Source organism: Phodopus roborovskii, unplaced genomic scaffold, assembly GCF_943737965.1.
Source record: "Phodopus roborovskii unplaced genomic scaffold, PHOROB, whole genome shotgun sequence".
Taxonomy (NCBI): domain Eukaryota; kingdom Metazoa; phylum Chordata; class Mammalia; order Rodentia; family Cricetidae; genus Phodopus; species Phodopus roborovskii.
In genome coordinates, this window is record NW_026125295.1 from 6,106,101 (window position 1) to 6,249,911 (window position 143,811).

At 40.6% G+C, this 143,811-nt stretch overlaps 1 protein-coding gene across 1 annotated transcript; it reads right to left on the minus strand.

Moving 5' to 3' along the window:
- Positions 1-35,819: 35,819 nt before the first annotated feature.
- Zcwpw2 (zinc finger CW-type and PWWP domain containing 2) lies at positions 35,820-120,085 on the minus strand. The gene is made up of 8 exons (XM_051173590.1): positions 119,726-120,085; positions 108,911-109,070; positions 92,382-92,496; positions 85,896-85,942; positions 71,457-71,515; positions 69,910-69,977; positions 41,431-41,528; positions 35,820-36,020 (listed from the first exon to the last, which is right to left on the minus strand). The coding sequence occupies exons 1-8, from the start codon at positions 120,010-120,012 to the stop codon at positions 35,859-35,861; spliced, it is 996 nt and encodes a 331-aa protein (XP_051029547.1). The 5' UTR covers positions 120,013-120,085; the 3' UTR covers positions 35,820-35,858.
- Positions 120,086-143,811: the final 23,726 nt, after the last annotated feature.

Genomic DNA, 143,811 nt, shown 5'->3' on the forward strand with positions numbered 1-143,811 from the left:
GAAGAATGTCTCAATTGTGGGATTGCCCAGATCAGACTGGCCTGTGGGCATGCTTAGAGGAGGCTGTCTTGCTTGTCCATTTCTGGGGGAGGGCACAGCCCACTGTGGACAGCAGCACCAGAATCCTGTGCTTATCAGAAAACTGTTAGGCATGAGTGAACAAATGAATCAGCCAGCAGGGTTCCTGTGGTTTCCTCCCTTGAGTTTCTGACCTCCATTCTTTCCCTTCTGTCTTAGTCAGGGTTTCTATTGCTGTGACAAAACACCATGACCAAGGAGAAAGTTGAGGAGGAAAGGGTTTATTTGGCTCACACTTCCTTCCATACTGCTGTTCATCATCGAAGGAAATCGAGATAGGAACTCAAACAGGCACCTGGAGGCAGGAGCTGGTGCAGAGGCCATGGAGGGTACTGCTCACTGGCTTGCTCTCCATGGCTTGCAAAGTTTGCTTGTCACCAAGCCCGGCGACAGCGGCACCCACAAGGGGCTGGGCCCTCCCACCCATTGCTGATTAAGAAATGCCTTACAGTTGGGTCCATGGAACCATCTTCTCAATTAAGGGTTCCTCCTTTCAGATGACTTGCGTTTGTCAGGTTGGCGGAAGATTAGCCAGCACGCTTTCCCTCACTGATGCTTGTGACCTGGAAGCTTAAACCAAATAAGCCTTTTCCTCCCCAGCATGCTTTTGGTCAGGGTGTTTTATGACAGTGACAGAAAGGAAATCAGAGCAACAGGTGCCAATAGGGACCTCACTAGCACCCAACAACCAGCCCCAGGAAAGATGTCGGAGAAGATGGGCGGTCGTCAGAGTCCACCTCGACCACTCATGTTGTACCTCTCATCTTTTCTCCCACCCTCCTCTCTCCCTCCCTCCCTCTCTCTCTCTCTCTCTCTCTCTCTCTCTCTCTCTCTCTCTCTCTCTCTCTCTCTCTCCCTCTCTCTCTCTCTCTGGTCATCAAATACCCTCTAAGCAATAACCTCTACTTGGGGCAGCTAGGAGAATAATGCCTCCCCCGTGTGTTTACTTATATTTCAGATTCTTCCTCTTAAATATTTGATGCTTCACATCTTGCTAGCATGTTTATATAGTTAAAACTTCATATGCTTTTGTTGACACAGCATCAATAAAAAAGAGCTCAACGTGTTCATGTGTTGCTAACCCTGGTGGCTAAGCTTCAGGGGTGGTTAATTAGGAAGGCAAGTCCCGGAAGTCTGCCAGAGGAGTGAAAATCTCCACTCCACGACCAGATGTGTGTCTTTGGAAAATCCCCTGCATGGTTTAGCTCCTCTGGTCCCTGATGTCGCTACCACTGAAATGGGACAGAAGTATCTGACAGCTTTGGGGTGTTGGGAGATCGCATGGCAGAACTAAGTGGAGCTGTTACCAGTCACATCTGTAACTATTCTTCAGGTAAGTGGAGGATTATTTACATTCTAAACCCCAAATCTAACATGTGAGCAGATCCACTGGGAAGGATCCACTGAAGGCCACTTGTGCCGCAGACAGAGGGACTCCAGTTCAGGCTGTGATCAGAATCTCAGCACAGATGGCATTCTGGAGGTACAAACCTGTAATCCCAGCTACTCAGGAAGCAGAGGCAGGAGGGTTGCCAAGATCAAAGCCTGCTTGGGTTGCAGAATGAGTTCAAGCCCAGCCTGGGTGATTACGCAGACCCCGGTCTTGAAATAAAAATGGCTGAGGGTGTAGCTTAGTGGTAAGACAGTTCTCCTTTGTGCTTCAGCAAATTTTCAACTACTATAGCCTGTGCAACCAATAAGAATCCACTTGTTCTTAAGGGCCTCCAAATAAATAACTTTCCAACCGTCCCTGAGTTACCCCTTCCTCTGTTCTTCTAAGCCACTGCACTAAGAAACCGAGAAACACCTCTCAGCCCTCTTCAACTCTCTCATTTGGTGTAGCAAGGTGTCTCCCTCCCATGCTGTGTGGACTACAATAAGGACTAGCTAGTGCACACTTCACCCACATACGTGCATTAGACTGCGTCGTGTGGATGCTGATGACCTCTCTCGTTGACAGCAGAGTGAGCTGGGCAACACTAATATAAATCACTGCAAGCCACACTTTGCAGTCCCATGGTTGTCACAAGTTCTAGTATTTGAACATCTGACCCCCGGCTGGTGGCAGTGTTTTGAGGGGTTGTTGAGCCACTCGGATAGGAGCTGCTGGGTGGAGCAGAGAGCGAGAGACTGGCTCTGAAGTTCCACGTAGGTTCCATTTGCTCACCGGAAGACCCAAAGCTGCCTCATGCTTTCCTCCCGGGCTGTCTCAGCCACACTGATGCACTGTGTCCCCAACCATGGGCCCAACAGATCTCTTCTTCATCACATCTCACCTCCCTCAGGTTGCTTCTGTAAGGTATTTGGTCACCTAAAACAACTAACATAATGCCTAATCACTCAGCAAGTGTAGATGATACAAGAATCTTGGATGAATGCGGCAGTGGTTCTCAACCTTCCTAAGGCTGTGACCATTCAATACAGTTCCTCATGCTGTGGTGACCATCAACCATGAAATCATTTTCAATGCTATGTCATAATTGTAATTTTGCTACTGTTATGAATTATAATGTAAATATATGATACATAGGATATCTGATTGATATGTGATCCCTGTGAAAGGGTCATTTAACCCCCAAAGGGTCACAACCTGCTGGTCTATGGGAAGAATGCCCACCCTGAATGCCAGCTCTGGAACTGAGCTCACTGTGAAACATTTCCTATCTATCTTTCTTGCCATCTTTATAGAATTACAAACAACAACAAAACTAAATCCACTTGGGATTTTGCACTCAAAACATGCTAGTTTGGTTTCAAGCTGTACGTCGTGTAACAAACCCCATGTCTAAGGAGGTCTTAGTAAACTGGACCGTCAGATCTTTCCATGCTCAGGAATTGACCACATTTGGGGGAAATGCTGAGCCATGGTGCAAGGTGACAGAATCCAGAGCTAGAACCCATAGGAGTGAAGGGGAAATTAAAAATGGAATGTAAGGTCAATTCAAAGCTGGGAGAAGAGAACAGGGAAAGCTGCTTTTGTTCCAGTGAAGATATGTCAGGCTGTAAGTGATGAGACTAACTTAAACAGTCTCAACAACAAAGGAAATGCATAAATGTGTGGGTGTGTAGGGGAGGTCTGGGATGCTGACACCGGCTCTGCAGAAGTGTGTGCCAGGCTTTCACTCTCTCACTTCTGTTCTCTTCAACCTATCTATCTATCTATCTATCTATCTATCTATCTATCTATCTATCTACCTATCTAATCTATCTATCGTCTATTTATCTATCTATCTATCCATCCATCCATCCATCTATCTACCTATCCATCCATCCATCCATCTACCTACCTACCTACCTACCTACCTATCTATCTACCTACCTATCCATCCATCCATCCAGCCAGCCAGCCATCCATCCATCCATCCATCCATCATCCTCTGCTGTGTGATCTTTGGGCCAGGCTGCTCTCACACTCAATGCACTAAACTCGTCACCATGCTCTTGTGAACTGATTGCCATGGCCGGGGAAGTATTACAGTCTGATTGACACAAGCCGATGGTGTCCGGCCCCTGGGTAAGGTGTAGCGGTTTGGTGCCAGCACGGAAAGGGCCTCACAGGAGTGCAGCTTGCCTTAGATGGTGATTATAATCTTCCTGTGTGTCAGATACCTAAGAATAGCTCCTTAGGAAGCAGCTGTGACAGTCACTTCCTGGTTTTAATTATTAAGAAAAGTTCAGGTATGGGTATAGCATATGACAGCTTACGACAGCAAATCGCCACTCTGGGATAAGAAAAAGAGGGTTCTTTTTTTTCCCCCAAGCAACAAATGGACTATTTAGTAAATGTCTGCTCTTAAAGACCAAACAGAACACCAAACATTTCATTAAATAAAATAGCTCATTTCCTAAGAGCTGTACTGTGCACAGTGACAAGATGTTCTGGTACTGACTGATTCCTTTGATAGGAACAGGAAGGTGCACACTGATGTTTAATAGGGAGGGAGAGAAGGGTCATGGCCTTCAGAAAATGCGCTGAATAACTCATCAAGACCACAGCGTAAATACCATGTGTTCTGTTGCTGTTCGTATCAAGAACTTCTCTCTGGAAATGTCAATTAGTAAATACAGCACTGTCAGCACTCAGTAGGTGTTCACTGGATCCAAGCATGTATAGAACTGATAAGCAGGGTGGCAAGCAGGGATGGCAGTTCAGCAGACACGGCACAGGCTCCTTGTGCCTGAGAGTACAGACGACATCCGAGACTGTGACAAGGGACGAAGGTCGGTCCGTCTCTTAGTCAACGGCCGATTATCCTGGTGTCTCATGGAGGTCCCGAGCAGGGCTGAGCTGTGTCCCACGGCACTAACTTGGGGTTCAAGCCTCATCCTTCCCTCTCTCTTTCCCACTGTCCTAGCAGTGGTTCTTGGGGTCCTCTCCTGGTCACCCCCCCCAGCTTGTAGGATTGCCTCACAAACTCATGACCAGGCTCTGGAGACCAGCACCCTCCTGCTAGCACACTCCCGTCCTTCCTGGCTGAGAGACTGTGAATGCTTTGCAGATAGGCAGGGGATCCCCTTCCCAGTCACTGTGATAAATTCCCAAAGAAAGCAACATGAGAGAGAGGCCATTTGTGTGATGTTACAGTCCATCAAGGCGGGGAGGTCGGTGCAGCGGCTGCCAGAATCAGCTGGCACATCACACTCACAAGCAGGGGTGGAGTAATGGACGCTTGTGCTCAGGGACTGGTGCTGCCAACTTTCTAGTGTGGATCTTCCCATCTCAATTAACCTAACCGATGCAGCGCCTCACAGGCAGGTCCAGAGGACGGTCACACAATCCACACCAACCATCGCAGGCAATAACTGAGTCCCTGATCTAAAGTATTCCTGCGATATGCCAAATGAGGCAATCCGGTTTTCAGCTTCTCCTGTCTGTCATGCTGTCTGCGATGTGGAAGTGATGTGGTCACTGCCAACAGTTTAATGTAAACAAGAGGCTGATGAAAAGGCTGCTTTCATTGTTATAAGAATTATAGATGCCAGCGTTCTTCTGCACCGAATATGATCATGGTGCTTGGAGCATCAGCAAAGACATCCTCAGCAAAGGCCGCTGGTACCAACACAGCTGACCCAATGAGCCAGTGAGAACAATGGCCCACCTCTGAGATTGCTTATTATGGGAGGGTTTTTTTTGGTTTCTATTTTTGTTTATTTTGTTTGTTTGTTTTTAAGTCATTTTTGTCCTGTCTTTCATGACTTTTTAATTGATTCTTTGTGAATTTCACATCACGCATTACCAATCCCACGCATTTCCTGGTTCTCCCATATCTGTCCTCCACCCTTGTAACCTCACAGAAGATTAAAATTAAAAATCAGTCTTGCTATGGAAGCTGCAGTGTGTTACAGGGCATGTCACACAATATATCCTTTTGTCCAAATGGCTCTACTTGCAAAACCTCATCTCAGTCCTTTTGTCCAAATGGCTCTACCTGCAAACCCTCATCTCAGAGGGCCATTGGTCTAGTTCAAAGCCTCTGGCTTCTGCTACACCAGGCCCCTCACCAAGACCCCTCTCAGATACCCTGCAGTGCTGTGTCATGGAGACCCTGCTGCTTTGGGTCTGCAGGACCTGCCCCTTCACGAGCTCCAGCAGCTCACAGGTAGGGTAATGTTGGGGTGGGCCAACTCAAAGCCCTGGATCTGGGCCTGAGTGATAGCTGCCTGGGTCGGCCTGCCAGCCCCCCGGCACCCACACTACCAGGGCCGGCCTTCCCTGGCTGCACAGGCTAGGGGAAGGGGCAGGGTCAGCTCACCATGACACTCAATCTTAAACGTGTCCTCCACAGACAGCGGACACCCACACGGCCATGGATAGCGACACAGACCCCTGCTGTGGTAGGCCCACCGACCCCGACATGGCCCCCAGCAGCAGCACAGGCCCAGACAGCAACACTGGCTCAGGTGGCAGGCCTCTCTCCGTCTCTAATTCTGCCTCTCCTCACGGTGCACAAACGGCTCTGCTTCGCCTTCTCTCCTGTCTCTCCATCACACACTTGCTCGTCATAGTGGCAGCCATGGCATCGGCCAGGCCTGTGCCCTCTGGCTGCCTTTTGCCCGAGCCCGTGCCAGCGTGGCGTCAGGCCAGACCTGTCCTCTCCAAGTCAGTTTTTTTTTTCTTTTTACTTTATTCAGACTTCTGTTGCATTCATCTAGCACTATGTAAGGTTTGAAAGACATTGTTTTTAAAAGGAACAACTCGTGACTACTACACTAGGGAGTGAAAACTCATTTATAAGATAATTAGCATCATTTTTATTAACTCGAAGTTAATGGATATTATATGTCCAAGCATAGGTTGAGGAATGTGTGCAAGATTACTATGGCTTTAGTGCAAAAAGTCCCCTGTGGACTCATGCACTTGTATAGTTGGTCCCCACTTGGTGGTACTATTTGGGAAGGTTCTGGAACCCTTGGGAGGAGGACCCACTGGTAGGAAGGGCATTTCTGGAAGGGGTGGGACTTTGCCGTTATGAGCAAGCCTTGCACTCAGCCAAAGCTTCCCTGCTTCCTGGTTAGCACCACGTAAGAAGCCACATCCCAGATCTGGGCACTGTGGACCAAGCCAATGCTACCGCCATGCCTATCCCATCACAGTAGCCTGTATCCCCGTAACCACCAGTCCAGGCCGCTCCCATCACAGTAGCCTGTATCCCCGTAACCATCAGTCCAGGCCGCTCCCATCACAGTAGCCTGTACCCTGTAACCACCAGTCCAGGCCGCTCCCATCACAGTAGCCTGTATCCCCATAACCACCAGTCCAGGCCTCTCCCATCACAGTAGCCTGTATCCCCATAACCACCAGTCCAGGCCTCTCCCATCACAGTAGCCTGTACCCTGTAACCACCAGACCATGCCTCTCCCATCTCAGTAGCCTGTACCCTGTAACCACCAGTCCAGGCCTCTCCTATCACAGTAGCCTGTATCCCTGTAACCACCAGACCATGCCTCTCCCATCTCAGTAGCCTGTATCCCCGTAACCACCAGTCCAGGCCGCTCCCATCACAGTAGCCTGTATCCCCGTAACCACCAGTCCAGGCCTCTCCCATCACAGTAGCCTGTATCCCCGTAACCACCAGTCTAGGCCTCTCCCATCTCAGTAGCCTGTATCCCCGTAACCACCAGTCCAGGCCTCTCCCATCACAGTAGCCTGTACCCTGTAACCACCAGTCCAGGCCTCTCCCATCACAGTAGCCTGTATCCCCGTAACCACCAGTCCAGGCCGCTCCCATCACAGTAGCCTGTATCCCCGTAACCACCAGTCCAGGCCGCTCCCATCACAGTAGCCTGTATCCCCGTAACCACCAGTCCAAACAAGTTCTTGTTCCCTTGAAATGTTCTGTCAGATATCTGATCTAAGTGGCAAGCAGTGTAAAGAATACAGAAAACTGGTGCCCAGGAGTGGGGTCATTGTAGTGATAAAAGTGACATGTGGTTCATGGCCTTTGGAACTTGTAGAGAAATGTGGAAGAATTTGGATCTCCAGGCTAGCGAGGCCCGAGAATGCTGAAGGCGGAGCTTAGTGGGCCATTCTGGAGAGAGTGCGGAAGAGGGGGTGGGGTGGGGGATGGGCAGTGTAAAGGTGAGTGAAAGTCTGGCGTGTGAAGCTGAAGAAGGGAGTGTGGGCAATACTGAGAGCTGGACTAAAGCCACGAGCAGCGTCACACCACGGCAAAGGACCTGGCTGAACTCTTGGCTGCGCGTGTCCCGAGACTATAGGGCGAGTGCACAAAGTGCTCTGCCTCTTCCTCCCTATCTCTCCACCACATACTTGCTCTACACAGTGGCAGCCATGGCCATGGGCCAGGCCTGTGCCCTCTGGACTAATTTATTTGGCAAGGGAAATTTAAATACGGCATCACACCCAGCCTGTGGCATGCTTACAGCTCATGAGTTTTTTCCTGAGATAATTCTGATCAAAAAGCGTAAAGGTATAAAGATGTGCGATTTTACTAGGAAGTGAGAGTGAGCACATTTAAACTCAGAGAGGCTGCAGACAGCAAAGGTATTGGAAAAGCACCTGTAACCATTAAAGAGATGGATGCAATCATCACTGGAAGTGTATTGTGTGTACCGGGGCAATGGGAACGGTGATTTGAGTGCAAGCCCCATCAGTCAAAGGCTCTGAGATAATCCTATCCAAAAGCACTGGGGTGGAGGGCTAGGCAGGGTCCCCCGGGTCCAGGTTCAGCTACACAGGGCTTAAAGGCTGCTGCCTCCATGGTTAAAACAAAGAGTGGCGGAAGGAGGTAGGGAACAGGCTACTTCTCAAACTGGCTGCAGAACTTGACAGCAACATCCACGCAGTGCTGGTTTAAGGGATGTGTAGAAGGTAAGAGTTATCAGCATGTACCAAGGTTCTAGATGGGTGCTGAAGCCAGGCAGTTTACAGTACGCAAAAAGTCCTGCAGAGAGGCCCCAAGAAGCCAACATGTGAAGATTTGATGGTGAATCCAAAGATGTGATGGGGACTACAAAAATGAGCCAGCAAAGATGTGGAACAGCAGCCAGGCATGGAGGAAACCCAGCCTAAGTGAGGAGCCACAGTGCAGGGCGGGGCTGCTCATGGTGCAGGGCGGGGCTGCTCATGGTGCAGGGCGGGGCTGCTCATGGTACAGGGCGGGGCTGCTCATGGCCGCTGGAGCCTAGATGGCGCAAGCAGGAACCCTCAGGTTAGCATTTGCCCTGCTGGACTTTGGTCTTGCTTTGGCCATGTATGCCTCTGCTGCTCTGTTTCCCCCTTCGGGTAGCAATGTTTGTTGACTATGTGCTGATTGTGTATTGAAGGCATGGCCGTGTTTCAGGTGGGTTTTAGACTTCGGCCTTTCCAGTAATGTCCAGACTGTCAAGACGGCAGAGACTTTTGAAGTTCGGAAAGGAGTGTATTTTGCATTATGAGATGGCCAAGAGTGCATGCAGAGCACCCACGGGAAGAACACTGTAGTTTGACTCATAAACGCCCGTCACAGGTTCGTGTATTTGAACACTGGGTTCCTAGAATATAACAGCACTTCTGGAGGCTGTGGACGTTTAGGAAGCAGACTCTAATTAAAGGAAGTAATCTTCTGGTTGCCATCACATAATGAGCCTTACTACAAGGCGGCCCTAAGTGCTGTGCCTTCCCTGCTATGGTGGACGGTATCCCCTTCAACCACAAGCCAAGGCTAATCCTTCATCCCTTAAGTTGCTTGTGCCACAGCAATGAGAAATGTAGTTAGAAGAGACATTTCAAGTACTGCATGGCCTTTGACGGTTGGGGGAGGGGTGCTCTTCTGCTCTCCTTCAACCTGAGCTTTCTGACACTTTCTTCCCACAGAGAAGTGAAAAACGTCAGAGTAGCATGCAGCTGCTGTTTCAGCAGCGATTTCCATAAGATTCATAGAAGAGAAGATAGAAATGGGCCTTGGGCAGGCTGAACGTAGTGAAATAAAAAGCATGAACCCCTGTGTATGGAGTGGGACTCGTGATGCAGAGAGGCAACACATGACTCTTCCTCTCTGAACCCGGATGGCCTTGTGCCCCTAAATTAAGGGGGGCTGCAGCTGCACACTGTGGGTTTGGCTTAGCTTTGACACACACAGAACTGTTCTAGAAGAATGGCCTGCAGTGACTGCCAGATGCCGCCGATCCACTAGGAGTCTCAAAATCAGCTCAATGGATAAGGACAGAGTGTTCACTTTGGTGACACCGCCAGGCGAGGATGGGACTGGGATGTCATCGGGCATGGTGTCAACCGGCACACTGACAAGAAGGCGGAAGATGCCGGTGGCAGGCGCTAGACCCCTGAGAGCAGCCGGTTGTCACTGCTTGGCGTTCACAACTCCTCATTCATTAGCTATTCCTGAGAAAAGCACTGTGAAGATTAGTCATATCTTTTTAACGAAGAAACAAAAAGAAGGACCAAGGGATGAGCTAAAGGAAACGAGGAATCATTTTACTCATGAGATAAACAAATGTTATCACCAGTCAGAATGGCATTGTTCTACAGCGTGGAATTCTATGTAGTCCCCGGTACCTCTAATCAGGACCATCTACTGTATTAATCACAATTTAAAAACAGGAATGAAAAACTACTGACATTTGTAGTTTACAAAGGGGTGTGGTCTCTTACCCCATTGATGCCTCACTAAAACCCCACGAGTTGGGAAGCCCCCAAATAAAAACCTCACTCTCTCGCAAACTAAGAGCCTGAGAATCCCCCAAATCAAATGACTGACAAAGCCCACTCAATGACACAGGACAGGAATGGAAGGCAAGCTCTCAGGCACCATCAGCCACTCTCCTATGTAGATTTGAGGAACAAGAAATCAGCCTGGTGGCCAATTACTTATTCAGGGATGACCACACACAGGTCCTGTGCTGTACGCTGCTGTCCTTAGAAAGGACAGGTTCTTATCTTCAGGGGTTGTGGTGACAAGGGACAGTCTGAACTGTGCCCTAGCTTTATTCACTACACTCTTTCTGGATCTGTGGGATTGTTTTCTTTTCATCATGGGTTTCCACATCACTGACCTAGATCAGTTTACACAGCCCACTCTGAACTTGTCATCACTGCTCAAATACCACAGTTTGATTGGCATAAGTCAATCATGGGATAATGGGTGATGGTTTTTCCTACTGAGCTCTGGATTTAATTTCACTTTTTAAAAGTTTACTACCTTCAATTCATATCTAGGCAAAATATGCTCCCACAAACACGTTCTCATCTACCACAGTTTTGTCAAGTGGATCAAACTCCAGAAGCTCAGCAACAGTCCCTTCTGTCCGATAGAACTTTCAAGTACAGTGGAAATGTAACTATGCTGTCCCATTTGCTACCTGTACATTTGTCGTTTGAAATGTGGCTAGTGTGGCCGAAGAACATAATTTCACACTTCATTCCATTTTAATAACTTAACAGCCACGTGGATCTGATAGCTCTCACACTGGGCACAAAGGTTCTCTAAGGTGACCGGAGAAGGAAGCAACTGGATCACGTTCTGTATGGAAGGTCAGGGTGTGCCTTGGCTTCTATTTGTCCAGAGGTGCAAACACACTTTCTAGGCAGCCAGTGCTTCAGTTCCTTCTGAGGAGAGAAGTGCCAACCCTGGAAGACCACCATGGTGATCTGGTGGGATCCCTGGAAGACCACCATGGTGAGATGGTATAGCAGAGTAAGGTTCTGAGAAGAGGTATCCTGCTCCTACTACAGAGCTCTGAATCCAGGCACTGCAGACATTTTCATGATAAAATTCCCACTCACCGTCACATGTTTAACACCATGTTGGACCATTAAAAGAAACTTGTGAGAGTCAGGCCCTGCAAAATCCACCTGCATTCCCATCACTCAGCAGACAGAGGCAGAAAGAGCTGGAGTTGAAGGCCATCTCCTGCTGCATATCAAATGTGAGGCCAGTCTGAGCTACATGAGACCCCTTCTCAAATAAAACAAGAAAAAGCAAAATAAACATAAAAAACCTCTCCCTAGTCAGAAACAAAACAGAGAGAGACTTGCAAGGATGCCGAAAGCAGAGAGGCAGGAGTAGGAGCTGAGGTAGGCCCTGTGTGTTCTGGGTAAATAACAAATGTTAATCCCAGGGTATGCAGAGGTTCAAGCCAAGCCAGGACAGCTGCCTCTTCTACTCAGTTGCTTTCAATCCATGACATAAAATCCCTTTCTTTACCCCTAGGGGAAAAAAAGCCCTGCTATACAAATGTTTTTATGAAAAAATTGTGGTTGAAATAAGAGGGAAATGAAGGCTCAAGGCTTCCAGTGAGAGATGGTCTGATGATAAGATTCGGGACCACAAAGAATAGACTCCATTCTTGGGACGGAGGCTGGATAGAGACTGGAAGGAAAGCACAGAGCTGGTGGAGGCCAGGTAAGAATCTGGAAGAGCATAAAAACAACACAGCAAAAGGGAGTGAGCTGTACAGAATTCCAGCCATGACTTCTAGCTGGAGAAGCCACATCCAAAGGTAAGGCAGATGTAGTGATATATTATCTATGGCTTATTAAAGCTTGCCTGAGGATTCAGAAAGCAAAGTCAGCCACAGACCACAGAAGCCAGGCACACACCTTTAATCCCAGCAGCCAGAAGGTAGAAGCCAGAAGGTGGTGGTGCACACCGTTACTCCTAGGCTCAGGAGAGTCCAAGGCCACCCAGATCTACACAGAAGTGAATCAGTCTAAAAGAGAATTATAGCTCACACCTTTAATCCCAACATTAGGGAAGTATATAGGACAGAAGCAAGGTCTCAGAGAAGCATTCATTCTCCAGCCACACTGAGGAGAGGTAGCAGTTCGAGGCTTGGTGAAGAGCTCGTGCCTGGATCAACACTTTCAGCCTGAGCTAGAGGTGAGAGCTAGTGGCCGGCTGCTTTGCTTCCCTGATCTTCTGGTTAAACCCCAATATCTATCTCTGGCTTTTTTATGTTACAGGCAGATGCCCTGGGAAGACACAGACAGACCAACCTGTAGGACAAGCCCACAGTTCTCTCTAGCAATGATGATCTTGGTAAGACAATGACTTCACCAGGGGAATGGGTCAGCACTAAGGAAGAGGTCCACCTCGTCACTCCCAGTGGTGCAGCCACGGGAGAAAACCTATTATTAGGACAGAGCTACCCTGTGGGCTTGCAGTTAAGGAGCCGGGAGGACAGCCAGCCTGGGAGACAGCTGCAGGACAGCCAGCCTGGGAGACAGCTGCAGGACAGCGGAGAGCAAGACAGCCCGACACCAGCATGCTGAAAAGTTCAGGTAGCAGGAAGCCCAGCTCGGGCTACAAAGGTATCCTACACCTAACTCAACCTTGGTGGCAAGGAGTCAGTTACCCAAGACTGATGTCAGAGCCACCTCTGATGCAAGATTCTCTGCTGGCTGCACTGGGAACTCTGAAGCACCCACAGGGGACTTGATTTCCAAAGCCTCATCTGCACCTCAAGCAGGGCTCTTAGCTGAAGTTTAGTGGGCTTTTAGGACAGTGTGACCATTAGCCCCTCTGTGTAGATCTTGGCACTAGGTCTGCACCCCTCCCCCACGCCAGACACATTCGGGATGACCCCGGCTAAAGTATTAATCACTTCATAAGGTATGAATTTTGGAGTAGTGTGGCCAGTCGAGGAGGCTCCCGGTACACAAAGACAGCTTTGTCAGACATCCATCCTGTCAAGACTCAGCACCAGCCTAAGTGATAGAAAAGACAGAGTCCCCAAGTTCAACCGACCCCACCCATCTCTACCCACCCATCTCTACCGGGCTGACTCCTTTTCAGGGGAAGTCAGTGACCTCCTTTATATAATCTGCATTTTCTAACTTCACTTTCCTTTCTTTGTCTAAAGGTTAGTAAGAACATCACTGTATCTCCTTGTTTAAGAACTTCTGCTTTTATTTTTGTTCCTCCCCCAATAGTTATTGGGTGCACATTTTTCCTTACTAGGCAGTCAGATGTCAAGCCCAGTCTGGTCCCTCCCTCGTCACAGCATACCCGTCATTTTCCATTTTCATTTGTTAATCTCGCTTCTCCTTCCCTTCCCCTCTACTTCACCTCACCCCTGCGGTATTTCCACCTATCCCAGGGGCTGAGTGTGGCCCTGACCGTTCCCCTGTCAGAACCTTTCATCTTCATTTCGCAGCTTGGGACGTGAGGCCCTAGTGGAGGAGAGTAGAGGCCAAAGAGAGTCCTCATGAGTAACTCAATGCCTGTCTATATCATAGGAGTGAGTTCAGTCTTGTGGGAGTTTGGATCTGTGGTGGCTAGATTTATGTCAACTTGACACAAGCTAAAGTCACATGAGAGGAGAGAACCTCAATTAAGAAAATGCCTCCATAAGTTTGGGCTGTAGGCAAGCCTGTATGGCATTTTCTCAATTATGGACTGATGTGGGAGGGCCCAGCCCATCATGGGTGGTCCCATCCCTGTTACTGGTGCTCCTGGATTCTATAAGAAAGCAAGCTGAACAAGCCATGGGGAGCAAGCCAGTAAGCAGCTCCCTTCCATGGCTTCTGCATCAGCTCCTGCCTCCAGGTTCCCGCCCTGTTTGAATCCTTTCCTGACTTCCTTCAATGCTGAACAACAATATGGCAGTGTAAGACAAATAAACCCTTTATTCCTCAGCTTGCTCTTTTGGTCATGGTGTTTTGTTGCAGCAATAGAATTTCTAACAAAAGGGACTCTGAACGTGGCAAACGTGGTTCTGGAAGACCTTGCCCTTCCCCCATTCCCTCTTCCTCGCTAAAAACTGTTAAGATTACGTTTTTTTAAGGCTAGCCACCCTTATTTGGCCACTTCCTTCTCCTGAGACTGACTACCAAGGTCCAGCTACCAAAGTATTGAAGTCCAGTAATCAGAAATCCCCCTTTGTCTATGCTAATGAAGCTGTCTAATCAAAATTAAGCATGTGTACATGTTCTCGTGCACTCACACATGCACACACACACAAAACACACAACACACAAAGCATGATCTAAAATGAGTAAATTCTGTTTCAATGCTTTAATAAAACCACAACAAATTTAACTGATAGTCAACATTGGCTTTTATCTGTAGATGTTCAGACAATAATACTTCTGAGCATAAAATCCTGTTGCCTATTTTAAATAATTAAAATAACAGAGAAACAGTCTGCCATGCAGATTGATTTTGAGTCTAGCTAAGCGTATAGGGAGATCACTGTGATATGAAGTGAACTAAACAGTGTCTCTCCCAAACTCAAGACTCAGCCTCGTCGGCCACTTTCCTTGCTGTTGCCAATCAAATGTCTGACAAGAAGCAACGTTAGGAGGAAAGATGCATTCTATCATGGTAAAGAAGAGGCCCTTGGGACAGGATGGCAGGGCCTGAGGCTGTGAATGTGCCAGTGTAGTCTATTCACATCCCCACAGAGAGAGCTGGCATCAGGAGAGTCCACCAGTTGAGCCTCATCTACTGAAAATTCCAGAACCTCCCAAAACAACATGACCAACTGGGGATAATGATGATATATTCAAATGAATGAGCCTGTGATAGATGCTCTTCTGGAAACCAGAACAAAGCCCCAACTATTATATCGAGCAAGGTGATGAAGGTGTGGGCTGAACTGAGTCCTTGACCTCTGACCTGTGTTTGGCGTAAAGTGGCTGAGTTGAGGGAGGTCATGAATTTGAGGGCCTAACATGGCCTGAGTGGATTCTTCAAAGTGGAAGAAGACACAGGGGTGTGTGCAGAGAAAAACCCAAATGAGGGTACAAAGAAGATCTGCCAGCCAAAGACAGAGGATATAATGAACCTGCCCACTCCATGATCTTAGACTTTCCGGCTTCACTATTGAAGTGGATAGGCCTCACCGTTTGTGAGATTTCTAGGAAGTCTTAGTTGAATACAAATATAAAGGAACCACTGTGTGTGTGTGTGTGTGTGTGTGTGTGTGTGTGTGTGTGTGTGTGTATGTGTGTATGCATACACATATGAATGTTTGCATAGATGGCCCACAAGGCCCTAGACATATTATTTTGGTTTGTTGACATCTTGTTCAATGCTGGGATCTTTAGGAAGTGGGACACAGTAGAACAAAGTTGGATTTGGATTTGGGGGACCATTGATGGGGACACTGGCACCCTTTCCCTTCCTGTCTGTCTAGCAGCTGCCATGGGCTGAGCATCTTCCTCCTGTCAGGGAGTGCTTTCTGGCCACAGATCCTAAGACAACGGAGTCCCGCAGCATATGTGAGACCTTTGAAGCCCACGTCAGTCTCCTCTCCTTCATTCATTATCTTAGGGACTCTGTGGAAAAATAGAAATCTCTCTCTCTCTCTCTCATATACTGAGACACAGAAAGACACACAGAGACAAATTCCTAAAAGCAAATACACCAAAACTTTATTGTATTTATAGATGATCTTAGTTTTCTGATGTTATTTTTTTTACTGTGAGTTATTTATGTTGTAATAAACTTAAATTGTTTAATATGAATTATATGATCATTTATGAAAGGTAGTGAGTTTGCTTGGTGGTGTGTGTTTTGCCCTATTACATAAGTCTTCCAAACAGAGATTCCTTGATAAAACGCCCATTCTAAAAACTATTATGTGAATTCGTGCACTAGAGAAATGAGGTGAAATTGCACTGCCTCTTAAACAAGATGGAAGTTCTGCTTGGAGGGCCCAGATGGTCTCCAGCTCCTCCCCTCAGCAGTGAAAATAAATAGGTCCAAGAAGGGCCCAATTTGGCATAATAAGGCTTGATACTTAAGAGGCCCAGCCTCTTATCACACACACAAACACACACACACCTGGCTATGCCCTCTCTACCCACAAACCAGCATACGAGGCTGAACAAAGTTACCAACCCTGAGCCTCTTGGGCTCAGACAAACACAAATCTCACTGTCCCACGGGGTTATGTGGGGTCACCTTGGCATGTCATTGGAAGGAAATAAAATGTAAGGACACTCTGGCCAATCTCTTGTTCTTTCTCTATTTTTCTTGATCTCAGGGGAGCCTAAGATCCTACCTGCCTTATTAAATGAGGACTTAATCCTGATGGCTGCCAAGCTTGAGTAGACTGCAGACGCAGACATCTTGGAAGGCTTAAGCGATGTGAACAAGGCACTGCCCACAGGTAGCTGTCAGCTGGGTGTGTGGGAAACCCCGATGCAAATGTAATTTTCTGTGTGCTGTGGTTCTCTGACAGTGAGCTTCTCGTCTAATCCAAGTTTCTGTGTACAAGACCAGTTCAGCTCACAAGACCAGTGCGCTTGAATAGAACGTAGTTGGCACCTCCCCCAAGTCATTTTGGTCTCCATGCCGAAGGTCAGTCTTCTGACTGTGTACATCAGTCCCCAGGATGACCCAGGTAATCTGATCAGCCACAGTGGGCCCAGTCACAATTCACATCTAACCACCTGCTGACTCTGTCTCCTCCAAGGGAGACCACATGCTTTAAAGCTCTGCATGCCCCGCCCCGCCGAGAGAGGTAAGAGATGAGGCCTACTGCACACCAGCGAGCCACACTGGCCCTGTACCTCTGCACGAGCCAGAGAGATTCCGAGATGCACTGTGGCTCAGCTGCTCTCAAACCAGCAGAGCCTGCTCTGTATTCTCAGTGAACATGAACATGTCGGGATGTTCCAAATGCTAATTAAATTTTATGGGTGCCATAACCTTGGCCATTTATTGCAGCCTATCCAGTAATTGCCTGATGTTGCAAAATACAGCCAAGGCTCCTCTGCATCCTCTTCTCCAGCTGTCGCATATCCAGCCGCCATGTTGATTAAGCCCCCTTCCTGTTTCCTCGAACTATTTCTTTAGCTAATGCTTTCAGTGAAAGCCCTTCTGCACATAGGCGATGGAAACCAGTCTCAGCAAGAGATGGGCAGGAAAACTGAAAGCCACACACATCAGTACACTGAGTCCAGACGGTAACCGAGAAAGAAATGGAGTTAACATGCCCAGGGAACAGGCTTCCATAAAATATAAGGAAAGTCAGAGTGAATAGGTCGGGGAAAGACAAGCAGTGATTACAAAATCTATAGAGATCTAATGTTTCAGTTGTAAGGAAAAACGAAATTTGTAGGAAATGGGTGGGCCTACAAACAGTAAGGGAGATAGACACAAGCCGGAAAAGAGATAAACAAAACAAAGACCACATGTTCATTCTCATAGGAAGCCCTTGGCTTACAATGTAAACACATTTGTATGTAAACAATTGTAAGGAAAGATACAGTATAACATTTAGAAAGGAGATGAAGAGAAGGTAATAGAATATAGGCAAAAGAACACATAAGTCTTGAAAGAGGATGTAAAGCTAAGATTTTCCTACTTACAACTCTGTCATAGCTTTTGATTGCCTGTTTTGTTTTGTCTTGTTTTTCTTATGGTGGATGAGAATTTAGCCGTCTGGACATTAAAGCAGCAAGAGTCAGTTCTGCATCCAAAAGAATAACATGTGTTATTCTCCAGGCAGCAACCGTGGAGGTTGGGACTTCTTTCTCTTTGTGTTGACCATTGCTATGCTAGGAATAAGAGACCACCAGCCACTAAATGTATATTTTATATTGGCCCATTTAGGAAAAGTGATTTTTTTTTTTAAAAAAAAATATTTTTGGAGGGAGGAGTTTTGTAAGCTGAAACCTGAAAAATTACCCATTTTGTGTAATCTATATAAGAATTTTATTATAGTAAGTATCAGCATGAAAATGGACAGGTGGATTAATGGAATTAAACAGAAGACCCTGATATCATCAATCCACACACCTATAAATGACTGATTTTTGACAAAGATGGCAAAATGGTAAAATAGAAAAAGGAAAACAACTTTAACAAATGGTGCTGGCATAACTGGATGTTAACATGCAGAAGATTACAAATGGATCCGTATCTATCACCATGCACAAGACCCAAATCCAAGTGGATCAAGGACCTCAACATAAAGTGGGAAGTAGCCTTGAACACATTGCCACAGGAGACCCCTTCCTAAATACAGCAGTAGGAGTAGGACCACAGACATTGAAATCAACAAGCAATAAATGAGACCTACTGAAACTGAGAAGCTTCTGTAAGGCTAAGGACACAGTCAATATAGCAAGACCATACCCTACAGCACGGGAAAAGATCTTCACCAACCCCACATCTGACAGAGGACTGATCTCTCAAGAAGTTAGACATCAAAATAATAAATAATCCAAATGAAAAATGGAGCATAGAGCTAAACAGAAAAGACTCACCAGAAGAATCTCAAGTGGTCAAAACACATTTAAGGAAGCACTTGACATCTTTAATCAAGGAAATGCAAGTCAAAACAACACTGAGATTCCGTCTTACTCTTGTCAGAATGGATAAAATCAGAAACACAAGAAGCAGCTCATGCTGGAGAGGGTGTGGAGCAAGGGGAACCCTCCTCCACTAATGGTGGGAGTGCAAACTTGGACAGCCACTGTGGAAATCAGTACAGGAGTTTCTCAGAAAGTTGGGAATCAATCTACCTCAAGACACAGCAACACCACTTTTGGGTATATATCCATAGGATATTCAATCATACCACAAGGACATATGCTCAACTTTATTCATAGCAGCATTAGTTGTAATAGCCAGCGCCTGGAAACAACCTAGATGCCCCTCAACCAAAGAATGGATAGGGAAAACATGGTACACAATGGAGTACTAATTACCTGTGAAAAATGATGACCTCATGAAATTTTCAGACAAATGGATGGAACTAGAAAAAATCATCCTGAGTGAGGTAATGCAGACTCTGAAAGACAAACATAGTATATATTCACTCATAAGTGGATACTAGATGTAAAGCAAAGGATAAGCAGACTACAGTCCACAGCTCCAAAGAAACTAGAAAACAAGGAGGACCCTAAGAGGGATGCATGGATCACCCTGGGAAGGGGAAACAGATGGGATCTCCTGGGTAAACTGGGGGTAAAGGGGCAGTACAGGGGAGGAGATAAAGGATGAGAACATGAGGAGATGGGATGGTCAAGGCAGGGAAGGATGCTGGAAGGACAACGAAAGAGATATTTTAATAGAGAGAGTCAGTATGAGGTAGGGAGAAACCTGGTGCTAAGGTAACTCCCAAGAATCCACAAGGAAGATCCCAGCTAAGACTCCTAGCAATAGTTGAGGTAGCATTCTCGGGAGAGAATGCCGAACTGTCCTACCCCTGCAATCAGATTGGTGACTACCCCAACTATCATCACAGAGCCTTCATCCAGGATTTGATGGAACCAGACACATAGATCCACAACCAAGTGCCAGAATGAACTCAGGGAATCCAGTCGAAGAGAGGGAGAAGGGAATAGATGAGCAAGGGAGGCCAAGATCATGAAGGAGAAATCTACAGAGACAGCTGAACCAAGCTCATGGAAACTCATGAACTATAGACCAGAGCTGAGGAGACTGTAGGGGACCAAACTAGGCCCCCCCCATATGTGGAAGACAGTAGGACTAGGATACAAACATGGTACATAAGCTAGCTTGTTGGAGACAATCCCCTATGGTGGGATGCCATGCTCAGTCTTAATGCATGGGACAGGGACTTGGTCCTGCCCCAATTTAATGTGCCAGACTACATTGACTCCTCATGGAAGCCCTTACTTATGAGGAGGAGTGAATGGGGAGGGGACCTTGGGGGAGATAATGGAGGGCAAGAGGAGGGGTATGAAGGAGAACTGTGATTGTATTGTACAATGAAACTTAAAAGAATAAATACATTATAAAAAAAGAAAGAAAAAATTCTATTATAGTAATACTTAGTTTGTAAATATATTTTCAATATATGAGATAAAATGTTTTTAATTATATAAGAAAATGAATTTAAATATCATAAAAGAAATCCTGTTTAAATAACCTGAAGTCCAAAGATGTCTAGAGCATGCAATAACCTGGGAAAATAATGCCCCATATTAGGGGTTAGGAGATCATCAGGACCTCCATAACACCAGTCCTAGCACTGGAGAGGGATGCCCTGTCCTCTGGCCAGGAGAACTAACTGGCCCTGCCCATGCCATTGCACTGGAACGTTCATCTCTAGAGTATCTCTGAAAGTAAAGTGTCAAGAGACGGCAGCTTCAGCTCCCTTGTTGTGATGGCAGAGGAACATAGGAGGTAGCTTAGAAGCTGAACTGTAGAGAGGAAGTAGGCAGTGTTACCATGACATCTGGGGATCTGCACCTCCCCAAGGAAGGAAGCAGGCTGCAGCATAGGAGAATGAGGCTTGCTGAAGGTCAAAAGTGTGTGTGGTCTAGGGGTGTGGCTTGGTAGGAACAGTGCTCACTTTGCAACAAGAGGACATGAGTTTGAGTCTCAGGACCTGCTCTAGAAAGAAGCCACCTGTGGTGCGATGCTAGTCATCCCAGTGCTGGCTCAGTGGGCAGCCAGCCTCAACTCCTCAGTGTGCTCCAGGACAGTGGCAAATCCAAATAAATTAAAATTTAAAAATTCAGAAGGTGGGCGGCAGCTAAGGAACAACATTCAACGTGGTCTTCGGGACCCTCTGTACACACAGAAGATGTAGAAGTGTCATAAAAATAAATTCTAACTGTATGGTCCAAAGCATCCTAGATGAGAAGAAACCTGTTTCTCCTCCCTTTGCCCTAGCAAGCCACGTCCCAGTGCTCAGGGGTACACTCGTGAGCCTTTGGCCATTTCAGGCTAACATTGCATGCTAATTGCTCTACGGGTCTGCAAGCCTGGGGAAAAGAAGCTGGAGGGAGTACAGATTCCACCTTTGAGTTTGTTCTCTTTCTTCTCCTTTTACAAGAGGAGCAGTGTGGTTCCCTGCACACCTGGGGATGCCCTCTGCCAATACCCTTACCTGCTGGCGCCTTTCCACCCTGCTTCCATAAAATACTAGGATGTTGACATAAGTCAAACAAGTTCTTTCCCCCTTTGTAAGAAAGCCGGCCTTTCCTCCAGGCTCCCTAAGATGTCCCTTGCTATGGAGTCATCAGATGGCTGCTTCCCCCACGCTGCAGTCCAGCGTTCCGGTCACAAGCACTTAGATAATCTCTAAGGGTGCCGTGACTTCCCACAGGTGCCAGCGGAATCCCCTTTCCAATCCCGATCTTGATAACTTAGGCGTGCTCTAGCATATGGGACGGCAGAACAGGTAGAGGCATGTGTATCAAACGTAGGCTTGGGATTTACTCCTACCCTAGGTATTCTGGTGGGCCCGGTGTAGCTGTGCCAGCCTCTGCCCAGGACTGTCTCCCAAGAGGGATTTGTCACGGCAACAGCCCACTTCTTGGCACCGTCTCTATTGCATCTTAATGTGTTTGCACTGCTGTAACAAATTAAGAAGACTGGGTAGTGTAGAACAAGGAGGAAAAGTCCAAGATCAGGTCCCACATCGTGGTTGCATTCCCCAAGCATGAACACCATGTCTTCACAGGGTGGAGGGAACTGAAAGACAGTAAACCCTCTGATTGTTCCCCCCAGCTCTACCATGAGATAGTAATGCAAGACCTCACCTCAATACCAACACAAAAGGTGTGTGTGCGCGCATGTGCACGTGCATGCGCAGCATATTGAAGTTATTGGCTGCATCTTTGTGCAGAGTGATTCCATAGGAAGTCTGCATCCCTTTGTACTAGTGGGCATTAAACACATCGCTTGGCACCGAATGAGATGTCAGCAATCCAGAACATTAGGTGGTAATCAAATAAAGTGCTGTCCTCCTCTGCTTTCATTTCCCCACTGATGAACCTCTTGGTGATGTGTTCTCCCCTCGGCATGGCTGCCATCAGTGGCAACGTGTGACCTCTGGATACTATGTCCTCATAAAAGGCTGCCCCTGCCCTGTGAGTAAGCTGGAGCGTGATCCTTTTCCAGCCCAGAAACGGGTGCTCTGTATTCCTGGACCCCGACTGTATAGCAAGGACTCAAGCCATGCCCTGTGTGCTCCACAGAGTTCTCCATGGGGTCCTCCCCCATGCGCTTTCAAAATACAGACGAATCACATCCTCTGAGTCCTGAGAGTTTAATAACGAGAATGACTTCCCTTCAGGAAAGGGTCTGCGGTGATCATCTCCTGCTTCCTCTGCCACTGCGAGGTTTTTGAAATAATACCTAAAAATACCACTCCATCACGGCATCCCATCTAGTTGGTACTAAAGCTGAGTCCTCCAAAAGCCACACCATAGTTCAGGCCTTGAGTTGGTGCAGAGTCTTCCCTTGCCTGGGTACTACTCAAACCCATCATGTTCTGAGTCAGCGGGAAGACGGGCCAGACTAATAGACTAACTCAGTCACCTCCCGAGTCTACAGAGACCCAATAAACATTGCGTTTCTTTCTTGACTTTCAGGGGCCACAGCATTTATTCTTCACCATAGAAAAGATACTTCAATACTGCCCACACCACTGACACCTGAGAAAATAACTCACCGGGATGAATCTGGCCCGGGTACGGTCTTGCCAGCAGCAGAGAACAAACCTACATTCCCTGTGTGGCATCACTGCTCAGTGAAACTATCTAGCTTCCTAGCCAGATGACACTGGACCAATTCTATCGTGGAAGGAGCAACATTCTGTAGACACCCTAAATACAGACTTGTGGGTACACTGTATCAGGATTCACTACACTCAGTACAGGTTAAGTGTGATTTATTTGGGGAGAGTGTACTTACACGAGAAACCGACCCGCAAGTTCCTGCTCCAAGGATCCACACCTAGGCTGCTCTCAGTGACCCAACTGGAACCAAGAGAAAGAGATCTGGGGTCCGGTCCCCAGACCTAAAACCACACAGTCACGGATGTGGTCAGTGCTACAGGGGTGGGCAGGTGGGTGGCTCCCCACACAGACTTACCTTGTTCTGACAGCAAGGTATCTCTTGCCCATGGGCTTTCAGGGGGTCCTGGAATCTTTGTGGCATTTCTGTCTCACCCTCTGGAACTCAGACACCGACAGTTGCTGCTTTAGGCAAGGTCCAATGTAAGCCATCAATGTAATAAATCCATGTGGCATCTGTGAAAAGGAGAAGTAATCAAGATACCGTCAAACCAAAGTCTGTCACAGGACGGGGCAGTTTATACATTTGAAGATGTGACGGAGGCTGCTGGCCTTTCCAGATTAAACCAAACCTTTCAGATAGGCTACATTGGTAGGGATGATAAAAATGCAGAGGCAGGGGGATCAGAGGTTTAAGATTCACCTGGGCTACATAATGAGTTTGAGGTCAGCCCACTCTGCATGAGACTCTCAAAAAAATAAAATAAAATAAATTTATCAAGAGGAAAGGTATTTGCCAAATGATTAACGAAGTCTTTCTTGTCTAGCTGAGGCCATGTTTGTTTGCTTAGGCAATGAAACTGTATCTGGTACAAGCTGGGCTAAGGTTTGAGAGCATCCTCTCCAGCATTCAGGTGTGCCAAGCTGGCAGTAAGCAACAGTTAGGTCATGGGAACCCCTTCCTCAACACAAAGGCTTTCTCATAACAACTTTATGCAGGATTCACCTGGCCATCTTTTTACAGCATGCCAGCATGCAGAGCTCGTCTGCTGTAGGGGATGCAGTCGTGAAGGCTGTCATGGAACCAGAGGATAACCCTCGCCAGGCAACCACAACTGCTGGTGCCTTGATCTTGTAACTATAGTTGCCTTCATGCTGGAACTCAAGCCTTCTCAACTGCGAGAAATAAATTTCCGTTCTTTATAAATTATCCAGCTCGTAGTACTCTGTTATAAATGCACACAGACACTAAGAAACTGAAATTGGGGCTACCACTTGGATAAGAAATATGGGTTAATTTAAGTAGCAAGAGCTAGTTAGTAGAAGCCTAAGCTATCAGCTGAGCATTTACAATTAATAATAAGTCTCCTTGTTGTTTATTAGGGAGCCAACAGTCTCAACAAAAACCCTGCCTACAACGAGATATTGATTTAATGTTTTCCTAGGAATAAACACTTGTAGAGATTTCCACTTATCCTCGGCTCTAAAAGTGTGAGAACTATTGCAGGGACTCTGGCAGCTTCTGCTCATATTCACTACATGAATTCATTCTACAGCCGGGAGGGCAACTGTAGGATTGCCTCTGGGATGCAATGAGAACCCTGTGGCATGTACCTGGGCCAATCTATAGTGGCTACCTTGTGAGAGCAAGGTAAGCTGCAGAGGATGGAGTTAATAAGAGCAAGGAAAGCTAATGGAGTTGACTCCATCCTCAGAAAAAGCCATGCTGAGAAATTCCCTGAGTGGCACAAGGCTGATTCAGCTCCATCCAAAGGACCATGAACAATTCTGAGGGTACACTCATACTGTGCCCAGCCCGGTCAAAGCGACCCTAGCCAGGTGGTCAGGCAATGACTCATTTTGGTAAATAACATCTTCTCCACACAACTGTCCTTGTGGGCAACTGTTAGTAACAATTTTGAAATCCTCCTAGCTCCCATGTCAATGAATCCAAAGGTCACTTACCTTACCCAGCCATGGACAGCCAAGGCCTGCACCACCCTGCTTGTGGTTTATCCCTTTATCAACCCTTTGCAGTTGAGGTCAGGCACCCTGTTCCTGCAGCCGCTGTGCCAGTTTGCAGGACAGGGACCCTGCCGAGACTTGTGACTTAACATTAAACCTTGTGAGTTTGCATCAGTGAGTCGGCTCCTTGGTGGTCTTTTTGGGGTCTCACAAACTCAGCATAACAACCTGACTTTCAGTGGCATGCCATGGCGGTGTTTGGGGCCCCAGGATTCCTGTCAATTCACATCCAATGTCCACAGTGTCCAGAGCATCTCATTTTACCTTTCCTCCAAATGTAAATTTACCTTAGTAAGAATCCATCGGCTCCTCTGGGATATGAGATAGATTAATGGTGAACATTTTGAGAAACGTCTTGGAGTGTTTTCTCATGGGACTCAGTATCTGCTTCTGTATACTTGCTAAAGGCTGAGAATTAAATGAAGAGTTGTTACTTTGTTTTTATAATTCAGAATTTAATTGACTTAACCTAAAACTTTTGTGCTTAGACAAATTAAGTAAAACTCAGTAAGGTTCTATATACCTTCTGAGAATACTGTTCTAATTATGTCTCTGTTGCCATGGTAAAACATTCTAACCAACAGCAACTTTGGGAAGGAAAAGGTATATTCTCTCTTACAAGTCTCAACTCATCATTGAAAGAAGTCAAGGCAGGAACTTGAAGGAATGCCTACTTGCCATTCCATGCCATTACCTCTAATCAGGTAACTCAACAGTCAAGAAAACAGCAGAACTCAAGGAGAAATGTTTCTTCATGGCTCACTTTCGGGCTTGCACTCACATAGTTAGGTAGCTTTCTTATACAAACCAAGACTGTTTTGCCCAGGAAATGGTGTCTCCCATAGTGGGCTGGGTACTCTTTACATCACTTGATAATCAAGACAGTTTCTGTAGACACGGGCACGGGCCAATCCTGATGGGAAATCCTGTGTGATGAATGTATGCTCCGGTACCTTCCTTTGTCCCAAACGTCCTGCCAGACCTAGGTACATGTTCCTGAAGTCAGTATGAATGTGGCTTTATTCTCCACCATCAGGCCTTGAGGGACAAAGCCTCTTCATCAGTCAGTTTCTTTGTCGGTGAAACACAGATAACAATGCCTAGTTCACTAGATAGTGGCAAGAACTAGGTGTTTTATTTCAAGCTGAAGCATTCAAGGGAGAACCAGGCACTTCTAAGGTTTACACATGTTAGGTATTATTCATTAAAATTATAACGTGTCAATGTAAATACACACTGAGTTTGGTTTAAACTGAATAACAAGATCTTCAAATCATCTTTTGCATCAATCATACATTTTTTTCCAGAAAAGTTACTGAATCAAACAAAATTAAATATGTATCAAAGAAAACATTTAAGTGTCTTTCCCAAACATAACTGGGCTAATTTTAAAAACTGGGATACACATTTGAAGAGCTCATTGTTTCATAACCTATAAGAGTACTTATAGCTGAGAAAAAGTAATTATAAACCACACTGCACCATACGTTTTAAATTGCTTTGATAAAAGGTACAAGAACAAGTTTCCAGGCAAACTATTTGTTAAGGGAGTGCCTTTTTAGTTATTTCAAATATTTTGCTTACAACTTGAATGGACTAATTTTTACTGAAGAAGAAAAAAATTTTATGGTAATTTTTTTTCCCGGTGGAAATGGTAAAAAGTAATAATGGATACTTTTTCCTACAAATAAATCCTAGTCAAACAGTTATCCTTGTTACTTTTGGTTACACCACTGTGGCTGTTCCTACACACCCACCCACACACCCACCACACATGCACACACACACACACGCATACACACACACATACACACACACGCATGCACACACACACACACACATATGCATTTAAGTTCACAGACACAGTCATGTAAGCTCCAAAACCTGTACATGTGTGTGCGCATGTGTGTGTGTGTGTGAGCATGTGTGTGTGCGTGCGTGCGCACGCGTGTGCGTGCGTGTGCGTGCGCGTGTGTGTGCATGCGTGTGTGTGTGCGTGCATGTGTGTGCGTGTGTGTGTGTGTGCGCATGTGCGTGTGTGTGTGCGTGTGTGTGTGCGTGCATGCGTGTGTGCGTGTGTGTGTGCTTGCGTGCGTGTGTGTGTGCGTGCGTGTGCATGTGTGTGTGCGTGTGCGCGTGCGTGCGTGTGTGCGCGCGTGTGTGTGCGTGTGTGTGCGCATGTGTGTGTGCGTGCGTGTGTGTGCACATGTGTGTGTGTGCGTGCGTGTGTGTGTGTGCGTGTGTGCGCGCATGTGTGTGTGTGCGTGCGTGTGTGTGTGCGCATGTGTGTGTGTGTGCGCGCATGTGTGTGTGCGCATGTGTGTATGTGTGCGTGCGTGTGTGTCTTCCAAAGTTTAAGGGTCTATTTCTATCTGTGTCTCTTTCTGGACTTCTCTCTTTAACTATCTTACTCCGTTTGACCTCAATCCACTCTTCTCGTGTCCTTCTCTCTGAGGTAATGCACAAATGAAACAATTCTTCAATTTTCCAGGATAATGTTTATAAAAGGGAAGAAGCAAGCAAGAAAACTCAAGAGTTCATGTGTAAAGAGAGTGTGCTGACCTCTACCAGCAGAGCAGAGCAAGAGTGTTGTTCCCTCAATGACCTGGGACACTGAATGGAGGTTTAAGCTGTACTAGTCATGTGTTTATCTACAGGTTTAGCAGTTCTGGGTGTGCACAACAGTGCTTTGGGCCCGGTAGACAAGAGCCCCACTCCCAAGATGCTTCCCAAGCCCTTTGCCATTTTCTACTTTGAGACAAGGTCTCACCAAATTACCGAGAGTGACTTTGAAGCATGGTCTCACAGCCTCTGCCAGTGGCTGGAATCACAGGCCTATAGCACTGGACCTGATGGATGTTTATTTGGGCTGAAATGTAAGATGAAACTATTCAGTTATCTATGAGTGGCCATTTATTTGTGATCGCTATCATGCTGCAATCATGGCAGGATCCACCATTCATCAATCAACAAACTCACTTGTAATGAGAGTCAAGCCCATTGCATGGAATGACAGAGCATTTAGGAAATAGAATGTTATTAGTTCTTCTGTAGGGAGAGCTAATTAGTTGTTGGTGTGACATCTTGCATCTTAATAAATGTATGTTGAAAGGGTTCCATTCTTTCATGCCATGTCAGTCACTTCAAGCACACCCATGTTATCACGAAACTGTATAATTTATTAATGGATACTAATGGACCTAATGAGGGCAGAAAGCTGCAAGGAGTAGAAACAACAGAAGACTCTGTGTGATGCTTCCCCTAATTCTGTACTCGCGCTACAAATGTTAGCGCATACTGACTCATTAGCTGCGTTTATCTTTATAAAATGACAAACGCATGAGCAGATCTGTTTAATGTGGACTGGCATATAGCATTCTGTCCAAAGAGATCCAAATGGCAAAGGCGCAATTGTGAGAGACTCGGTTACCTCAACAGTGAGGTCTAGGACAGAGTCGATTCCGCCTCGGGCACTGCCTTTCTGCCTGCCAGGCCTTTCCAGGCCCCCAGGCTGTGCACATACGGTTCCTTCTGCTTTTGGATGCTATTCCACACATGTATGCATAGCTCTTTGATCAGGTGTCATTAGAGGAGGCGCTCAAACCTAAAACAGCATCTACTGGCTCGTTCGTTCTTGCTTCGCATTTACAGTGGGCTGGGCCGCATCTGTTTTATCAGTACCTGTCTTCTCCCTGAGGGTTTATCTGTCCCCTTTGTGTGTGTTGAGGGAGTTTGGGAGCCAGAGGCCAACCTTGAGTGTCGTTTCTCAGGAGCTATCCCCCTTGTTTTTGAGACAGGAGCTTGACAAGCAGCCTAAGTCACCTAGTTAGCAAGTTATTTTTACCTCTGCCTCCCTACTGATGGGATTGCAAGAGTGCACCACCATTCCAGGCTTTTTAGTGTTGGTTCTGGGAATCAAACATTGGTTGTCCTGCTTCTGAAGCCACATTTTACTGCTGGGCTATAAATCCCCCAACAACAACTCTACAGGGTCCTTTTGTTTACTACTTTCCATAGTCCAAGAAGAGTGTCTGGCGGGCATTCTGTAAATATTTCCTGCTTGATTAGTAGTTAATTATAAAAAAACGTTATCATCGTATATTGAGACTAATATTATCTCAGTATCATAGAAGGTCATTTTCAGAAATGAAAGGTGGGTTTTTCCTCTAGATGTGTATCACCTATTTATTTGGTGAGATGAGCTCATCACATATTAGTTTCCTACTGATGTACAACAAATGAACCCTGACAATAGAGATTTATGAGACATTTATTACCTAGCAGGGCTCCTGTAGGTCCGCAATCTGAAAGCAAGTGCTGCGGGACTCTGGCTCGGCCCCTTTTGGGTGCTTACATAAAGATGCCACCCTGAGATCTTATCATATGAAGGCTTGGCAAGGGCCGGCTGATGGCCATCCCATAAAGCAAACCCACGAGGCTCTCAAATGATGCTGGCTGAGGCTGGAGGCCTCTGTTCCCCCCACGTGGGGCCCTGTCCATATAGAGAGGGGCATGTACTACTGTTGTGGCAGATGAATCACTCAAAGGCAAATACCGTGGGAACCAGCCACAACGCCCTTTATGACTAAAGCTTGGAGGCTGCCTAGTCATGTCTTCCATATCTTAACGGTTTGTGAAAGTCAGTGGTACCCATTACGACTGAATAGAGTGGGATGTGAACACCAAGGTAAGAGGCACTAAGGAGACTGGCCAGCCTGCGCCGAACGAAGGGATGAACTGCACAGGGCCACATGTGGGGAGAACTAAGCTGCAAACAGCTCAAGGTTTAAGCACCGCCGCCGACAGCTTGAACTTTTATAACGGAGTTGATGAGATTTAACCCTTGTTTGTTAGGACAGCTACTCCGATAATCTAAATAACAGAGACTGTATTTGTTCATTTATTCAATGGTTCTAAAATGAGGAAGTCCATAAGAGTGAAACATCTGACTGGGAGGGATCAAATCTGTATTAGTCAGGGTTCTGTAGAGTCATAGAACTTATGGAGTGGACCCCTCTTTCCTCTTTCTCTCTCTCACTCTCTCTCTCTCTCTTCTTCTTCTTCTCCATGTACACACACACACACACACACACACACACACACACACACACACACACACACGGGGACTTATTGGAATGACTTGTAGGCTGTAGTCCCAACAATGGCTAGCTGTGAACAATAAGTCCAAAACTCAGTCCCATGATGCTGTGTCTCTGCTGGTCTTCCGTAGAAGCCGGAATCCTAAAGAGGCTCCACATGCAGGAATGCATGTGCTGGCAAGGTAAAGACAGCAGGCGAAGAGCAAACCTTCCTCCTCCCGTACCCTTATACAGGCTTCCAGCACAAGGAGTAGCCCAGATTAAAGGTGTGCCTTCCTGCCTCAAGATCTCCATCAACAATGATTTTGGGAAACACTTGCAATATACTGGGCAAGGGATGGGACTGTGGCTCAGAAAATCAAACCCCCAGATGAAGGCTTGTGTGGTGGTTTGAATAATAGCAACTCCATTGGCTCAGATCTCTGACTGCTTAGTTGCAGTCAAAAAGAGTGGAACCATTTGAAGGAATAAGGATTAGGAAGCATGACCTTGTTAGAGCAGATACGACCTTGCTGGAGGAAGCATGTTATTTGGGGTGGGCTCTGATGTTTCAAAAGCCCAAGTCAGGCCCAGTGTCTGTCTGTCTGTCTGCCCCCCACCCCTCCACCTGAGATCAAGATGTAGCTCTCAACTACTACTCCAGCACCATGTTCCCTGCGATGATGATGATTATGATGATGATGAAGAAGAAGAACTAAGCCTCTGAAACCATAAGAAGGCCCCAAGTAAATGCTTTCTTTTTATAAGAGTTGCCTTGTTCCAGGTGTCTCCTCCCAGCAATAGAACAGTGACTTAGAGAGCTTGGGAAGCAGCCCCAGAAGCAAAGTGTTTCCTAGACGTCCTGAACCCATCTCTCGTTTCTTATTCTCCCGCCAGGTAGGCAGCAGAGACCAGACTCCCTCTCTCCAGAGCGGACCTGAATAATCAAAGCCAGCTATAAGCATTACTGTGGGATCCCAACCGCCTCTGCTCTCTGTGGAAGAGCTGGCCATGAAAACCTTCTTTCTGGAGTAGCTCATGAGGCTTCTACTCTAGAAAAGGCCATACCTCAAATCCAGAAGACTGCTGAGAGAGACAGAGTGTCTACAAAGAGCCGTGCTGCCCCTGCCACGATGCCATTGCCCTTAGATTGCACACCCGTCTCACCGTGCTCCCAATGGTGGCATTCTTTCTTCACTAGATCTAAGCATAAAACCAGGCAATTTCCCCAGCACTTCCGGTTCTTCATTCCGGAAGCTCCTTGGTGCCACGAAACTGTGACCAAATACACAAGTTGTGTTATTCTTCTGTCAGCTTGCCTTTGCTGCTGGGGTGTTGGCCATGGCCCCCACAGTTAGGAGAGGGCCATACCTTCTAACCCCAACAAAGGGAAGGTTCAGCACCCAAAGGCAGGCCTTACAAACAGAAACTACAGAAACACTAAATAAGCATGTACATGGATAGAGTAACAGATGTCACACCGTCGTTACAAAAGCAGGCAATGTGACCCAGGAGAGGTGGAGTCTAATATAAAACACTCATTGATCAGGCTCAGAGTGCAGGAGACAAGCTACATAATCACCTCAATCAAAGGAGTCAGTAGAGTGATGTCACTTCTACTGTACTACTCCCTATCTACTCCCAAATGGAAAGATTCCAAAATTCTACCATTCCACCGAAATGTCTCACAGGGTACTGACTCTCCACTAACATTTCTTCAAAATGATTCACTGAAAATACATGTCAGAACTAAAGCAAGAGACACATCATTTCTGCTAACATTTCATTTCATCCCTGTTGACCACCCAACCTACTAGTCTTACATCAGTAGTTTTCTGTGAACTATGCTAATGCTCATTTTTGCTCATTTTGACCACTTTTTAAGAAATCGGCAACAACAACAACAAAAACCCTGCCCATCTCCTAAGTAATTGCTTAGCTCAGAAGCACGTAAACCATGCACATCTGATTTAACTGACAACCTATGATCAGTTAAATAGCTCTAAAATTGTACATTGGTACTGGCCCATCAATTTCTCTTCCAAGAAAGATTAGTAACAAATGTGTAGATGCACACAAGGACTGAATAATGGATCTTTGTGAAAAAGCGGTTTATAAATTGTGAAAATATAGATACTTTTAATTTTCTCTAAGAGGGTGATTCATTGTTTGGACATAATGGGAATAAAATACCAGATAATTAGTAAAACTATGTTGCAGGACTATTTTATTGTGTGCAAATATCCACACTAACAGGTAAGAAGTGAAAGAGGAGGCAATGGAGACCTTTATCAGTTCACAAATGCTGTTAAAAGTACATGTTTAGCTGAAAATAACTTTGTAAGTCTTTTCAAATACCAACAGCAATTTACCTACTGTTCATTAGACTGCTTGTGACTGTCACTTTCATATTGAAACATGTTCTTCTTTAAGAAGCAGAGTGGCAGATGGCCTACCCACATCTGTATCCATGCTCTTCGGTGGCATGTCTCCGTCTGACAGGTGTGAGCTCTGTGATTTGTTGAACAAGAGGATCAGTAACAGGGATGCGAGCGGAGGCCACTTCCTTGTCTGATGCTGTCACTGGGATCTTCCTCTGGACTTTTCTCAGCTCCCTGATCTTTGTGCTCGTCGTGACCCAGACGGGACTTGTGTCCCATAGAGGATACGTAGAGGACAGATCAAAGTGACGTGAACACATTCTTCTGGGTGAGATGGATGTGGCGATCTGAAAGGAAGTGGCCCCCAAAGGGAGTGGCGCTGTTGGGAGGTGTGGCCTTGTTGGAGGAAGTGTGTCACTGAGGGGGCGGGCTTTGAGGTCTCTTTTGCTCAAGCTTCCCTCAGTGTGACTGCCAGTGGACTTCCAGTTCCCTGCTAGCCATTATGTAGCCAGCACCGCATCTGCCCGCATGCTACCTTGATCCCTGCCATGATGACAACAAACTGAACCTATGAAATTGTAAGTAAGCTGACTCAATTAAATGGTTTCCTTATAAGAGTTGCCATGGTCATGGTGTCTCTTCACAGCAATAGAAACCCTAGCTAAGACAGGGACAATGACCAAAGGGACAACTGTGCTGCTCTACATCTGAGGCAGGGTTTATTCTACTTCTTAGGTTTCTAGAACAAGCAGCTCTTGGGGAGCATCGCTTTTTCCTGGTGACTGACAGGCCCATTTGGATTGATTCTAACGGAAGGAGAAATTGTCATATGTCCTTGTCCTTGAATCAGAAACCCCACGTCTAGATGGTAAAAATTTGGGGCTCCAGAGCCATGTTTAGAACTCTTAATGACCTCTGGGCAGCTGAGGATGTCACATGTCCTCCCAGGCCCAAGGTGGCAATTAGAACTCCGCTGCTCCAGTCCTTAGCTTTACACCCTGCCAATTATGAGGGGAAAGGGTCTAGCCCCCTGTCCTCCACGCCTGTTGATATCTTACCAGCTCCCTAGCAGTGATGCTCTTTCTTGTTCTGGATGCTCTGCTGGGCTAGCCTGGGGCAAAAGTAAAAGTGAAATACAAAACAGTGTCAAGTTTCCCTGACTTCCTCACCTAGGAATGCTCTAGGTCACCGAGCAGCTGCCTGTTCCCCAGACATGTAAGGGAGCCTAGAAATGTCAGTGGAGCCGTGCCAAGCAGATTTGAAGCTGACCAGAGACACACGTGAGACTCACTGAAATAAATATTCTCCATAGGTTCACACCCAAGGTGACTGAGGATGGGCAGAAAATGTCAAATCAATATAAAAGTGAGAACTGTCAACATGCAGATCAGGGAACTTGCTATAGCCTGCGAAGGTCATAAAGTGGAAACACACCTAGCCTCATCTCTGGGAACCTACACGAAGAATGGGAGTTTCCTGCCATGGCCCCTGCTCTCAGACACTCAGCAGCGGCTGTCTGGATGCACTACAGACCAGACCTTTCGGTTGCTTGAGTTGGTTAAAAATGCATTAGCTCCTCACCAACGGGATTCTGAGAGCAGATAGAATAAAGGAGGCTGTTCCAGCCACCCCATAGACTTGAAGTATTGAGGGCTACAAGTTGACTTGAACAGATGGAAATGACATTAAGCTTTCATGGGGGACAAATGGAAGTGTCTTCCTGTGACATCCCTGACATGCAGAGACCTTTGCCATTTAAAGCTCTGTTACCGTGGTGCATTGTTCCCAGGCAGCTGAGTGTTTAATAAGACTTTCTGCAGACACCTAACCCGCCAGTGCTGGCTGCCTCCTGGCAACCCTAAGGCTCCTGATGTAGAGGCTGACAAGCTGAGCTAACATCAGGGCCATGGATTCCCTCAGACACCGGGGCACAGGCTGGCACAGGGAAGTTCCGGCTGCTGCCCCCTCATGCCTACCAGTCCCTACTCTCGGCTCGGGTGTTTGATTCCAGACATACTGGATCTCTTGCGCATAGAGTACTGCCCTTTGCTGTCATGTCAGGGTCTTCTTGAACAGATCCTGCCTTTCTTCACCTTCGCACCCACTGCACCGCCCTCCACTTACTAAGGTCGCCTTCTAGCTCCCATTTCCCTGGGTGGTGGACTCCAGCCCTTCAGCAGCTTCTTTTCTCTCTCAGCCAGGCCACACACCATCCCCTCCCACGCAGTTCCCTCTGGTGAGGAGAGTTGGTAAGAAGGCAGGCTGTGCAGTGGCCTTGAAGTTTCCCTCTGGCTTCTTAGACCAGGGACGACCTAAGGGACAGCCAGTCTTTATCAGTGCCTTCCTGATTGGTGCCACACAGGGTAGGTCCGACATAATCATGGGAATGAAACTTGCCCTCACGCCTTGGTATCTAAGAGTCAGAAGCTTTTGTCTGCTGGCCCTGCAGGGCCCATCTAGCTGTCCTTTCAGAGCTGGCTGTGTGACAAAATGAGCTACTTTCCCAACGGTCTCCCTCTTCAAGTCCCGCTCACAGTTGGCCATAATTGGAGGCTCTCTCCCAATGAAGCTCATTCTGAGGGTAACTTTGTGTCAGCTCTTTTTCTGTGCACACACATTAATCTCTGTGTTGGTCTGTGGCTTTATCTTCAGGTAGCCCACCATTTTGCCTTCAGATATAGACATACACTGAAACTGTTCATGGAATCCTGATGAATGATGCACATCTTACTCATATATACCACTGGGTATTTCATGCAGATGAAGTGTAACTTCTATTGATGTATGTCAGTTACATGTTCCCAACCTCACCTATAGAGACACTGAGTCAACAGGGAAGTGTTCAGGGCTCCGATATCCCAATGGGAACTATATTGAATAACAATACCTGCTTGCAGTACAATGAGACAACTGATATTTTGTCTTGTATTCTCCAACTTTATTACATGACTACATTTAAATATTTCCTTATAGCTTAAAATATTCCAGACAACTACAAAAACACTTTCCACATGTGTTACAGTTGAGTTCTCTTTGAGAGTGGTAGGTACCAGAACAGGTAGCCATTTTAATAGTCACATTTGAAGGATGGTCTAAATACCTACTGTATAGCACCTGTTAATAAGTTTCACAAATAATTCTAAATTCAAAGCAAACAAAAAAGTCTACAAATACAAACATGAGGATTTTTTTATATCCTAAGATTCTAACACCCTAACCTTAAATGTCACTTGATAGGCTCCAAAGCTATGGATATTCATAAAGAATAAATTTATAACAAATGTCAATTTTGTATACCTATTTCACTAAACATTTTTAAAAGTTTGACAGGAAATTATAAAGACTGCTAGTAATTTTTTAATTAACTTTTGGAAATACTTGAATAACACCCTAAAATTCAGATATTAAAGCATCTATCTTTTTAAAATTGTTAGTTATGTTCTCAATACATTCTTCAGCTTTTAGTTCTGTCCCATCAATCATAAAACAGTCCTCTTCACAGTAGCTCTGAAATGGACTGCCTGGGGGAGCTTCCGGGCTGCACCGATACAACTGCAAAAAAGCCAATACGGTTCATCACAACTACAGAACCTGCCATGTAGTTCCTCACAACTGCAGAACTCCCCACACAGTTCCTCACAACTGCAGAACTCCCCACAGAGTTCCTCACAACTGCAGAACTCCCCACACAGTTCCTCACAACTGCAGAACTCCCCACACAGTTCCTCACAACTGCAGAACTCCCCACACAGTTCCTCACAACTGCAGAACTCCCCACACAGTTCCTCACAACTGCAGAACTCCCCACACAGTTCCTCACAACTGCAGAACTCCCCACACAGTTCCTCACAACTGCAGAACTCCCCACAGAGTTCCTCACAACTGCAGAACTCCCCACACAGTTCCTCACAACTGCAGAACTCCCCACACAGTTCCTCACAACTGCAGAACTCCCCACACAGTTCCTCACAACTGCAGAACTCCCCACACAATTACTCACAACTGCAGAACTCCCCACAGAGTTCCTCACAACTGCAGAACTCCCCACACAGTTCCTCACAACTGCAGAACTCCCCACAGAGTTCCTCACAACTGCAGAACTCCCCACACAGTTCCTCACAACTGCAGAACTCCCCACAGAGTTCCTCACAACTGCAGAACTCCCCACACAATTACTCACAACTGCAGAACTCCCCACACAGTTCCTCACAACTGCAGAACTCCCCACACAGTTACTCACAACTGCAGAACTCCCCACACAGTTACAACTGCAGAACTCCCCACACAATTACTCACAACTGCAGAACTCCCCACAGAGTTCCTCACAACTGCAGAACTCCCCACACAGTTACTCACAACTGCAGAACTCCCCACACAGTTCCTCACAACTGCAGAACTCCCCACACAGTTCCTCACAACTGCAGAACTCCCCACAGAGTTCCTCACAACTGCAGAACTCCCCACACAATTACTCACAACTGCAGAACTCCCCACACAGTTACTCACAACTGCAGAACTCCCCACAGAGTTCCTCACAACTGCAGAACTCCCCACACAGTTCCTCACAACTGCAGAACTCCCCACACAGTTCCTCACAACTGCAGAACTCCCCACAGAGTTCCTCACAACTGCAGAACTCCCCACAGAGTTCCTCACAACTGCAGAACTCCCCACACAGTTCCTCACAACTGCAGAACTCCCCACACAATTACTCACAACTGCAGAACTCCCCACACAGTTCCTCACAACTGCAGAACTCCCCACAGAGTTCCTCACAACTGCAGAACTCCCCACACAGTTCCTCACAACTGCAGAACTCCCCACAGAGTTCCTCACAACTGCAGAACTCCCCACACAATTACTCACAACTGCAGAACTCCCCACACAGTTCCTCACAACTGCAGAACTCCCCACAGAGTTCCTCACAACTGCAGAACTCCCCACACAATTACTCACAACTGCAGAACTCCCCACACAGTTACTCACAACTGCAGAACTCCCCACAGAGTTCCTCACAACTGCAGAACTCCCCACACAGTTCCTCACAACTGCAGAACTCCCCACACAGTTCCTCACAACTGCAGAACTCCCCACAGAGTTCCTCACAACTGCAGAACTCCCCACAGAGTTCCTCACAACTGCAGAACTCCCCACACAGTTCCTCACAACTGCAGAACTCCCCACACAATTACTCACAACTGCAGAACTCCGCACACAATTACTCACAACTGCAGAACTCCCCACACAGTTCCTCACAACTGCAGAACTCCCCACACAATTACTCACAACTGCAGAACTCCGCACACAATTACTCACAACTGCAGAACTCCCCACACAGTTCCTCACAACTGCAGAACTCCCCACACAGTTCCTCACAACTGCAGAACTCCCCACAAAGTTCATCACAACTACAGAACTCCCCACAGAGTTCCTCACAACTGCAGAACTCACCACAGAGTTCCTCACAACTGCAGAACTCACCACAGAGTTCCTCACAACCACAGAAGACCCAGTTGGTTACTGAGGAGCTTAGTTCTCCAATAGAGTGGTGCACATGGTTTTCTTCGCAGGTGATAAGTTTTGTATGTAGTATGATGTCTATTAAACATACATGTGTAAGGCTAAGTTGTTGTTTAGGTTCTATCCCTTTTCTCCAATGTCACTTACTTATATTTGTATCTTTATGCCTTGGGACAGTGTGATCACATTAGATTGTCTATATTGATTTGTTTTTGTAAAAATATATATAATACATATGATCACATATTCTGTGATGAGTGTTTCATAAGTATCTACATTATCCACCAAAAAGTCCTTGCTGTAGTTGAGATGGGAAGGAAGGGCAATACTAATCACCGTACCCACACACATACTATCATGAGTTTCAGTTTCAAGGTTCACTACAGCTAGACCAGCTTCTCATGCAATGGAAAGACAAGAATACACATGCAGTTCACAATATGCACCTTATAATCCAAATAATTATATAGTAAACCTCAATATTTGTGCATGAATTAGCCATTTAAAATGAGGTAGATTTATAAGACTCTGATTAATTTCTCCATTGTCAAGTTAGACATGGTCTGTAAATGGTGCTAATATTAGCTAAAGAAGAACATGCTTGGGAAGGGACTCAGATGAGGAAGCCATGTGCCAGAGCTCATAGGAGAGAGTCTTTGATTGTCTGTGGGTGTATTCTCTTTCCATCCTCACCACTGGCACATGTGCTTAGGAAATCATTATAAATCTGACAGGCAGCAAAGAAGAACGTAGCAAATTTCCACACCTGAAAAGTGTTCACACAGTATCTGCCCAGAGTCAACTTAGTCCGCACTTCTGAATTATTTGCTGACTCTTTTACTCTTTTTGGTGTGCTTGGCTTATCAGAGGGCTCCTACTTACATACAAAGATATATACACATGAATCCATACATACATATCCCACCTCCAGTTTTAAGTAGAAGTCATATTAACTCTTTGCAGGAACAATGAAAAAAAGAAAAAATATTAAGAAAGAAAGAACTTCCCAGTGGTGAGTGCGACGCTTTCTTTACTTTTAAGGAGGAAATTGTTATGGCTTCAATGGTTGCTTTCATGGCTGCTCACCTCATTAACAGTCAACAGGCCCTAAGCATCCTGGGCCTGTCAGGAGCTATTGGGAGCAGCAGCCTGTAGGAGGTGCTGACAGGGCAGTGAGTAAATAAGTTAACTTCAACAGTTCCTAAACGCCCTTTGAAAGCACAGAACATTACACAAGTCTGAAACCAAAAGAAGGCCTTCCGGGGGCTGTATTAAAACTATGTATCTTATCATAAGAAAAAAAATTTAAAAAATTACTAATTCTCATGACAAACCAGAAGCAAATTCTGTGGCTGTAAAGGCTCTAGGATGCCAATCAGCCAGGTTATATTTTTGAAAAGACAAACTACTAGGACTGAGAAAGAAAAGGAAAGAAAGAGAGTGTGTGTGTGAGAGAGAGAGACCAACCAACCACAAAATGCAATGCATAACACCATGCAGTGTTCAACTATACACATAATTGCTACAAAGGAATAATCTGTGTATTAATTACGCATAAGTAAGAGCCATTTCACCAGTCCACACACCTTGTTCTACAAGGGCAGCTCCTGCATGGGAAGAAGTCATCTATGAACGGCTGCACTGGAGAAATGGCTTTTCTAAACTGACTCATAACCCTGCATGTCCAGGTGGAACTGTGAGCCGCTGGAGCTGACCGAGAAAGCTTCCTGTGTTTTCCAACTCATCAGGGGTTGATGCTCATTTCCTTTAACACATTCATCTCTAGGATGATAAATTCTGTATGCTTTCCTTAATTTTTAACTCAGTAATAAAGATGTTAAAGATTTCATCTTTAGCTGGGCGTGGTGTTGAACACCTACAACTCTAGGGAGGGAGTTAGTGCTGAGGCAGGTAGATTAATGTTTGAGGCCAGCCGCTATTACACAGACAACTTACACTACCAGTCAGTAGTAACAGATGGAAAAATGCCTGAGATGCATGTCTTCATACTTTCTAAGGATCTAAATGAAGCTGGCAGGCTGACAAAATGTATCAACTACCTGCCCAGTTCTAAATGCAGCTCTTAGAGAGATGAGATGTGCTATTACTAGAGGGGACGTAGAGGCCCTAAGTGAGAAACAAGAGAGCCTGTTTTCTTTGAACCGCCACTGCCCACTGTCACCTCTGACACATGTCCCAGCTTGTCTTATCTAATTCTTAAACAGTTCTCAGAACAGGAGATGAATAACTGCCACGTGGCACAAGTCCTCAGCAGCAGAACCAGCATTTCCATTAAGCCTATGTTATTAATAAATAACAGTAAAGCAATGGGAATTTAAATGATGACATTGGGGATTCAGTTGGTATGCTCTCTGACTCTGGGCACAGTGTGTATCTGAACGAATGAATGAATGAAACCTTTTGTAATATCTAGCTGCCATTTATGCTCTAAGTACCCAGGGAACAGCTGTTATCACAGGGTGAAGTGTCTGCCCTGAGACTGTTTTTTATCACATTGAGTGACCCCGTGCTGCCCTTTATGAATGGCCTGAGCTTTCTATCCAGACTTTTACACTTATGCAGATGTTGGATAGTGAGGCCATAAGGCTTTCTGAATCTAAGAGTTAGAAACAGGAGCTTCAGCCCTGCTCCATCAACTCTCAAGTTTCCAAGACACGCACTTGTCTCTCAGTACATGCGCCAGACAGGAAGGGGTCCCACCAAACTGCCCCCCTTTCCAGGGACTTGATCCTATTGTGATGCCTGGAAAGATCCCAGGCATGGGAAAATTCAGTTGCTGTTAATCTTAAACTGCCAACTGTATTAAGAAATCTCCATAGAATTAATGATATTTAGTCAGTGTGGGCATGTATGTCTAGGGGCAGTCAGATCATGAGAGCTCTGAGCTACATAACAAGTGAGTTCTATTACAGACTCAACACAGCAGACCTAATCGGGTCAGAAGCCGAAGGTGCTATTGGGAGGTAGTGGCAGACAGGAGAAGGGCCCTGCTGCAGGAAGTAGGGCACTGGGAGCATGTCCACAGGGCTCTATCCTGCCCTGGCCCCTTCCTGTTCTCTTTCCTGTTTCTGTATCACCAGGATATAAAGGGCCCTGCACCACCATGACCTCCCTGCCATGAGGACCTGGCCTGTTTTAGTCATTTCTGTCAGGCATTTGGTCACCATTGCCAATACAAGGTGGTCCGTCTCTGCCTCAGAAAGCCTCCCCATCCTCCATCCCAACCTGAAGACCTAAAATTAAAGGCCCTGTCTGCTTCTCCCAGGAAAGCATGCATTCTGGTGGTTTGGCAGCTACCAGTTTGTTAGGACCAGGACAATCAATGGCTCAAATTTCAGATGTGGGAAAAGGTACCTTATACAATCAAGCACGAAGTCAGGTGCAGACCCTGAATCTGCCAACCTGTGCTCTTCATACCAACCTGTGCGCGGCCTGCTCCACCGGCCCAGGCTATGGGCTCTTGAGCTTGCTCCAGCATTTGCTCCAGCTCCTTCAGTAACCTTTCCGTCTCAGAGACAACTAAAGAAAACCAGGAATACAGTGGAAGCTACATCTTCAATCAATCCCATCTGACTCAGTCTTAACCACCCAGATAGGACTCTTCTAAATCCTACAGAATTAAAAATAAAAAACCTTCATTTTTTTTTTAATTAACTTGTTAACTTAAAAAAATAAAAGATTTCTTTATGGCTTTTTTCTTACATACTTACATACTTTTTTGTTATATTGTTTTTATATATGACCTCTGCTTGGTACAAAATTCTATTATGAATTTCCAGGTGAAATTTTTTATAGTTATTTGAAAGGAATAGGTAATTTTCTTGATTTGTATAGAGTATAAAATATCTTCGAAATAGAAGGAGCTCATTAGAAGTTGTTGCATGTTTTTCTTAATTGGGTCCCAGGGCACCAGACTCAATTATGTTTGTAAAGCAGACATCACAACCAAAGAACTATGAACAGTTGATATGGAGGTCAGCTTCTTTAAAGGATACGACCCCATAGGTCCACCTTGCTCTTGGAAATGGCCCCATACCCAACAGCACTTGGACTGGACTACTCAATTATTTAAAAAAAGAAAAAGAAAAAAATGACACAGAATTAGGAGAGCGGGGACAGGGAATGAGAAAGTGACGATGATTAAAATGCCCATCATCTTCTCTTAAGTAGATTGGTACTGCCAGGAACAGACATGTCTCTTTGTCATAAAAAAAAAAGGAACCTATATTATTAAAACATCTTAAATACCATATTCTGTAGATCTCTGAAGTGTTTGAAAGTGACCTGTTTTTATAAAAATCTATCTCTGTTTGATATTGAAAACATGCTTAATATTACTACAATTCACTTATAATGGGTGACTAATTGCTAATGTACATTTGCTTATTTATCTTATATAGTAGATTTTTTATTTTTTAATTTATTTTTATTTGTTTTTATTTTAATTATTTATTTTTATTTTACATGTAGATCCCAGTTCCCTCTCCCTCCCTCCCTCTTACCCTCTCTGCCCACTCACATGTACCCAGACCAACCTCCCCTCCCATGCCCACATATGTAGGGCAATGTCATCCAGGTGGGGTCATGTAAATCTCATCTGAAGTAGGGACGAGGACTTCTCTTCTGTCTCTAGGTTAAGGTAGTATTCCTCCATGGGGGATGTGTCCGCAAGGTCCTTTTGTGCATACTGGTTCCACTGTCTGAGGTCCCATAGACTGCGCAGTCCTTCTAACTGAGACCCATATTCAGGGGGGCCTGAGTCAGCCCCATGCTGGATTCCCAGCTATCAGTCTGGGGGGCCCGTTAGCTCCTCTTTGTTCAGGTCAACTGTCTCTATGTTTTTCTGAACCTGGTCCTGTCCTCTCCCTCTGCATCTGGATTCCAGTTCGACTCGGTGTTTAGTTATGGGTGTTTGCTTCTGTTTCCAACAGCTACCAGATGAGGGCTCCATGATGGTGGATAAGTTTAGTTGTTGATCTCACTATCAGGGAAGGGCATTTATGGTAGCCTTTCCACGGTTGCTCAAACTTTTAGTTGGAGTCAGTCTTGTAGGTCTCTAGACCTTTCTTTGGGTTCAGTTTTCTCTTTCAACCAATAATGGCTCCCTGTTTTATGTTCTCTCTTCTCTCTCTCTTCCTCTCTCTCTTTCTCTCTCTCTCTCGTCTTCTATTCCTACCCTGACTAAATCTTCCTAGTCACATGTGCTTTCCTCTCCTCCCCTTCTCTTTCTCCTACTTCTCTCTCCATTCACTGCCCCCCCCCATTTCCCATGTGATCTGGGGGACTTGTCCCTTCCCCCTTCTGTGAAGGACTTTATATGAATCTCTTAGAAAACACCTTGTATCCTAGTTCCTCTGGCGGTGTGAATTACAGACTGGCGATCCTTTGCTCTTTGTCTAAAATCCATATGTGAGCGAGTACACACCATGTTCCTCTTTTGTGACTGGGTTACCTCATTCAGGATGGTTTCTTCAAGTGCCATCCACTTGCCTGCAAATTTCAAGATTCCATTATTTTTTTTTCTGCAGAACAGTAGTCCATTGTGTAGATGTGTCACATGTTCTTTATCCATTATTCAGTTGAGGAGAATCTAGATTGCTTCCAGATTCTTGCTATTACAAATAATGCTGCTATGAACATAGGTGAGTGCATGTCTTTGTTGCATGAGTGTGGATCACTTGGGTATATTCCTAAGAGGGGGACTGCCGGGTCCTGTGGTAAACTAATTCCCATTTTTCTGAGGAACCACCATACTGATCTCCAAAATGGCTGTAAAAGTTTGCACTCCCACCAGCAGTGGAGGAGTGTTCCCCTCTCTCCACATCCTCTCCAGCATGAGTTGACATTGGTGTTTCTAATTTTAGCCATTCTGGCAGGATTAAGATGGTATCTCAAAGTTGTTTTGATTTGCATTCCCCTGATAGCTAAGGGTATTGAGCACTTTCTTAAGTGTCTTTCAGCCTTTTTGATTTCCTCTTTTGAGAATTCTTTCTTCAGTTCTGTACCACAATAGGGTCATTTGGTGTTTTGTTGACTAGTTTCTTGAGTTCTTTGTATATTTTGGAGATCAGCCCTTTGTCAGATGTAGGATTGGTGCAAATTTTTTCCCAATCTGTGGGCTGCCATTTGTTCTTGCCCACTGTGTCCTTTGCCTGCCTCAGTTTGAGGAGGTCCCATTTATTAATTGTTGATCTCAGTGTCTGCGCTCCTGGAGTTATGTTCAGGAAACAGTCTCCTATACCAATTTGTTCAAGGGTACCGCCTACTTTCTCTTCTAAGAGGTTCAGTGTGGCTGGGCTGATGTTGAGGTCTTTGATCCATTTGGGCTTGAGTTTTATGCATGGCGACAGAGAAGGATCTATCTGCAGTCTTCTACACATCATCATCCAATTGTGCCAGCACCATTTGTTGAAGATGCTTTCCTCCCCACATTGTATTCTTTTAGCTATTTTGTCGAAAATCAGGTGTTCATAGGTGTGTGGGTTAGTATCAGGATTTTCAGTTCAATTCCATAGGTCTACCTGTCTATTTTTGTACCAATACCAGGCTGTTTTCAGAACTATAGCTCTGTAGTAGAGCTTAAAGTCAGGAATGGTTCTTTTATTGTACACGGTTGTTTTGGCTATCCTGGGTCTTTTGTTTTTCCATATAAAGTTGATTATTATCCTTTCAAGGTCAGTGAAGAATTGTGCTGGGATTTTAATGGGGATTGCATTGACTCTGCAGATTGCTTTTGGCAAGATTGCCATTTTTACTATATTTATCCTACCTATCCAAGAACATGGGAGCTCTTTCCATTTTCTGATATCTTCTTTAATTTATTTCTTTAGAGCCACAAAGTTCTTATTACATAGGTCTTTCACTTGTTTGGTAAGCGTTACCCCAAGATACTTTATGTTCTGTGTGGGTATTGTAAAGGGTCATGTTTCTCTGATTTCTTTCTCAACCTCTTTGTCGTCTGAATATAGTAGGGTTACTAATTTTTTTGAGTTTATTTTGTATCCTGCTAGTTTGCTGAAGGTGTTTATCAGCTGTAGGAGTTCCCTGGTAGAGTTTATTGGGTCGCTTATGTAAACTATCATATCATCTGCAAATAGAGACAGTTTAACTTCTTCCTTTTCAATTTGGATTCCCTTGATCTCCTTTTGTTGTCTTATAGCTTTAGCTAGAACTTCAAGAACAATATTGTAGAGATATGGAGAGAGAGGGCAGCCTTGTCTTGTTCCTGACTTTCGAGGAATCGCCTTAAGCTTCTCTCTAATCAGTTTGATGTTGGCTGTTGGTTTACTGTATATTGCTCTTATTAGGTATGTTCCTGTTTTCCCTGATCTCTCCAAGACCTTTATCATTAAAGGGTTTTGAATTTTGCCGAAGGCTTTTTCAGCATTTAGGGAGATGATCATATGGTTTTTCTTTTTCAGTTTGTTTATATGGTGGATCACATTGATAGATTTTTGTATGTTAAACCATCCCTGCAATCCAGGGATGAAGCCTACTTGGTCATGGTGGATGATTTCTCTGATGTATTCTTGAATTCGGTTTGCCAGTGTTTTATTGAGTATTTTTGCATCGATGTTCATCAGGGATATTAGTCTGTAGTATTCTTTCTTAGTTGTGTCTTTGTGAGGTTTGGGTACCAAGGTTATTGTGGCCTCGTAGAAAGAGTTTGGCAATGAACCTTCTGTTTCTATCTTGTGGAACAGTTTAAGGAGTAGTGGTATTAGTTCTTCCTTGAATTTTTGGTAGAATTCTGCACTGAAGCCATCTGGCCCTGGGCATTTTTTGGTTGGAAGGCTTTTGATGACTGTTTCTATTTCATAGCAGGTTATAGGTCTATTTAAGTTGTTTGTCTGTTTTTTATTTAATTTTGGTAAGTGGTAGTTATCCAGAAATTTGTTCATTTCCTTTGACTTTTCAATTTTTGTGGAATACAGGTTTTCAAAATATGACCTGAAAATTGTCTGGATTTCCTCTGTGTCCATTGTTATGTTCCCCTTTTCATTTCTGATTTTGTTAATTTGCATGTTCTCTCTCTGCTTTTTCGTTAGTTTGGATAAAGGTTTGTCTATCTTGTTGATTTCCTCAAAAAACCAACTCTTTGTTGCATTGATATTTTGTATGGTTTATATGGTTTCTATTTTGTTGATTTCAGCCTTCAAATTGATTATTTCCTGGTGTCTACTCCTACGGGGTGAGTTCGCTTCTCTCTGTCCTAAGGCTTTCAGTTGTGCTGTTAATTCTCTGATGTGACTATCCTCTGTTTTCTTCATATGGGCACTTAGTGCAATGAACTTCCCTCGTAACACTTCTTTCAAGGTGTCCCATAAGTTCGGGTAGGTTGTGTCCTCATTCTCATTGAATTTTAGAAAGACCTTAATTTCTTTCTTTATTTTTTCTTTGGCACAGGTGTGGTGCCATTGCATATTGTTCAGTTTCCATGAGTTTGCAGGTTTTCTGCGATTTGTGTTGTTGTTGAATTCCATTTTTAAAGCATGGTGGTCTGATAAGATACAGGGGACTATTCCAATTCTCTTGTACCTGTTGAGGTTTGTTATGCCAACCTAGTATGTGACTGATTTTAGAGAAGGTTCCATGTGGATCAGAGAAGAAGTTATATTCTTTTGTGTTTGAATGGAATGTCCTATAGATGTCTGTTAAACCCAGTTGAGACATAAATTCTGTTAGTTCTTTTATTTCTTTGTTGAGTTTCTGATTGGTGGTCCTGTCTAGTGTTGAGGTTTTTTTTTTGTGTGTGTGTGTGAGGTTTTATGTGAGGTTTTAGTTTTAGTAGCATTTCTTTTACATATGTAGGTGCCTTTGTATTTGGGGCACAGATGTTCAGAATTGAGACTTTGTGTTGATGGATTTCTCCTGCGATGAATATAAAATGACCATCTTCATCTCTTTTGATTAATTTTGGTTTGAAGTCTCACTTGTTAGATATTAGGATAGCCACACCTGCTTGCTTCTTGGGTCCATTTGATTGGAAGATCTTTTCCCAACCCTTTACCCTGAGGTAAAGTCTATCTTTGAAGCTTTATATATTGATAATAAAGACTTTCAAGGACTAGAAATTTGCATTACATTGTTAAAGGACCTGTATAGTTACAGTACATTTAACAAGATTAGAAACATGTGTACAGTATGTCTTAACCAATTAATTTCAAATTTGTACTAATATATAATATTTATATACAGTATACAGAAGACCAATCCAATGTAAAATATTTAAACCTAACATTTGCTTTTAAAAAGTAGATTCAATAATCTATCTTTTCATCTTATATCTATATCCTTTCTTTTTCTTTTAAGAATACATTCAATAATCTACCCTCTCATCCTATCATATCTTTATTCCTTCTTTTTTTTCAAAGCAAAAATCTTGAATCTAATCCCCTTTCTTTAACTTTCTTCCTGACTATAATCAACAAAATTTTGTAACCCATTCCAAAACTTGAGAATGTGGGCATAATGTTTTTAAACTTACTTCATTCTCTTTGGGGTAATCCTGAAGAGAAAAAATTTAGGTTAACTGCCAAGCTGTGTCATTTTTGTCCAGTCTAAACATAATGGGAAAAGACAGGGCTTGTCTCACATCCTGGCTAAAGTAATTTGTGAGTTGGATCATGATGGGGGATGCCATTATGTATATATGTTTCTCATACTGGTTAATGAATAAAGCACTGTTGGCCAATAGGAAAGAAAGATAGGAGGGACTAGGGACAAGGAGGAAAGAGGAAGTAGTAAGGAGGAGTCAAGATGGAGAGTTCAGAGAGACTAGAACCACCAGCCGCCTCTCGCTGGTAAGACCACGTGGAAATACATAGAAATGGGTTAATAATTAACACAGAGCTAGCCGATAAGAAACTAGTAATGGGCCAACAGATTATATCAAATACAGAGTCTCGGTGTGCGTTATTTGGGGCTGGCGCGGTGGCCGGACAAGACCAGGTGGCGGGAGGAAAAACCTTACTCCTTACAGGATCATCTCAGCTAGCCACCTTGAAATTGTTCTGAGCAGTTTGTAGTCTGAAGCAGATCTTTAGTTTGTGTTTTTCACCTTAGTGGTATTGTCATAGTCCTGGTGAAATTGACATTGTTAGGCCTCATTCTCCTTTTGGAGACTGAAAAAGTCACTATTAGGCATGGTCATGGTTCACTGTAGAGAACTGATAGAGCCTCAAACCCGAAATCATGTACAGGAAGGCAGATGGAATCTGTTTCTAGAATTAGTTAGTACTCTATATGACCACTAATATCATGACAAAACTTTAAAATAATATATATGAATCTTATACACTTTTATATAATATAAGATTTATGATTTAAGAAAAGCTGTTAAAAGTCAATATGAAACCAAAGGATTAAGAGACAAGTGGCAGTACAATAGTCCTTAAATACTTGTTTTTCTTCTGTTCCATATCAGGTGGCTCTTCTGACATGAGACAGAGATTTTTGATTTTTCTTTAACAAGCATGCTTGGGTTCAGAGAAGGAGAGGGCCACACTCCAACTCCAAAGCCAGTTTTAATTTTTTTAAAGTGCATTGGGACTACAAAATGACAAATTTCATTACAGGTCTATAAGGAAAAGCAGAAACAAACATTTGGGAAGATTTATGAAATTTTACCCTGTTAGAAATATGATATACCTTTTTTTTACATTTTTTATTTAATTTATTATTTTGCATGTCAATCCCAGTTCCCTCTCCTTCCCTCCCTCCCTCCTTTTCTCCCTCTCTCCATCCCTCCCTCCCTTTTACCCTCTCTGCCCTCTCATATGTACCCTAACCACCCTCCCCTCCCATTCCCCCACCTCAATTCCATATGTAGGGGAATGCCATCCAGTTGGGGTCATGTAGATCTGACAGGTCATTTGAAGTAGGGACTAGGGCTTCTCTCCTGTCTCTAGGTTAAGGCAGTATCCCTCCATGGGGGATGTGTTCGCAAATTTCTTTTGTGCACCAGGGATACATCCTGGTTCCACTGTCTGAGGTCCCTTAGACTGCTCAGTTCTTCTGGCTGAGACCCATATTCAGGGGGGCCTGAGTCAGTCCCATGCTGGATTCCCAGCTATCAGTCTGGGGGCCCGTTAGCTCCTCCTTGGTCAGGTCAGCTGTCTCTATGTGTTTCTGCAACCTGGTCTTGTCCTTTCCATCTGCATCTGGGTTCTAGTTCTTCTCAGTGTTTAGGTATGGGTGTTTGCTTCTGTTTCCAACAGGCATTAGATGAGGGCTCCATGGATAAATTAGTTGTTGATCTCACTATCCAGGGATTTGACAGATTTTTACAAAAAAAAATTATAGTTTAATAAAAAACTAACTTTTGCATGTAAAAAAAAAAAAAGAAAAGAAATATGATATGATATACCAATAGGTCACTTTACTCCTTTTCTTGGGACAATTTTTCTAGATGATTTGCCCTTTTTCTTGAGATGCCAGGGGTCTGCAGAAAAGCTGAATACTTTTATTCTCCTTTGGCAACTAATATGTGATCAGATGAAAAATATTTGTTAGTTTTATAGGTTAAACAGCCATACTGCTTGATAAACTATAATCTTTCCTAATTAACAGATGTCTTGTTCAAATAAAATCTTTATCCATTTTGATGGTATCCATAGTTTTTCTTCACCTGTGGAAACAAAAGCAAAACTTCTTTCCCAATGTAACACATTTCCTGGTTTCCATTCTAAGGTCAACACATCTTTGAAGTATACCAGCTGGATTCATTCTGTAGATTTTTTTTCTATTATCCAATGTCTCTCCACAGCTATTGCTTCTTTTTCATTAACACTCAGAAAATTCAAAGTCAATAAAACACTATGCAATCTATTTTGGGGGTTCTTCAATCATCCCTTTGTGTTTGTTTAGCATTTCTGTTAGAATTCAATTTGATCTTTCAATAATTGCCTGCCCTGTAGGATTTTGTGGTATATCTGTAATATGCTTTATATTATAATAAGCAGTTTCATTTACTTAGAGACATGTGCTAGAGCAGTGTCTGTCTTTATTTGTGTAGGTATACCCCTGATAGCCTGACTCCTAGAAAATGTATAATAACTGAATCAACCTTTTCTGTACTCAGAGCAGTTGCCCTTTGAAAACTTAAATAGGTATTGATGGTGTGGTGTACATATTTTAATTTTCCAAATTCTACAAAATGGAACACATCCATCTTCCAGATTACATTCCTTTGAGTGCCCTTTGGGTTACTTCCTACAGGAGCAGAATTTGGTTGTACAAAGAACAAAATGAACATTTCCTTATAATTTCCTTGGCTTCCTGCCATGTGATAGAAAAGTATTTTTTTCAAACCCTTGCTATTGACATTGTTTTCCTAATGAAATTCTGAGGTCTTTAGTACATTTCTGGTCAATAGTTGATCGATTTCATCATTACCTTGTGCTAGAGGAGACACATATGGGATTGAATATATACATGGAATGATTCCTGTTACTGATTATGTCTTGTAACTTAAATAACAAAAAAAAAAATTCTGTATCATCTGGTATAAATTCAGCAAAACAACTCTTTCTGCATATTGTGAATCAGTAATTATGTTGTGTTCTTTATGATCCATTAGCACTGTAAGAACAGCATATAATTCTGACTTTTAGAACCACTTTACTTAAACTGTATGATTTATAACATGCCTTTCCTGAATTTTTGCATCAACATAGAATGTAGCAGCTCTAGTTATTAGTGTTTCCCATAAAATGTGAGGAAGGATCCAGTCATTTCTCTTTGTAAGTTGAATTCTCTTGCTTTTGGGATATTTATTATTAATCTCTCCCCAAAATTTACTACATGCTCTTTGTCAGGGTTCACTGTCTATCCATAATTTGTCAATTTCATCATTAGTAAAAGGTACTACAATTTCTGCTGGTCTATTCCTGCTAATAAAAAAGTCTCAATTTTCCTTTTAGAATCAACTCAAATACTTTTTCCAAATTTTTAAATTTTTTTTTACTCAGTTTATGTGGTAATGAGATCCATTCTATGATAATATCTTCTCTCTGCATTAAAATTCCTGTGGGGTAATGCTTAGAGTGTAATATGATTAGAATGCAGTTAAGCTACAAGTATACAATCCACATGTGCAATCTGTAATTTCTCTTCCACTAAATCCAGTTCTATCTCAGCTTCAGCTGTTAATACCCTGGGACTATTTAATTCCTTGTCATATTCTAAAGTTTTGCTTAAATTAATCAGTTCATCCAGTTTTATCCCAATAATGTGCTGTATATGGGAAATGTCTCCTAACAATCTCTGAAAGTCATTCAGAGTCTGCAATTGATCCCTTCTAATTTGTAACTTTTGGGATCTAATTTTTGTAAGCCTATTTTACACCCTAAATATTTAACAGAATCTCCTCTTTGTATTTTTAGGAGCAATTTTGTAATCCCACACAAGGCAACATTTTCTTTGCTTCTTCAAATATTCTTTCTAAATTACCTACATTTGAATCAAATAATAAAATGTCATCACTGTAATGATACACTATAGATTGACGAAATTGCTGATATATAATTTCAAGTAGCTGCCATACAATCTATTGGCACAGAGTGGAGATATATAATATTTCCTTTAGTAGGCCTTTCCATTGATATCTCTTGGAAGGCTGAGAATTATTACAAGTAGTCACTGTGAATGCAATTTTTTCTCAATCTTTTTCTTGTAATGGTATACTGAAGAAACATTTTTCTATATCAATAACTATGAGAGATCATCCTTTAGGCAATAGAGAAGGCACAGGAATTTCAAATTGTAATTGACCCATCGGTTGTATCATCTGATTAACAGCTCTTAAATCTGTTAAATCTCCATTTTCCTGAATCCTCTTTAATAACAAACACAGACGAATTCCATTGGCTGGTGTATTTCTTATTATGCTGAGAATTTAGCTGTTCCTGTACCAGATTTTCTAATGTCTGCAGTTTCTCGTTGTTAAAGGCTATTGCACAACCCATACAGGTTCATCTGTCGACCATGTTAAAGATAGAACTGTTGGTGCTTTTGGAAGATTAACAGCTGTTCTGTCCTGTTCTTGTCAGTGTTTTGTTTTTTTTTTTTTTTTGTTTTTTGTTTTTTGTTTTTTTATAATACTTTCTTATAAGTTTTCCAGAACCATATGTTAATTTATGGGTTTTTTTCTAAAATTGGAAGAATATTTATCTGAGAATTCCATTGCTGAAAAAAAAGTATGTCCTACAAATTTATTGCAACATTAGCAATATACAGCTTTATATTCCTCTCTGTCCTTCTGGCCCTATATATTCAAGCCATCTTGAGTTCTATTTTACCTGAGGTAAAACTCCAATCCCTAAAAGATGAACATTTACCTCCTGAAGAGGGCAATGTGGATGCCAAGATTCTTGTGATGAAATTGTTACATCCTCGTCTGTATCTACCAGACCTTCAATGATAACATCATTTATTCATAATTTTGATCTCTGCTCATTTACAGAAATTCGCTAATATTTTTGTGATTTTCCTGACTCTTTTGTTCCCTTTTTTATAACTCTTTTATCATCCAGAGCAGTATTATTTCTTACAATAGGTATTTGGCTATTTAATTGCTCTGGGAAATAGTTTTCATGGTGACAGAAAAGGACAGAACTGAATTTTGCATAGGGTATTGCATAGGGGCCTGCAAGAGGCTCCTCAAGGCATTTCCCAATAGCAAAGTATTGCCTTAATAAATTCTTGATGGCCTACATTTCTTTAGCTGTTTGCATAATCCAAAAGGGAGGGACAATCTACTTAGATTGTATTTATAAAAAGCAGTGTTTCTAGATGCCCTCTTTACCATCCCTTTTAAAGTGACCTTGCTTTCCACAATTAAAACATTTTCTATCTAGATCATTCTTTAAAGCTCTTGAAATAACCTCTCTTATCCATGTATCATCATAGTCATGAGCTTCAATATTAATTGTATCTCGGATCCAATCTTCCAAAGCTGCTGACCTTGCTTTTAAGGCCTAATTATCATTTTGCATTGGGCATTAGCATTTTCAAAAGCCATTGTTTCACTTATTATTTTTCTAGCCTCTGTATATGAAACCATTCTATTTACCACTGGTGGCAGCCTTTGTAAGAATTGGGCCCTGTATAACTTTTTTAAATGATTCTGTTTTCTTTACTGAATCTCCAAATCTGTCCCAAGCATTCAAAGCTGATGCACATCATATACCCAAGAAGTGATCATCAAGTTGACACTGCCTTTTAGCACAGTTTCCTTCCCCCAGAATTTGGGCTTGGGAGATAGCCATACCTCTTGCTTTAGCCTTTTGCTCTTAGCCTCTTCTCTGAACCAGGAAGCCCACTGTAATTGTGGCCCAGGCTGTAGGGCAGCTTTAATCAAGTCTATTCAGTCTATGGGGATAAATAACCTGTAGTGGGATATCCTTATTAAGCCACAATAATAACCCTATCACAAACTGACCACGTGTTCATTATCTGCTTCACAAATGTAAATACATGCCATATGAGACTACAGCTTCCTTAAATTTCCCTAAATTTAACATTGTCACAGGCTTCCAAGTAGCTCTTATAGAACCTCCTTCATTTGACACTTCCTGCATGGTTATGGAATATAATAAAGTTGGTTCCCTTAAGACCTTAGAGTGTTCCTTTTAACTTGAAAGTGCAATGCTGACCTTGTTTCTCCATGTAATTCTACAGTCTGGGTTTGCATATCTCTATAATCTGCTTTAATATGTCTTTCTAAGGCCTGCATCTTCGAACTCATACCAACCAATTTTTTAAGAGATAAACTAAGAATCAAATGTAAAACTAAAATTATCAGAATGATAATTAATGATAATGATAATGATAATAATTAACAGTATGTCAATCCTGGTTGATTATACCTTCATTTACTTGTTCCACTTTTAAATTGTCCATTATGTAATCATAAAGAGACCTCACTCTCTCCATTGTGATTATGTTTTCCATTTTTAGTGTGAGGAAAAAACTCTCTTTTTAAACTAACTCCCATAGACTTAGCAAGTCTGCTGGCAATGTCAGTGAACTACGAAGCATAGCACATCTGAATCAGAGAACCAACTTGTGGCTGTGGCCTGAGACTGCCAGCCCAAGGGTTTGGGCCCCCAAGTTTGGGTAGCAAATGAAGACTGTTTAGAAAGGCTGCAACTGAAAAACCCAGCCAGTCATGCAGGGACTCGGGCAGGAGGGATTAGATTAGGTGGGAGTCCTGGGTGCAGCTCAGGCTTGGGCCTGGGATAGTGGTCTCTAAGCAGCTTTTTTGTGAATCTGTACTTTAATGTCGAGTATCAATTGTAACACAAATACTAAAGGACCCAGGGACAGATATTGGGGTTCAAGCTTCAAGCTAAAGATCAGAAAAGCACAGCAGCCGGCCACTAGGTTGAGAGGGCTGACCCTGCCTCCATAACTCTCCACCAAGCCTCACACTCTCCTCAGCTGCCTCTCCTCAGCATGGCGGGAAAATCAAGCTCCACATGAGACCCTTTGCCTGTTATACCTTCCTAGTGCTAGGGTTAAAGGCGTGTGATCCCAAGTGCTGAGATCATCTTTGTGTGAGCTGTTTCTTTTTAGGACTGGATCAATTTTCTTGTAGCTCAGTGTGGCCTTGAACTAACAGAGATCCATCTACCTCTACCTCCCAAGTGGTGGGATTAAAGGTGTGTGCCACCACTTCCTGGCTTCTGTAGCTAACTAGTGTGGCTGAATTTGCTTTCTGTACCCTCAGACAAGCTTTAATAAATCAGCAATAATGTATCACCACACAGTGACATTTGTCATGGTTTCTGGGAATCCCTTTGGCCCTCACACTTGCATGGCAACTAACCATTGAGCCATCCTCAAAGCCCACAGGTTCGTTCATTCCTAATCCAAATATGTTAATAGTCTAGTCTGAGTTTAAAAAGAAAACACTATGCTTATAAATGTCTTTTTTTTTTTTTTTTTTTTTTTTTTTTGCATTACTGTGAAATAAGTAGGAAAGGGAATTTTAAATCCTGATAAAGCACCATTTTGCTTTGTTGTGTTTTCCAGACAGGGTTTCTCTGTGTAAGGGATCTAGAACTCTCTTTGTCACCAAGCTGGCCTCGAACTAATAAAGCTCCATGATAAATCATTATTAATAGCAGTATTGACTGAAATCATGGCAGTAGGAAACAAAATCTTCCTGTGGTTGTTGCTACTTTTTCCACATTACAATCTGCAGGAATATGTGGGCAGCATCTCTTTGCCTAAGCATCTTTGTACCAAACAGCACACACCTCTAGTGTATCTGCTGTGGAACAGGAACTCAGGAAAGTCAGTACAGAGCAAGGAGTCTCCTCACCATGATCTCTGCTTAGCCAGCCTTAGGCTGACTAACCACAAAACTAGTCTTGAAACTGATGGGAGATGTCATTCTGAAAATACGTTTCTCTTATTGGTTAATGAATAAAAGCACTGTTGGCCAATAGAAAAGCAAGATAAGTGGGTATGGAGAGGTGGAGGATTCTGGGAAACGTAGGACTGGAGGTGTGATCTCAGGAGGAGAGGACATGAGTCTGGTGTTCTCGGTAAGATAAGACCATGTAGAAATAAATATATTAGTGATTATGGATTAATTCTTAAGGCATAGCTAATACCAAGCTCTAGACATTGGCCAACAGCCATATAATTAATACAGCATCTCTGTGTGTTATTTGGGGCTGATGTGGCTGTGGGACCAGGCTGGCGGAAAAGCACTCTTAAATGAAATAACCTGAAAGAAGTTCTCCCACACTCAAACAAACAAAACTGCAACTGACATGTTGCTTACCTCCCCAAACCACCTGGTTTTTGTTTTTTTGTTTTGTTTTGTTTTGTTTTGTTTTTTTAACTATGGCTGAAGACAACAGAATATTCCATTCTGTATCAGGAGTACTCAAGAGTTTGGCGTGCCTAAAACCACCTGGGAAATTCATTTTAAAAGAAGGATATTCCATGTCTACTGAACCCAAACATTCTTCAGGAATGTATGCTTGTAGTAAAGCTTTTTGAATGATATTAACATCCAATTTTAGTGTATATTGTTTTCTTTTTTATTTACATTTACATGTATGTGTGCACACACATGTGTTTGCATGTTATGCTCACAGGTGCAGGTATACAAGTGCCACATCATGAAATGTGGAAGTCTAAGGGAACCTGCAGGAGGCGCTCCTCTCCTTCTGCCTGGTGCAAGCACATACTCTACATACTCTAGCTAGCCTCACTCTCCTGTCTGTACCTCCCATCGCTCAGTGGGATGCTGTGGTTCCTGATGGGCTCTGGGAACTCAATGCATACTGTCAGGCTTAGCCACCTCCCTGGCTCCAATCTGGCAGATTTCTCTTTAGCAACCTGTTAATTCACCAGTAACTATTTGTGGTTATCCCCAGGCTGACTCTAGTTCTTCCTCACGTTTTTTCCCTACTTTATATTCTGAATCTAAACTGACACTGAAATTTAATGTCCTGAACTGAGATCAACAATTAATAAATGGGACCTCCTCAAATTGAGAAGCTTCTGTAAGGCAAAGGACACAGACAAGACAAAACAGCAGCCCACAGAATGGGAAAAGATCTTCACCAACCCCACATCTGACAGAGGGCTGATCTCCAAAATATACAAAGAACTCAAGAAGCTAGTCACCAAAACACCAAATAATCCAATTTAAAAGTAGGGTATGGAACTAAATAGAGAATTCACAATAAAGAAATACAAAATGGTTGAAAGACATTTAAGAAAGTGCTCAACATCCTTGGTCATCAGGGAAATGCAAATCAAAACAGCTCTGAGATACCATCTTACTCATGTTAGAATGGCTAAAATTAAAAAAAAAAACAACATCAAAGACAATTTATGCTGGAGAGGATGTGGAGAAGGGGGCACAAGCTTGCTGGTGGGAGTGCAAACTCACACAGCCACTTTGTAAATCAGTATGGCTGCTCCTCAGGAAAATGGGAATCAGTCTATGTCAAGATCCAGCAATTCCATTCTTAGGCATATACCCCAAAGATGCACACTCATGCAACAAAGACATCTGTTCAACTGTGTTCATAGCAGCACTTTTTTGTAATAGCCAGAACCTGGAAACAACCTAGATGCCCCTCAACTGAAGAATTGATGGAGATATTATGTGGTACTACTCAGCGGGGTGGGGGTGGGCAAAAAACGATGGATCTTGAAATTTACAGGCAATTGATGGAACTTGAAGAAACCATTCTGAATGAGGTAACCCAGTCACAAACAGAGAAACATGTATGTACTCATTCATATATGGATTTTAGATGTAGAGCAAAGGATCACCAGCCTATATTCACACTGCCAGAAAACTAGGAAACAAGGAGGACCCTGAGAGAGACATGCATGGTCCCCCGGAGAAGGGGAAAAGGACAAGATCTCCTGAGCAAATTGGGAGCATGGGGGGGGGGTTGGGAGGAAGAGAAGGGAAGAAAAGGACGGGAGAAAGCAGGAAGATTGAGTCAGGGAAAGAATAGAGGAGAGCAAGAAAAGAGATACCATAATAGAGGGAGCCATTATAAGTTTAAAGAGAAGTTGGGCACTAGGGAAATGTCCAGAGACCTACAAGGATGACCCCAACTAACAACCTAAGCAACAGTGGAGAGGACCTTAAATGCCATTCCCTGATATTAAGATTGATGATTATCTTGTATGCCATCCTAGAGCCCTCATCCAGTAGCTGATGGAAACAGAAGCAGACACCCACAGTTAAACACTGAGCTGAACCCCTGGAATCCAGTTGCAGAGAGGGAGGAGCAAAGAGGTCAAGACCAGGCAAACCACAGAAACAGCTGCCCTGAGCAAGGGGGAGCTCATGGACCCCAGTCTGATAGCTGGGAAACCAGCATAGGACTGGGCAGTCTATGGGCCTCTGGTAGTGGATCAGTATTTATCCCTAGTATACGAATGGATTTGGGAGCCCATTCCACACAGAGGCATACTCTCTCAGCTCAGACACATGGGGGGGGGAGGGCATGGGCCCTGCTCCTAAAGATAGGACAGACTTTGAATATCAGCCATGGAAGGTCTCACCCTCCCTGGGGAGCAGAAAGAAGATGGGATGGGTTTGTGGGGGTGGCAGAAGTGAAGGGGAAGGTGAGGGAACTGGGATTGACATGTAAAACAAGCTTATTCCAAAATTAAATAAAAATTATTATCATTTAAAAAAGAAAAGATGAACCTCATTATAATCAAAGAAATACCAATGAAAGTAATTTTGAAATTAAAAAGAGAAAAGAAATTTAATGTCCTGTTGAAAAGATGGATTTTAATCTATGCTATAAAGAAAAATGGCAAACATCAGGCTAAAGTGAACTCAGGTTATGGTAAGGTGTGTCACTGCTAGGTTCACTGTGATCTCTGTTGCAAGCAATCTGGGAAAGTGTCTGCACACCTTTCGTTCAAAGGAAAGACAGAGCAATGGAGGACTGCATCAGCTGGCCAGGGCGCTTAACAGCTTGACTGATGTTGATTTCTGCATCCAGAGCAGCAGGAGGCTTACTTTTCTATAAGTATTTCTATATTGTAAGCTGAAATTCAAAAATAATTCTCAAGAAATGGCAGTTCCTGTAATCTACAGACTCAGTTATCAGAACTGGTCAATGATATCCTCCAAAGTTGGAGACAGAGCGAATGCCTTCGCTGACTGTAGAACCAATCATCTCCTATCTGTGGTGATTATCCTGTAATTTCCTGACTTGTTTCAAATCACTGTTGAGAGTAGAAAGGGAGAAGGAGGGAGATGGGGATAGAGAAAGAGAGAGAAAGGGGGAGAGGGAGAGAGAGAGACAGAGAGAGAGAGAGAGAGAGAGAGAGAGACCCCATCTGGCACAGCACATCTGAGGCAGGAAGATAAGCAATAGTAACATCCGAGTTTGAAAGACAATTAAGGTGAGGAACTGGGGCACAGGTTCCCTTCTAGTCATAAAACCAGGGCTGACTCCACCCTTTCTGGAAGCCATGGCAACAGCAGCTCCCTTGCACGTTGTCCTCACAAGGTTATCTCTCTTCCCTTTTCTTGACATCTTCTAGAGAGAAGCCACACTGAAATGACTAAATTGGCAAAGACTTGCTGGCTCTGGAAGGAATATAAGTATTGTATGTCCACGGTTAAAGTGTTAGCTGCTAAATAACCTCTCTACAATTATAGGACCTAGAAGGCCTGGTTGCTTCAGATTACACCACACTATGAAATGCTTCTCCTTTTCTTTTAGTTCTATGGGTCAAACAGCACAAAGCATGCCACTTGCTATGAAACTTAATTTGCAGAAAAGAATGACTGTCTATCGAGCAATAGGAAGTAGCTCCAGAAGGCCATGGAACTCTGATGTACCAGCTGGAGATGAGAAAAGGAGACATGTGCCCTTGAACTACAGAGGCCACTCGGCATGAGAAGTCAGCCCTCACAGGAGTGCACTGTCCCTTCTTACTCTCCCTCTCTAATAAGAGCTCTGTGTGTCTAAATTCTCTGACTGGGTGCTTTGAGGCTGGCATACTCTTTAAATTCATTTACTGGCCCTTGAATAAACATGATTTATTTCCCACCAGGTCTCCTTTCTGAAGAACTGGCTTTCAAGCAACAAGCACTGGACCCGAGACCCAGGGTACTATAAAGAAATGGGATATAGTTGTTTGAGAGGAGATTGCTCTAAGTGCTATCCTCTGAACAAAATGCCACCATCGTCATGAGATCATCATGCCTTCTTGTAAGAGTCTATCCCTATGAGCCTGTTGATGTTGGTAATCCCTCCATAAGGAGAGGGTGGGAAGGGTCATTGGTCCTAACTTGAGTGCCCAGCCATTCCACCTAGGCATTTCTATATAATACTGCCCTATTTGCACATGGCTTTGGAGTCTCAGGCTATAGAGTATATAGGCTGGGAAAAACTGTGGGAATCTGAGCTCCAACTCTACATCGGTGGAAAATCCATCAACCACACTCAGTGAACTGTCCAGTAATGACAGCTTTGGGGTCACCCATGTTTCTGTCGGTAACCCCTTCCCCTGCTCTGTAAGTGAGCTCAGTAAATGCATTTGTTCCCAGAGTGAATATTACTTTGATTTCTTGTTGAGACCTTTGGAGGAGGTAATAGCATTGTTCACATCTCACCCTGCCCTGAGGGAAGGAATTTTAGCAATAGGGATCCACAGGAATATTGATAGAAAGTGTTTTTGTTGTTCTTTGATTGCTATTGGGTATTTATTTTTATTTGCTTTTTTCTCATTTTATCTGTTCTTTGAGAATCTTGTACAATGTGTTTGATAAAATCCACTGCCTCCCCCACTCCTTCTAAATCTATCTAACCATTCTACCCACCCAACTCTGCCCCCATCATGCTCTGGTAGGGGTGGCCTTCACTGGAGGGTGGTATCTAACCACCCTGCCCACACTGTTAAAGAAAACTGACTCTCTCCCTCCCAGAGCTTTCAGTTGTTAGAGCTCCTTACCTAGGAGCAAGACTTCATGTCCACCCTCCCTCTATGTTCTGGAATATTGTCTGTCATGAGCCTGTACTTGCTTTGTGCATGATGTCTCAAACTGCTGTGTAACTGTAGGTGGGGTTTTTCTGTGTCCCAGGAATCACTCCCAAATAGCCACAAGAGACTTAATATAAATTATAAGTGCTCAGTTGATAGCTCAGTCCTGTTACTAACTAGCTTTTACAACTTAAATAAACCCATTTCTATTAATATATGTATTGCCATGTGGTTTGTGGCTTCACCTGTCCTCCAGCATGTCTTGCTCCCCGCCCCCCCGTGTCTCCTGGTGATTCCACTGACTCCACCCCCTCATCCATCAGTTTGCCATTGCCACTTAACTTTATCCTGTCCAGCTACTGGAGGATCAGCATGTTTATTAATTCAAACATAGCAACACATAGTCAAACGTGTAAAGGAATATTATTAACCAACGAGAGTAATATGTATTCACAGTGTACAGAAGGATCATTCCACATGTAACAGTTTGCTTGTAGTCATCCAGCACAACTGGCTCTTGGGATTTTTTTGTTCCTTCTTCCATGATCCCTGAGCCTTGCCTGCATGGGTGTGGTACAGAGATCCCATTTAGGCTTGGGGATTCCACAGTCTCTTAAAGGTGGTGATTATTTAGTTTCCCTCACAGGGTCTCATGTGTCCCTGGCTTGCCTCAGTGTAGCTGAGGATGAACATAAGAGTCATGTGCCACCACATCAAGCTAATTCTGGGCATGGGATCCTGGGCTTCATGATTGCTGGGTGAACGGTCTACTAAAAGAGCCATATTCCCAGTCCCAAGGAATGTTAAGAATGAGAAAGGACCACTGCTTGCTGAGAAAGAACAAATGGATTGGTCTAGCAACTAATGTTCTTAAATGTTGATGATGAACTGAAGGACTAAAATTGATTAGCTGAATGTTTTCACATCTTTACAGGGAAATCATGCCTGATAGTATTAACCTAGCCAACTATCATGGCTAGTGAGGTCATGGGTCTTACAGGATAAATTACTATTACCACTTTCCTCAACCAATATAACCCAGCCATTAGCTGACCAAAATTAACCATAGAGGTTTGGAGGACTGCAGACAGAGAGGACACAGGAAGTAGTAAGGAAGAGCGGGGATAGGACCTCAGCCCCTTTTTGGTCTAACCAAAGAGGTAGGAAGTGACTATAGATGCTCCCTTGCTTCTCTGATCATTCAGACTTTTACCCTGATACCTGACTCCCAAATTTTTATTGATAAGATTAATTAGATTAACACTTTACCTGGCATCCAACTTGGAGAAGGAATTCACCAGATAGGATTGTGAAACAGAAGAGAAACGGCCCAAGGTTATTAATAAAAAAAAAAAAAAAATCAACCTTAATTTATCCAATTACATTCAAGAATGACCACACAAGGCTATTCAGAAGTTAACTGAATAGAAATGTTAGATGTGAAGAGATTTAAGGAAGCAATAGTTTCATATAGTATACATTCACCTCTTGTGAAACAGATGTTAAATTCATGGTCAACTAATAACAAAATTATTCCACAAGACTGGAAAGATTTAGTTACAGCAGTATTGGAAACTGGTCCTCAGTTACAGTAGGAGAATCTGTGGTAATATCATTCTTACAAAAAAAAAAAAAAAAAAAAAAAAAAACAAAAACAAAAAACAAACAAAAAAAAAAAACATGAAGCTAGGGCTATTGAACAGTGAGGTAAGGTTAGAGGTCATGAGATTTCCAAAGATCAAATACTCAGAGAGGGCTGTTAGGCTGATGTACAAAGACAGGTTACATCTGATGATCAAAGCTTGTCATACAGCAGCTTTGAATTCTTGGGGGCAAGATTCACAAACCAGGAAAAAGCACTGAACTATTTACTAAGATTATACAAGGCCCAAAAGAAGCCTTCAGTGAATTTTTACAAAGATTTACTTCAGTTGTAAGAAAGGGAAAATCAAAACCAGAAGTTAGGCAAATGTTAGTTGCATCTTTGGCTTTTGAAAGTACTAATTCACAATGCAAAAACATAATTGGGCCTTTAAAGATAAGATCAGCACCATAGAAGAATAGATCTGAGAGATACAGTCAATAATCAATCTTATAACCATGATGTTGCTTGGATAGGAGAGATGATTTCAAAAGGCTTAAAGAAATATTAAAATGTAAAATGTTTTAATTGTGGTAAACAAGGTCATCTAAAAAGAAATTGTAGTCAAGGCATTCCTAGAAACAATATTTTTCCTATCCATAACCCAAAAAGAAGGTCCTAGCCTTCCAAAGTATGCAAAAGGTATGAAAAAGGCCGACAATGAACAATTAATTCAGATCAACAAGATCAGACAAGTTAACTATTTGCCATTCATAAATGCCTTGGGGGAGGTTCTTACAGGCCCCTATGTCAAATTTGGTTCAATCATTCCCTGTCACCATGAGAGAAACTCCTCCCCAGGGCAATTAAAGAATTAAAGGACCTACCAGGCCATAATGTGATATATATATATATATATATATATATATATATATATATATATATATCACTGCTCTGAATCATAAAACAGCTTTAGAAGATGAAACAAAATTTCAGGAGAAACCATAAAGCAAATATTTTGACAAACTTCTACAAATGATCAAAGACCAGAGTTAAAATATGAATAATTGACATTGTAATTGAGGGTTTTATGGACATGGGGCAAATGTAACAATAATTGCACCAGAATATTGGCATCCAAATTGGACTGTTCAGGAGGTAAATGTTCAGCTTTTATTTACTAGAACTAAAAGCATGAGATACATCAAATGCATAGAGCCAGAAGAACAGTGAAGAAAATGAAAGCCATATGTGGTTAACATAGCAATGAATTTATGGGGATGTGCTTTGCTACAGCAATGGAATACCCAGATTAATATTCTCCCAATCTCAAAAACAAACCATAAACTAATGCATGATTCTGAGAAAAATATTAAAAGGTATTATCAAGAGTAGTCACTGGCCAATCAAGTTGTACAAGAACAGGGCACAACAGCTGCTTACCTTTCCTAGGTACCAACAGCCCTACCTTTAAAATGGTTATTGAACAAACCTCCATGTGTGAAACAAATGAAAAATTACAGGCCTTAGAACATCTGGTACAGAAGCAGCTAAATGCTCAACATACTGGAGAATTGACCAGTACTTGGAGTTCTCCTATATTTGTCATTAAAAAGAAATATGGAAACTAGAGGATGCTAACAGATTTGAGAGCCATAAAGAAAGCAATTCATCCAATGGGTTCTCTAGAACATAGAATTCCTCTGCCTTCTCTATTAGCCAAATGATGGTCTGTTATAGTGGTTGATTTAAAAGACTATTTCTTCACTATACCTTTGTAGGAATAGAATAGAGAAAAGTTTACCTTCACAGTGCCTACTTATAATAATTTTCAGCCTGTTAAAAGATATCAGTGGAAATTTCTTCCACAAGGAATGTTAAACAGTCCCACCCTGTGCCAGCATTTTGTATAACAATCTTTGGAAATTATTGATAAACAGTTTCCTCAATCTATATTTTACCATTACATGGATTATATCTTACTATCTAATTCAAATGTAGATAGCTTACAGAAAATTCTTGAATAAGTAAAGAAAACTTTGCCTTGTTGGAGATTACAAATAGCTCCTGAAAATGTACAAAGAGGGGATTCTACTAATTATTTAGGCTATAAAATAGATTTACAAAACACTCAACCCCGATAAGTACAAATCAGGAGATAACAATTGTAGACTATTAAAAGATTTTCAAAAAAAAATCTTGGGAGATATTAACTGGTTACAGCCCACAATTTAATCGAGAACTCAAAAAACTAAGTAATTTATTCCAACTTTTACAAGGTAGTAAGAACTTAAATAGTCCAAAGAAAATTAACAGCTGAGGTTGAGAGAGAAGTGGCTTTGGTAGAAAGGAAATTTTAGGATGCACATATTGCACACATGGATCATTTGGATCCAGAGCTTGATTATATTCTGGTTATTTATTTTATTTCACTCTCTATGCATTCCTATACAGGAATCTTAATGCAGAGAGAAGATAATATCTTAGAATTGATATTTTTGGCACACAAACAGAGTAAAGAATTAAAGACCTATGTAGAAAAGGTTTCTGAGCTGATTCTAAAAGAAAATTTGAGACTTTATCAATTAGCAGGAATAGACCCAGCAGAAATTGTAGTACCTTTTACTAATGCTAATTTTTTTTCACTATGGGCAGAAAATCAATATTGACAAAGAGCTTGTAATAACATTTTGGGAGAGATTAACAACAAATATCCCAAAGAGAATTCAGTTTATAACGAGAATTAATTAGATCCTTCCTCACATTGTTGAGGGAACACCAATTTCTGGAGCTCCTACATTCTATACGGATTGAAAAAAAAATCAGAAAAATCACATTATAAGTCAGGTAGTTTAAGTAAAGTGGCTCAAACCCCTTATGGTTCTGTTCAAAAGTTGGAATTATATGCTATATGCTATTCTTATGGTGTCATTAGATTTTCTATAAACTCTTAATATATTTACTGACACTCAGTATGCAGAGTTATTTTATATATTTAAATTGCTGAATTTATTCCAGATGATTCAGAATTGATTTTTTATTTGTTGAATTACAAGAAATAATCAGAAATAAAAACATCACTTATATATAACACATATCAGATCCCATACAGGCCTACCAGGTACTCTAGCACAAGGTAGTAAATGTGCTAGAAGCCTCAGAATTTCATAAGAAACAACATGTTAATGGCAAGGGGTTGAGAAAGGATTTTCCCATCACCTGGCAACAAGCCAAGGAAATTATAAGGAAATGTCCTTCTATTTCTTCGTATAACCAAATTCTACTACCTGCAGGAAGTAATCCAAAGGAATGAAATCTGGCAGATGTATGTGTTTCATTTTGCAAAATTTGTAAAATTAAAATATATGCACCATACAATAGATGCATATCCAGAATTTCAATGATTTGAGTTCTGAAAAGGCTCATTCTATAATGGCATATTTGTTAAACATTATGGCCATCATGGGGATACCTGTACAAATTAAGACTGACAATGTTCTAGCAAATGTCTCTACTAAAATGTAAATGTTTTTTTGCATATTACAACTAAAGCACATTATAGGTATATAGCACAATCATACAAGGCAAGCAGTTATAGAAAGATCTAACCAAACTCTATAAGCTATGCTTAATAAACACAAAGGGGTAATAAAGATCCCCAGAGATAGATTGCATAATATTTTATTAACTTTAACTTTTCTGAATGCTAATGAGAAATGAATGACAGCTGTGGAGAAACATTGGATAGTAGGAAAAACTGCTGAACTAAATAAATTCACATACTTTAAAGATGTGTTGACCTCAGAGTGGAAACCAGGATATGTGTTACATTGGGGAAGGGGTTTTGATTTTGTTTCCACAGGAGAAGAAATTGAAAAAGATTCAGTTTGAACAAGTGCGCCCTCTTGATTAAAAGAGGTGACAGTTCATCATCAAACCATTCAATATAAACAAACTTATAAGATTAATAAATGCTTTTCATTTAATCAGATATAACTTGGCAAAAGAGAAACTTCCCAAGGTTAGGGCTGGGACAGGGTATTGTTTTTGTCTTTCCAGGAGAATTAAGGCATCCAGCTAATGAATCTGAAGACCATTGGTCAAATGAGACATCTGAAGAAAAATGATGAATCATCCAAACAAAAATTGTCCCAAGAAAAAGAGTAGATTGGCCTAGTGGTATATTACATCCCCAATAGGGTAAAATTTCATCTATCTTCCCAAATGCTTGTTTCTCTACAGACATATGATGCTAATGGTCTTTTTGTAGTCACAGTCCAATTAAAAATTAAAGCTAGCTTCGGAGTTGGGTTATGGCTCTCTCTTTCTCTTAATCCAAGCATGCATGTTAAAAGGAAAATTCAAAATCTCTGTCTCATATCAGAAGAACCACCTGATATGGGACAGAATAAAAATCCAAAATTAAGGGACTATATACTATTGCCACTAACCTCAAATTTTTTAGTTTTATTTTGACTCTTTAAAACTTTTAAGGTATAAATATTTTATATATATACATATATATATATATATACATATACATATATATGTGCCTGTGTGTGTAAATATAAATATGTATGTGTATATATATGTATATATACACATACATATATGTTTTAAACTTTTTGTCATGGTATTAATGATAATATAGAGAACTGATTCTAGCAAAAGGCTTCATCTAGCTTTCTATATATGATTTCACATTTAGGTCTCTGTCAGTTAGTTAGGAATTAAGTTTTTGTACTGTGGATGTACATAGCAAATAATGGTCCTTTTACCTCTTCAAGATCTGCTTAAAATGTTTTAACTTTTCTACAGTGAACCGTGACCATGCCTAACAGTGGGCTTTGAAGTCTCCAAAAGGAGGATGGGGCCCTATAATGATGATTCCACGTGTGTTGTGGTAATGCCACTAAGCTGACAAATACCACCCAAAGATCAGTTTGGGCTACAAACGTTTGCTCAGGACAATTTCAAAGTGGCTAGCTGAGATGGTCTAGCTTTACTGACTACTCTAGCTAGGACTTGAGATAAGCCCTGAACTTTCCCATTACACAGACACTGAATCTCAAATGATACAACTGTTCTCCCAGAACTTGACAATTGTCTCATTTTTTCAGGGTCCACTAAAGGTGCTGTGGTCCCCAGGCAACAGGATGTAATTTTAAGAATATAATGCTCACATTCCCAAGAGGTGGAGTGGGTGGTTCTTGTTTATTCAATGGGTTATATGTGATTATGTATGATTATTTAAAACTTGCCTTAAGATTCAAAAAGCAAAGTCATCCTCAAGCTATAGAGATCAGGCAGTGTTGGTACACAACTTGAATCCCACCAGCCATTGCTGACAGGAATGATATGGCTGGGCAGAGAAAGAAAGATAAGGAGGAGGAGACAGGATCTGAGATCCCTTTGCCTCTGAGGATTTGTGGAGACAGGATTGCCTTTTCAACTGGTTAGAGGTAGGGTCTACTGGCTTGGCTACTTTGTTTCTCTGAACTCCAGCTTGAAGCTGGGTCTTTTAATTATTGTGTTACAATTATGGATATATGACATCATTCAGGGGGGTTTCCTGGTAATGTCCAGGAAAAAAGCTGAACAAAGATTAGATTCAGGGATCCCTTTCTAAAATAGGGGGGGGTATAGAAAAGGGTAGATTACTGAATCTACTTTATTTGGGGGGGGTCAAGACAGGGTTTTCTCTATCTCTGTACTGCTTTGGAAGCTGTCCTGGAATTAGCTCTATAGACCAGGCTGGCCTTGAACTATAGAGATCTACCTACCTCTGCCTACAGAGTGCTGGGATTAAAGGCATGTGCCACCAACTGAATCTACTTTTAAAACAAACAGCAACTACTAGTTATTATTACAAACTATTTAGGATAATAAAGAAATGTAGGTTAGTAGTTACTCACCTATTATAATCAAACGTGAGGTCATGTTATGCATGTTTTCAAAGTCAAATAGAGATATATTTTAGACAGGTCGTCTTCAAACACTCATAGAGCTACAGAATATGTCAGTTAAGATGTTTTAATAACGTAAGATTCTTTTTCTTATGACGATGAAACATGACTGCTCCTGGCAGCACCAATCTACTTCAAAGATTAGGGGCACTAAGAAACTTCATGTGGAGCTTACTTTTTGTGGCAAAAGTTAGTCACTGGGCAAGAAATTGCTCTTGCCTTGACTGATGACAGTTGCTGTCTAATTTGAACAAGCAGGACCCAAAAGAAAGTGACTGCTGAATTTTGCCAAGACAGGTGGGGCAGCCCTTCAAAATCTGCTTCACAGAAAAATCTGACAGATGTTCTAGGCCTGTAGGCTGAAGACAGATGCCCCAATATTACAGAGGAACCTTGGGTGACTGTCTACACAGCCAGCTGTCTCTGTCATTTATTAGGTCTGGAAGTTGTTTGCTCTGTACTTCTTGTTTACTCAGATAATATTATTTCCTTCTCCGGTCTCTGAGGGAGTTGAAGACTAGATGGTTATAGTTTACCTTGTTACCAAATTCAGAAAAAATACTCACAAAAGTGGTGTAAGTGTATAACATTGAGAGACATAAATAGTTTTGGGATGATAAATAAAGTTAGGATAGAAAGTGAATTAGGTACAACACTTCAGACGCACCAAGATAGGACAAATAATGAAGTACTTTCTTTGATTTTGTCTAATTAAAATGGACTAGACATTGTTATTGTAATTATTGCCCTTATATTTGCTTATACTTGTTGTACTTATTGTATATAGTTTTACTATGTTAGGTAAAACTTTTGTTTTTTTATTCAGACAAAAAGGGGAAGATGATGTGTGATATTTTCATTATGTTCTGATAAATAAAGCTTGCTTGGAGTTAGAGCCACTAGTTGACCAAAATTAACCATTGAGGTTTAGAGGATTGCAGACAGAAAAGAGACAGGGAGTAGTAAGGAGGGGCAGGGAGAGGCTCTCACTCAGCTTCTTTATGGTCAGAAGAATCAAGCATGGATGCTCCCTTGCTTCTCTGGTCGTTCAGATTTTTACTCTGATACCTGACTCCTGATTTTTTTATTAATAAGATTAGTCAGATTCATAATTCACATAAAATGAAATTAAATTTGCCTTGATCATAGTTTTTTATCACAGCAATAGAAAAGTAACTGAGGCAATTAATTCAGCCTAGGATCCAGGCTGTTACTAGGTCCATTTTTTTCCCATTCTTTGGATTCCAATAGGTTTGAGATGGAGATGTCTGGGTTGAAGAACAGTTGCTAGCATTTTCTTCTACAGCTGTCAGTACTTTATTTTAAAACATTAAATATATGACAAATTCAGAGAAAATAGAAAAGCTCCCATTTGACATCAAAATGACCTACTTAGACTTTTACTCATATGCATGTACAATAGCTTTTTAAAAAAGAAAACAATTACACTCTTTATTCTTGTGTAATGTACCCTGACCGTAGCTTTCCCTCCCAGCTCCCAGTGCCCCCTTCTCCCCTTTCCTCTAGAGCCACTCCCAGCCTGTCTCCCCCTAGAGAAGAGCAGGCCTCCCAAGGACATGACCAAGGACATGGACCACATCAGAGCTGGGTGAGGGAACCCGGTAGGAGGAAAGGGGACCAAGAGCAGGCAAAGAGTCAGAGTCACCGCCACCCCCACTGTCAGGAGTGCCACAGAAACACCAACCCAAGCTTCTCAACGTGCACTGTGCATAGGACCCAGTGCAGACCTACACGCGCTCTGCACTGTTAGTTCAGTCTCTGTGAGACCCATGACCTACTTCAATCAACTATCCAGGCAAGGAAACTAAAACCATCTCAGGCCTTCACATACCTTTATTTTCCTTTGACAAGGCTTCATCGGAACACACATTTTCAACAGAGCATTTTAAAGCAGCATTCCTGAAAAAGGGTTTTGGCAGATTTAGTTTCAAAGAAGTGACCCCACGATAAGGCTATGCATGTGCACACACACAAGCATATACGTTTTACTGCACATATAGAAATGTGTATTTTTTTGTTAACTGTGTTCTGTGGCTGCATACGTCTCAATCTTTGGGTGTTTGTTCTTGTATGTCTCACACAGCACATTTCAGTACAGAAATCAGGGAACATAAAATAACTGTGCTTTCAGTAGCTACAAAGCACTGAGAAGCTAATCCAATGAGCACTTGCACAGGCTTCTTCATGCAATTGTCTTCCAAGAACTATTAAGTAATCACTGTTGTCATTATATAAGGAAGTTCAGGAACTGTGGCTACAAGAGGGAATGAGCGATTTGGGACCATAGGTAAACCACTGGCCATGACAGAACCTGTTCTGTCAGATGGCAAAGCCATACTTCTCATCACACTGTGCTGCCGATGAGAGACAGAAAACATCTGTGCAGATGCAGTTGCCAATCAGACGTTCCCATGAGTCAGTTCTTCACCTCTTCTTCAGACAGAATTACTGTAAATGCCCCCAGGGTGTGCAATGTGATTACATTCTGGGTTATAACTGAGGTAGGGCAAGCAAAGTCCACTTTTAGGAATTAGTTATCTAGCCAAGAATTGGTGGTGCACACCTTCAATATCAGCACTTGGGGGGTGCAGAGAAGCCCTGTCTCGAAAACAAACAACACAAAACAAACAACCAGAATTAGCTATCTGGTTGGTGGAGATACTTTTGCACAGGAATGACAACCTGAGTTCAATACCAAGACCCTGTAAGGTGGCCGGAAAGAACAGAACCGATACCGAAAAGTAAGTTATCCTCTGACCTCTCACACATGCACTCCAGATGTGCATGTCCCACATACATCACAAATACAAAACAAAATGAAATGAAATAAATAAGTAAACAAATAATTTTAAAGTGGCTTTCTTCTGCAAAGACATGCAAGTGTCTGCCTCTCCCTGCGAGCGGGACCTAGGGCAGCCCGTCATATACTGGAAAACGCATGCTAAGGCAAGCTCAATGAGAGGAATGCAGGGTTGTTATCACTGGCTGATCACTTTATCATGGACGTTTGACACTGGCTTGTCTTACCTATTTTAAGCTAAAAATCATTTATACATGGGTGTTTTGCATGATAGTGATCTTTAAAAGTTTAACAGTTTTATAGGACTATAACACTTCTCCAGACAAGTATGGTAGCTGCAATCCCAGCATCTGAGAGGATGAAGCTTGTGTAGCCTAGGCTACACAGTGAAACCCTGTTGGAAAATAAAGCACAATCTTCTCTGCACTTCTAACTACTAACTTACTGATTCTTTCACAAAGGGTTAAGCACAGTATCCACCCAGTGAAGAAAAAAAATCAGGGAAAATGCCATACAACATTTAAATCCAATTTATACATCTCAATTGTATCCTAATACTTTAATTTCACAACACATACCTTTTCCTCTTTCTAACCTTGGGCGTTTTCTTTTCAGTATTAGTTTTGGAAACTTGCATCTATAAACAAATATCAAAATGAATTAGTTTATATTGCTTCAGATTTGCTCAATATACTAAAATGGGGTTATGTGGTTTAATAACTGAGCTGGATGTTGGCCCATGCTCCTAATCAAGACCTTTCTGTCCATCCCTCCACTGCACAGTCTCTGAAAAGGCCTTAATCTGCCATCGGCCAGGCTCCAGCAATAGTGGAATGGTCAGATATGGAGTTGCTGTTTTAAACATTCTCATACGCACCTTCACAAAACCATAAAAATGATAAGAAAATTTAAACAAGACTAATTTGTAAAGCAGTGAAAAACAAGGAATATTCATAATCCAAGATAATAAATACAAGAGGGAAAGGAATCAGACCATGGTGAAAAGTAAATAAATGATATTGAGTTATTCACAAAGAAAGAGATGTAATTAGGACATTTATAACTAATAGAAGAATTTAAAAAGTAACAATACAAAAGTTCCAGAAAAGTAATTGAAGGTTAATATGTTCGCACATACATATAACACTCCAAAGAAGAGGACTGCATTGTTTAACTTCTAGACTTGTTGGAATAACAAGAGGGAGTTTTAAAAACATGCAATCTGATAGAACCTAGGAAGAGAGGATGAGAGGAAAAAGAGAAAAAAAGTATTGTAAACAGAAAACATAAATTAAATCTTGTCCAGATATATTTATAATATGAAGTAATACAAAGAGATTCGAACTTTTAGACTGGTTCAAAACAAATGCAATATAATTTAAGCTAACGGGCTCTAAGATATAACAGCATGGCCATCAAAATGACAAATACTTTTTTGCACAGAAATCAATAATCAAAAACTTTAAATGGAAATGTGAGGGGTATAAAACAGTTTTGTAAAAGCAGAACCCACTTGGTCATGATTTCTCATTTTAAAACTTAAGACAAGATCCCATGACTCAGGACACTATGGTTTCAGCAGAAGGACAGAAGACACAGCCAGTGGAGTGCAGTTAGGGATTCAGAAGTGAATTCTTATATTAATAATAGTCAATTGATTTTCAACAATCAGGCTAATGAGCATGTAAGAAAATTCTCCTTCCTAAAAATGAAACTAGTACATGAAACTAGTACAGCTGAGTGCCTATATATATAATAAAGTTCAACCCTTACCCACATAATACATAAAACTTGATTTTAAATGGATTAAAGGTTTCAATGCAAGAGATGCCACTTTTAAAACTCTTGGGCGAAAACACAGAAGTAAGCCTTTATAACTTTGGTGTCGTTATTTTTTATTGTTGTGAAAACACCAGGACCAAGGCAAATTATAACAGAAAGCATTTAATTGGAGGCTTGCTTACACTTTCAGAGGGTTAGAGTCCATGATCATCATGGCAGGAAACAGGGCAGCAGACAGTCAGGCATGACGCTGCAGCAGTAGCTGAGAGCTTACATCTGATCCACAAGCAGGAGGGAGACAGAGAACTTGGAGAGGCTTAGGCTTCTGAAAACTCAAATTCCTCTCTCCAGCAACACACCACCTCCAAGAAGGCCACACCTCCTAATCCTTCCCAACAGTCCCACTAACTAGGGACCTAGTAATCAAACATATGAACTATGGGGCCCATTCAAATCACCTACTGAATTTAGTTGGTAGTGTCTTATATGTAATGTTAAAAATATAAACAACAAAAGAAAAATAGATAGGAGGCTATCAAGGTTAATGACTTGTGTGGTTTTAAAATACACCACCAAGAAAGAGAAGACAGTTCCTAAGATCAGAGAATATATTTTTAAATTATGTATATAATAATCAATAAGAATAAGACAAGTCAGTTATATGTGTACCTAATTTGAATGGACATTTATTTAAGGAAATACAGGGATGGCCAATAAGCACATGAAGAGCTAGTTAATAACGTTAGTTATCAGAGACATTAAAACTAAAATCACGGGGAAATACCAGTTCATGTTCAGTGGGATAGCTAGAAAGACAGACCTAGTGTTTGTGTTGACAAGTGTATAGTGAAAGTTGGAAAACGAACTAGCTACAAAAATTGTGAGGTGCACAACAACTGTTGAATAGTTTGAAAATTTCTCAATACCTCATAAATAAAGTTACCCTGTAACCTAGCAGCTCTACTCAAGAAAAATAAAGGCACTTATCTATGTAAGAACTTACACGCAATGTTTGTACCACCATTATTCACAACAAACTAGAAACAACACAGACGTCTATCAACAGATGAGAAAAGTGTGATATGCTAGTGCTTCCCTCTATTCATGACTGTGTTTCCTACAGTTTCAAAATAACTAGACTGAAACTATTACATGGAAATTTTTGGAAGTAACTTACTAATCAGCATCATTTTTACTACACCAGGTTGCTTTGATTTTTGTAACTTATTCTTACTCATCCTTACATGGTAAGTTTGTAAATTAAACGTCATCATAGGTATAAAAAGGAGAGATCATAGCTACACTGAGTTCCCTACTATCTGTAAGTTGAGGCTTTCACTAGGGTCTCAGAGTATATTCACAACAAATAAGGGATGGGAGACTATTACATATCCAAATATTATCCAGCCACTAAAAATAATAAAGACAAATAATATGTAAATTAATTTCAAATACTTATGCTAAGTAAGAAGCCAGACAAGACAGCTATAATGTTGTGCACCACCTTCTATCTGAAATGTACATAAATGGAAAATCCAGAGACAAAAAGTTGGCAAGTGACTGCTGGGAAATGGCAAAATGTAGAAGATGGACAGACTGCTAATGTAAAATGTGGCTTCAGTGATGAAAAAATAGTCTAAAATTACATAGTATTGTTGATCATACAACCTTGAATCTATGAAAAACTACTGCATATACACTTGTGAATAGTGGCTTATATGCCATATAAAATTTAACAGACATATAACTACAAAATTCATGACATGGAAAAGTTGAAATCTGGTGATATTTTGTTTGTGTCCTAACAAATAAAGCTTGCCTGAAGATCAGAGTGTGGAGCTAGCCGCTAATTAGCCAGAGGCCAGGCAGTGGTGGCATACACCTTTAATCCCAACATTTGGGAGGCAGAGGAAGATGGATCTCTGTGAGTTCAAGGCCACCCTGGGCTATACAAAATCGATCCGGTCTAAAAAGGAAACAGAGCCAGGTTGTGGCTCACACCTTCAATCTCAGTACTTGGGGGTCACAAGCCTTTAATCCCTGCACTAGGGAGGTGAAAACTGGAGTTTTTGGCTGGACAGAGAGGAATATAAGGCATGAGGAGACAGGAGCTCATTGCATTCAGTCTGAGGCTCACTCTCTCAGTCTGAGGTAGAGGTAAGAACTAGTGGCTGGCATCTCTGCTTCTCTGATCTCTCAGCTTTCACCCCTGATAGCTGACTCTGGGTTTTTATTATTTAAGACCAATTAGAACCTGTACTACACACAACACAATATAATCATCATTATTAATATTGCCAAGTTTAGTGATATTAATATCAGGAGAAAAGTAGATGTGAATTCAAAAGGCATAATTTAAGGAGAAAGTTTATTATGCAGTGTAATCTCATTTTTAAAATCTCAGCTTCAAAATATACAAAGTAAAATAACACAAAACTAAGTATTATTTAAGTGGTTCTAAAAATCCCTGTTTCACACACGTTTTTCACAGAGTGAAGTGCATATGTGAGATCAAGTCCTGCATGACAACTAAGAAAGTCTTCAGCTGGCAGGTAGAGGAGGCTCATTCTCTCGCAAAACCCATAGAAGATATTTGTCATCTATGTTATTGTCATTGCAGAGTCTAATGATTTGCACACACACCAGGCTTTTATTCCTGTTGGATAATACAGACTTCCTGCCATGCCTTGCAAGCAAGAAGACATTCATGAATGAGTGAATAAAGACGAGGAGAAAAGCAGCCTAAACATGAGCATCAGCATGAGAGCAGGAAGGCTAGTGACAGCTCAGTGGTAGGACATGCACTTAATATGTGCAAGGCACTAGATTAAATGTCCAGCAACTTCCCCAACTCGGCCAGATGTGGTGGTGTATGCCTTTAGTCCCTGCACTAGAGAGGTATCAGGGCTACACAATGAGTTCCATGTCAGCCAGGGCTGCACAGTGAGACCCTGTCTCCCCAAATAATAATAATAATAATAATAATAATAATAATAATAATAATAGTAGTAGTAGTAGTAGTAGTAGTAGTAGTAGTAGTGATGATGATGGTAATAATAATAATAAAGTAAGTATTTTTGATTTGGTCATGTAATGTACTTCATGAAACTGACCTTAAACTGCTCTTCAGAATTTAAGTGATTATCTCTTGAAATGATTGTTAGCTTCTTTTGCTTCTTGGCCTTTCTCTTTGATCTGTCAGTATGAGCAGTGTCTTAGACCACACTGCCTATTCCGTTCACTATTTCACTAACTTTGATTTTACTGATTTTAAATTAACTACAAGAACAGAACAATTGTAAATCAGATACTAACTGTTTGGAACCTAGAAGTACCATTTACATTGAACATTTAAAAGCATTAACTGTAATAAATGAAGGTTTAATTTAAGTATGTCTGACTTAGTAATCACTCAGGCAACTGGACAGAGGCATTAGGGAGTTCACGGAACAATGCCAAAGGCTAAGGGGTCTTTTTGTGACCTTTCCCCTCACAGTAATAGTCAAACATTCATTTCATTGCTCTGCTATCTAAATCATTGACTTGCATCTTCCAAGACACTACTAGAAATGTTATTTGATGTGACTGCTACCATTTTAAATTATCTGCAGTTGAGTATGAAATAAAAAATTACTACAAGAGTAAATAAGGAACAAGTTACTGGGGAAAAGTATTTCTATTTTTGTTTCCACAGAAAATGAAAAGATGTGGATTCCTTCCAGACTAATGTGGTTTGATCACGCCAGACCACCTGAAACAGAGTACAAGCTGATCCTACATTCCAAACAGCTGGACAAAACAGCCCTACAGACTACAGCCAGGATATCTGAATCTTCTTCGAATCCCCCAAGACAACACCCCTTACCAGCAGGAAGTAGTTTGGAAAGAACGACGCCCAAATTCCCAAATATTGTGTATAAATGTTTGTTTTCATTTAATTGGACTTTGTTATATAAAATTAAATAAAAATAAATAAATAATAAAAAAAATAAAAATAAAATATTACATCAAAAAAAAAGAGGAAGAGGAGAAAAAAAGGAAAAAAAAAGAGTAAATAAGACTACTATAACAAAATGAAACCACTCTATAGGTATCAATAGGAAGACACGCCATTAAATAGCCACCACAAAGTAGGCAAGTTTGTGTAAGAGGTTGTAAATTGCTCTCCTGCTTTGTTAAAGTTCATAGTAACTGTCTTACTTTGGTTGTTGCTCTAACTAAATACCTGACAAAGCATCTTAAGGGAGGAGGGGCTTGTTTGCTCTCTCTCATGATTTGAGGGGTGGCCATGATGGCAAGAGGCTTCCTGTTAGCAAGAGCACAGAGCTGGGACTCCTGCCCTCCACATATTTCTGGCAGAACAGGAAGCAGAAACTCAAGAGTCTCTCCTCCCTCATTGAACCTCGTCCTCCACAAAGCTGCACCATCTAATGGACACTCAGTCTCTTACCAGTCACCATTGGAGACCAAGGGTTCAAACATATGAGCCCATGGGGACGCAACACATTCAGACTCTACACTCAACTACTCAGTATTTGCCAAGTGCCTCGTGTCCCCTGCTCTGCGCCTGGCTGGGCATGACAGAATCTCACCATAGATGAACATTGGCAAAGTTATGTATCCCGTCTCTTCCATTTCTGTCCCCACTGTTGAACTGCCATTCATCCTGTAATACAGACCAGTGGTATTCAGAGCTAAGGACACAATGACACTGAGATACCAACCCCTGAGAGCTTGTTACAAGTGTAAATCTCATAGCCAGTCCAGGCCTATTTAATCAAGAGACCCTGTTTAAATAAGCTCTGACTCCAAAACAAACCGACCCGCCAACATACAACAGCACACAAGTGCCCATGACTTTCAATAAGCCTAAGTAGTGATTCTTTCTTCGCTGTATATCAAAAACAAGGAAATACGTGTATACAAAGAACAAGGGCCATAGACTGAAAAAGAAAAAGAAACTTGATTGTATGTATATATACACATATGCACACAGACACAAAACTAGATTTGTTAACTGGAATGGCAAGTGGCAGAATTGCCTTTAATTTTAAGTGGAAGAGAAAATCCCCATGAATTGTGCTGACATTAACTTTATATACTCTGACTTGACATTGTCCATTTCCCTTTGCCTTCTGACATCTAAATGAAAATGTGTCATGTTTGAAACAAAAGGAATCTTAAATCTGAAGATATAAAGCATAGATCTAACGTTTTGTTCTTATAGGAAGCATAATAGGTATTACAACCTTCTCTTGAGGGAAATTGCCAGCCAGTAATCACTAAGAGCTAGCTACCTTGGCAAACTTTCCAAAGGTGAATCTGCATGCTTTCAATAATGTGGACAAAATCTTTGTCCAAAAATATCCTACAAAAGTTTGCAGAGCCAGCATGCCCATTTCCCTTTGGAAAAGATGTCAGGGAGGCTCCATGGAGGAAGGATGAAAACCAGCTTCCTGCAGCAGGTATAAATGATTGCCAGAACTGAATGGCTAATACACTGCAATCTAGACAGACTACCTTCAGCATTTCCTTAAGAGGGAAGAGGGCTGACATGCTCATCTTCTGTCCCAATTTTGGGTCTACTCTCTTATTCTATTGTTTCTTTCTTTTTTTTTTTTTTTTTTTTTTTTTTTTTTTGGTTTTTTGAGACAGGGCTTCTCTGTGGCTTTGGAAGCTGTCCTGGAACTAGCTCTTGTAGACCAGGCTGGCCTCAAACTCACAGAGATCCACCTGCCTCTGCCTCTTGAGTGCTGGGACTACAGGTGAGAACCACCACTGCCCGGTGATTCTATTGCTTCTTACACATACATTACTCATCAAATAGCATATGCTAGCCAGGTCAATTTTCAGTAGAGTTTGGCATTCCCATGACCTCTGGACCACATCAGAGCCTAGTGCTTGGCACTGTGACTCATCAATACCTTGCTGTCTTCTGCTCTCTGCAGCTGCAATTAAACTCTGTAGGTTTCCTTGGTTGGGGGTCTTATCAGAGAGAACACTAGAATGTGCATCCAAGCAGTGAACAGAGGCACAGAATGGAATCCTCTCTAAAAATAGAAGCTGGCTACCAGCCCCACCTTGAACAGAAGCCACGAAGGACTTTCTATTAGCACCTCCAACTGTGGCTAAGGATGAGACTGGCATAAACCCTAAAGGGGCTCTATGAGTCAGTGTTTCTCTCAGAGGGTTTAAAGCCTTGTATTTAAATTTTCTAAGAGGTCTGTTCAGGGACCAAATACAAAAATTGAATGTGGCTTTTCATTTGTATTTCACTCATATCTACAAAATGCTGAGAGTTAATCCCAACAAGGCACCCAGGGAGGAAAGAAAGCCCTGGAAGGTGGCTTTGTGGGAAGCTGCTCAGCCACCGACAATGTAGCCAAAGAGCAGATTATCTGACCTCTGGCTGGAGGCTCTGCAGAAATCCAAGTCAGCTGCAGACACTTCCTGTTTCTGTGCATTTTTTTCTAAAGCCACTGGCCATTTCAGCAAGGGATGCTGGGAGATGGGGATGATGCTGGCAGAGGACACTGTTTCTAGGGAGTGTCCTGAAATCCACACATTTAAACTGAATTGTTAAAACCTGATGTAGAGAAAGCATTTTAACAGTTATAGCTCAGTATTATATTTTCTTACAAGCAAAGAAATGAATGTTCAGGATATCATTATGTGTTTCATTATTTTGTCTCCCATTAACCTGAACAGTAAGTAAGAATGCTCAGTAATTCCTCCACCTATGGTGGTCACTGCCAAGTACTCTAAGCCAAAATCCCAGATTAATATATAAGAACTTTCTTTTGAAGGGAATAGAGAGACTCTCCCCAGTTGCACAATAAAAAGACATAGTCTTCATCATTTTGCGAGGCGCAAGCATTTTACTCCAAGTCTCTGAAAAATCCAGAGAGGACACACTGCACATAGGCTTGTGGGGGAAAGGAAGGGCTCTGTCTGGTGACCTTGTTCTCCAGTGGACACCGGCATAGGGATTCCTGCTGTGTACCTTATATGAGAAAACTATTTTTGAGACAGTTGAAGACCTTAAATATATAACTAAAAAGAAAGACAAATGATACCTCAAGGTCATTAGAGGACTTATACAGAAGCCAAATGTATATAAACCAGAATATATTATTAACATGACTTCTGTAATAAGTCAGCTCTATTAATACTCACTGACACTGAACAGTAGTTGCTACAATTGAGCACAGAAAGATTGTTTAATATCTAGGGATACTGCTACAAGCTATAAAACACAAACTCATTACTCAAATTTCTATTTTATGTTATGCTAAAAAACCATTATTGATTTTTGTTTTGATAGGATGAAGCTGAGGAAGCGGGTGGTGAACAGAAGTGTTCCCAACAGACAATTAAAAACATTTTCTACCTAGAGTTAATTCAAGTCATGGATGCAAAACCCATGAATTTGCATGGTAAATTTTATTAATTTACTCAAATTATAAGTGAATTAATCTCAAGTAAATCTTTAAATGAGTATTATACAGAAAATAACAAAAGTAAAAAGAAAGTTATTCCTATTATGAATGTGATTTTCAAAAGAAACCCTTTTTATTAGTAATAAGGACTACAACAGTTTTTACAAACAGGATCTGTTATAGCCCTGGCTGGTTTCGATCTCCCTATATAGTTGAGGATGACCTTGACTCCTGATCCTCCTACCCTGCCTCCCAAGGCTGGGATTACAGGTATGTCCACATTGCTCAGTTTAGGTGGTGCTGGGAATTGAATCCATGCTAGGCAAGCACTCTACTACCTGAGCTTCATCCTCAGTACCAAGGCTGAAAACAATTATTAAAAGAAAAAAATGCTGGTAGCTGAACATTAATTTCTTTTTTTTTTCCCCATAAGCCAAGTCTGCAGAACTAAACCCTGGACCTTCTGCTCTAAAGTGCTACCCTAAGACAAACCTCAGTAAGACAATGATATAAGACGCATCCCCATCTCCATCCCCTACAGCATCCCTCACATGTGCAACCTGGACCACAAATGGCAACACAACAGCCCGGGGAGGAAACTGCCCCTCACAGCCAGCTGCTGTCACAAACCCTTTTCACCTGTGAACTTGAAGAATGGCATGGCTCTTTTGCTTAATGACTGCCACCTATCTATCTCAGGGGAGAGAAACAGGAATTTTCACCATTCTGCTCCCCAGCTCCTCTCAGTTCCCCCACCCACACCAGTTACCCAAAGAGAACTATAAGGAAGTCAAGACCATGGGCTGAAAGTCAAATGTAAGCAAAGGTTAAATTGTGTAAAAGAACCCAAGAAGGTATTTTTAAAATTTTTAACAGCAAATATCACTGGAACCAGGTGTGGATATTTGAGGCAGGGATTTTTTTGCCTGCCCTCATAACTGAGCCTAAAAGGCTATGGGAGTAACTAGCATGTTGTTTAATCTTAATACTTTAGTATTAATTATTATTCTGCATAATTCCTGTAGAGAAGCCATACATCTTGTAACACTGAACCATGTTTGATTATTGAGGCACTAAGAGTATCCTGTTCACTATCACTCCCCTGGAAGGCTGTTTAACACTGACCGCTGCTGCTGTGGATGAGGACTGAGGTCAGTATGTACCTATTAAAGCTTCACTGATGACTGAGAGTAATAAAGACACAATGTTATAATAATATATGTATTTTTTGTATGTTTGGAATAAGTAAGTGCACATCAAACATGCATGCTTACACTTTAAATTCCCACTGAGAAACTGTCTGGAGTAATGGACCAATCTCCATTTTGGCTGGGACACTGACTGCTACAGTTTCCATCTGGAAGGTTCCCCACAAGTTCACATCTTCAAGACTCAGCTTCAGCTCATGGTGCCATTTTGAAGGCATTTGGGGCCTTTAGGAAGCAGAGCCCAGGTGGAGTGCACCTTAGGGGTGGAAACTGCCTGGGTTCTCTACCACCCTGCCCTATTTCTCAGCAGTGTAGACTGGTCATGATGCTTGTCTCTTGGGGGAGATGCATATGAAGATAAGTAAATGCACTGAGTTGTAGTACACAGATTCCACATTAACAAGCACGAGCTTACCAAGTCCCACGCAGGGACAGGCATCTAGTCATGAAGTGTTCCAGGCTGTCCTACTAACCAGGCTGGTTCAGAGGGTCTGGTTGTTAGGAAGAACTTTTGTAATAGATCTGGGAAATTTTCTTCATCAAGAAATGCATGACCTAAATTATTTCATTATACATGTATCACAAGAGAATGATCACTAGCTTTTTTTTTTTTTGCAAATGATACAAGTTAAATTCTTGGTATTAGTAAGCATTAGGAAAAAGACCCGCACACATAGTGTCTGTGTGTGATCAAAAACAAAGAAAGGAGGACAGGGGTGGTAGGATAAAGTGAAAAGGAAACCCTTTCCAGCCAGTAAAACTCAGCTGCTATCAAGTTAATTAGGAACATAAGACTATTCATTAGGAACTAAAGAAAGCTGAACAAGACCAGTTAGTTTCTACACAAGTGGGTTTTGCACAATCAACACACCTTCTCCATAATTAGCACATGAGTTTCTTTCACAATACCAATCACCATCTTAGTAGTATTCCTCTGACTAAATCATTTCTTGGCAAAATACTGTTAAGGTTCATCTGAAAAGTCAATAGGCAAGAGTAATAAAAGTTTTGAAAAGCTGGGTCACTAGTTCACATATCAAAGAAAAGACAGAGAGAATAAAGCAGTTTGGAATTTGCTTAATGAATATAAAGAATAGATATGGAAATAGATATTTTAACATATCAAATGCCTTGTGTTAAAACGAAGACATGTACAGATCATAAAAAGTGGAGAATGGAAAAACTGCATACAATTCAATGGCAGCATTGGGGTAGCTGATTAGGAAGCTGAAGATAATATTTTGTGCCCTGTGTTCACACAACATGTGAAATAAATCCATGTTCCCTTGGCAGCTAACATCTTTAAAACATTACCCTCACTCAAAGGGTGGTGAGGTAACACTGTCAGAGAAACTGTTCTGCAATACTTTTATTCTTACATAAGAAGAAACCGGGAGCTTAGAGAATTAAGAAGCAAATATTGGCTCGCACTGCAGCAAGTGATAGGATTTGGAATCTGTAACTCATGGTCTAACTCTAGATGCCGTTCCTATCCTTCCCACCATACTGTCCCCCATGCATTTTAATAGTGTAATAATCAAAGTTAAAAGCACATGTGTGCACACACAAATGTTTACTATCTACACTTCTAGGGGTAAAGGAGAAGCATGTGCTATACTAGCAAAATCCAAGGAAAAGTGAATGCCTTTATTACAAATATATACAGATCATATAAATTTGTAAAAATAAAAAAATGCTAAGAAATGCAAATTAAACAACAAAATATTACTTAAACTGGAAGTACCATCCTTGTTGTGGCCTTTGTTGGAGACAGCTGTGGCATTTCTCCAGGAGTCACCCTAACTGTCCTAAGGAAGTGATCTGGGCCTGGGGCAGGAGAAGGAGCTGTACTTCACAGTGGCCAGAGCCACAGAGGAAAACTGAAGTCAAGCACAAGCTTCAATTGGCAATGTTTTCAAGCAGGTCTCAAAAGCAAGAAGACTCTAAGACAACAAAATTACCTGAACTGCTAAACATTTTGATGAATAAGTGAAAAACTAGTAATACACTGATAATCTACTGATAACTAATGAGTGCACGCACATTCACAAATCAATTAGGAACGACAGAAACCGTGGGGTGAGGGAAAGTGGGTACAGATATGGATGAAGTTTTCTGAAAAGATATCTCTAATAAATATATGAAAAATAAGTAACAATAGCTAAAATGGAAGCGGCAGAGGCCAAATGAGCTTGAGGACAACCAAGCACTCGGGGCCAGAAAGATGGGTCACTGGGTAAAGACACTTGCCGCCAAGCCTGGCTGATAACCGGAGTTTGATCCAGTTGAATATGTAGTTGAAAAATCTTACAGCATGTTGAGTAAAGCAAATCTTGCAATAAATTTTAAGAATAATGTGTCTAGTCCATGGTTGTTTCTCTTTCCATAATAACAGTTCTAAACACGTTGTCTATTGATGTAATACAAAAAGCTTCAGTACTATTTTGTTAGTACACTATGTAACTACATTTTGAAGCAATCTAGATTCAATTCAATCCCCATCAAAATCCAAGCACAATTCTTCACTGACCTTGAAAGGATAATAATCAAAAGACCCAGGATAGCCAGAGCAACCCTGTACAATAAAGGAACTCCAGGAGGCATCACCATCCCTGACTTCAACCTGAATACAGCCTGGTATTGGCACAAAAATAGACAGGTAGACCAATGGAATAGAATCAAAAATCCTGACACTAACCCACACAGCTACAAACACCTGATTTTTGACAAAACCGCTAAAAGTATACAATGGAAGGAGGAAAGTATCTTCAACAAATGGTGCTGGCACAACTGGATGATGGTGTGTAGAAGGCTGCAGATAGACCCATGTCTAGCTCCATGCACAAAACTCAAGTCCAAATGGATCAAAGACTTCAAAATAAATCCAGCCACACTGAACCTCTTAGAAGAGAAAGTGGAAGGCAATCTTGAACAAATTGGTAGAGGAGACCACTTCCTGAACATAACACCAGTAGCACAGACACTGAGATCAACAATAAATAAATGGGATTTCCTCAAACTGACGTAACCCAGTCACAAAAAAGAAGACATGCTATGTAATCACTCATATATGGATTTTAGACACAGAGCAAAGAATTACAAGCCTGCAATTCACACTACCAGAGAAACTAGTATACAAGGAGGAATCTAAGAGATTCACACAAGGTCCCTCACAGAAGGGGAAAGGGACAAGAGCTCCTGAGCATATTGCGGGGGGGCGGGGGGGTGGCAGTGAGTGGATAGGGAGCTAGGAGAAAGAGCAGGGGAGGAGAGGAAAGCCAATTTATATATTTTTAAAATACTTTAACTTCAAAATTTAAGTCTAAGTACAGGTTACGGGGGAAAGGGATTTCTATTTTTGTTTCCACAGAAAATGAAAAGCTGTGGATTCCTTCCAGACTAATATGGTTTGATCAAGCCAGACCCCCTGAAACAGTGTTACAGGTGATCCAACATTCAAAACAGCTGGGACATAGCAGCCTTGCAGACTACAGCCAGGATTTCTACATCTTCTTAGGATCCCCATGACAGCGCCCCCTATCAACAGGAAGCAGTTTGGAAAGAACGATGCCAAAATTCCCAAATATTGTCTATAAATGTTTGTTTTCATTCAATGGGGTTAGTTATAACTGGTTAATGATCACAACCAATCTCTTTTTAATGGTAAAAAGGGAATTATGGGATAGACTGTTGTTTTGGAATGCATTTTCATTTATTGATACAAATTTAAGGTCAATTTTGTGATATGTATATTTCTCCTCTTGTTTGGTATTGTGTTTATATAGTTCATTTAAAATGTATAATTTAGTACAGATTTTAGATAGTTACCTATAATAGTCAAAAGTTTGGTTAGGTTTTACCTATAATAGTCAAAAGTTATAGTTAAGTTAGTTAGGATTTCTGGTCTGCCCCTCCCAAGGCCACCATGAACCCAGGCAGTCTGAGCACAGTTGATCTCCTTATGTCACTGATGCATTCATTATGTGTCCAAGTGCATGCTGTAAGCACCCTCTCGTTTTCACTTCAGTGACGTCCTGCAACTGGACAGTGTCATCTGAGAATGCCAGTATCTTAACTGTATTTTGCAAAGTAAATAGACTTCAACACTATTCCACATATAGTGTTCAAAATAATGCATTAATTTTTAAAGTATATATTTTAATGTACTTGGCTTTAAAGCTTCAATTAAAATACTCTATCCAGAACTTTAGTGGCTCAATGTTGTTCTCTACTTATAATAGCCACATTAAGCTATAAACTTTAATTGTTTGAATTTTCTAGGAGAAAATTAATTTTCTCATATGTTACAGTAACACAATATATATAAAAACATTGTCATGAGTGTATATGTGAAATATGATTTAAATAAAAATACTTTCTCCCTTGTCCATTTGTGTTTCTATTGCCTTAATTCCACAAAATTAATGGAAATCATCACAAATATTGTTTATGGTCAGCCTAAGAAAGCAAACACATACTCAGCTAAACCTTGGAATAAAGAAATCATGCTACATATGGTTTTTCTGTTTAGTAATTTATTTTCCTTGGAAAAGCAGAATTTGAAGTTGACTATGAAACATTGTCTTACCCTCTTCTCGGTCACCTCGGCAGCTTTGGCATCTGCTCTGGCTCTATCTGCAAGATAACATAATATGTCTACTTAAAAAAGAGCCCATCCTCCTGTCCAAATTGATACACAAGTACAAAGCTAGCATTTTCTACTTTATCACGCATCAGCAACAGGACTGTTTCCATTGGCCCTCTTAAACAAATGCTAATAAATTCGCCTCCTCACAGTTGACAGCTCAGTAAGCCAAGAGCCACAAAGTCAAGAAGGAACTCTTTTCCGATGAATGTCCTCTACATTTTATTAGTTAGCATTAAGTCTGCCTAGTTTCTGGTTTCTGGTCAGTCTATGCATTCCAGTACATAGACTCTAGAATTAAGTCCAGGGTATCTCTACTTGCACACCTGTTGTAAACTAGACACTGGATTAAGAATATCAGGTTAATCTACATAACAGTTACTCTACATATCATTTAACCTACATAATATTGTAAGGCAAACAGTCCATCTTCCTTGTTAAACTGAGGAAACTGATATTTCAGTACACTGCCTGTAGCTGTATTAGCAGAGTAGTTATGTTTGATTACAAGACCCTAGTCTGTCCAGAGCATCTGCTGCCTCCATTTGGGACCAGTAAGGTACCAACACTGTCTCAGATAAGACTCCATAAGAATGTGGATATTGGTACTATTTCTCAGATTATCATTGATACCAGAATATTTAGTAAATAACTAGCTCAAGGAAAATATTCCATGATAATATTTTGGTATATACATGAATGTGCATATGTTAGTATATTCTTTGAATATATGGCCACTGGTAGGATTCTTATACCCAGCGGATGACCCAAACCCATGAGAACTGGTCATAGGGGGTTATTGAAAGAAAACATGTTAAAGGGGAGAAATATTGGGACATATCTGGGTAGTGGGGGGAACAGGGAATGTATGTGTCATATATCATTGTATACATGTATGAATTTATCAAAGAATATTAAGAACTGACAGAAAATGAATACCCAGGGAAGTGTGTTGTATTTATAGTTACCACTGGCTTCCATATGCAGAGTGCCCTGTATCCCCCTAACGCTTAAGATAACCCCCCTCCAAGAAACATCATTTTCCTTCATTCAAAAACATACAAGACTATTAACCAACACAGTGATTCTTCCAACTAGGAGAAATCCCCACCTCTTTCCTGATATTTTGCATAAGTATAAACATTATGCAAGACTGGAATATTCATCAAGGTTAATAATAAAAGTTGACATTAACATGCAATGGCTGTTTAATACCATTCATGATCTCCATAACACTGACTCTGAGCGTCTTCAACTGTGGCCTCTGAAACATATTCTTCCAAATACAGAAGTCATTTGGCCAGGTACTGGTCAGGCACATAAGGGCCTTAAGAGTTGCCACTACCTCTCATTATGTTAAGAGCTAAACTGAAAGTACATAATTAGATCCACCAAAGAAGAGGGATTCTTGGGGCACACTTCAGCTCCCAAATCTGGAGAAACTAATCAATGTAGAGAATTATGATTTACCTGAGCAGAAACATGTGGACAGAATCTTATATGGCAGCAAATCTAAGGGTAAGAAAATATGAACCCTAATTGGCACAGCCCTGGAGATTAAATGTGGACAAACCTGTGAAACAAAACTCATCATGGGCAAGGTAGAAGATCTGGAACCTTGTGAGTTCTTCCTTCTAGAGGGCCACCACGTTCTCTTGGGGAAGGCTGGAGAAAACTCACCCAGACATCTGACAGAGTGAAGGGAAAAGACCTGCATCCTTGCATGTAACAAGACCTGCACACAGACCTACATCCTTGCATGTAACAAGACCTGCACACAGAGAAGCCACTTCACTACTGCCCAATGCAGTTGGATTTTTTCAGAGCCTCACTCTGATGGGAAACAAAAAACACAACTGCAGCCCCCTGTGGTTATCCTTTGTCACTTGAGTAAAAAAAAAAAAAAAAAACAAAACAATGTCAGGAGGTTTCTTGTCAAGCTTACAGCCTAGAACTGGGATCTAATACTAGGACTACAGAATAATGCTCCCTCAACCCCACACCTTAGCACTGTCCAGCTGACTAAAGGCCGAGCCTACAGTTCGTGTTATCCAGTGTACCACATGTACCTTTCAATAAAAAAGTATAAGTCATGCTAAAAGTCAAAACACTAACAACTTTGAAGAGAGACCAAGAAATGGATGGATGAGTAGACAGAGACAGATAGGCAGGCAGATAAAACCTATATGGCAGACATGGTAGATTTATCAGACAGTAAATGTGAAATAGCTATAATTATCATGCTAAGAAACCTAATGCTAACAGACGACAACAACAGAAAATGCAGACAGGTAATACAAAGAAATATGAAACTTCTAAGAGTCAAGAAGAAATTCTAAAGGATGGAAGGCACCGGAACAGAATGAAGAAGGTTTTGTAGCCTCATCAGTAAACAGGATGCAGCCTGGAGAATGAATGACCAAAGAAAACAGAAAGGAACAAATGTGCATATGGCGGTATTGAACACCACTGATAACCACATGAGGTGATGCCATTTCGGAGAATGTCGGCTGTCACACAATGCCGAGGGCATGCACAGCCACCGGGATTCTTGGCCACTGCTAACACAGGTGGCAGCCCGCGCATTTTCAACAAAGCACCAGCACCCATGCTGCTTATTATTTCACAAGGGGGTTGAAATTTCATGGCCACACAAAAGGACATTCATCAGTAATTACTTAGACTTGAAGCAATCCAGATGTTCCTAGTTAGATGAACTGCAGAGCCTGTGGCGTGTATAGGGTTAGAATATTACTCTGCACTAAGAAGGAATGAGCTATAGTCTCATGCACAGACAAAGCAAGTGCATGTTATGACAGGAAGGAGGCTGATGTGGGAGGGTGATTTACTTATGGTTCCAATCATGAGACATTCTGGAAAAGTCAAAACTGTGGAGACACGGGTAGGAATGGTTGCTGAGTGTTGGCAGGGAGAAGAGATGGATAGCTAGGACTCCAGGCTTTTTAAGTCCATGACATTACTGTGTGCAGTAGGACAATGATGAACACATAAGATTACACCTGTAAACCCAGAGAGAACCCTCACATACGCTATAAACTCAAGATAATAGAACGTGTCAACGTGGGTCCACTAATTCTAACTACTCACATGGTGTGGTTGTAACAGGGAGAGGGTGAGTTCTGAGTGGACAGAGGCGTATGGAAACTGTGCTTGTACCCAATTTCTGTGGACTCAAGACTTCTCTAAACATGGGCATCTGTAAAAACATGAGTAATTCTGGGGGGAAAGTAGAGGTAGGCAAACCCACTCCAAATGTAGAGCATAGGGCCGAGCAATGGTAATATTTGCCTAGCAAGTGTGAAGCTTATTGAAGTTTTCAAGCTTCAGTAAGGGAATTACTAAGTTAGACTGTTAGCTAATTAAAACAAAGAACAAAAGTCACGATTAAATCAGAACTTTAAATTCATTGTCTGAGTCCTTTATACGTATCATCGAATGACCATGTACACTTTAAATATAGAAGCTGCATTAAAAACTATAAAGTGTTACTTGTTACAGGTAAAATGAACATGGACTAAATATTTAAAGTATTTAGTTCTCAGCTGGAGTATGAAAATTTCAGAAAAAGGCCTCCAAGTTGCCTGTAAGCTACTTGCCTATAGTGAAATACCTTAATGTCAGATAACCTCTGAAAACTATTTCTGGATACAATAAGAATCTAAATACTATACCCAACTCCACACTGGACGCTATTGATTGAATCAACTATTATTGAGTTGATGCTTCAGGTTTATAAAAGCAATCATGAGTTGGCAAAGACATAAGCCTTACACATCTTTCCCAACCTCCTACACTGGCTACTTAAGTACAAAAATTATGTCCTGAGGTCATGGCTCTCAAAAATAAGGCTGAGTTACATCAAATTCTGCATATAAAAGTCACCAAACTTTTAGCAAGAGAATTCACTTTTGCTACAGAACCAACCAGAGAATTACTGTTCTTGAGGGTCTCTGGGCAGGGGAAATGGCAAAGGACAGGAGACAAGCAGCTCAGCATACTGATAACCAAGACAGTCCATACCACTGAGAGACAGCAAGTCAGCACTAGTGGTAAAGAAGTAATCCCCCTTCAGCTAAGTGACTATGTTATTTAAGGATAGAATGTTGACCAAGAAATGACTGGATATGGACAGAGCTGTACTGTGACAACACAGTGAGCTGAACCTGTGCTGCTAATAAATAGAATTGCCAGTATAAGCAACAAGTCACATCTGTAGGAGTCAGGGTCTCTGGTGACCAGAGCTGCAATACTTGCCAGTTTTCCTCTTTTAGGCAACTGAATGACTTTGAAGCCTAAACTTAGGTGGATAGGTATTTAAACTCTTCTCAAATCAAAAGCTTCCTATACAAATTTACTGAGAATATTCATGACACTTTTTCAATGGAGAAAACCGCTATTACTATATAGGGTTCAGTTGAAGGTCAGCTCTTTACACAAAGGCCCTACTTTCAAACTTAAGGTAACAGACATAAGGCTGTGGGGCTATAAAATTACTGCAATCACTGCACAAAAATGTTTTAAGAAATATTTGAGTTTATTATAATTATTTCATGGAACAGTCATAATCTTAAGTGTGCTGTGCCAACTGAGCCATTCAAGTGAGTGAATTTAAAGGCTACGCATGATAAACCATAACATCTTATGGTTCAAGAATTTTTCCTGAAAATGACCTGGTGTATTAGTTAAAATATCTGATGTATTTAATATAATGTATAATGAAAACACTGTATTAAGCTTGAAAACATTAGATTATAGTTGTAATATAATTTTTAAAGCAGCTTGAGGAGGCTATTGCCACTGCCCTTGGTTGCTCATCGGAAGTTGATTGTAACAACCTACGGCAGAAAATGCTGCATGCTTTGAACTTTAAAAAAAATCAAGATGGCACCAACCTCCAAACCTCCTTTCCTTAAGGCCAGCTTTTCAGAGTGCTGTGAGGTGCTAGGCTGTGAGACAAAAGATATCAACAGTCGCACCCAGCTGAGAACCTGTGGACTCCCCTGGCCATGTATACCCACTGACATAATCACAGCATGAATGTCTTGGGGGGTAACCAACAGTATCTGATCAGATTTAAGGCCTGGTCAACAGGAAGAACCTCACATCTGGTACAGCAAACCTGGCCCAAACCCTGCAGCTGGAGAGAGGGCATCTTGTAAACGGATATGGTTTCCAGCTGCCTTCTAAACACCCATAGATCAGCCCAGCTCTCATCCTCATCAGAGAAGCCCCCTTTTTGCAGACTGACAGGGCAGGGCTGACAGAAAGAACACAAATGATGCGGAATAAGCACTGTGGACCCCTCATCTCTAAACGAGACGCCTGTGTCACAGGCCTCCCACGAGGTCCTGGAAGCATCATGAACAAAGGGGCAGAAGCAGGAAAATTTTCAGATGATTGCTACAAAACAGTGTCTTCTGAATGTGACAGGCAGCTGTTCCCATAAACTCTATCGAGCAGTTAGCCTGCACAAGGCTTGCACAAGATTAACCTAACATGGAGTGGGTGGATCACAAGGCTCCGCTTCTGGTTAGAAGCTACAAGTAGCTGACAGATGCCAGGAAAGACAAAGGTAGTTTTGTGAAGGACAGAGCTCCTAGTAGATTGATAGTGGCACGGTGGACAGCCCTAATCTCTGTGCATGAGGGTAACACTGAAGCTGGGAGGGAATGGGAAGGAGGGACCTGGAAAGAGTTAGATGTTTAAGAGTGAGGAGGAACTTTTATAAAAGTAAAATGCAGTTATGTATACGGGAAAAAATAATTTCAATTAAAAAACACTCGTGAGCCTGTGAGATGGTTCAGCCCGTAAGGAAGGGTGCTTGCCTTTTGATGTGAGCTGGACCGACCCTAGGTCCCACCTGGTTGAATGAGTGAACTGATCCCCTAAAGTTGTTCTCTGACCGCCACATGCACACCATGGTGTGTCCACAATAGATAATAAATACAAAGTAAAACAACTTAAAATTGTGACTATATAGCTCACCCCTGCTTTGAATTTGTTAAAATCAAGCAGTTTGAAAACACTGTATTCTCAAAAACAAAGCACAATAATATAAAACTGAGCACATGCATTTAAAATTATCATACTAGGAATACATTTTAAATCTATGGTTCCTAACTTTTGAATTACATGTTTTGAGCTAATGGTCTATGCAGCCTGAGAGTAAGTAAAACACCAGGGAGCACTAGTTACCAGGCCCATGTTTAAACAGAGTTCAGTCCCTGAGAACAGTTTTGGAGGACAAGCTATCGCTGTTAATTCACTTGAAAATTCTTTTACAATGAACAGAAACTACATAGCCATATGTGCATATGATGAAAGGACACATATTTTTAAATATGCAAACACATTTCAGAAAGCATGCACCCAGCTCTGATTGGACGGTGAGAAGGAAACTGCACGTACCCCGATTTGACAGGCAGCACACTTGTAACCTTTGTTCAGGAGAATGCCTGTAGAGTCGGCACGCCTCCTCAAGGGCACTTACATACCACCTCTTCCTTTTTGTACACGCTGCTGTCTAGATAAATAAATGACAAATTCAGACAACGTATAGTGTTTATTTTTAAATGTTAATTTTGTTTTAGGATATATACTTTACTTAACTACTTGCTGGAACTAGCTCTAACTGAGTACTCTGTAATATTACCAGTTAGGCATTTTAAAGCTTAGCAGTGTTGTGAGAATCTTGCAAGTTAATAACCAGTTCATTAAGATGATATGATGCATCTCGCATGGTCCCAGGGTGAGAAAAAGTCAGTATGAGCACATCTGACTTGGGTAACCCTAACCTCACTTTGTGTGGCAGAGAATGATACCAGAGTGGTAGAAAATAACAAAGCAATCTTCTTAGTGTACAAACATTAAATCTATTTGCAGTCAGTTTGGACGTTGTGGCAGACCTCCACACACATATACATTTCTTAGGCTTTCTGTACTCCAGCCTCTCCGTGTATATAATATGTGAGTATGAGCATCCAACACCTGAGTGTTCAAGAGTATTTGTAAGACAACAGATGATGGTTTTCTAGAATAATAAGAATTCAATGTGTGTTGTTCTAAAAAGACATAGCACATTTTCTAGATGTTTAAAAACTGAACAAAAGAATCTGAGTTAAAATTATCAATCACCGAATATAGAAATTTTTCCAAAGTTTCTTAATTGCTAGGGGATGTTTTGATGCCTTTCAATGTTACAATTTATAAAATGTATGGCATAATTTTCATTTTGAAAATACCATCAAGGGGAAATATAGATATTTATTCTACCTATACATACTTACCACCTATGTATAAAGGTCTCAGGCTTGTCTCTGATAAAAAGGGATAATGCAGTATTTGCACAGAATTTTCATCCCCTACAACATTCTGTCTCAACTCACAGAATAAAACTGTGAACAAAGCCCTTTTAAAATGCCACATTATTCTTGTGGTCTCTAAATTACTATCAACTATATGCCCCAATGGTGCCCAATATTTAATGCGTTGCTACATTATGACATGTGTCATAGTTACATTTGGCCATGACTGTCACCATCCATAAGCAAAGATATGTGAAGATGATGTATATTCATCTGTGTATCTTACACAGCACCTGGCCTGACACCTGAGCATTCAGTAAATGCTTCTTAGCTGTGGCTATGGCAATTACTGGTACAGAATTAAATGAGTGAAAGAATATAATACAATAAAATAGACGTTCATACACATATGTAAATTTCATTCATTTCCTGAGTTATTATTTCTCAGATAAAAATGTAGGCAGTTCAATTTGTTAACTTTAATGTTTATATTTATGCAGTTGTGTATGTGAGCCACAGCACATGTGTGGAAGCTGAAGGACAACTTGAAGGGCCTGGTTCTCTCCTCCCACCATGGGAATTCTGAGAATCAAACTTAGGTCAACAGGCTTGCTGGCCTTCACACTGTAAATTCTAAACTAAGAATATCTTGGTGGGTGTGGTGGCACACAACTTTAACACCAGCACTCAGGAGGCAGAAGCAGGTGTATCTTTGTGAGTTCAAAGTCGGCCTGGTCTACACAGTGAACTCTAGGCCAGCCAAGGCTATGTAGAGAGACCTTGTCTATAATATATATATATATATATGCTGGTTTTCCCATAGTTAAGATATCTCTGTAGCATTGTACAGTGAAGAAAATGTCTCATAAAACTGAACAGCTCAGGACTATTAGTGACAGTGAACTACAGAGTCAAGGGAACTGGAAAGCTGTGATGTTGTCAAGGCTTCTTTGAGAACTTATGGTAGATACAGGACACCCTGTAGCTGAACAAATGAACACTTTTGAAGGTGCTCAATAGCTGAGCCTCAACTTTATGAAGAACTTTTATTTGCAGAATTAGGCTCAATTATACACTGTATATATTTCTTAATGAAGAAGTGACAGGTTCAAGCTCTAGTGGCCCTGAATGTGCTATTCTTCCAATTCTTGGAACTCTTTCTCACTAAGTCAACCATAATAGATGCTTTTGCTATTCTTCTACAAGTACAGCATGCATTGACAAGCACTTCAAAAGTTATGGGTATTTATTTCACATTGATACCAATGTATATATAAACTTTTTCAATTTTCTCTCTGATTGTGCAATTTATTGGTTGATTCAACATAATGTGGCACCCTAGAATCTATTAGTGAGTAGACAAGACTCACCAATGATCTGCTGTGTGAAAAGGAACACTCCAGCACAAGTGTGTGAGGAAAGAACAGCCCACATGGCAGGAGGGAGTAAGGGAAGCCACCCATGGGGAACAAGAGACGCAGGATGGCCAGAGAGACGCACTGACACGGCCACTCTTAAGCAAAGACTTGAAGAAGGTTGCGAGTTAGCCTTTAACTATTCGAGGAAGAAATGACTTCTAAGGTAGAATATTCAAGATGCATCAAAGAACCCAGAGTGACTGAGAGACAACGATGGAGACTGTCTGAAAATCACGACATATCTCAGGCTGACCAGAGCTTGCCATCTCCCTCTATCAATCTGAGCACCGGAATTACAGGTACCACCATACCTGGCTCCGTCTTGTGCCCTCAAACAATCACTCTTACTACTCTGATGAGGTCAGCTTATGCAGAGGTAAATGTGGCTTTGGGACAGCTGCTCAGCCAGCTACCACAACAGCTCAGGCAGGAAAACACAGCCAGGTGGACCAGGGAAGCCACTTAGCGTGTGTGAATTCTATGCTTCCATTACCTGTCAAATTAACTTAGTAACAAACTGCTTTAACTGTTAGAGCTTTTTATCATTTATTGTGTGTTTCACAGGCTTAATAGCGTCACACCCTACAAATACTAAAATTAGTTTACATTGCCATTTAAATTGAGATTCTGTTCACATTAACTTAAACTGACATCATGTAAGTTAAACCTTCCACACCAAAAAGTGGATTCTGTATTTCCATTTTCTTGGGCTTATTTTCTATCTTTTTAGTAGGATTTTGAATTTTTACTTAGTAGGCTTGATACACTGCTTTTCACACTTATTCCAGGGCATTTTATAGGATTTGATGTTATAAAAAATGAGTATTGCAATTCTTATTTTCAAACCAGTCACTTTTTTATAGCAATCACATTAGCTGAGATATAACTGAATTTTCCCCTTTTTAATAGTTTTTTCTATTATTTATAAAAGTTTTGTTTATAACATATTTTCTATTTGGATTCCACTGACTTGCCAGGTGTATACCCATGTTAAAAGCATTATTTTGGAGCAGGAAAGATGGTTCAGAGAGTTAAATGCACTCCCAGAGGACCTAGGTTCAATTCCTAGCATTTATACACACTCATACAGTGACTGGCAATTGTTTGTAACTGCAGTTTGTAAACACATAAAATGCAAGTTTAAAAAATATTATTTTGCTTTTTGCTTTCCTGTCTATGTAATTTTGTTTCCACTTTGGCTAATTACATGAACAACTAGAATATCACAATATTAAATATCAGTATATAGGAATTTGACATACTTTTTAAAAATGTCCCAACTTCCTACAAAAATGATCAGTTTCTACTCTAGTCAAAACACTCAGTCAAATGAACTCATGAGATTTTGAGGACATGAGCTTAGTTGAATCATTCTGTAGAGGACTTCGGGAACAGTATGTTTGTAACCATCCTTGCAAGTCACTCTTCTAGACACTGTTAAAATCATTCACTTGGAATCTTCCAGGCAAAGTCTTCTGGGTTGTCAAGAGAGGCCCAATATCTCACTAAATTGACTCATTCCACTTCCTTGCTTACTAGGCTAAAGTTTATCATGAACAACATGCTTGAATGTATTGCAGTGGTAACATTGTGACTCATTTTAATTAAAAAAAAAAACTAATATTACTAGTATGGTGCCATACACCTTTGACTGCAGCACTCAGGAGGCAGAGATCAATGGATCTCATGCCTTCCATGCCAGCTTGATCTACACAACAAGTTCCAGGCAGCCAGGGTTGCACAAAGAAACCCTGTCAAAAAAAGATGTGCACCAATTACTGTAGCCCTCACAAAATTTTTAAAAAGTGTTCACTCCCATGTTCTAGAAAATTCCAAATTTCTTTTCCAGTCAGTTTTGTACTTCACATATAAGAAGCGTAGTTCAGATTGCCAGTGACTCCCCTGGTCCTCTGACCTCCCTTCTCCCTAAATTTCCTTGTCCTCTGGTGTTAAAATGCCTATAGGATTTGCTGACGGGGGCGGAGGCAGGAGGATCATGAATCAGAGGCCAGACTAGGCTACATTTAAGGTGATGAGGGAAGAGAAGTGGGGAAAATGTACAGCTCAGTATTATTATTAATAAAAAACATTGATGGTATAAAAAAAGAGAAAATACTACATCTGAAAAAGAAATAGAAAAGAAGCTGAAGAAAATGTTTTTGCTGATCTGCTATTATGGAATGTTATAATTGGTACTTTGTAGGTTTGAAGACATTTTATTTTCATGGTGTTTTTTTTTAAATAAATTTATTTTTGAGATTCATTAAAAATAATCACATTATTCCCACTTTCTATTTCCTCCTCCCAAACCTTATGTACCCCCACCCCTTACTCTCTTTCAAATTCATAAACTTTTTACCTTTAATGTGTGTGTGTGTTCCTAAATATAGACATACAACCTGCTTAGCACATATGTTACTTGTATGTACATATTTTCAGGGCAGACCATTTGGTACTGCATAACTAATTGGTGTGCTCTTCCCTGGGAAAGACTGTTTTTCCCACTGTCAACCTTCCTTGGTTGCCTGTAGTTCTTTGTGTAGGTTTGATGCCTCACGAAATTTCCTCCTTCTATGTCAGCATGCCTATTTGTGTAATCCTTGCTCAGGTCATATTCAGGCAACCATGTTGTTGAGACTTCAAAAATGTAACTTCATAGACGTAACATTTCTAGGAGACACAATTTCACAGCAAACTCCCTGTTCCTCTCACTCTTAGAATCATCTTCCCCCTTTGATGTAATGATCCCTGAGCCTTAGGTGCAGAAGCTGTGTTGGAGATGTAGCCATTGGTACCGGGCTCCACACTCTTCATTTTGATTAGTTGTAATTTTCTGTAATTATCTTCATATGTTGCAAAGAGCAGTGTCCTATAAGAAGGGTGAGAACTGTATCTATCTGCAAATACAGGGATAAATGTGAAGTTAGGGATTATGCTGTGTTGGTAAGGTGATGGCTGTAGTTTCCCCTCCAAGATCCATGACTTCAGGAGCTCCAGGTAGTTGGTTGGATTTCTAGTACCAGGCATGATTTCCTTGTTGAGCAAGTCTTAAGTTCAATTACAGAGATACCGGCTCCCACCAAAGTGTAGTATGCCACTACTGCACACTTAGGGTTATTGGGCCATATTGGTCATTATGTAGTTTACAGGCATCATAGCTAGGTAAGACTATTGACTGCTTCCCTCCTTTGGAAATTGCATGGTTCCTTCTGGTATCATGAAGACTATTCCTCAAAAAGGAGGCTTTCAGATCCAGCTCAGGTCTCTGGACCCTGTGTTCAAAGTGCCTTGTCTTTGGCAATAGTGACTAACCTTGAAGGAATTTACTTATTTTCAATTAATTTCTTTCATAATATATTTTGATAATGTTTTCCATTCCCAACCCTTCCTAGAATTTACCCATCTAACTTTATGTTCTCTCAGACCAAACAAGCAAAAGGCCAATGAGACAAAAAATATGAAAACAAAACAAGTCCACAAAAACAAATATGAAGTTAGTTTGTGTTGGCCAACTAGTCCTTGTGGATGGTCTTGCCCTGGAGTGTAGTTGATATACCTGATGGTATTTCATTAGAGAAAAACTAATTTCCCATTTAACGACAGGTATCTATTACAAACAGCTTTTTGGTTAAGAGTGGGACCCCATGAACAATTCCTCATCTCAGTCCTGGGAGCCATCTGGCTTGAACCTGTGGTCTTAAACATGCTGCCACAGTCTCTGTGAGCTCAGATGTCCCGCTGAGCCTGGAAGACACTGTTCCCTTGGATCATCACCTCTGGCTTTTAGAATCTTTCTCAAGTTCTCCTCTTCCACATGTACTCCTGAGCCTTGGGTAGGAGGCAGTAAGGCTTGATGAAGACATCCCATTTAGGACTATGTGCTCCAAAGTCTTTCACTCTGCACAATGCCAGGTGTGGGTCTCTGTGTTAATTTCATCTACTGTGAGAAGCTTCTCTGATGAGGGCTGAGAGAGAACACTCATCTTTGAGTATGCCAGTATGTCATTAGATGTCATTTTATTGATATGTTCCTTTATGAAATAATAGTATTACATTTTCTCCTAGGGCCATGACCTATCAAATCTTGGCCACTTCAGCAGTGTTGGGTATGGGTTCCATCTCATGATTAGGCCTCAAGTTCCATTTTTTTTAAAGTGGTTGATTGGTTACTCCCATAACATCTGTGCCATTGTTACGCTAGCAGTATCTCCAGGCAGGTCACTACTGTGGGTTTCAGGGTTTGCAGCCAGGTGAAATTGATGATTATCTTTCTCCCCCAGTAGTGTGCATACCATCTTCTAGCACCGTGAGTGCTAGTCAGTAGAGATGAAGCTTCTAGTCAGGCGCAGCTTGACTGCAGTATTTGATAATGTAAGTAAGTAGTGTTTGGAAGAATTTTTTTATTGCCAGTGTTTTGTGATGAACAGTTTTTTATTTGTTTGATTTTTGTTTGTTGTTGCTTTGGATTCTGTTTGCATTGTGAGTCTATCTTGTGACTGGTATGTCTTGTAGCAGCTCCCTTGACATCGCAATATCTTTCTTTTAGAAGTTGCTATAAACACATATCCCACTGCTATTTTCCCACATCTTTCTACTTGGATGTCATGGGAATTCTGTGTCACACTTCTGCATCATTATACCTAAGCACAGACAGAGTATACAGAACTTCATTTCTTCAGCTGTGATGGCCAAAAACTCCCACTCTACAGATTTCACTGTTACTCAGGCTCAGGTACATGTATCACATAGTCAAACAAAAAGCAGGGGAGGGGAAACACCTGCCCTTCTTTTTCCCTATATGGGGAAAGAAGAGATGTAGGGAAACTTCCACAGCATTCTGATGTTTTCTCTTAAGAAGCGTCTGTATGTGGAATGTCAATTTTTTTAAAGACTTACATAAATTGAGCTAAGTTTCGACAACTCATTTGTTCTGCATATACTCTGTGGGTGGGGTAGATGTGTGCAGGGTATATGTGCAGTGTATATGGCAGCATGCGTGCACCTGTGCTAGCAAAGAAGCCAGAGGAAGAGGATGGTGTCCTGCTCTATCACTCTATCACTCTCCACCTTATTCCCTGGAGACAGAGCCTCTCGCTGAACCTGAACCTGGAGCCTGCTTACTTTGTCTTAGACCCCCTATAGTGCTGGGTTACAGGCCCCAATCAGATTTGGATTGTTCATAGGTGCTGAAATCAAAACTCAAGTCATCATTCTTGTGCAGCAAGTTCACTTAGCTGCAGAACCATCTCTCTACCCGTGTGTGTGTGTGTGTGTGTGTGTGTGTATGCACACACATCACTTTGTAACGTGGCAATACTATTTTTGTTGTCAGTTTAGAGTCTTAAATCTTACATAGTTTACTAAAACCTGGCTATATGTAATAATGTTGACTTTTAAACTAGCTTTGCTTCATAACAACCCAAAAGTTTTAAAATTACAACTGTTTGCTTGCCCACATGTATGTCAAAGAACCATATGTGTGCTAGGTGCCTATGGAAGCCAGAGGGGGATATTAGATCCTCTAGAATTGGAGTTGCAGACGATTGTGAACCACCATGTGGGTGCTGGGAACTAACCCTGAGTCCTCTGTAAGAGCAGCAAATCCTCTAAAACACTGAGCCATCTCTTCAGCCCCCAGAGAAATGGCTTTTAATATGATGTTTACAAAGGAAATATTCAAGCTCACAGCATGAAGGGTTAAGAGTAGACAGTGACTCTAGAAAACTCCACACCTTTCATTACGTCTGTACTATCCAGGCATCTGCACTGTCTCCATCACTATAACCCAGGGTAGAGGAGGGAGGTAGAACTGATCATCTTAGGCATAGTGCGTTATGCCTTGTAATTACAGCTTTTGGAGAATGTAAGGTAATAAGACTGCCAGTTCGAGGCCAGTACGACACCCTGGGGAGATTATATCTCAAAATTTCAAAACTTACCTCAGTAGCTATATTTGCCTAGCAACTGTAAGGCCGGGGTTCTGTCTCCAGTGTGGCAGAAATGAATTAGTGGATACATAGACAATAAAAAGATGGCATGGTCATGGAAACAGAAACGGGTGACATGGGGATGGTCTGCTGGATCTAAAGAAGACAGTTCTGGAAAGATGGATGAGCATGGCAACCTCCAGAGTCAGGGAAAGCTTGAGACTGGACAGATAGATGGGTGGTCAGGGACAGACACACTGTGTCACAGAAAATTCATAGCTGTGTGGACAGGGGCAGGGACAGACACACCAAGTCACAGAAAATCCATAGCTGTGTCTAAGATTTAAAAGTTTATAAGCCACTGTCCCATGTAACCTTGCCAACTGAAGGCTTTTTATATCATTCTTCCATTTCCTGAGGCTTCAGGAAGAAGCTAATGTCCCTTCTTGGTGAAGTTTAATGCGCCGAATATGTTTTTGTTTTGTCTTTTATTTTTCTGTTGTTTTATGCTGAAATGAAGGGGAAAACTGAAGGAAGAGGTGACATTATGTGTTTGTCTGCCCAGTACAGTGGGAGGAGAGAATCCTTCAGTCTGGCCAAAATTCAAGCTTCTGTTGCTTTGTGTCTTAAAGACCTATTTGCTCACCAAGGAATTAATGCAGCTGTGATAACCTGGAGCTTGAAGAAGACAACTGTCATGCCTCAGATTTTGGCATCAACAGCAATGTTACATTACCTTATTTTTGCTAAGTCAAACCAATTTGTGACATGTTTCACTCAACCAGGATGGGAACTCTGATCTCAGTCACTTTGAGGCCATGCTAGACATACATAAACTGGAAGGACATACGTAGCCTTGCAAGGCCACAGCAGGTCATTGTCTTACCCCACCGTGGTGATATGAATTCACAGCCTAAATGATTTTCTGCCATGCCTGGACACAGGTCAAGCGCCTTTGTGACAGGGCTGGGCTCCCTGAGCCGCTGTGCTATTCCCCAAGGTTCTGCCACTTGCCTATGGCACTGGCAGGACAGACTTCCATCCTCCTTCAAGTAGAGACATATGCCCTCTGTTGCTACCCCATTCTGTCTCTCTAGTAACAACAGTTCACCCTGCCACCAGTAAGAGACTTGGTGAGGAAAATGGGAAAGCCCAAAGTTTGTTCCAAGAGCAGAAGATTCATCTATATAGGAAGACAAAAAAAAAAAACCTAGTTACTGTAGTTACTTTGGAGGATGAAAGAAGAGAAAAGTAGAATCAAAACAAGAATTACTACTGAGCAATCAGTGGTGCTGATGCTGGCTAGCTGGAGGGAAGAATGCAGTGCTTCCTGGTTTGGGGCGTTCTCACAAGTGTGGTGAAGCTGAGTCTTCCTTCCCTTCCTTGGTCCCCTACAACTCTAAATTCCCCTTTCCACAGCTGTCCCTAATTCTTCTCTATTGCACTTATAAACTGTAACACATCCTCTCCTCATTTGTGTATGGTGTGAAAAGTCTCACAAGGGCACCAAAACTGTATTGTATTCAATTTCATCTCTTTAGGATATAAAGTATGAGAGTCGGTAAATACTGAGTACTGTAAAGACAATTTTTGTTAAAGGTGGTAACCCAGCCCAGACAACCCTGAAAGTGAAATAAAAGACAAAAACAAAACAACAACAAAATCTGGTTACATTGTGTCACCTCGAAAAGTTAAAAATAAAACAAACAGGATGAAGGCATTACATCTAGATAACACAGAACCCGCCTTCATGTGCACTGCAGGCCTATAAAGTACTTTATTTTACGTATATGGGTGTTTTGCCTGTGTGTGTGTCTATGCAGCATGTGTGCCCCCTGGAACTGCAGTTATGTATGGGGCACCGACCATGCTGGTGTTGAAAACTGAACCCAGGCCCTCTGCAAGAACAACAGTGCTCTAACCCTCTGAGCCATCTCTCCAGCTCCGTTTTTTCCTTGTAACAGGTTTATACTTTCAAAAGCTAATGAAAATAGAGTGTATAATTTTAAAACTAAAAAGAAATAATAATAGCCAATTGCGTCTAATACAATGTTTTAGGGGATGATAGACTCTCATTACAATTCATTGGCTACAGTGAGAGCTTCTATGATTTAAAATTATCAATTTAAATCTTGTTAATGTCAATATCCAAAATAACTAAATATAAGCACCTGAGACTTAGAAAATGTATCCTTCAGACAATGGTAAGTACAGAACTAAAAATCTGTAAAACTGAAATCATACTAGAAACTGCTCTGTTTATCCTCCAAAACTCACCCAAGCGGCTTCAAATATTGACCAGAACTGTGTCTGCTCATGTGTTCACTCACTCATTCACTCACTGAAGTGTTGGGATTGAATCCCAGGTGAAAGCTCTACGACCCAGTCATATCCTAAGACCTTTGTTTCTGTTTTGTTTTGTCTTTTGAGGTCTCCTCAAGTTCCTGGGCAGGCCTCAACCTCACTCTGCAGTTCAGGCTCAGTTTGAGTGCCTTTCCTCCTCCTATACTAGCCTCCCTAGTAACCAAAATTATATGTGGACTAATTCACCTGGCCTTGAACATGATTTTATATCATTCCCTATGCATTATAGCTTTAGAAACATACAAATATAAGCCCTAGATTTCATAATCTAAGGAAATACAGGTGACTTTTTGGAAGGCATCCCCAATAAATATTTGAGAGTACCACCAGTGTTGTAAGATGCCGCTTGACCTGAAAATTAATTGCAATGCTGTACTTGCATGCTCAAAGCTGCAGCACAGCCCACTGAAGCTGACAGCCTGACAGCGTGCTGCCCCAAGGCATTGCCCCTGCCTACTGGAACTTCCTCCCTTTCCTTCTGCTGCACAAACCATTCACACTTAAGCCATTTGGTAAAAGCTAATCACCAGGGTGCCCTGTCTTTCTTTATGGATTTCTACCACAGGGATGAGGCCTCTAGATGACACAGCACTCTCTTCCCTCTGATACAAACTAGAACACAGTCACACCATCTCACCCCATGTGCATGGACGCCACACCGCCAGCCTCCTCAGCCTTCTACCACTGCCTCCTTCTGTACCCTGCCATCTTTAACAGGCTCTTTCATATAACCAAGGCGTCATGCTCAGAAAGCATATTTGAGTTACTGGGTAGTTGAAACAATTGTTGCTTGTAAAACCTAGTTTACTTGTGTCTTGATCTAAACATAAATAGAAATTTTATTAATTCTAAGTAGGATTTAAAAATGAAACCAATTTATGTTCTTCACTTTCCATACCACTGTTAAGTATGAATGGGTTGATAAAAACACCCAGCCACATTTACTGTGATTTTTTATGAGACTGGGCAATAATGAGGATACAGTGAGTACTGGAAACAAAATAAGAAAATCTGAGACTGCAATGTGCTTCCTTGTATGGCCTGAAATACTGAAAACACCACCACCAGGAAATCTACTTCAGTTCCTTGCTAAGTGCTTCCTGTAACATTAGAGGTGGGGTGAAGGAGACAAAACTCCCTACTGGGTGTTCCCTGCAACAGCAGAAGTGGGGTGCAGGAGTAGGAAAGCAAGCAGTTTAGATAAAATGATAAAATTACCCAACAGACAGATCAGAAAAACCACTGGGTACAAGATAAGCTTTCCATTAATATAGACTTCAACATACATCTACACGGGATTTTTGATACCTTTGGATTTTTCATATCAAGATGAAAGTGTCAACTGCCATATGCTGTGGTTCTTTGTTCTTAAAAAACACACACACATCTGACACTATAGGTTGTCCTATCATCTGGAGCAACCCGTTCCAGAAAACAACTTTTATACCAGTGCGTGACTGCTATTAATGTGGCAGTCTTGAAGGCAAAGTGACTTGAGAGGCAAATGGGAGGACCCAAGCTGCAAAGGGACAGACATGTTCAAAAGGGCAGGGCAGTCTTCCCTTTCAATTTGCTTAAGTTGCCTGCCTTCTGTAGCGCCATAGCTGCATAAACCACAAAGTAAATACAAGAAACATAACACACATTCCTAAATCCTGCCTGACTCCATTAGAGACAGAGAAACCCTATTTAACATGGAGATCGTCTACCATAAACTGGTTCTTAAGATTCACTGAGAAGGGGGATAGGATAGCCGATCTGGTGAGGTCACGGGTATGTGCCTGAGTCCCGGGGAGCAGGGTCAGGCTATGAATGCTAGGGAGCTTTGCAGTGGAGTGAGGTCTACAGAGAGTTTAAAATCAACGATGAAGAAAGAGGACAAACTGTAGTCTCAAAACACTAGCATTTGTATTAATAATAGCAACTCGCTGCTAGCATGGCATGGAGATTAAAGAAATTCCAGGTTCTAAAATCAGTGGACAGTAGCCCCATGTTGATGGTGAGGAACAGGTGTGTCAGGGGAAAAAAGCAGCGTCACATAACCCTGGCTACCTTGAAAAGGCACACTGAAAGTTCTTAATCAAGCTGACTACACTAAAAACAACAGACAGAAGGCCTTTTGGGGGTTTTCAGATGGCAGAGAATAGTTCATTATGAATTCCATATGCTTATAAAAATTAGCAGATAACTCATGCAAATTTCAAGCAGGTTGGCGGAAACGTGGAGTTTGTAGCCATAACACCTGGGTGGAGGCCTAAAGCCTGCTGGCTGTGCTTCTGGGTGACTTCAGGTAGGGGATCCAGCTAGACTTCAGCTACCTTAAGTCAGGATCACAAGAGATGACCATTAGCCTCTGCAGTCCCAGAAAAGGAGACAAGTACTCTTCCCACTGGGGAGAAGTTGACGGTACGTATTTCATTTATAAAGGAGTTCTATTATTTAAAGAGCCTATTACTATGTTTTAATTTACTACCCTATCTAAAGTTTATGTAGTCTCACCAAGCACCACCCTAAACACTTCACAAATGACTCATTTAATGAGTCCCTCGTAAGCTTGTGAGGAATGCATTATTACACTTCAGAGATAAGGAGGCTGAGTTTATAACTTGCCATGTCTGCATAGCTATTAAGACAGAGCTAGAATTAGCATGCAGGCAACCCAGCTCCAAGATCCGTGTGTATTACAAAGTGATGGCAGCTACCTGCGAGCAGCTTGTTGCCTTAAAGACACTGTTATGGTGTTGTGAGGAGTTCCTAACATGTGTTATGACAGGTAAGTGATGCAGGAATTTGTAAGATACATGGTAAGTGTCATATGGTACCTTCCAAATAAGGACACTTTCATATCGCTAGGAAAAATGTTCTAGGACTATTAATCAGAGGTTAAAAACTTAACCAATGGGCTGCACATTAAATATGCTAACTTGACAAATTTTAGGTTATGTATGTGTTAACACAATTTTAAAGGGGATTTTAAAACATGACAACTTTTGTGTATGCAGTTTTAAGTATGTTATATACTCAGATTTCAAGTTCTAATATTTTTAATTTTATGAAACTGAATTAAGCAAGAAAGAAATTATTTTACACATCAATCCCAGTTCCCTCCCCAAGAAAAAATAAATATATATATGTAAAGAAAAAAGAAAGAAATTATTAACATTGCTATGCAAACTGATAATAAAGTAGCAGTAATATATTAATGAAGGAAGCAGAAAGAAAACACTGGGCCAGTAGGTAATTTTTTAATTATATTTTTTATGAATGTTTTGTCTGCATGTTCCTATGCACCACATGCAGCCTACTGCCCACAGGGGTCAGAAGGTGTTGGACACCCTGAAACTGGAGTCATGGATGGTTGTGAGCCACCATGTGGATGCTGGGAATGGAGCCTGGATGCTTTGGAAGAACAAGTGCTCCTTTTTGCTGAACCGCCATCTCTAAACCCACCCCCAGGAGGTGATGTTCGAAGCTGGTGCCTGGCTAACCTGCTGCTCTCTCCTGCTGCTATAGAGGCTGAATGGCTGGCAAGAAGGCTGGGAAGAATTGTGAGACATGGCAAGGTCGAAATGAATCCTGAGAATGAGTGTGTGCTCGTTTGCTCTGAGCCTTTAAGAGTCAGAACTGGCCTTATGTGTCTAAAGCAGCAGTGCTAATGTATAGTGGGTAGCAAGGTCTCAGCCTAAAGCAACAGTAACACACATGGCCGCTGTTTGCTAACCTGCACCTGCTTGGCTCTTTAGAAACAATGTATTTATTCTGGACAAACACCAGGAAGAGCCTTCAGTCTTTTATCAGGGATCATGATGCTTACTACGGTGTTTTCATCCATGACTTTACTACTTGGTGGCAGTCCCCTTCTACTTCTAATTGTTGAGTGTTTTTATCATCAGGGGTGTGGAACCTTGCCAAATGCATTTCTGCACCAACTGAAGTTATGTTTCCCCTTCATCCTGTTAATTTTGTACACTGCCCTGATGACATATGTGGATACTTCTTTGCATTCTGGAATAAACCCTGCTCGGGTATAATGAATAATTCTGGCAAATGTTTCCCAGAAAGCCTGATGAGAAGGCAGTAGTAAACTACATGGCACAGCATGAAGATGCATGCTTCTGTGCCATCCCCATCTCTTTATCTATCTAGCTGTTTTCTTTATGAGTAATATGAAAACTTTATGTAAAACCCTGAGAGAAATGTCTCACATGTTACGAACACTTGCTGCCCAGATGGCAGCTCATAACAGTCCTTAACTCTAGTCCCAGGGTTCCAGGTCACTCTGCTGGCCTCTGTGGGTACAAGGTACCCAGACTGTGCCTTATATACATGCACATACAACACCTGTAAACATAAAATAAAAATAAATATTTTTTTAAAAAATCTGAAATTTGAATTTGCAACAGTCTATCTCCAGCAATACACAAAAGAGTTTGTCATATAAGAGCAGAATTTGAGGAACTTGATTTTGGAACTTAAAGTGACCTACAAAAGGCATCCTCACTCTATCTACAAAGGAGCAAGTGAAGAAAAAGATAGGGATAGAGCAGTAAGGAAGGAAACAGAGCCCTAAACCACAGCCAAGGAAAGAACCGCAGAGCCTATGGGATCTAGCAAGTCATCCACACAGATCCCAGCTAGGGAATTCGGAGAGGGAGAAGAGAAGCAAATACCCTTCCCAGCCTCACTCACTCACTCTGGTCTTCACACTGTCGGTTTGCGTGAGCACCTCTGAACCCCTGATCTTTGCGCAAGGACCTCTGCTGAAGCTTTAGCAGGTTAAAAACAAAAGCACATGGCTCTTGATTCCAGAACTTGGCTATCTTCTCTATCAGACTTTCCCCCTGCCCAGGAGATTGATAGTGAATTGATCATCACAGAGTTTCAGCACTGAGGATAATATGTATTCAGATAATTTATAATACACTTTGACTTTCGTGCTTACAAATGAATATAATTTTTTAAAGAAATGTCTTAGTCTTTACTTGCCACACTGGCTACAGAGTCTACAGCCAGCTAGGTTTGTGAGCAGCTAAGACAACACACAATCCTTGCTTTTGTCTATGGTTACCAGCAGACCTATCTAGGAATAAATACATCCAAAGGAGAGAGCAGAGAAGGGGCTTCAGAGTGAGGGTACACATTTACACTCAAACGGGATTTCCTTCTAACTGCTTTCAAACTGAATTATACAAAAAACACTACACATGCCAAAGGTAAAGTAAAACCCATTTAAAACAATCTGAAATTGCCACCGATTTAATTTTACTGAGATTGGATTACATGATTTATCTGAACATATACTAAGGTATAGATCTGAATATGTCCTTCTCACTATTTAAAAAAAAAGTCAAAACCAAGTCAAAGGTATCTATATTTACGATGCCTACTTTTAACAGGTTTTTAATGACAGCACGGTTTGTAGATAATGGCTTCAGTGTCGGGTGTAAGCACAGATAGCCGAGCTGGCTTATGTTCACCTACCGCTATTCCTTGGAAACAAGTCCAACTCACCTCTCATCCCTAGCCTGAGAATCCAATCTATAAATTCACTGTAACATGCAAATTAAAGTTTAAAAAGAGTGCAATGACAGCAATGAAGTCAGTGTAATGAAATACTCCATTTGAAATTTGAAAAGCTTGGTGTATTCCGCAATTAATTTACAGTCTCGGGAGAATTTAAAGGATGACAGTCTTAGAAACAATTTTAAAAGTGCATTCGTTAGTTGATTTTTACTATTGGAAAATCTTTAAAACTCCCACAGCTATTTTATATACACAATTTCTTTTAGAAAAACCATGTTTCAATTTAAGAGCATACTATGCATTATTTTACTTCTATAAATCCAAATGTGAATGATTGTTTTAAAATCTGAGACAAAAATTGACAACAGGCAGAAGGAACTGCAGAAAGTTACTGTACCTACCTTTAATGAGAGACTATAATGCGCAACAAATGTTGCACTTATCCACGCTGTTGAGTGGGGGTCACCCAGAAATTCTATGTGATACTTTTCAACATTTCCATCCTGGTCATACTTCACGTATTTCCCTTTGAAAGGATCAGGACAAAGTATCCCTGGCCAACTTTCAAAAAACAAATGTTAAAATAAGTTTCATTCTTTTAAAAAAGTAACTCATTGATACATTTGCCACAATCAAATATTGAACTTGTTTCTTTGAATTTTAACAACTTCTACAAACATAGATTTATTCCTACTTACACCTTTCAAAGATAATAAGCAAGTAATAAATTGTATCTTTGTGTCAATAAAATGTTTTGATGCTGTCACAGAGAAGATGAAAAAGAATTATAAAATACATGATATCCAGAATCCATATAAAATGTTTGGACACCACCAGCAGGCAAAAGGGGGTGCATGATGGTGAATGATGCATCAAATTCTCTGCAGAATGAATTAACTCTAGCCACAAAAGAAAATGGTTAGTTATCAAAATGTTAACCACAGATAACAGCTTCTACCAAAGTGAGAGAAAGCTATGTAGATGAATGGATCTAAGATAGATAGATAGATAGATAGATAGATAGATAGATAGATAGATACTATATGCAATAAGTAGATGAGAGATACATAGATGATAGGTAATAGGTGATAGGTAGATGATAAGTGATAGAAGATAGATAATATGCCAGATAGACACAGAAGGCAACTTATAGATATATGATTAATTTTAGATAATAAAATTTAGATAATAAATGACAGAGAGATACAAAGCAATAAAAGCCTAAAGATAAGTGATAGGTGATAAATTATAGATAGATGAGAGATACATAGCTATAGGCAAATAGCTAACAGTTAGATAAATAGGTGACAGGCAGGAAAGCAACTCAAAGCTCATACAGTGACAGCACTGTGGAGTAAAGCACAGGAAAGGCAGGTTCAGCTCCGCTGTTCCAAACTGTTCTTCCCCTCTATCTGCTCAACTGACAAGTCACTAAAATACATATATACCTGTAAAGAAACTTTGGATGTTTGGGAGCTGGACAGATGACTCATTGCTTGAGAGCACTGACTGCTCTTCTAGAGGATTTGGGTTCAGTTCCCAGCACCCACACAGTAGCTTACAAGCATCTGTTGGAACTCCAGTTCCAGAGCATCTGAAGCCCTCTTCTGGCTTCCACGGGCACCAGACACACAAGTGGTGCACAGACAAAACACCCACACACAAAAAGTAAAATTTGAATGTGATGTTTATTTTGACATAAATCTCTATAGACCTCATTTTCTCCTTTGGCCATTCAGTTCCCACTTACACAGCTTTCAATTTTTCTACTTTCTGTCTTTTAATCATGACTTTTAAATTGTGTGTGTGTGTGTGTGTGTGTGTGCACGCATGCATGTGTGTATGTGTGTGTGTGTGTGCACGCGTGTATGTGTGTATGTGTGTATGTTGTATGTGTGAGAGTGTGTGTCTGTGTGTGCGTGGTGTGTGTGTGCGTGTGTGTGCGTGTGAGTGAGTAGGTGAAAGAGCAGTATGTACTCTTAATTGCTAAGCCATCTCTCCTTGACAACACGGCTAAGCAAAGGCTGAAAACAATATCCCATCTGGAGTACAAGCCAGGAAGTAGAGAGCAGGCCCTGAAAACTGCTGATGTCAGCAGACCCACGCCTGCTCTACTTGATGTAGTCACTTCTATACTAAAAGGAAGCTGAAACAACCAAAAGACTTACAGGTCACAACCATCTTAAAATTCCCTGATTGTGAATATAAATAAAAACAAAGTTAGGTATGGAATGGTGGCACAGGCCTTCAATCTCAGCACTCACAAGGCAGACACGTGTATTTCTGTGAGGTTGAGGCCAGTGTGATCTACATTTAGATCCAAGCCAGACTGGCTACATTAGTGAGAGCCTATCTAAAAAGAAAATTTAGCACTAAGAAAAGTAATGCATTTGCTCAATATTTACCAGGAAGTAGATGTTTGTCTCAGCAAGGCTACTTTTTGGCCTTCAAATAAAACATACTAATTACTGCTATGTGTCCTATTTATTTTGTGTATTAAATCAACACTTTCTTACATATTTCATGTTACCTTATATAAATTGTCTGTCTTAGAAAAACTATACCTCTGAAATTAAAATGATTATTTTGTATTCAAGTGGCAAAATGTAAATTGTTAGCTTGAAGTGCTGTGTTAGGATCTAATCTATACTTTATCCATAGTAAAAGTTTTATATACATACACATTTATTTTGTTTTCCTCTATGGCCTCAAATGATCCTCCTGGCTTATTCTCTAGAGTGCTGGGATTACAGGTGTACCAGCATGCCCGAGTCTAATTAAATTTTACCAACATTTCAACATCTGGCCTGAAACTCTAGAATTAAAGCAGGAAGGAAAGGCAAAAAAATCAAGTAAGGACCCCGTGATAAAGAATGACGGCAGAAGTCTGACAAAAGTTCACAGCTCTAGACTGTGTACATCTAACACTATAGTGCTGAAAGCTGTCCACCCGTCCAGTCTGTGCATCAGCAGCCCTGTAAAGTGGGAAAGCTAATAGCAGTCAAGTGAAGAGAGTCCTGCTCTCACTCTGCCTTTTACCTGGAAACAGGCTTTCTGAAGGCATCTACTTCTTGCTATGGTTCCTAACATGTTATTAAATTCAAATAAATTTGTGATTCATACATTTTTGTTTCAGGGAAGTTAAAAGTATGTATGTCATCATCATAAGGCTGAGATGTGTCCTGACAAATTTAGATGTTGGAAACCTAATTTCCAGTATCTCAGAAGGTGTTCAGAGAAGGGCCTTTAAAGAAATAACTGAGAAAGCAGACGAGGTGCCATATGTATGCGCTCCCTGCACTCAGGAGGCAAGGCAGAAGGATTGGAGCCCAAGAGCAGCTGAACTACATGGGAGCTTGTCTCAAAATGACAAGAAGTACTCAGATAAAACTGAACACATTCGGATAGGCTCCATGTCCTAGAAGACCTGCCTCATGGGACGAGAGCAGAACAGACATGTGGAGGGAAGAGTACATGAGGACGTGGCAAGAAAGTGGTCAGCTGTAGTCAAGGAGAGAGCCTTCAAGGAAATCATCCATGAGATACCCTGATCTCAGGACTTGGAGCCTGCTGAAAAGCACATCTGCATATGTAAAGCGGGTAATGCATTCTGCTTGGTTACAGCAGCAGCCAGAGGAAGCCAATGTGACCACGTGTATGAGGGTGACTGGGGCAGGTAAAAAGAAGAATGGTTTAAAATGATCTCCCCTTGTCTATCAAGCTCTGTGTGTGCCTTTTCATAAGTATGAGCTGTGCTGTATGGGAGAAAACACGAGACCAACAGGAAAAGTACTGCTCTCCTGAGAGCTGTTTGCTTTTATTAAAAAAAAAAGACTTAATAAACATTTCTACATTCTGAATCAGTTTCTCTTAAACATTCTTGACTCAACTCATCTGAACCACAGTAACTCTAGATGCTGGCAAGATGGAGTCCCTGACACTAAGAGTAGCCTGTAAAGCCACAGGCTGATAAAGCCCACTTAACCTGTGCTGTCCTGCTAAGCACCTCTGCCAGCAGCAGCCAACTTTGACTTCAGGGTCTAGAGGTCTGTTTAATTAAGATCAGATTTTTTTTACTGTTTCTTGTGGATTAATTCTATCTTAACATGTTACTATTGTAATTTATCTTGTTATTATCATTCTATACATTTGTGCCATTGGATACACAATGAAAGTATATTTCAGTTTCTTAATTTGAAATTTAAATTTGTGCTCAACTTAGCTCATAAAGAAGAACATAAATGATACACAGTCAAATGCATTCTATTCTCTGAAGAATGGGAGATGCAGCTGTTTTTCAGGCATGTCAATAACAACAATCACAAATTAGAGATAATTTAGGGACTTGAATAAATATATTTCATGTAAAATTTTAAGTTCTTTGTCTCAGTTACTAATTCCTACTGAAATTTTCTGGTTTTCAGATATATTGATTGGTAAAAGCAAATTCATTTCTTGAATTACAGTTATCGAAACATCAAATTTCCCATTTGGAAATTGCTTTCAAAATGCATTTTTAACTCTGCTTTCAAAATGTTTGCTTTAGAGATAAAAAAAATGATAGAAAACTATAAATCCCTTTATGATAATTTCAGTAAATGTTCATATTATGTGTCTGTTAAAATATTGGATCTTATATAACCAATTAATGCCCATGTTAATTATAATGTGGGAGGGAACAATAATGTCTACAATAATGTCACTTTGATTCCTAGAAAAGCCTTCACGAAAAAGGGCACAGATGTCATAAATGTGACAAGGCAGTAAGTGTATGTGTTAGGGCCGTCATGACAACTATCACAGATTTGCCAGAAGAAGCGAGAGAACTTTACTCTGCAGCCCCATAGGCGAGTACTCCAGACTGAAGTGGGAACAGTTTGTCTCTTCTGGTCTCTCCCAGGCTGGCAGACGCCAGCCAACTTTCTAGGGTTATTTTCTGTCTTTCTGTTTTGCACATGCATGCCCAATCCAAGTCTTAAAAGAACACCAGCTAAATAGAATTAAGGCATCCCCAATGGGTCTCATTTGTAATTAATCACTTCTTTAAAGGTCCTACATCTAAATATAGTCACATTCTGAGTTATTAGGAGTTTTGGCAGCATTTAACATATGAATGTTAAGGTTTCATAACTTATCAAAACATAGTGAGTGCTGCTTAAATCTACATATTGACTTGAAGGTCTATTGCACATACACACATATCAGAACAGGCTTCTCATAGCCTCTCTTTTATGGTCAAGCCCTTATTATCTTCATAGACAACAAGATAACAAGTCAATATACCTTAGTTTTCTAATGTAAAAGTTTACAAAACGAGTAAAAGTTTCTGAAAGGGTAGTATTGGTGGCAGCACTTACTCAGAATCCTGTACGGTTCCATCAGAAAGACACTTGCCATACAACAGTCATGAAGAAGCTGAGTGACAGACAGGCTACTGTACACACACCAAAACAGGGTCAATACCCTCCACTCCCTAGGGACCTGGCAGTATTGGTATTTGTGAGACAAAACAAGGGTGAGTGGGAAATGCACACAGATCATCTGACAAATTTGAGAAATGAAAACTTCTACGTGGTGGCAAGCTTCTGGAGAGTCCCGCAGGCTGAGCTGAAGGCAACAGGCAAAACTGCAAGGTGGCAGGGAACGATGCTGAACATGTTGGAGTATGGGGAACCCTGGGAACACCAAAATTTATCATAGATAATGTCCAAGATAATGTCCAGAGCTAACTTGATAAAAGCCAACTTCTGGGAGAAGAGTAAAGTCAAAGAGGACAGAGTCAGCGAGAAGAAAGGAGCCTGTCTATAAGGCAGGAGAAACAGAGACAATAAGAACCAATCCACAGGGTCTCCCTCTGCTCTCCAGGGTCCAGGGAGAAGAAATCCACCGCTCCTCTTGTCACATCCTGGAGTCCAATAGCCAGGAACCACCAGAGAAGAGATCCATTGTCTGGGAGTAGTGGGCAGCTACTGAAAACAAGGAGCAGCCAGGGGTTGGGGACCCTGGGGACACTCTGCCATGGTCAGGCTGAGTTAGAGATGTCCACAAGAGGTTCCTTAGGAGACTGAGGAGGTTGGACCCAAACTGATGAGAAGTTTTGGCAGCAAGGAGCAGCAACTGTGAGAGCAGTGTTTGGTGGCCTCTCTGTGGTGACACACAAACACCTCTGTTATCTGGGATTGCCTGGCCTCCAGGCCTGAGGCTTGCTGCTAGGTAGGACTGAGAGCTCTGAGCCAAGGTCAGGCAGAATCCACAGCAACAAAATTTACTTCTCAGCCTCCTCCATCCCCACAGGATCACAAAAAAAGCTAATCCTTATATGAATGAGTACATACCATGTTCCTCTTTTTTGTGAATGTGTTACCTCATTCAGGATGGTTTCTTCCAGTTCCATCCACTTGCCTGCGAATTTCAAGATTCCATTTTTTTTTTTTTTTTTTTTTTTTTTTTTTTTTTGCAGAGTAGTAGTCCATTGTGTAGATGTGCCACATCTTCTTTATCCATTCTTCAGTTGACAGGCACGTAGGTTGCTTCCAGGTTCTTGCTATTACAAATAATGCTGCTATGAACATAGGTGAGTGCATGTCTTTGTTGCATGGATATGGATCATTTGGGTGTATGCCTAAGAGGGGGATTGCCAGATCCTGTGGTAAACTAATTCCCATTTTCCTGAGGAATCACCATACTGATCTCCAAAATGGCTGTAAGAGTTTGCACTCCCACCAGCAGTGGAGGAGTGTTCCCCTTTCTCCACATCCTCTCCAACATGAGTTGTCATTGGTCTTTCTAATTTTAACCATTCTGGCAGGAGTAAGATGGTATCTTAAAGTTTTTTTAATTTGCATTTCCCTGATAGCTAAGGATGTTGAGCACTTTCTTAAGTGTCTTTCAGCCTTTTTGATTTCCTCTTTTGAGAATTCTTTCTTCAGTTCTGTATCCCATTTTTTAATAAGGTTACTTGGTGTTTTGTTGACTAGTTTCTTGAGTTCTTTGTATATTTTGGAGATCAGCCCTTTGTCAGATGTAGGATTGGTGAAAATCTTTTCCCAGTCTGTGGGCTGCCAATTGGTCTTGTCCACTGTGTCCTTTGCCTTACAGAAGCTTCTCAGTTTGAGGAAATCCCATTTATTAATTGTTGATCTCAGTGTCTGTGCTCCTGGAGTCATGCTCCTGGAGTTATGTTCAGGAAACAGTCTCCTATACCAATTTGTTCAAGGGTACCGCCTACTTTCTCTTCTAAGAGGTTCAGTGTGGATGGATTTATTTTGAGGTCTTTGATCCATTTGGACTTGAGTTTTCTGCGTGGCAATAGAAATGGATCTATCTACAGTCTTCTACACATCATCATCCAATTGTGCCAGCACCATTTGTTGAAGCTGCTTTCCTCCCCCCCCCCATTGTATTCTTTTAGCTGTTTTGTCGAAAATCAGGTGTTCATAGGTGTGTGCGTTAATATCAGGATTTTCGGTTCGATTCCATAGGTCTACCTGTCTATTTTTGTACCAATACCAGGCTGTTTTCAAAACTATAGCTCTGGAGTAGAGCTTAAAGTCAGGGATGGTAATGCCTTCTGAAGTTCTTTTATTGTACAGGGTTGTTTTGGCTATCCTGGGTCTTTTGTTTTTCCATATAAAGTTGATTCTTATCTTTTTGAGGTCAGTGAAGAATTGTGCTGGGATTGTAATGGGGATTGCATTGACTCTGCAGATTGCTTTTGGCAAGATTGCCACTTTTACTATATTTATCCTACTATCCAAGAACATGGGAGATCTTTCCATTTTCTGATATCTTCTTTAATTTATTTCTTTAAAGCCACAAAGTTCTTATTATATAGGTCTTTCACTTGTTTGGTAAGCATTACCCCAAGATACTTTATGTTGTTTGGGGCTATCATAAAGGATGATGTTTCTCTGATTTCTTTCTCAGCCTCTTTGTCATCTGAATATAGTAGGGCTACTATTTTTTTTTTTAGTTTATCTTGTATCCTGCTAGTTTGCTGAAGGTGTTTATCAGCTGTAGGAGTTCCCTGGTAGACTTTATTGGGTCGCTTACATATCGTCTGCAAATAGAGACAGTTTGACTTGTTCCTTTCCAATTTGGATCCCCTTGATCTCCTTTTGTTGTCTTATAGCTGTAGCTAGAACTTCCAGTACGATATTGAAGAGATATGGAGAGAGAGGGCAGCCTTGTCTTGTTCCTGATTTTAGAAGAATTGCCTCAAGCTTCTCTCCATTCAGTTTGATGTTGGCTGTTGGTTTACTGTATATTGCTCTTATTATGTTTAGGTATGTTCCTGTTATCCCTGATCTCTCCAAGACCTTTATCATGAAAGGGTGTTGAATTTTGTTGAAGGCTTTTTCAGCATCTAGGGAGATGATCGTATGGTTTTTCTTTTTCTGTTTGTTTATATGGTGGATATATACGTTGATAGATTTTCATATGTTAAACCTGCAACACAGGGATGAAGCCTACTTGGTCATGGTGGATGGTTTCTCTGATGTATTCTTGAATTCGGTTTGCCAGTATTTTATTGAGTATTTTTGCATCAATGTTTAGCAGGGATATTGGTCTGTAGTTTTCTTTCTTAGTTGTGTCTTTGTGAGGCTTGGGTACCAAGGTGATTGTGGCCTCGTAGAAAGAGTTTGGTTGATTTTAGACCTAGAGCAAAGGATCACTAGCCTATAATTCACACCACCAGAGGAACCAGGATACAAGGTGTATTCTAAGAGATTCATATAAGGTCCCTCATAAAAGGGGAAAGCGACAAATCCCCCAGAGCACATGGGAAGGTGGGGCAATGAATGGAGAGAGAAGTAGGAGAAAGAGAAGGGGAAGAGAGGAAGGCACGTGCAACTAGGAAGATTGAGTCGGGGTAGGAATAGAAGACAGAAGAGAGAGAGAGAGGGAGAGAGAGAACATAAAAGAGGGAGCCATTATTGGTTGGAAGAGAAAACTGAACCTAAAGAAAGGTCTAGAGACCTAAAAGACTGACTCCAACTAAAAGTTTGAGCAACAGTGGAAAGGCTACCATAAATGCCCTTCCCTGATAGTGAGATCAACAACTAACTTATCCACCATCATAGAGCCCTCATCTAGTACCTGTTGGAAACAGAAGCAAACACCCTCAACTAAACACTGAGTTGAACTAGAATCCAGATGAAGAAAGAGAGGACAAGTGCAGGTTGCAGAAACACATAGAAACAGCTGACCTGAAGAAGGAGGAGCTAACAGGCCCCCAGACTGATAACTGGGAATCCAGCATGGGACTGACTCAGACCCCCTGAACATGGGTCTCAGCTAGAAGGCCTGAGCAGTCTAAGTGACCTCAGACAGTGGAACCAGGATGTATTCCTGGTGCACAAAAGGACCTTGCGAACACATCCCCCATGAATGGACATTCCCTTAACCTAGAGACAGGAGAGAAGTCCTCGTCCCTACTTCAAATGAGATTTACATGACCCCACCTGAATGGCATAGCCCTACATGTGGAATGGGGGTGGGGGATGGGAGAGGAGGGTGGTAAGGATACATGTGAGGGGGAAGAGAAAGAGGGTGGGAGGGAGGGAGGGAGGAGGAACTGGGATCGACATGTAAAATTAAAAAAATAATAAAGTAAAAAAAAAAAAGAAGAAGAAGAAGAAGAAGGAGAAGAAGAAGAAGAAGAAGAAGAAGAAGAAGAAGAAGCTAATCCAGCCATCTGCCCTAAATGATGTGGCAGATTTTAACAACTCCCCCATAGGAGGCCTCACCCTCACTGGAGAGCAGAAAGGGGATGTGATGGGGGGGTGGCTATGGGAGGATAGAGAGAGGGAACTGGGATTGATATGTAAAAAAAGACTGTTTCTAAATTAAATAAATAAAAAACATAAAGATGTCAAGTTGCTCAACAAAATTAAATATTGTAGATATAATGTACATGTGTGAACTAGAAAAACCTTAAGAGGAGTGAGTAAAGAGTGAAAAAATAATGAAAACCTTTTCAAACTTCAAAAATGAATGCTAAATTGGAAGGAATATAAAAAAAAGAACTCATACCTTCACAGAAATAAAATATGTAGAGGAAAAATATTTAAAATTTTAAAGGGCTAACAAGATGAAAACAGTTCAAGAAAAAGAAATATAAATATAGAAAAGATTACCTAAGTTATAACATAAACTCCTGAAGTAAAAAGCCAAAGCCGTGTGATGGGACAGCACGCCTTTACACTGAGAAAGTTCACCTGAATTCAAGCGTTACACACTGAAAATACACAGTATATGTCTGGAAAGTTCACATGAATTCAAGTGTTACACACTGAACATACACAGTATATATCTGGAAAAATTCAACCCAGAATGCAAAACTCTGGGATATAACAAATCCAGATAAATTTAATGAAAAATGTGTAAGCATCTACAGCATAATTAAGATCCTCAAATGTTTGTCATTTGGAAACACACTTATAAATAATTAATTTCAATGAGAAATTGGCAACTATTTCAAGATGAATAAAACACAATGTTTATCACGGTTCTTGAAAGAAAATTTGTAGCCTTGTTTAAATTAAGATGAAAAGATAAGAAATGAATTAAATTACCTCTCATTTAAGAAAGCAGAAGAGTGAATACAACTCAGATGACAAAGACAGTATCAGAGATTGACAATTAAGGGACCATTGGGACGGCCCTTGGAACAGGCCTGATGACATGAGTTCCATCCCCAGGACCCACATGGTGGAGAAACTGACTGTGGAGATTATACCTGCCAGACACACAGTGTAAACCATGAACTCTGGAGATAACTGGGATGTGTCAATATAGGTCAACTGATTTAACAAATCACATTGTATGGGGTATAATGGAGGACGGGTGAGTTCTGAGTGAACAAAAGACATATGGAAATGTACTTAGACCCAATTATTGTGAACTCAAGGCTACTCTAAACATGAAAATCTGTTTTGTAAAATCATAAATAATTCTGGATGAAAAGTTAGAAACAAGCAAAGCCACTCCAAATGCAAACAACACAAAGCACAGGGCTGAGAGTATAGCTTGGCAATAGTGTTAGCTTAGCAAGTTCGAAACTCTTAGTATTTGATTCACTGCAACACACACACACACATCTACACAGACCCACAAACCCACATGAAAATAAGTAAATGTAATAAAAATTTAAATATATCAGTAATTAAGTAATAATTAATTAATAATGAATAGACAATAAATAAATCCCTTACCTTGGCCAATTCTGTAATTTCACCAAAACCAGGCTTCCCAGAGGAAGCTGTGAATAGACGAACTTATACCCGCTTTCAAGGAACAGAGACTCTGCAGGAAAATCCTCTTCAGACGCTGAGCAGCTGTTGTGGCTGGAGTCAGCATTCATGAAGCAATACCACGGCTGGCTGTGCTCCACCCTGGCCGCAGCTTCCGGAGGCAGCAACCTCCACTTCAAGCAGCTTTCATTCTCACACTGGACCCACGTTCTGTTCACAAACTCACTGCTTTCCAGGGCTGGGTCCATTGAGCTGCTATTGACCACTCCACTAGATTGGTTTTTTTCTTTTCTTTTTCTTTTTTTCCTCAGAAGTGAATTGAATCTGAAAAATAAAAATAATACAGATTCAAGAATACGAGATCCAATTTAAATCACAACAAAAAGTTGGTATATTTTCTGCCCACTCCTGTGCTCCTGACACAAAAAACTTGCATCTTGACATGTGGTGCTCTGTTGAGCCACAGCAATAACACAGCAGCCATGTAAATTACCCTTACAACAAGTGCTCTGAGATTAAAAATAGGACAAATCTATCGTATGATGAGAGTCTAGCTCAGCAATGCCTATTACTGACACTATGCACAAGATATTGCTTTTTGCTTGAGATAAATATACGCTATAGCTCAGGCTGGCCTCAAACTCTCCACCCTTTTGCCCAAGCATCCTGGATGCTAGGATGAGCATAAAACACACAGAGCTACCGGGTGTCGGCGCCTTATGCACACAGCTCATGTTATACCCATTTTTCCAAGGAAACTGAAGCTAAGAAAAGCATGATTAAGCCTCAGGCACAGTACCCTGTAGAGCTGAGCTTCAAACCCAGACAAGTGTGCTCTTGTCCTTAGGCACACTTCTCTAGGGTACGTAGACAGCTTCATGCATCTGGAAAAACCAAATGCAGCAAATATTCCACCTCAAAAAAACTAATGATTTAAAAGTTAGATGAGCAACCTTCTCCTTCGGAAGCTCTGCCCCTTATCTCACTAATAAGACATCTTCTCAGAGCTTTATTATGGGGAGTCTACATGTATGAATAGAGCTGTGTGTTAAAATCTCCCAAATTCAGCATCAGTAACAACACTGAAGAAAATACTAAAAATGTAACTAAATACTAACGAAGTAACTACTGATGAAACTAAGTATTGGCAATGTATTTCCCAATTGTCTATTTTTTAAAAGCAAAGAGATGTGGGAGCTGGCAATATGGCTCAGTGGATAAAGGGACCTGCTTTCAAGACTGGTAAACTGAATCCGATCCCCAGAACTTACATGATAGGAAGAGAAAACTGACTCCCACAAGTGCTCTTCTTATTTCCCCGTGCATGTCATAATATATGGACACACACACACACACAGGCACACGCACATATATGCTAACTAAATAAGTATTAAAAATATGTTGGCATACAACAGTGATTAATCAGTACAACATTGCTATCCAAATACTAGCATCATTCAAAAAGAACTTTTAATTCACAAGTTAATCAAATATTTATATCTTACTTACATTTATTCATTATGTTCATTACTTAAGCCCCAACAAATTGCATTTAAAATAGCCAATATATGCATGAGCTATTGATTACTAAGTTTAAAATTTTTAACACCTTTTTATTAACAGCACTTTTATATTTCCTATTTATGTTTTAAACTTTCCATTGTGTATGGTATAATGTTGTTACATAAGATCATTATAAGTAGATATTTTATGTTGGGCAAATTCCCCTCATAACCATCTACCATGGCCTTCCTTTTTCACCCATCCTCCCTCCTGTTAGTGCTAATTATTTCCTGAGAGTCCAGTTTCACTTTATATTTATGTCATACAAGCATTTATAACTTTCCATACCTACATAAAACATATGAACCATGAGTCTTAAAAACATTTTTTCTGAAGCTACCTTAATTGACATGTGTTATCTCCAATTACATACACTTTCCTAAAATAAGGTGATTCATACTTCTTTATGGATGAAGAAATTCCATTGTACAAACACAACAGATTCTTGTTCTCTACTCCATTTGTCTGTTGCTAGAAATATAGGTTGGCTCCATAACTCCATAACTGAACTACTGTAACCACTGTTGTGATGAACATTGATGTGCAAGGATCTCTGTGATATGTTGTGTGATGATATATTATTTATGATTTAATAAAGCTTGCCTGAAGGATCAAAATGCAAAGCCAGACATACTAGTTAGTTATAGAAGCTGGGCACTGGTGGCACAACCTTCAATCCCAGGACTCAGTAAACAAAGGCAGATGGATCTCTGTGGGTCCAAGACAACCCAGGCTATACAAGATTGAACCAGTCTAAAAGAGAGAGCTCACATAAAGGAGATGTCAGCACTTGGGATCCCACACCTTTAATCCCGGCTCTAGAGAGGTATATATAAGATAGGACCAGACATTCAGTCTGGGGCATTTTGGTCTCCAGGCAGATTCAGGCAATTAGTCTCCAACAATATTGAGGGCAGCATTGCTTCAGTATAGGTAGAGGTAAAAGCTCTTGGCTACTTTGCTTCTCTGATCTTCAGCTTGAAGCTTGCACCCCAATATCTGTCTCTGGGCCTTTTTATTTTTTACATTACAATGTTGTCTTGGAGTTCTTTGGGGAAATATCCAGGAGTGGTATAACTAGGTCATGTGGAAAACTTAGTATTTTTTAGAACCTCCATACCAATTCCTACAGTGGCTGTACTAGTTCACATTCCCACACATAGTGGAGGCCTCACTTTGGTCTACATGCTCACCAGAATGTATCGTTTTCTTGATTACTGATATTCTGGCTGGGGTGAGATAGAATCTCAATGCAATTTTAATTTGCATTTATATGATAAAGAGGTTGAACTTTTTATATGTGTTTATTGAACAAATTTATGTTTCATTATTTGAGCACTACCTGTTCATTTAGCTATTTATTGACTTGTTTGAATGCTTCGCTTTCGAGTTATTTCCAAATTCTAGATATGAATGTGCCACATGTACAGTTAGCACAGATTTTCCCCCATTCTGTAGACTATTGGTAAACTCTGCTCATTGTTTCCGTAGCTCTGCAGAAGCTCTCTGGTTTCAGGAGGTCCCATTTGTCAACTGTTGACATTATATTCTGAGTGAGTGGTCACCTATTCAGGAAGCTCTTGCCATTGCCTCTGTCTTAAAATAATTCCTTTATTTTTTTCTTCTAATGGTTTCAGAGTTTCAGAGTTTCTTATGTTAAGATCTTCCATCCATTTTAAATTGATTTTTTTTTGTACCGGATAACAAACAGGGATCTAGTTTCATCCTTCTACATGTGAATATTTACTTTCCCACACCATTTACTAACGATGCTGTCTTTTCTTCAATGAATATTTTTCAGTATTGTCCAAAAAAAAAAAAAAAGGGACTGCAGATGTGTGGGTTTATATCTAGGTCTTCTATTCCACTGATCAGCATCTGTTTTGTGTCCTTACTGGGATGCTTTCATTAATAAGGCTCTGTAGTATAACTTGAAATTTATTACAATGACACCTCCTGCATCAATCCTCTTTTCTCAGGATTCCTTGTAGTATCTTGGGTCCTTTGTGCTTCTGCATGAATTAACTTTTTATTTTCTATTGCTGTCAAGAATGGCTTTAAGATTTGGATGGGGATTATATGGATTGCTTTTGGTAAGACAGCCATTTTCAAAATAATAATTCTTCCAATCCCAGAGCATATGAAGTAATTTCAATCTAGTATCTACTTTAATTACTTTCTTCAGTGTCCCAGGTTTTCATTGTGGAGGTTATTCAAAGAAAATAGTTTTTCTTGAAGTAAAGTAAAGGGAGTAATGGGTTGGTTATTGTCATACAAGCCCTTACTCCATCTCCATTTCACACTTGTCCTCTTTTTCTTAGCATACAATGTCAATTCAGCAGGCTATCTCTGTCCCACCCAGAACTACCCTATAACCTGGCTATTGTGACAGTACGACACGGGAATCTCTATGGAAGCTTAGCTGTTTTCTTTTGGATGCACATCCAGAATCAACTTTGAATTGATTTTTTGTGCAGGTGAGACATGGCAATCGTTTCTGTTTTACCCATTGATTTCCAGTTTTCCCAGCACCAGCACTGAGCCTGTTTCTTTTCCAACCCAAGTTTCTGGCCTCTTAATAGAAGATTAGATGGAGGTAGCTGCATAGGTTTGTTTCTGGTTTCTCTATTTTACTGAGCCACAAGCTTGGTTTTATTGTCAGTATCATACTGTTTCTATTACTATTTGACTCTATTAAAATCTGTTGTCAGGTATTGTGATGCCTCAAAGGTATATTAGCTATTCAAGGTCCTTTGTTTTTTCCATATTAATATTTTCTAGTTCTGTGAAGAACTAGAAGAATGTCATTAGGGTTTTAAAGATGGTTATATTGAGTCTGTGGATCACTTTTAATAACATGGCCATTTTGTCAAGACTAACTGCTAATTCATGAACATGGGTTGCCTTTTCCATCTTCTACTATCTTCTTCAATTTACTTCTTCAGGAAATTGTTGCATCTATTGAAATGACACATGTTTCTATTCTACTAATGTGTTTTAACATGTTTACTAATTTGCATTCTTTCATTTCTGACATTAAACCAACTTAATGATGAAGTATTTTTAAATATGTCATTGAATTTGGCTTGTAAAGATTTTGAGAATTTTGCTTTTATGTCCATCAGGAATAATTATCTTTTATCTTTGTTGAACAGATATAACGGTATTCCTCCATTTACTGTTTTATGAACACACTGAGGAGCACTGGCCTTATTTCTTTGTCGATATGAAAGCATTCAACAGTGACTCAGTTCAGGCTAGTCTTTGTTGGGACACTATTAACTGCTTCATTGATACTGTTTGTATCTCTTTGGGTTTTTATATCTTCTTAGTTCAGTTTGGCAAGTTATATGTGTCTAGAATTTTATTCACTTCTTCTAGATTTCCATATTTTAGTGTAAATTTTCAAAATATCTCCTGAATATCCTCTTAGTTTCAGATTTATCCACTATAATATGATCTTTTTGTATTGGTTTGAATGTTCTCTTTCTTTTGGATAGCTTGGCTAAGGGCTTGAATATCATGCTTATCTTTCCAAAGAAGCAATTCTTTACTACAGTGAACTTTTTCATTTTTTTGATTAGTCATCATTTTATTTCTGTCCTGATTTTTATTGTTTCTCGGCTCTTCAGATGTATGGATAGTTTATTTAGTATCCCTCATTTTTTTCTACATATAGATGCCTATCTCTGTACACTTCCCCTTATAACTATTTTCTTTAACCCAAAGATCTGGATGATTCATTTTCATTTGGTTCTAAGAATTTTTATTTTCCCTATGGTTTCTTCAGTGACTCACTAATTATTTTAAAAAGTATTGCTTGGTCTGTAGGTGTATATTTTCTGTGATTTCTATTGGTTCTGCTAACCCGTTTTATCAAACTATTATCCAATAAGATACAAGAAATTATTGTATTTGTTGATATTTAATAACTCTCTTTTCTTAATCTTATATTGACCTTTGAGTAGATCACTTTCATTACCTCCTTAGAATACATTAAAATTTCAGTTTCTTTAAAATATCCAATCTTGGGCTGGAGAAATGGCTCTGCTGTTAAAGGCTAGGCTCACAACCAAGAATATAAAATATCCTATCTCTTTTAAAAGTTCATATCTACTATGCTGCAATTCCTAAAAACTCCAAATCAGCCCTTGTACTTTTGCAGTTTGTGACAATGTAATTTGACAAAATGTAATCAAAAAGGTGATACCACATTTGTACAATGAATAAAACTATAATTATATCAGCACAGCTTAAAACTTTTATAAGCACTGAATTCTCTACTTTGTTTTAAAATTACTCCTCATATTTGAGTTTATATGTATTGAAGGAGAAAATTGTGTCTTGGTTCAAACTTCATTCCATTAAACTGATTCAGCTATAATCAAATGGCTAATACAGCAAAGAGGGCCTTAATACCCTTCTGGTGCATCCAAACACTTTTACTTTATTAACTTTGCCTTAATGCTACACTTTTGTTTGTTCTCCTTGTTTATTGAGTATGTCTAGTTGTTGCATTTTTTACTGCCATATATAATAAGGGGTCAGAACCGACCAAATACACACTGGAGGAAATACTTACCTGGCTCTAAAGAAAAAAAGAGAGTTTCCCTTTGTGATATAATAAAGTTTGTAGCATAGTTTTGACACTGATTTGGTATATTTTTGTCTTTCATGGCTTTAATAATTTAAATAGCCTTTTATTAACAACTGCATCTCCCAAATATGCTTAATTTTCCTAATTATTGACAAAGTCTTTGTTTCTTTACCTATATCCTTCACATAAATTAATCTCACCTATTACATTATCTGCATACTCATGTTTCTGATATAGACATAGACTCTTTTGTGATTATATTTCTTTGTCTCATAGACCTTTTCTGAGGTGAGAATATATCAAATCATTTCACTCCTAATAGCTCTATATAGCATAACATTAAGTCAATGCAGCATGCATAGTATGACTGATGAATTTAGGAAAAAGGCCTCTAGATTTTGGGGGCTCTTGTTAGTTTGCGTTTTTTCTTCAGTTTTTGGATAGTATAGGCAATATTATAGTAAATACCATTGCATGTTTTGTCAATTCATGCATTAGATCATCTATACGTCTACAATGGAAATGCTACATTAAAAAGTATGCACATTTTTAAGTAGACAGTTGTAAATGGGCCTCTGGAAAGCTATTCTGATTTTCAATTTCCACTAACAGTTTATAAGTACCGATTTCCTCATTTGTGTACCAACAATGGATATTAACAATGACTTCTTTTCAAATCTAATTAACAGAGAGTTATCTACTGTAGTTTTAATTTACACTTCCCTAACCACTAATTAGATTTTATTGACTATTTGTGTTTTCATTTATTGGAAAAACTTGCTCTTATTCTATATTCAGATTTTATTGTTTTCTTTACAGAAATTTGATAGAGCTCATGATATGTTAGGGATATTAACTCTTTGTTTCAAATGTTAGAAAGTCTTCATATATTTTGCCATGTTTTTGTAACTTTATACTTTTATACACAGAAAGTTAAAATTTTACAAAACTTGAATTTATCCCCAAGATTTTAAATAAAATCTTCCATATATTTCTCTCAGTTGTTCTGATTCTCAAATTTAGGTATTTAATACATCTGAAATATTTTGTGTGTTCACAAATATTGAAATAAAAGACTTTACTTTTACCTGTATAGCCAATTATCTGAACAATATTCAGTTAATTGTGCATGATTTTATCATTAATCAGAACCGGATTTTATTTTTATATATACACATGAATCAATATATTGTACTTCTTCCCTTATGCCAATAAAGGATTTTTGTTTGTTTCAATATCTGATAAAACCATTCCTCCTTGCTTGGTCTCACTTAAATTTCTTGGTATTTTAAATTTTATAAATTTTATCATGGCTGCTATAATTCATAATTTAAACTACAACATGATTTTATTTTCAAAATAATTTCTTCCTTCTTCAACAATGACTTCATTTTGAAAACAAGCTTTTATTCCATCCAGTACACATTACAGTCTATTTTCTTTGGTTTTTACTATCTCTATCTGAGTTTTACAAGTCTTTACAAATTTTCAAGCAACATGCCTCCAAATATTGACAATGATGTACATGTTTAATACTAAAAATATATTTTAAAACTTTTATACTGGATTCATGAAGAATGTAAATAATATAAGTAGTGGACATGTTTTTATCTTGTTGTGCTACAAGATTTAGAAATACTGAGGCATAAATTCGACCCCCAAAACCAGAAAATATTAACTCGTTTTTGCCAAGATTTTCTTCTAATTGTAAGTTCCAAAAGTTATCAGCCATCTTTCATAAGCCTGCACAACAAGTTGTGAACAAGGGAATCAAGGCTGCAATGCTATCTACTAGATGAGGTGCTGTAAACTTAGAAATCAAATCTAAAGATACAGAAAAAAAATTCTAAGGCAGGTGTTAGGAGACATTATGGCTAACTGAACTGAGGGGAAAGCATTGTGATACAATTCTAAAAGGAATAAGAATGTCAAGTTGATTCTATGTCTATTGATTTCATGTGTCTGAATGTTTCATCTGTATATGTTTGTGCACCATGTACATGTATGATGCCTCTCATAGGTCATAAGAAGGTACCAGATTCAGTGGAACTAGAGTTATAGATGATTATAAGTCATCATGTGTGTGCCAGGGACAGAACCTATGTCATTTGCAAGAGCATTTGGAGAGATTGCTCAGTGGTTGAGCACTGGTTGTTCTTTCAGAGGACCTGGGTTAAGTTCCAAGAACCCATGTTGTGGTTCACAAGCATCTGTAACCTCAGTTCTAGAGGATCTAAGGCCTTTCTCTGGCCTCTGCAGGCGACTCATGAATGTGCTACACAGGCGCAGAAGATACATAGAAAAAAAAATACGATGTAGGGAAATCTTTAAAGAAAAAAATGGGCTTTTACTGATACATAGCATCAATTAATAGTTAAACCCTATGTTCTGAATGGGTTATGAGGTCACCTGCCAGCCATGCTGGAAGTAACATAACTAAAAGTGCTCAGACATACCCTCTGTCACTCACCTTTGCCACACTGCAGAGTGCTGGAGCTGTATGTGACCAGCGAGTGTAACAGGGTTAGAGATCAAATTAGATTAAACCATTCCTCACAAAGGAGTCACTTAAAAATATTTACAAAGAGCACTATTGAACAAAGCCAAATGATATAATGCAGGGGGGGGGGAATGAAAGACAGAAGACAGTCATTAGTGTCGGTTGGCTGCCCTGGACCCTGCCCATCTTACAAGCAGCCCACTCCAGAGCAGAGAGCCCTCTATGTCTGCAGCAGGATGTGACTGGAGAGCTTGTGAAAATCCTCTACGATGCCTATTACAAAACAGAAGAGGATTAAAAGATTACTTTTAAATGGTAGATAAAGTTTCTAGATTTTCTTAGCAACTTCAGTCCCATAGTGGATAATAGTGAGAAGATAAATTAAATGTCATTATTACTTGGTGGTAGTTTCAATTGCATCTAACTTAAACCTCTTGGTAATTTGGATTTGATACATTTTTATCCAGCCTAATGGAATTCATAATGCAGATTATAAAATCCTCAATTCTCTTCAAAATAGATTCTCATTGCTTCTGTTTCCTCTTCTCACACATTTTGCTTGTTTTCAAACTTACTGGCACATCCAGAATGCACAATGATAGAAAAGAAGACAAAGTTATCACAAGAATGCTAGACACTTTGAATGCACCCCTTGTCATACCTAGATAATCCACATTTTAGAGGCCTTGATAAAGGCAAAGCTGTGCTAATCACCTTTGCTTTACTAAACCTTTTTAAAGTTTCATTTCACAACTTAACATATTGAACCAGATAATTTTTAAGAACTTGCAGTTTAAAAGAGAGTAAACACTGAGTGGCTATCAAAGTTCAGCCTCAAGCTCATAGTTCCATTTAAGTTTATGATGAGTGTGTTCTCACTCTCAGTCTTATTTACAGCGCTTCTCACCCATGGGGTTAGACTGGACGGCCAGCAAGCCCCAAGGACCCTCCCCAGCTGGGATACAGGTGTGAACCTCCATGTCCAGCTCTTTATGTGGATTCTGGGCAGCCGAGCTCAGGTTCTCCTGCTTATACAGTGACACTTTACCAAGAGAGCCATCTTGACAGCCCAAAAGTCCTTTTACATATGAAGATGCTTTAGAAATCCTTTACTATTGCTTTTCTTGGCCTTTTAGCTAAAATCAAGTGAAGAACTCCTTAATCAACTCACTTCGTTTCCATTTTGCTTATTACATATACAAAGTGAGACTTACAACTGCAAGTCAAAGTCTGTTGAAAGCAGCTTTTAAATAAGCCTAAAACATTTTGGAGAATTAATACAGTATATTAGAGCCCAATTCAGCAGTTTTTCTTTTTTGTTAAAGAAAAACTAATGACACAAAATATGGCTAGTTTAGTGCTGCTTGCCATGGCCTAGCAGGTGCTAATAACTCCCCGACAAATTTGTTCATGTGTTGAAACATGATATACTGGGAGGTGGGCCCTTCGGGAGCTCACCATAAATAAGGAACAGCCCTCGTGATGGAATCAACGGCTTTGCAAATAGAAACAACAGAGAGCATGTAGTTTCTTCCCTGCTGGCCTGCCATCATACAATAATTTTAAGAAATGTCAACGACCTCAAAATAAGGAAATGAACCCTCCTCAGATATGGAACCTGTTGCCAACTTACTCATATACTTCCCATTCTCTAGACTTACAAGAAATAAATGTTTGTTGTTTAAACCACCCCCATCGTTGGTAATTTTCTATAGCAGGCCAAACTTTCTAAGTGTCTTACATTCAATTTACTGTTCCAAAAATTCAGCTGTAGATCAAAAGATTGTAAGGAGTAGAGAAATTAGAAGTTAATCAGCTAGCAAGACAACTACTACCAAGTACATACAAACAGTGACAAGGACTCCTTTGGAACAGTAGAAGTGAAGCTGTCAAAAGAGAGGCAACAGGGAACTTATGGAAAGGACTATGGCAACAAACTGATAACCCACTGTCTTCGTTCGGGTTTCTACTCCTGCAGTGAAACACCATGACCAAAAGCAAGCTGGGGAGGAAAGGATTTATTCAGCTCACACTTCCACATCATAATTCATCATTGGAGGACGTCAGAACAAGAACTCAAGCAAGGCTGGAACCTTGAGGCAGGAGCAGACGTAGAGAATATGAAGGGGTGCTGCTTACTGGCTTGTTCAGCCTGCTTTCTTACAGAACCCAGGACCAGCAGCCCAGGAATGGCACCATCAACCAAGTACTGGTAGGTCCTCCTCCACTGATCACTAAAAAGCAAATACCTTACAACTTGATCTCATGGAGGCATTTCCTCAACTAAGGCTCCTTCCTCTGATGATTCTAGCTTATGTCAAGCGGACACCCAAGATCAGCCAGTACATCCATTAGGTGAATGTTGGCTCTGGAGAGTGAAGATAGCCCCCAAATAGTTGTGATTTTCTCCTTATGTAATCTTCGTGCCCTTCCCTTTCTACCTTTACTCTGGCCTATACATTGTTCTGCTTTATATTATAATAATGTGTGTTCCTAGCCAAAACCACTGGACCACAGGCTCTTTGAGAGCTCAGACATTATTTTTGTATCTCCAGAAATGAATGGCTTGATTTGATAGACAAGCTTTTCTCTATGCATTGACCTATAAATACCTAAACCATTTTTTATATCCTGGAATTCACTGATTTTTTTTTCTCCCACATTTCATTGCAGTATCTGGAAGTGGCTAAATATTCCAACAGATGGGAAAGGGATCAGAGAGCAATTTTTCATTTATAACAAGCATTATTAGTTAAAATGAGTTTATTAAAGGGACCACCAAGACCTGCAGAGTTACTAACAACTTAATCTAGTATATTATAGATATCTGTAGCCTTCAAATGAAATTTTTTTATCCAACTAAGTCTATGTAGATTTTTTTTAAAATTCTCCAAAGATTGCAGTATTCCATGTGAATTATTTTTTAAAGTGTTATACTGCAGCAGGTTTTTAAAAAATCAGAAAATACATATTCTTGAATTGAAATATTATATAGTGCCATTGCTGAATAGAACAATGATGTTTTAAGATGGAGAATCGCCAAGGAAATCTGGTGAAGCATCAATTTTTATTACAATGTATATGTATTTTGTGACTGATGTATCCCAGATGGTGAAATTACAACACACCCAAGGAGTTCTGAAAAGCATCAGAATTTAATGAGACAGTATGAATAAATACATACAGAGTAGGAATGAAGATAAATGGCTGCTTATAATAGAAATAGTTTTTATTATTTGTGTATGAATGAGGAAAATAATGATTGTTCTTCCAAACTGAAAAAGAAGAAGAAAAGTGTCATTGTACTGTCCCAGCACTGTGGTTGGAGGAAGTGTGCCATTTTAGTTCAGGCTTTCAGGGATGATTCAACTCTTCTGGACTGGAGAGACACAATAATATGCATACCACTTCTTCAGAATTGGGCTTTGTCAGAATGTTTTGTCTTTAAGTAGAGGCACCCTATGTAACTCAGACTGTCATGGAATTCAAGGGATTCCTTACTCGCCATCTTAATGCTGAGATTACAGGCATGACCCTCCCCAAAGCACACAGCTTTTTTTGAATTTTCATCATTTACAATTTCTGGATAAAATCTTACTTGTAATCAAGTCAATAATTCTGAACATATAATGTGTCTTCAGTCATTCATCTTACAAATAAAATATGCACATAATGCCATTTAGAAAACATAAGCACCATTACAGAATCACAGGTTGCCTATTTGTGCCCTGCCTACCTCCAAAGAGAACTTAATATATGATGAATAAGATACATTTAATGTTATGCATTAGATTTCATAATATATTAAAAACAACAGAAAAAGATCAGGATTTAGTCAAAAGCATAATGGCTGACAATGAAGTACGTGGAAAACATCTAAAATATGCACATTCATAAACAACAAAATGTCTACAGGTTGGCTAGGCCTTCAAGCAATGTACAGTGCATACGTAGAAGTCTAGAACATCTGAGAATGTGAGACAGATTCAAGGTCTGCGTCCCTTGTTTGGCCAAACATTAGGAAAAGATTTGATGACTTTTGTCACATGAAGAAGATATGGTTGATGTTGGGATATATGGTGATATTAACCAAGGTCTTCTGAAAAGCCAACAGTTGCTAGAGTGCTTTTATACCCAGAAGCAACTGCCTCACTTTATTTAGGACTTCAGCACACAAAGAATTCATAAACAGGCTGCCCGTGACTCTTAAATATACCAATAGTAATAATCAAAAAGAACCAACGATGAAAGACAGGAAATACACAATAGAAGAGAGAACTCACACCCCATAAAGCATGGTTTTAATAGGGAACACTGTAGGATATTATATAACCTCAATATGAAAAAGAACATACAAGCATGGAAATTTTAAAAAAGAACATTAAAACTGTAAATCAATTCCAATGTTATTGAAAAAGTAAAAGAAACAAAAGTCTTATTAAGGAGATTCAGATTTTAGTTATAGGCCAGCAAAGAGAGGTAAGTAGGTAAAGGCACTTGCCACAAAGCCTTGAGGCCTGTTCTATCCTCTGGGCCAACATGGTTGAAGGAGAGAATTTACTTAGTAAATTTACTTTGTAAATTTGCAAGTTGTCCTCTGCTACAAATATACCATGACATACACGCACCCACACACATACATGCACACATAAATAACATTTAAATGTAATTTTTTAAATGCAGCTAAGAATTGTTCACAGGATATACCCCAAACTTAAGAAATGGATTTATAAGAGAAATAGGCAAGCAATTAAAAAATAAACAGAGGGTCAATAAAGTTGATCAATGCAATAGTCTTATGGTGGCCACCTTAACAATCTGTCACAGACCAGGTTATTTAAAGAGACATTTATTTTTGTCAGTAGTGCAGACAAATCTAAGACATGGATTCTAATTGGCTGGTTTTCTGGTAAGGACTTTCCTTGGTGTGTACAAGAGGAGCCAGAATGGGCCCCTGGTGTTTCTTCTCATGGGACACTGACTCTGTAAAGGCTTTTGTACTGTATCTCAGAGACTGTGGGAGAATTCATTCATTTTACTAGGTAGTATATACACATGGTGATTTATAACCAGCTTATTTTTAAAACAAATAAAAGAACCATACAATTTTAAATTCAGATAAATAACTATAAAATTACAGGTCATGAGTTGGGTGTGATGGCACATATCTGTAATCCCAGCAAGTAGGAGCTCGAGGAAAAAGAACTTGCTATGAATGTTTGAGGTCAGCCTAGGCTACACTCTCTGTGTCATTACATAACATGTCACCCTTCTGGGAGGATCTCTGATGGTGTTGAATGATGGGAGATGTCATTCTGTAAATATGTTTCTCTTATTGGTTATTGTTGGCAAATAGGAAAGCAAGATAGGTGGGACTAGGAGACAAGGAGGATTCTGGGAGATGTAGTAGAGGATTCAAGACTTAGATACTTGAGAGAGAAGCAGTCCAGACCCTCTCTCCAGTAAGATAAGCCCACATGGAAACACTTGGATTAATAGAAACGAGTTAATATTTAAGACAGAGATAGCCAATGAGAAACACTAGTAACTGGCCAACTGCTTTATATCTAATACAGAATCTCTGTGTGCTATTTGGGGCTGATGTGGCATTAGGACCAGGCTGGTGAGAAAAACTGCTCATAATAAAATGGTGCCTACAACGTGGGGCCCAAAAACTTTCACTCAAAACTTAACAAAAGCATAAAAGGGGGATTTAGGAATGAAAGAACAGAGATAAGCAAGGCTTCTTGGTAGCAGCATTTTTCTCAGTTGGACTCTGTTTTGCTAGAGACAAGCAGAGATTTGTGTGGCTCCTTTAAGGGAGGTTTCCTGGCTCAGCATAAGCAGCAAACCCTGCTAACAATTGAATAGTGTGTACAAGAGCTGCCAATGGCAGTGACCACATCTCCAAGCCGGCAGCCTGCTGCTGGATAGTAGTGTAGACCAAGGCAGTGAGCACAGCTCTCAGTGCTGGCAATAAATGTAACCCCACCCCCACCCCGGACATCTTGGATAGACCTCAGCTAATACAGCTGTGGTTTTAATTTTAGCAAGGTTGTTTAGCAGATAAAAGACTCGTGACCATAAATAAATAAATAAATAAATGTTTACAATAAAGACAGATTCAGATAAAGAAAAACCTCTAAAGATTTACAGTGTGTTTTAAAATATACGTAGCCTGGGGGGAAGGGGGATAAAGTGGTTTTAAAAAATTAAAAAGAAGAGAGTAGCTGAGTGTGATGGTATATGCCTTTAGTTCCAGCACTCGGGAGGCTGAGGCAAACAAATTTCTGTGATTTCAAAGTGAACCTCGTATATAGAGTTAATTCCAGGGACAGGCAAAAGTTACACAGAGAAACCCTGCCTCAATAAATAAAAAAATAAAAGCAAAAGAAATAGAGTAATAAAAAAGCCACGTAAAAATGGAAAATACATAAAGAGTCTGGATATTGTATGCTATTGTGTTGTCTTTGGATTGCTCAATTGTTAAGGAAGGAATAACAATTGCTACAATACACTTGATTATCAATGCTGCTGAATTAATCCAATTTATATATTTTTTAAAAAAAATGCTTTGACTTCAAAATTTAAGTCTAAGAGCAGATTACTGGGGAAAATAATTTCTATTTTTGTTTCCATAGAAACTGAAAAGCAATGGATTCCTTCCAGGCTAATATGGTTTGATCAAGCCAGACTCCCTGAAGCAGTATCCCAGGTGATCTAGCATTCAAAACAGCTAGAACAAAGCATCCTTGCAGACCACTACAGCCAGGATTTCTGAGTCTTCTTAGGATCTCTAAGACAGCGCCCCCTACCAACAGGAAGCAGTTTGGAAAGAACGATGCCCAAATTCCAAAATATTGTCTATAAAAGTTTGTTTTCATTTAAATAGGGTTGGTTATAAATGGTTAATGATCACATCCAATCTCTTTAAAGGTAAGAAGGGGATTATGGTATAGAAATGAATACTTTGTTTTGGAATAGATGTTCATTTATTGATACAATTTAAGATCAACTTTGTGATATGTATATTTCTCCTCTTGTTTAGGTATTGTGTTTATATAGCTCATTTAAAAATGTATAATTTAATACAGATTTTAGATAGTTACCTATAATAGTCAAAACTTAGGTTTTACCTATAATAGTCAAAACTTATGGTTAAGTTGGTTAGGATTTCTAGATATACAGAGATATATTTGAGATGGATAAATATTCTTCAAATCTTTCAAAGACCTACAGAATATGGAATTTTAAATGGTTTAGGGTTTTTCTTAAAAGTGAGGCATAACTGCTCCTGGCAACACTATCTGCATCAGAAAGGAAGATGGACATCAAAGAAACTCGTTATGAAGTTTGCTTTCAATAAGGCCAGACTAGCCATTTGGGCAATATACTGCTCTTGTCTGGACTGTTTCACTTTATGCTGTATAAAGTGGACATGCGGGACCCACAGAAAAGTGACTGCTAAAACAAGATAAACATTGCTACAGTGTTCCTGCTTTGTGCAAGAGTCTGCCAGACATTCTGTAGGACACCAAGATAAGTGAATGTCAAACTGCCAACACAGGTGGGACAATTTGAAATTTCCTGCTTTGCTGTCAGACCCACTATGGCCTGTGGGCCGAAGATGGAACTTTACAGAAGAATTTCGGGTGACTGACCAGGTAGTGAGTTGTCTCTGTCATTTCTAGAGTTTATATATTATCCTTCTGTGGTCTTTGATGGAGTTGAAGACAGATAGTTATGGTTATAGTTTTCCTTAGTTAGGATTAAAGGTAAGTTACATATAAGACTTTAGACTCACAAAGACAGAATAGATGATGGAATATTTTCTTTAAATCTTGCTAAATGTTAATGAACTAAATATTGTTGACTATAGTTCTTACTTGATAACTGTTTTGTTATATATTTTACTATGTTAAAGTTAAAACCATTCTTTTTATTTATACAGAAAAGAGGAGATGATGGGAGAATTCTGGGAGATGTAGTAGAGGATGCAAGATGTAGAGAATTGAGAGAGAAGCAGTACAGACCCTCTCTCTGGTGAGATAAGCCCACGTGGAAACAATCAAATTATTAGAAATGGGTTAATATTTAACATAGGAGTAGCCAATAAGAAACGCTAGTAACTGGCCAACTGCTTTATATCTAATACAGAGTCTCTGTGTGTTATTTGGGGCTCTAGGACCAGGCTGGTGGGAAAAACTCCTCATAACAGTTGAAGACTAGATAGTTAAAGTTTTCCTAAGTAATGATAAAAGGCAAATGAGGTATAAAACTTTAGAGTCACAATGATAAGATAAATGATAAAGTATATTCTCTAAATTTGTCAAATACAAATGGAATAGATATTATAATTGTAATTCTTACTTAATAATTGTTTTGTTGTATATAATTTTACTATGTTAAGTTAAAACCTTTTTATTTAAACAAAAATGGGGGAAATATGGAGTAATCCTTTACACTGTGTGAATATATGTCACTGTGAATGGATTAACAAAAAAAGCCAACTGGCCAATAGATGGACAGGACAGGATCATGGGGAGAGCCAAACAGAGAATGCTGGGAAGAAGGGAGAATCAGACACATAGAGAAGCAAGATGGACATGCTGTATTGAGAAAAGGTACCAAGCCACATGGCAAAGCATAGGTAAGAAATATGAGTTAATTTAAATGTAAGACTTATTAGTAACAATATATTAGCTGACCATTTATAATTAATACTAAGCCTCTGGGAGCAGCTTGTGGGACAGAAAATTCTGCCTATACTACATAATAAGTTTCAGGATAGCCTGGGCTGCATCATGAAATCCTGTCTCTTAAAAATGAAAACAAAATTACAAAAAAATGGTTGGTTATTGTTGTTATTATGCAATTTTAAAGCATAATTTTTTTAAAAAATGGGCAACAAATCAAAGTTTTAAGTAGTAGATAAAATACTTTTCGTCTCTGCCAGTAGTTATGTCTGAGAGACAGCATATGGCAACTGACTTGAGGGAGTCAGCCCACCAGGAGGTGAATCCCTGATGGGTGACTCAATCTCTCTCTGACAGAGAAGGCTGGAGACCACAGACTCCAGAATGTCTCTCGCTTCTGCTGTGCTTCTTCGTGTTTGCTGCTGCCATCTTTCTCTGGTACCTGGCACAGTGTGAATGGGTGTGTTTATCTCATGGAAACATCCCTGTCTATTGGGCATTTTTATCTGTGGATTACTATGAAGATGATTTCTTTCTAAGCTGTACTAATTGATAATAATAATCCCAGTTTAAGTAGAGCTTTAATGATAAAAATTAAACCAGGAAGTATCACACAGCTAGAACACATGAGTTTCTACTGAGGAGTTTATAACAGACTATGGCTTAGGTTAATGATTAAGAAAAACAATTTGAGTATTGGTAGCACAGCTAGTTTAAATTCTTCTATTCTTAATGTTGGAAGGTGTGTTCACAGGTTTTGGAGTGCATCATAGCTGACCCAAAGTTTTGAAAATAACTTAAGTTTAGACTAGATGCTCTAGTCAAATAACTTTGCGGTGGAAAACCCAAGAAAACACTCTAAAGTTTAGAAAGGCACACAGTTTAATGAGGTAGTCTTTAAGGTCAGGGAATGAGTACAAAGCAACCCAACTATTACTAGCTGATGTACTTTCCTTGCTGGGATGGGCTGCTGATCAAAGATGATGATTAATTTCTTGTACCCATTTCTGCCCTCAATCTCCTGAGATTAAAAAAAAAAAATTAGTAAGTGGGTATGTACCCTAAAAAGAGCTGACTGATGCTTTTTCATGTATAAGAGTTTAGGTTTGTGATTAATTTAATATTACTTAGAAGATTACCTTTCAAGATAAGTAATAAAGTCATTGGTCCTTTCTTTGTAACTGCGAAATATAGCCTTCCAATAAAAGAATATCTTGCTTGCTTACACGCTGCTAATCTATAACAGGTTGCTTGTGTATGAATGTATGTGGGTTCTTGGGATAATTTGTTTATCACCTGTAATACGTAAAATGCTTAATCATGTAAGGGATATGGTAAACATGCTGTTTTTTTTTTTTTTTTTTTTTTTTTTTTTTTACAATGGAGATATAATCTGTAAGGGAAAGAATAACGATAGAGTTAAAATTAGTAAGAATGAAAACATCAAGAAAGAGAGAGTTGGAAGGAAAACATCAATACAGGAGTTACAAGGAAAACATCAAGAGATTTAGAAGGAAATCACCAGGAAAATAAAGATTAGCAATTACAGAAAAAGAATAAAGAAGGAAATCATCAAGAGAATGTGTGAGTGTCTTTTTCCCTAACCCCCTCATATAAAAAAGTCACAATGCCTGCCAACTCCAACTCCATGGCTTCCCTTTGGCCCTGTGCTGCTAGAGGCTGGTCCCCCGGGCAGTAAAATCTCTCCTTAGAAATGTCTGAGTTAATGATTTTTACCCCTTCCCCCAAAACTCTGGAAAAGTAAAAACAATGGCTTTTCAGCTTGGTCTTACATGGAAGAGGGTTTTAGTGAGAACTCCAACATTTAGGATTCATTAACGATAGAACATCTGAATGTCCAAAAGCAAACCAAAAGCAGTGAAGCCACTATTATGGACTGAAGTATACCCCCTTATTTCCCATCCACAACCAACAAATTTATATGTTGAATCACTAGTTCACCGGTAACCCAGAACATTATTAGAGTTGAAGACAGGTTTTTGAAGAGCTAGTTAAATTTGGGTCAGCCTGGTGACCTAAATCCAATTGATGTCATTCATTATACAAGAGGAAATCAGAACACAGACATACACATAGAGGATAATGTGAAGAAACAGAACAAAGATGGCCATTCAAGCCAAGAAGGTCCTCAAAGACATCCTAACCTTGCTGACACCTTGTTCAACTACTTTACATGTCAACTTGACTGGGGCATTGGGGTGCCAATATTTCATTACTATTAGTCCAGCTAGGCCAAACCTAGGAACATAGCTGAAGGAATTTAAGTCGGTATATAACAGAAATGCCTGCACAACCATGCTCACTACAGTACTATTCACAGTAACCAACAGAGTCAGCATAAGTTCCCACCAACAAATCAGTGGATAAAGACAATGAGCTAGCTATATACACACAGCATATTATTATTCTTCAAAAAAATGAAATTATGTCATTTGCAGGAAAATGTTTGAGCTGGAGTTATCTTACAGAGCAAAATTAATAAATATTCAGAAAGACAAATATCCTGTTTTCTCTTACATGCAGAATCTACATTTTAGAAAAGAAAACATGAAGGTGAAAAAGAACCTATTTATGTATGACGGGGAACACAAAGGGAGGGTAGATGGGTCCAAGGCTGTGAAAGGAGGGGTCAGTGTGCTCAAAGTACATAGTATGAATGCCATGTTGAAACCCACTGTTTTATGCAAATAATACACACCAAAGAAATTAATTTTTTAACTATTATGGTTAATAAAATATAGAGAAAAAATCAAGGAAGACATCCATATGCAAATGTGCACACACATACAAGTGCATTCATTCACATGCCTACACGTGAGCATGTATAAACACAGATACACATCTAAAACAAGTAGTCTATGAGAAAAGCCCATTTTCGTGCTCGGCACACTGAAGATGCAACTGATGTGAGGTTTCTCTTTCAGACTCCCTTTTAAATGTAGTTAAGAAAATTGAAATATGCAAGAACAAATGCAGAATGAGAACACTTTAATTATCTTGTCTTTCATGATTTTTTTCTCAAATGATGAACTTAAATATTTAGTTTGCATCTAATCTTTAAAGTGCATTTATCCTTAATCTCCTCTATGATGCAAATTTAACATTCACTGTTCATTCATTTACCTAATTAACAAATTTGTGCCTATAAGTCAACTTTAGATTACACTTAATGATTCAACAAAAGCTTATTAACAGCCTATTATCTGTGTGAGACTATCATTTAGAGGCTAGTTTATGCAGATACTGCTGGATAGCTTCTAGCATAATTCTAAGATTCTTAATAATAATTTTTCATCTTGTTCAATAGGGAAGATCACTGGGTGGATTTCATTCTGTTTGAGAAACCAAAGTGGCAAGGAACTAAAATTCATTGGCATGATTAAAGGCTAGGTTTATTCTATTGCTTTAGAAGCCTTCAAGCAGGGGCTAGGGAGACGGCTCAGTGGCTAAGGGCATGCATTGCTTTTGCAGAGGACTGGAATTCAGTTCCCAGCACCCACACTGGACAGCTCACAACCACCTCTAACTCCAGATCCACATAGTCAGAATACCTCTTCTGGCCTCCGTAGGCACTCATACTCAGCCGCACATGTCTACATGCACACATTCATACTATTAAAAATGAATTTTTAAATTTTTTCCAATGAAAAGTAAAAACTAATAAAACAGAGAAAATAATCATAGAAATATCATAAGCCATACTTAATGCCAATTCATATATTAGTAACTCCATCTGTATCCTATAGATGTGTATGGGAAAGCTGCCATTGAGGGGTTGTTTTGAACTCATATAAATGAAAGCATGTAGTTTTTTGTCTTTCAGTACCTAGTTTACTTTAAATAACATAATGTTCTAATTTTCACCCATGTTGTTGCAAATGACAGGGTTTCCTTTAATGGGACTAGACAATATGACACTGTCTGAATTGCACATCTCCACTGTCCGGTCACTGTTGGCAGACCGTGAGAGTGTTTGCACGTCTTAGCTAGAACAACAATGAAATTAGCATACTTCTTCCTGATCCCAAGTTCAGTCTTTGGGGGGGAAAGAAAACACCCTGACCCAGGGGTACTTACCATGTGCTAGTTCCACTTTTAACTTTGTGTTGTGTTCTGTTGTGTTGTGTTGAGCTGTGTGTCACAGTGAGGGCAGGCTGGAGCTCCTGTGCAGCCCAGACTGGCCTCGAAGCCTTGAGACACTAAGCTGATGCCAGCTTGGTGGGGTTAGAACCCCATGGAAACAGGTGTCTGGCCAGGGACCTTCCAGACTGGGTTAACTGAGGAGGGAAGGCCAACGAAGTTTGGTACCATAGGTGAGAATCCTTGACCCCACGTGATTTCAGCTCTCCTTGCTTCCTGTTCTGAATGAAATTGAACAGCTGCCTCGAGCTACCACTGCCATGACTTTCTTGACATGATACCTTCAGACTGTGAGCTAAAATCTTAAATAAACTTTTGTCGGGCATTCTGTCACAGCACTATACTGTGGAATAACCCTTCTGTACACTATGAAGGCATTGTTGCTCTCATTGTTTAAAAAAGCTGATTGGCCAATGGCTAGACAGGATTTGGGGGCAGAGAGAATGCTGGGGAGAAGGGCGAAGTCGGGGGTCAGGAGGAGACGCCATGAGGTGCAGAGCAAGCAGATTGGGAAGTGCGCAGAGAGGCAAACAAGCCTCAGGACAGCACACAGATGAAGAGAAATGTTTAAGTTATAAGAGCTGGCTAAAAACAAGCCTAAGCTGTCGATCAAGCATTTATAACTAATCTTTACGGTCTGTGTGGTTATTTGGGATTGGCTGGCCAGACAGAAAAGTCTACCTACAACAATGCAGACAGAGGCTGTTGTAACTGTAATTCAAGAAGTCATATTACATTTTCAATTGGCAGCAGAAATTGTCTGTGTTGTGGTTTGGCAGGCATAAAAGATGCAAGGTTAAGGGGGACATTTCAGAGAACCTCTGGCCACAGCCTGAAGCTAAACCCTGAATTACAATGGAGACCCAAAGTTGTATAATTGTTAGAAAGGCTGGTGGTGTCTGTTGAGGAACGTTGCCATTACAAAGCAGAGGTGGCCCAAGAGAAAAGCTATATTGCTACAGCCAGCGAAGTTGGCTGGGGCTACTTAAGCCCTTTTGGAACACAGGTGATCCCATCACCAGACCCAGATGTCAGACATGGCCCTGAAGGGTTTGGCGTTTATCATCCTGTGTTTTGATTTTTAGTGTGACTTTTCCTTATTATACCTTCCCCCCATCGCTCCCTTTTGGAATGGAGCTATTTATTCTGTGCTACTGTATATTGGATATAAAGTTGTTTTGTTTTGTTTTTTGTTTGTTTGTTTTTAATGCAAATGGGAGTAGACATTAGAGTTAAATGATTTGGTTCCAGAAGAGACTCTGACCTTACACTTTTGAACAATGTTGGAACTGTTAAAAAACCATGGAGACCTTGGAAGGTAGAATAAGTGTATGTCTCATTATGGAAATGAAACACTAAGGGACAGGGACAGCAGAATGTTATGATTGAAAGTGATATGTTTGTCAAGTTGTCAAGGGATGTGTTGGTTAATCAATTGTCATCTTAATGGGATTTCAAATCACCATGGAAACAAACCTCTTTTGGATAAAAGGAGAACTTGTTAAATACTAGCTTTCACTGTTGTACAGTCCCATGGCCCTCTGCAGGACATGTCTGTGAGGGTTTTCTAGATGGGGTCAAACAAGTAAGGAGGACCTATCCTAAATGTGGGTAACACCATTCAATGTGCTGGGGCTCCAGGCTGAATAAAAATGGCAAAAGTAGCATTCCTCCTCCTCTGCTTCCTGACTGTGGCCACAATGTGATCAGTCATCTGTCTCCATGCCTTCCCTACCATGATGCACTCTACCTTAAACTGTGAGCTAAAAGAAATCCTTCCTTCCTTAAACTGCTTTTGGCAAAGATTTCTTTGCTACAGCAGTGAGAAAATAACTCATACAAGTTTTCTCATGTACCAAGTTTTCTGCTTTTGGCAGTATTTTTAAAACTGTTTTTAAATATTTGATATTTTTATTAAAGTCATTCCCTTCCTAAAGAACTTAGCCTGTACATAAGACATGTAGAGAGAATGCTTCTGAAACCACATTGTAACATGACATTGAAGATGGTATTAACATGAAGACTTAACTCAGCAATTTTGACACCTTAATTCTGTTCAGCTGACATTTATGAATCACATCTAACAAGGTCTACAAAGAATGCAGTATTCAGAAAAAAGAATAAATCACAGAAAATATGATCCAGGGAGTAGAATGATGAAATTTCAGTATACAATTTACAATTAGAAACCCACTTAAAATTTTATTTCTCTAAACATGTGCTGTTACTAATTCATATAAAGTATTCTTCACGGAAGAAATTAAATTTCCAATTAAAAAATGGAAATTAAAAGGTTAGGGCTAGAGAGAAGGCCCAGTGATTAAGAACACTTCCTGCTCTTCCCAAGGACTTAGGTTCAAATCTCAGCATCTACAGGGAGGCTCACAACTTCTGCAAACTCCTTACCCCAGTGATACAGCACCCTCTTGTGGCCTCCGTGAACACTGTATAAACATACACATACATGCAGGTGAAGCACCATCCACACACATTGAAAACAATGATGCTTTAAAAGCTTTTTCATTGCTCA

Excerpts from the sequence above, each read along its gene's own strand:
- Zcwpw2 (XM_051173590.1), bottom strand. The coding sequence starts at position 120,012 with ATGGACCCAGCCCTGGAAAGCAGTGAGTTTGTGAACAGAACGTGGGTC. Across the intron at positions 71,516-85,895 it reads CCGAGGTGACCGAGAAGAGG|ATGCAAGTTTCCAAAACTAA; the intron begins GTAAGACAATGT and ends ATTTGTTTATAG. Across the intron at positions 36,021-41,430 it reads GTGGAGCAGGCCGCGCACAG|TTGTATCGGTGCAGCCCGGA; the intron begins GTTGGTATGAAG and ends GCTTTTTTGCAG.